Source organism: Manacus vitellinus, unplaced genomic scaffold (genome assembly GCF_001715985.3).
Source record: "Manacus vitellinus isolate BGI_N305 unplaced genomic scaffold, ASM171598v3 scaffold_27_pilon, whole genome shotgun sequence".
Lineage (NCBI taxonomy): Eukaryota > Metazoa > Chordata > Aves > Passeriformes > Pipridae > Manacus > Manacus vitellinus.
The window spans coordinates 11,594,083-11,727,551 of NW_021940039.1; the positions used below are offsets into that span (position 1 = coordinate 11,594,083).

Consider the following 133,469-nt stretch of genomic DNA (forward strand, 5'->3'; position numbering starts at 1 on the left):
AGGACAGGTTGGACGGGCCTTGGAGCAACCTGGGCTAGTGGAAGGTGTCCCTGCCCACAGGAGGGGGTTTGAATGATATGAGCTTTAAAGTCCATTCCAACCCAAACCATTGTGATTCTATAAGCCCCTGGGGAGGGTGGGAGTAGGGAGGGGTTTCATTGCTGCTGAGCTGGGTTGCTGCCTTGGGGTGAGCTCCTAGCACACTGGCAGGTGCAGAGACCAGTCTTAGGTTGGTGCTGATCCTGATCCACACAGAGCCATGTGTGGCAGGAGGGTGATGGAATCTGGAAGCAGAGTGGATGGATAGTGTGAAAGAAGCCCAGGAAAGCCCATTAACCATGGTTTTTGGAGCCTGGTAGATGCAGGTGGCTTTCCCTAGTCACCGTCTGGGTGTGTGAAAACTGGGGGTGATGGGGGAGACCATGGCTGGATGTGGGAGAACGTGCTTCCCCCACAGCACTCAGGTCTTACATGGATATCCTCTGCTTTTTTCTAAGTGCACGCTTTATTTTAGTTATTTACAAAGAGTCATATGTGTCTTGCATCTTTCTTTATAAAATATAACACCACTGTTAAAAAAAAAATCATAATAAAAATATATCCAGGAAAAAAACAGCTGTGGTTGCAGAGATACTTGTCAAAATTTTGGCAGGTGGCTGCACAGCCTTGACCCAACCTTGCCAGCAAAAAGATGGGGACGTGTGGGCAGGGGAGTCAAAATTTCCAATCAGAAACAGAAATAGAAGCATCGTGGTCACAGGGTAGAGGAGGTTTTCTGTCATGTCGAACTCCACGTTCAGGGCCGAGTGGTGATGGAGGGAAGATCAGCTGATACAGTGAATCACAGAATGGTTTGAGTTGGGATGGACTTTAAAGCTCATATCATTCAAACCCCCTCCTGTGGGCAGGGACACCTTCCACTAGCCCAGGTTGCTCCAAGGCCCGTCCAACCTGTCCTTGAACACTTCCAGGCAGCCACAGCTTCTCTGGGCAACCTGTGCCAGGGCCTCACCACCCTCACAGGAAAGAATTTCTTTGTAATATCTAATCTAACCCTGCCCTCTGGCAGTGTGAAGCCATTCCCCCTTGTCCTGTCCCTCCAGTCCCTTGTCCCAAGTCCCTCTCCAGCTCTCTTGGAGCCCCTTTAGGCACCAAAAGGGGCTCTCGGGTCTTCCTGGTGCCTTCTCTTTTCCAGGCTGAACACCCCCAGCTCTCCCAGCCTGGCTCCAGAGCAGAGGGGCTCCGGCCCTCCGAACATCTCTGTGGCTTCCTCTGGACTTGTTCCATCAGCTCCACATCTTCCTTGTCTTGGTGCCCCCAGAGTTGAAGGCAGCACTGCAGGTGGGGTCTCACCTGAGCAGGACAGAGGGGCAGAATCACCTCCTTACTTGCTCCCCGCACTGTTGGATGAGCCCAAGACACGGGGGGTTTCTGAGATGCCAGTGCATGGGGCTGGGATATGTTAAGCTTCTCATCCATCCACACTCTCAAGTCCATCTCAGCAGGGCTGTTTGAGGGTGTCATGGTGAGGAGGAAGGAACCCCCTGAGCCCTAGAGGCAGATGGGGCTGAGTCGGGGCTGTGCAGTTAAATTAACGGTTTTACCAAACTGGGTCATTTGACTTCCACCCTGCCAGACAAGTGAGGATCTAGTATGTGTGCCTTGTGCCACTGGCCACAGCACAGAAAGGAAGGGAAGGCCAGGCCACCTCTGTGGGCTGGCCTCACTGATTGCCAGCACTGCTTGCAGGAGCCCAGGTCTGGTGTGTTTGGGACCCTGCCACTGTGCCCAAGTCACCTGCCCATGAAGTCTGATGGCCCCAGGCCACCTCAGCCCTGCAGGCAGCCTGAATTTCCACCAGAAGGGGTACACGCAGAGCTTCTGTTTTCCCTTTGGTTTGTTTTTATGATCCAGTTTAGTTTGGAGAGGCTACCAGCTCTCTGTTTAATTTCCTGGAGGATGGCAATTAGGAGCAAGACTTTATGGTGCTGAGTCTAGGTGTTGCTGCATGTCCCCACAGATGTAGCCTTGTCCCCAGCAGCATCCCTGTGCCCCTGCATGGCATTTCCCACTGGAGCTGGTGTCATGGGCACAGGCTTTGTGGGATCATGGGTCACTGAGAGGATGCAGCTCTGAAAGGCCCTCATTTGCAGTGAGCTGCTCGTGGTGTTGAGCAGAATGGGAGCAGATGAGACATCCTGACCTGCTGCACAGCATGGCTGGTACAGCCCGTGGCTGTGGGGTCGTGGCCACCCCTGAGCTGAGTACTCTGTGCTCTGGCCATGTGTGTCTGAGCTCCCAGCAGCTCCCACCTGCATTGTGTCCCCCAAAGATGAACAGCTGAAGTGATGTCTCCTCCTTCCCCCTCCCCCCTTTTCTGTGATAAAAAGTGATGGTTAAAAGAACCAGACAACTCAAAACTTGTCTAGGGAACACCTGAGATATTTTTTAATAGTTAAAAAAATAATGCCACTGTTATTGTCTCTGAGATGATAAAACAGCCTGGTCAGATTTGCTTTCAGATCTTAAACACCAATATTTAGCAACCACGTTTTCCAGGCAGCCCTAGAGATGATGGTATAAATCAAGCACAGACACTTTTACATTCTGTAGTGTTTTATTAATGAAATCTAAGCCTTGGCCATGGGCTATGGTGTAGCCCCATTTCATCAGAGGGTTTGATGAACCATTCTGGTTATCTGACTGCTTTGCAGAATTGAAAAGTTTGAGTTTTCTTCTCTTGCTGAGTGCTCTTGTAATGGGGCTGATGTGCCTGTTCAGCAAGAGAATTCTGTCTGCTCTTGCAAGACAAGTCTGTTCCTCCTGCAAAATCTATTTTTGTTCTTTACTTTCTGTGCAGAATAGGACTGACTGCAGCATTGGTGAGTATCTCAGCAGCCAACACATCTTCCCTTTTCTGCTTGGTTAACTGTATTTCAAATGCTGCAGAAAATAAGGTGGGGTTTTTTTGAGTGGATATATCTTTCCATTTACTCCAGGACTATGCAGTAAGATAAGTCAGTTCTTACGAACTTTTGTTGTGAATATTGGTGGTTTTACATTTGGGAAGTCACAGCAGACCTGCTTACTCAAATTTTTGGGGATATTTGTTTTCATGGTGACCTGAGAGGACAACTTGGAAAAACTCTCTGGGTTGTAGGGTTGCACCATAAATACTGGGAAGGAGTCCCCTTGCTGGGTTGTGTGCCACAGTCAGGTCTTTCCTGGAGTATGGCCCAGTCAGCCTGATGGATTGTGGCAAGAGAAACAGAGCGACACTGTTGATGTTATCAGTAATATTGCTTTGGGCTTGGGTTCATCCTGCTGAGGTTGAGGTTTTAGTCCCCACAGTGAGAGGCCCCTCTGGGAGATGGATGTGAGATGTCAAATCCCCCTTGGGCAGATCCCATCCTCTTGTCACTGTATGGAAAACTGAGAACTGCCATCTCCCCTGGGACATCCACATTTCAGCGAGATGACGCCAGCTGTGGCACCCGCCAGCCATGGCTGAGCATCGCAGCCACTTGATGCTGCAGGACTAAGTGGGGACCTCACCAACTTTCCCAATACAGTGTTCACTCTAGAGTGTCACATGAGTCATGCCTTTGGTCATGGTCTTTGCTCTGCAGAAACCTCTAATTTGAGATCCATGGGATGTGGTCCATTGTATCAGAACCCAAGTGTGCTTGTTGGTGTGAGCCTGGCAGTGCTGGGAAGAGATGGAGAGCCTGACTTGCTCTAGTGTTGGGTGAATCTCAATTGCACCCCAAAGTAGCTCCCTGTGCTGCAGCAACGGAGACCAGAAAATGCTGAGTTCAGACCCCAATCAGCTTTGGTTTAAATCAATGTGAAATATTTAAGCTCAAGCAATTTCAGTTCTAGATTATTTTTAATAATTAAATAAATTAAAAATGTTTTAATTGCCCATCTCATAGAATCACAGAATGGTTTGGGTTGGAAGGCACCTTAAAGATCATCTTGTTCTAATTGTCCTGCCATGGGCATGGATGCCACCCCCTAGATCAGGTTTCTCAGGGCCCTGTTCAACCTGGCTTCAAACACTTCCAGGGATGGGGCAGAACCGTTTGGAAGTGTCCCACAGGGCAACTTTTTTAGATTTTTTTTTAGTTATTTTTTCCCTCCATAAATTCTCTCTGCACTGGGTCCCTCTGGGATACAGCCACCGCCCAAGCGAGGGCATGGGGAAGCTTGGAGCCATGCTCCCATGTCCCTCCACTTGGCTCCTTCCCTTCCCCCATGATGGTGCCCTGCACTGGCAAACAACCTGCTGAGCATGCAGGAAAACCGTGTGCTGGGACTGGAGCAAGTACTTGTGGTGTCACTAATACCCAAGACCCTCTGCTCTGTGCTTTGGGTCTCTTGCATGGGCAGTTCAGTGGAGGCACAAAGGAGCCATTAATTGCTTGTGGTTTGTTGCATGAAATGCTGGTTGGTTTATTTGCATTGCCATGCAGCTTACCCAGATCCTCTGTGTCTCTTACATTATAAGTTTAAACATGTTCAAGCTTGCCCTGCTATCCAAGGACCTCCTGAAACTGAAATCCCAAGACTTCCACCATCAGCACAGGTTTCCCCCTAGAGAGCTGTCCTAATACCACTTGGAGGGGGAGGGTGGAATGCAGATCTCCAGAGGTGCCTTCCAGCCCTCAGTCCTGTGGCCCTGTGATGCCAGAGGCTGCTCTGCAGCAGAGCCATGGCCGGGCTGTGGAACCAGGTCCCTTCAGTGTGGTTGGGCATCACCAGCCTTTTGGGAGAGGGTGTGTTTAGGCAGAAACATTGTGTTACTGCTGTGGTGGGACTGAAACTTGTAAGCATGAGTGGGAGGCGAGAATAGTGTTACTGCAATGTCATGGACAACTCAAGTTTGGTTTTATTGCCGAAAGCTGCATTTCTGAACAGAATTAAAACCAAGCCATGCTGTTACAGCAGCAATTGGTATTTTTCTTCTATTGCTCATTTAAACAGCCAGTTACTTAAAGATTAGCATAAAACCAGTCCTGTTTTTCTTCAATCTCTTTGGTCCCTGTGTCTTTTCAGTCTAAATCAAGAATGTTTTGGCCCCAGCTGTGGTTAATGTGGGGTGTTTGCTGGATGCAGGGGTGAAGCATGGGCTGTCCTGGGCTGCAGGAGCAGTGGCAGCTCAGCGGTGTGCAGTTGCAGAAGGCCCTGATAGCTACTGCAGCAGAGCTGTGGCTTCTGACCTGGGCAGGCCTAGCGCTCCTTGCATTCCCAGAGGAACGCAAAGTGTTCCCTAAGGAAAAACGTTTCTCACGGATGCCAGTCATTACTGTGATACCGGCTTGGGAGAAGGCAGGGAACAAAGTCTAAGAGTGAGAACAAAGTCTAAGAGTGAGCTGAATGTTACTTATGTGCTCTGCTTCTTCCCCAGGTTCTGGACCGACTTGGTTTGTCACGAGCAAAGATACTGGTTTTAATTAGATTATGGGAGTTGCGGCTCCTGCAGGCTTGGCTGTGTTATTAGTCCTGACTGCAGCCACGTTAGCTTCTATTTTAGCTGGAGCACAGGTACAGATAGTTGATTAAGGCAGATTCCAGAAATGCCCATGCTTTACTGAAGATGATGAGACTTGGCTTCTTTGGGATGTAGAAATGTTGGTGATAAGGGACCTCTGGAGGTCTCTAGCCCAACCCCCATCTGGAACAGGACCGTATGCCAGGCCAGCTACAGCTTTGCCAAAGTAAGCCTTGAAAACTTTAAGGAACAGCCCCCACCTCTCTGGATATCTTTTCCAGTGCTGCACCACCTCCCTAGTAAAGACTTTGTATCCTAATGTACAGTTTGAATCTCCTAAGCTGCAGCTCATGGCTGTTGCCTGTTGTTGCAACATCTGCTGCTTCAGGTGAGGAAACTGCTGCATCCAGGAGATGAAATGTATTTTCTCCTGTGTGTGTAGTGTCATATTTCTCTCTGAGCTGACAACATTGAACTGGCAGCTTCTAGCTGTTGCCTGAGCTCTGCAGAAAGGCTCAGGAGAAGAGCATGGGGTGTTGGTTGCTTTGGAGGTTCTTACATTCCCTTGGGCTTCTTTCTTCTGCTCAGGCTTGTATCAGATCTCGCAGAACAAGGTGGCAGTGCTGCTCCTGGCTGGAGGGCAAGGAACCCGCCTGGGAGTGAGCTATCCCAAGGGCATGTACAACGTGGGGTTGCCCAGTGGCAAGAACTTGTATCAGATCCAGGCAGAAAGAATCCGCAAAGTGGAGCAGCTTGCTGGCCAGAGACATCACTGCAAGTGTGCCGTTCCCTGGTAGGTGACCCAGAGCCAGACCTCCTGTGCAGTGCTCTCTGCGTTCCAGTCTTGCTTTGTTGTCTTCTAGAAGCACTGAGCTGGGTGCTGCACAGAGACAGGCCAGGGGAGGGGATTTTGTCGACAGGATTTGCAATGCCAGTGGCTGGAGGAAGGCGCACAGGGATGGGAGGTGGCAGGTCTGTGTCTGCAGACCTGAGGGATCAAGTGCTGCCCTTGCATCACTGACCATGACTCTGACTGCTGTACCTTGCTGGCTTTCCAAGCACAGGCCCCGGCAACACTATAAACAGCACTTTTCAGTGATTGTTTTGAATGCTTCACAAGAAATTTCATCCATTTCTGCTTTCTCAGATTCCTTCATGGAGGACCTAGACCTCACTTTCCAAGCCTCTCTGCCCATAATCTCTGCCACAGCAAAAAACCTCTTGCTTTGTGTTCAGGCCGCCTCCTGCTGTCACTGTTCACAGTTGCTAATTCTGCTGGCTGCTCCTGGCTTTCAAAAGAGACTAGCTCTGGGCAGAGTGCAAAATGTGAATTCCCTGTGGGATGTGGTGGGTGAGAAGAAGGCACTAGGATGTTTCTGGGAATGTTTTCTGCTAAGTGTTCTTTGTTAGACTATTAAGACTGTGAAGAGAGAGCCTTATGGAATCGGTGTCTGGTCTGAGGCAGGGTTTGGGCAGAGCAGGAGGGCTTCAGGGTACCACACTGTTTTACCAATTGGAGATCGAAGTTGATTCATATATTGTTTCTTCATGGAAGGTGAGTCCATACTGTGCTTCTTCCCGAAGCCTTGCATGCAGGACCTGAATTGCAAATGCACCATCCCCGGTGCTGCTGGAAGCCAGGATGGATTATTTGCAAGATGCTACATCTACTGATAATGTTTCCAGTTCCTATCCCAGGGCTGAGGAGGCAGTTGAGGCAGTTCACTGCTGCAGTACCCCTGAGCCCAGGCTGTGCTGTGCTGCAGAGATGTAAACTGGGGGGCCATGAGGTCCAGGCTCTCCTGTACGAGGGATTGATTCCCCTGTCATGCTGGCAGAAGACCCTGTATTCCTGTGCCAGTGGTTGTTGAAGAGTTTGACAGGTAGATGATGAAGATGGCTTTTAGCCACTGGTGAAGGAGGATAGTGGAGGGAGAGACAGGAGCTGAAAGGAGAGGAGGAAATAGAAAAACTTAAGAGAAAAACAGACCATGTAGCTACATATGGAAGTGCTGCTGTTTGCTTTGGCACTGAAGAGGTGCTGGCAGACTCAGCTGGTCAGTGTTTCTTTAGGCACCTAACATCAGTTTGAATCTAGGGTGAACGAGGCTGTTGTCTGCCCTTTGCTTTGTTTTCCAGCGCATCCAGATATCCAGATGTTGCTCACATTTAGGGTGAGGCTCTTCTGTCCTGGCTGGAGCTAAGCCTGTGGGTAGGATCATGCACAGGACCCAGTGCAGCCTTCCTTCGGGATGAGTTCTGAAGGAGAGCTCTTGTGCACAGATGCTCACCACAGGATACTGCAGTGTCTCATTTCACACTCATGGGGTTCCTCCTTTTTGTGTGCCATTTGTTGTTTTGTCTTTTGCTTGTGCTGTTCTTGCTCATTTCCCAGCTCCCATTCCTGCCTAGGTACATCATGACAAGTGAGTTCACATTGGGGCCAACAGAAGAGTTTTTTGTACAACACAACTACTTCAACTTGGATAGATCCAACGTGATCATGTTTGAACAGAGAATGCTGCCTGCTGTCACCTTTGATGGGAAGGCCATCTTGGAGGAGAAGGGGAAAATTGCTATGGCTCCAGGTACCCGTTGTTTGCTCTTGAATGCTGCAGTACTGTCATGTGTATTGATAGTTGCTACTGGCCATCAGCCAACCGGGGCACAAGGAGCAGGCTTTGGGGCTTAGGGTTAATGCTTCCAGTTAGTGTGGGAAGATTCTGTTAAATGTTTCAGGCTGGTAATCAGGAGGGTAGCTATCATTGTTTAGTTCTTGCTGGAGATTTTGCCTACAGCACGTTTTTTATCAGTCTAGGAGTATTGGCAGGATTAGAGTGGTGGGGCTGCAGGTTAGGAAAAAGGGGCATCAGCAGAGGTGTGTGAGGTCCCTGGGGTGCTGCCTCCTGGGGTGAAGATGTCAGGAGCTGGGCTCCTGCTCAAGGCTGATAGCTGGAAATGGGTAAAAAAGCAGCAAGAAGATTAACTCTTTCCAAAATGAGAGCAAGGTCTCATGTTGTAAAGTTCTCCTCTTAACCTGGAGATGGTAAGAGACTCGGTAAAGGCAGCCTGGTTGGGATGGTGTTGCAGGGAGGGGGTGTTGCAGCTGCAGAGTGGTTTTCCTGAGCTGACAGCAGTATCCAAGGAGGAACTGTGAATGGGTGATCTGTGATGAACAAACGTGCAGGTGTCTTTTGTGCAGCTGCAGTTCAAGCCTTTAAAAAAGCATTGGGAAGTCGTGGGGAGAAGATAAACAGAGAATAAGATCTATTTTAGCCTTTCTCCAAGATGAGTTTTAAATGCACTTTTGCCCTGCACTGCGGGAGAAATTTAGCAGACTTTTCCCACCCTCTGCATAACGTTTTGCCCTTTAGTGCTCTCCCTCTGAGGATCTTACTAGCCTTCATAGAGTCTCATAATGGTGCTCAGTGAGGCTGGCCCCCATGGTCCCACTCTGCAGGTGAGATGAGCTGGGGTGAGGAGAGGAAGATGCTCACCTGAGCTGCATTGCAGAGCTGGAAATAAAATCTGGTAGCACTGACTCTTGGCTAGAAAGCATTCCCTGCTCTGCTGTTCAAGAAAGTCTGTTCAGGACTTTCTGCTTTTGCTCTGTTAGCTGCAAAAAAACCCCAGTCCAAAGTCACTAATGAGCCATGGCATTCTCTTTTCTCTTGCATTATAGATGGCAATGGTGGCTTATACCGTGCTTTGGTGGATAATAAGATCTTGGATGACATGAAGCAGCGTGGAATCCAGTATGTCCACGTATATTGTGTGGACAATATCCTCGTGAAAATGGCAGATCCAGTCTTCATAGGTTTCTGTGTTTCCAAAGGGGCAGACTGCGGTGCAAAGGTGAAGCAGTGCTAACACTGGGCTGGTTTCCCACAGGGAGTTAGGGTCTCATTATGCTTGGAAGCTGCTGGCTGGGGGGAGCTTATGTGACCTAGGATGTTCAGCCCTATGCCCATCAGGGGCTTATTCTGAGCAGATTTAAAGCTGTTTGCTGCCAGCATTGCATTCCAAATCCCTACCTGTGGGTGTCCTCTTCTTCCCACAGTACTACTGTGGAAAATAAACTTCAATTAGAGCAGGGACTGTAGCTGTACAGGAAACTGGAATCGCTTCCCCTCCATGCTCAGCCCTTTCTACAAAGGCACTTGGACAGTCTAGAAGCCGTGTTGGACCGGGTTGTGTTTTATAAGCACACCTTTAAGCCTAATGGAGACATTTCTAATGCTCTGCTGTGGAAGATGGGGAAAGCCAAACCAGCCTGGATTTTTTCATTCTAAAGCAGCAGGTGCCTGAGGAGAAGTTTATGTTACTTGAGTCATTAGCACTGTTCATGCAAACAGGGAGAGGACCCCTGGTAGTCTAGTGGTTAGGATGCAGCACTCTCACCGCTGCGGCCCAGGTTCGATTCCCGGTCAGGGAACCCCTCCGGGCAGATGGAGCTCGTCAGCCCTGTAAGGCCATCCATCTCAGAGAAGGTCACTCTAAACAAACCTATGTCCTGAGGACCTCAATGCCACCGTCTGAGCTCGCTCGGCCCTGGCTGATGAACCTCAGGATTAAAGGGTGGGCTCAGTTCAGCGCACACTGTCTCACCTAAAAAACCCACTGCGCAGGCTCGAAGGGTAATGACCTTTCCCAAATCTTCGTTCGCGAAGGCTGGCCATGATGCAAACAGGGAGCTGAAGGCTAATAGCTGCAAACAGCTTTCATTTGATGCCAGGTCCCAGTCCTTGATAAGAAAAGTGCCCCCCAGTAGGCCGATTGCTTTTAACGGGTTTGTCTTCTGAGAAACAGTGCAATTAAGTGGGTGAGTACTGGGGTTTATGCTCAGTTGTTGGGCAAAGTGTGCCTCCAGACTGCTGTGTGCCCCATGAACTGCCCTGCCCTTGCTCCTGAGGTGCTGGAGGGTCAGCAGGCAACAGTCCTGCAGGATCGTTTGTAGGAGTTGGAACAGTGCTGGGATTTTCTTCCTCCTTGTCATAGTCCTTGTCCTGTGGCTGCAGGTGGTGGAGAAGGCCTACCCCACGGAGCCCGTTGGGGTGGTGTGCTGTGTGGATGGGGTGTACCAGGTGGTGGAGTACAGTGAGATTAGCCCGGAGACTGTGCAGCAGCAGCGCCCTGAGGGGGGACTGATGTTCAGCGCTGGCAACATCTGCAACCACTTCTTCACTGTTGATTTCCTGGAAATAGTGGCCCAGTAAGTCCCAGCAGACTTGCTAGACAGCTGTGCTGCCCAGAAATGACTCCAAGATTGAAATTACAGAGTGGGAAACAGGAACACCCAGTTATGAGTACCTCCTGTTCCTTTCAACTTTTCTCTATTCCAAACGTTTCCAAAGAGCTATGTCCTCTCTCTGACAGCCCCAGTATGTTCTTCAGGCCCTACCCAAGGGGTACCCTTCCTGGGCCTGCAGGGGTGAGCAGCTGTACGGGCTGCAGTGTGGTCAGTGATGCAGCCCCACACCAAGGATTTCCAATGGGAAATGTCACCCATGCCCATCCCTTGGGACAACAGAGTTGGCGAGAGAGGGTGAAGTTGCGGGTGGACTCTGCAACACCTTGGTGTTGCAGAATGGAGATGTGATGCTGGGCATTTAGTGAGCAGCAGTATGACCCTTCTGATCCATCCCTGGGTGAGGGATCTGCTCTGCTCCGTTGTCATCCCAATCAGATAATTTGGGTTGCCTTTTTTTTTTTAACCTCTGCCTGCAATTTCAGCTTGAAGCCAAGTACTCCCTCTTCTCTGACTGTCATGTCCCACTGGTACAGGGAGAGCCACTGGCCAGGCTGCTCTGCTCAGTGAAGTGTTTCCTGGATGTGACTTGCATCGCTGGGGAGAGAGCAACACCCACAACAGCTGAGAGATGACTCAGAGCAGTAATAAGACATCTGCTTCCCACAAGTGTATTGCTTTTTTTTTCTAAGTGGGCATGAAGTAAATGAACTTGTTTCTTCTGCTTTTGCAGGAAATGTGAGCCGCAGCTGAAGCATCACGTAGCCATAAAGAAGGTGCCCTACATTGACAAGGAGGGAAATCTGGTAAAACCACTAAAACCGAACGGGATAAAGCTGGAGAAGTTTGTGTTTGATGTGTTCCAGTTCTCTAAGTTAGTGGCAGACATTGTTTTACTTTTCCCCTTCTCAATGTTTGTTTGAATGACTGTAGGTTGTAACAGGCTGTCTGAGGGGGCATGTGGTTTTTGTGGGTGGCTTGTTAGGAAGGCTGTTGAATCTACGCCCAGTTCCAACCCAACAGTAACGGCACAGTTCCAAGGGGAGCTCATGGGGTGCTCAGAACATACACTGACCCTGCTCCCAGATTGATCATCTTGCCAAGGATGTGTTGGCTGGTCTGGCCTCTGCCAGCCTGGGAAAAATAAAAGGAAATCAAGTGCAAAGCACATGAAGCCCACGTTGCAGTGTTCAGACTTGCAAAAATTGGGTCTTTCAGGATTGTGGCTTCCATGGCAACTGCAGCTCTGGTTACGTTTTTGGGTGCTGTCATGCCAGGGCTCAGTGTGCACCCTTTGTGCTTGGAAAACAGTTTGCTTAAGCACGGTGGGGCCAAGTTACAGTTGCTGTGGGAACTGTCAATGTTGACTTGCCAAGCTCTACAACATAGCTGAGAGTGCTCTGCCATATGCAGTTAGGGGTACTTGTGCCTAGGGAATTGGGATTTTAATAATGTAGAAATTTAGCATGTGTTCTTATAAAACCTATTTTCCAAGGTCTTAAATTCAGCAGTGAAGATTCTGTTTTAGGCTTAAATAAATGGCAAAGAGAGACCTCAGACAAACTGAATTATCTTTGTTTGGGGATAGTATTTCCTTTTTCAGAGGATTTCCTTTAGGATTGAGGGCTCAAAGTTTGAACCAGTCTCTATTTCCTGACATGCGTTCTGTAAAGTATTATCAAACCAAAGGCAAAAAGCAGAGTGATATAAACAGCGCTGAATTCTGAGCTGTGTCAGGACTTATTTGCATGCAGCGATTCCTTATGCTTTTTTAACACCTCAAAACCAGCTTGGCAGCTGTGCTTCACACATGAAGTGGAGAAATGCACAGATACTGCTGTGGGGCTTTTTAAATTTGCATTCCCATTTCTGGTAAACAGCTGTACTTAACATTCACCTGTGAGGCCTCCCATACTGCTTTTTCCCTGGGAACTGGTGTCCTTAGTTGGTCCTGACCTACAGACACCCAAGCGGAGTGGGCATTTTTTGGGCAAGGTGGGATGCTCTGCAGTGAGTGCACAGCTCGCACTGTGTCCAAGCTCTGGGCAGCTTTGTGCTCTCCATCCTTCTGTGCTCTGAGTTATTTTGTCTGGGAGCCTCCCAATGTCTGGAGGAGTTTCTGTGGAATCTCTGCAGAACTGTTGCTTTTCTTCTCACCTGAGTGCAGCCTCCAGAGAGTCAGGAGGTTACTGTTATGTTCCCAAAGAGACAAGGCTTTGTGTGTTTTTCCATCCTACAGGCCTGGTACTCCTTGGCTCTTCAGGTGGGGGGTGGGCTTCCCTTGGCTTGACTGCCCCAGGCTGCATACATCACTGCTCCTTAAAATATGTATGAGCCTTTCCCCATGAACGTTGTTGTTGCATTAGCAGCGCTGATGACTAGCTCTGGTTTTCATGATCATTGTTTTCTCCCCTTTGCTTGTAGGAATTTTGTGGCATTTGAAGTTTTGAGAGAAGAAGAGTTCTCGCCACTAAAAAATGCAGACACGGCTGACAAAGACACTCCTACCACTGCTCGGCAAGCCCTTCTGGCCCAGCATTACCGCTGGGCTCTCAAGGCTGGGGCCAGATTTGTGGATGAAAATGGTTGCAGGATACCAGAGAAACTCAGGTACGAACCTCAGTGACCTCCTATGCAGCTTCTCTGATGGGACTGCCCAGCCAGGCTAGGCTCTCCAAAACCAGGTTTTCGTGTAGTCACAGGGTGGCTCAGAATGATTTTCATTCAGCTAGTGCTCTCTTGATGTGCAGGTTGGTGTCTATTACAGCTCCTGCTCCTCTAGTGACTGTGGGTGCTCCAGGCAGTCAGCACAAGGGGGCTCTGGGGGTTATCTCTGCAGATCTCTGCCCTTGGGGTCATGAGCTGACCCCTCCTATAGCACCACTAAACAGGGGCAGTCTTTTCTGTCACTCTGGGTTTAGCCAGCCCGAGGAATTTTAATTTGTAGGCCCTGTGAGTTTTTCTGAATGTGGACCCAACGGGATTCTCAGGTGGGCTTATGGATTGACTATTACAGTGATTACCAATTCAGATACCAATTCCTGTGTCATGTGGATTGGGAAGCTGCTTTTACTTCATGGGGCCATTACTTCATCAACTCATGCTGTTAATTTTACTTGAAAAGCACCTCTATAAAAGTGATGCCCTGGTTTTGATGAGTAACATTTGGGACCTGCTAATTCCCTTTTATTTTCACACTTTGTGTTCAAATAGTATCTGGTGCATGTGACTATAACAAATGTCTTATCCTGCTGGATATCCTATTCTAGACAATCTTTTGAAGAAGATGGACTGTTTTTTAAGCACAGCAGGAAGTTAATCCTGTGTTCTCTTCTCTAGTCTCTCAGGAAGTGAAGATCCTCCAGCTGTGTGTGAGATTTCTCCATTAGTGTCTTACTTTGGAGAGGTGAGAATAACTATCTGTGGAGCTATTTTTAAGAGTGTGCAGGTATACATCTGATTTCCTTCTGAACACAGGTGACTTCTTTAGCCTGGGCTTGTTGAGAAATGGTCAGATCAAGGGAACTGGGAATTTGGCTCTGTGTCACATTTCTGGTTCCACTATGGTTTACTCTTCAGCAGTTTGTTCACTCTCAGTTTTAGCCATCTGTAAAATGAGATTTGCAACGAGGCTGCAGTTTCATTAAGACTCACAAGCACTTTGAAATCTTCTGAATGAAAAGTGCAGAATATTAAAATTACAAAATCTATGGGTTCTGTGCTCATTTGTGCCCATCTCCCACAGGGAGTGAGTACTGACTGTGAAGTGAGATATGTGCATTGGCTTTAGGGAAAAATTTCTCAAGTTTGTCCCTCTGAAAATAATTGATCCTGAGAAACCTGTAGTAGTGAGAAGAGGATCTTCCCTGTGTTGGACAGACGGAGTGAAACAGTGGACTGCAGGAGGATTATGTCATCACTGTGGGGAAGGGTGTTCGTGAAACTTTACACTTTTGCTAGGTTTCCAAATGTATTAACTTGCAACAGCGACCTGCACCAAGTGTATTCCTCAACATGTGCACGTAGCAACCTTGTTGCAATTGATACCTTCTGAGAACAAAATGAATACAAGGCAATTTAAGATGACTTCCCTTTGCTAGGATTATTCTAATTTTAGCTAAGAACACCTTTCCATGCCTGCCCCTCCCAAGGAAGCTAGTTTCTGAGATCGTGTTTTACGGTTTGTTGGTGCCATTCCTTCATGAACCCCAGGCTTGGGGCTGAAACCCTTTCCATCACTGGAGAAACTGTCGCTGTTGTTTGTCCTTCCCATGACCTTTCTCAGTCATTCTTTGAAGACTTAAAAATAGGTGACCAGTCTGATGCATTTACAGCCTAACAATACTGTTCTCACACGTTCTCAGGGTCTGGAGGTGTACATGAAGAACAAAGACTTCCCTTCTCCCTTTGTACTCGATGAAACCAAGGTGGAAATGCTTGAAAATTCTTGAAGAGGGAAGCCTTTCCCCCTCATCAGATATCCGTTTTTCAGAGCCATTATGAGAACTGACATTACTAAAATGTCAGCTATGAAGTGCATTATAAAAAAAAAAATCGCTTTGCAGTGTCTGATTGATGCCAAATCCTTGCAGCAGTTGTGTTTACACACATATTCATGCTTCCCAGTTCTGTTTGGTAACTTTGAAAGCTGGGCCTCTTACCTCAGTTTTGTAAACTTGGATGTGAGTGACGATTAACACCTTTCAGGTGTTAAACATATCTTATATTTCTTATTTGCTGGGCACATGAATATGGAAAAGAGCCAGCCAGGGCCTAATAAATCAGCTTTGCTTCCAAGAAGATTAAATCTCTTCAGTGCATTGTTAGGTTTTTTGTTTGTGCTGGTGTGGTTGGTTTTTTGTTTTGGTTTTGTTTCTAAATTATGTGCACAGCTGCAATCAGTTTGAGGCCCCATCCTGAAAAGTTAGGAAGGACTGTGGGTAGAGGCCTTTCTCTGCAGTGATACATCTTTTCCCTAATCCTGTGATGATCAGAAGATCCAATTCAGCAGCTGCATTCTCTAAGCAGATCATACAGAGTCTGCTGTATGTAGGGATGTTGCTGTGCCTAAGCATTGCTTGAGGTTTGGATTCCAAAACAGTCAGACTAGTTTTGTACCTGGGCTTGCTGATGTCTTGCTTGGACTGATTGCTTCCGACAGCTTGTAGTGACCTGGGTTTTTTTTAATTAAAAAAAAAAAAAAGTTGATGAGAATTTTTTTTCACAACCCTCTGCTCTTCCTAGCTATAACAAACATTTGTTTTCCTTTGCATTTCCTGTTTAATGTATACCATATCCTGAGACGGGGCTCTCTCAGTAGTAAAAGGAACAAATCCCGATGGTAGAATTTAATGCTTACCCACAAAAAAAAAAAGGCTTACTCTCAGCATCACCAGGGCACACAGTAAAACACCAGCCTTGCTTCTGCATTTTCTGCCCAGGGGGTTTTCCAGCACTCTTTCACTTAGGAAATAATTCCTTAGATGCCTTCCTTTTAAGTACATTACTAAACATCATGTAAAGATGAGTGTTAGCTAATGAAGGATGTTAATTGTCAGAACATATGTAGCATGTGAACTCAGTCCTGGCCAAGGGATCCCAGGATGGCCGTGATCCACCAGTGATTGTTCCTGTTCAGCCTTTGGACGCTGTCCCGGGAAGCTCATGCTCACCTGCTGCAGAACCTGCGCTGAGCAAACCTGAGTCATTTCAGCCTTGGTGAGGGTGGTGGCTGGTCTTTGCTTCAGGAGCACTCTATACGTTTCCACTAAACCTGGTGCTAGGAAAGGTAGTGAGGAAGATGTTTCATCTGCAATGTTATTTAGTGCATCAGCTTCTACTAAGGAATTGCTGATGATATTTCATTAAGCATAAATAACTTCCATGGCTTTCTGCAATTCCTGATGTGAAGCTCTATTCAGAATGTTGGGTAAGTATAAAAATGGCTTTGAGAATAAATACAGTTTGTAAGTAGGCTCAAGTTTTCCAAAGAAAGCATCTAAATGTTAATATCAGAGTTTTTGGTTATAAAGTGTTTCTGCGTGAACTTGAGTAACGAGCCTTTCACACATGCAGACCAGCTAATGACAGTTCTAATTACCTCAGCTGGCATGTGCAGCCAGTAATTCTCATTTAGTATAAATGAAGCATTTGTCATGACACTCAGTTCTGTAGTCTTTTTGCACAGTGTTTCTGTGGTACATTCCTTTCCTGTCAGTCAAGTTTTATGTCCGAGAAGAAGTTGTGTTGTATCTTTGTGAGTATTGCTCAGCAATTCTGGCACACGCTTGTTTTACGCTGCACTGTGCTATAAAGATTTCTTTTGCTCTTCATAAAGTACTTTCTCTTTTGAAGCTTCACTTCCTGTGTACACAGAGCTGCTGATACGGTTTTCAAGGTTGTTTTCAAGGAAAAGCTGTATTAGAATGTTGAAGGCTTTGTCTGTTGGGCTTTTTTTTTTTCTCTGTGACTCTTCACATTTTAAACTGGAACATAGAAAGAATTTTGAGAGAACTTTTAAAAAAAGAAATCTGTCCAGTATGTAACAAAGTCTTTGTATGCATTATAAAATGAAAAAAGTACCCAAAACAAAGGGAAGTCCTGTAGTACTTCAGAAACTTCTGGACATCTAAGCATTTTTACAATAAAGATGTTACTGTGATTTCTATGTGTCTGTCTGTGTTTCTTGTCTGTGAGGAAAATACCCTTGTTGTCTTTGTCCCTACATGTTGTGGGTGTTGTCACCACAGCTGCAGGACAGACAGTGTCACCAGTGGTACGGCTGGAGGCAGCAGTGTCCATGCTTCAGATTATGGGGGATGTGGGACTGAGCAGAGGGTGATTCCTGAAGGAGTTTGACACTGTGGCATCTATTTTTCATCAGAAAACATAAGATTGTGTTCTTGTCTTCAATCCTGTTTATTTTTTCCAAGCTTTTCAGCTCAGTTTACTCACGGAAGGGAGTTTAATTGTGGGTGGTGGTTGTCTGTCTTATTTCAAGTCAATTTGAGTGATCTGGCTCTGAGTCAGGCTCTCCCAGCTGAGCACTTGCTGGAATGCAAATTTTGCTTTGCTGCACAGTGACAGACATCTTAAACAGGGCTCTATTTATAGCACAATCAGTAGGGGAAGTTCGTAATGTGTCACAAATGGCATATTGTCCTGTTTTGGGGGTTTAGTGCTGAACCCAGCAAATGTCAGATCTTCCTTTCTTACCTATTCCCCCCATGTTTCTCTCTTGACACCCCTGTGAAGGCTGCTGGTGGGTTTAATGTGTTTTTAAGCTACATGAATCAGTAGTTTCCTGTGGTAGGAAAATGAATACTAAAAATGAATGCGTGCTTCAGGCATCTTAAATTGTTCCCGTGCTTGTTTATGCGGTGTTCATATTTACCAGAATTTTTGCTTGGTTAGTTTTCTTAATCGTGAAATGCTCAGAAAACACAAAAGTCTCAGTTTTATCTGGATATCTAGTGTGAGGTGGATTCCAAATGTAAAGGGGCAAATGATGCACGCTAACCTGCCAGTTAGGCACAGCTGGAGGTGAATTCAGCACCAGCAGTTAGAGCAGCTGCTTCAGTGCCACTCTCTTCCTGTTGGGACTAGGAACCTGAGACAGAAGTAATGGTTATTACAAACCTGGTCACGCTTTGGCTGTGAACGTGTACATCACTAAATAATGCTCTTCCATACTCTCACTGATAACACCCCTCCTCCTCAGGGAAGATGCAGGGAACTATTTGCACAGGCTGGAGGTCTGTGGAGGAGCAGCTGTGGGATGAGTACATCCTGCTGAGTACAAAAATTCAGTGCCAGGTCTCATGGAAGGGTTTATTTATACAACTGCTTAAGTTGCTTTTCACCCACTCACATACATCCTCTCATAGATTCCAGTCGTCTCCTCTCAGGCCCGTGTTCTTGCATGGCCTGCTGTAAAACTGTCTCGGGTTCTCAGTGGCAGCCGATGATGACATGAGACAGCTCTTCCCTGTCCTCTCGGAGTTAGCAGCAGTTTGGGTTTCCCCTTGGCTGTGCTCCCTAGCAGGAGGAGCAGCGGTGTCCGTGTCCCCTCGTGTGGGGCCACAGTGCCCTGTGCTGCTGGGTTGGGCCTCCCCATGGGAGCTGCACCTTCCCGGGCTCGGCTGATGGGAGCTTGCGGGCCAAGTGTTGAGTTGATTTTCCTCAGAACCTCCCACATGCACGTTTTCATTTCTCGTGCTCCTATGCCAGTGTTTCTGTGAACGGTCTCAACGGCGTAATCTCACCACATCGAGGAACAGCGAGGGTTCCCACACTCTCCTTTCCTCACTGCCTGCCCCGGCATCTGCCGTCCTCCTAGCCAGGGTCCAGCTCGGCGGGGAGCGCACAGGGACAGCGAGAGACAAGGGCCAAATCCGCGCGGCTCCGGCCTGAAGGGGGAACCCGTGAGGGGGGCGGGAGGTGCCATCCGGTCGCGCCCCGCCCCGGTGCCATCGAGCGCGGACGCGCCGCCGCCAGAGCGGCACCGGAAGCGGCTCCCGGAAGCGGCCGCTCCGTCCCGCGGTGCGATGGCGGCCGGCGGCCCCTGAGGCGCCGCTATGTATGCGGGAGCCGCCGCCGCCGCCGCCGCGCCGCGGGGCCACCGCGCCGGGACTTCATCTCCGTCAGTCTTCGGCCCAGAGGAGACGGTCGGGCTGGCGGCTACAACAACAGCAAGGCCTGGGCGGCGGCGCTCCTGCTGGCGGTGGTGAGAGCCGCGCGGGGGAGCTGTGCGTCCGCGGGCACCCCGGGCTGGGTGCGGGGGGCACTTGGCGATGAGGGAGCGCTGTTGGGCCGGGCGATCGGGATGTCCCTGCGCTTGGGTGCAGCTGCACTGCCATGAGGGACCTGCCTTGGCCCACCCCGTTCCGAGCTGGGCCGGGGCCGTGGCTGTGCGCCCCGGGGCGGCCCTGGGCTCGGCTCTGCTGTCAGGGGCTGCTCCGCGCCGGGTAGGGGGTTGTGGGGCGCGGGCTGGCGGAGGGAGCTCCACGTCATGTCTTAATTTTCACGAACAAAGCTGGGGGGGGGCGGGGGGGGAATACTGTAAAATCCTGTGCTCTGCTAGTGGGCATTTGGAGGGCAGTGCTGCGCTCTGTGGGGTGAGATTTGGTCTCCGTGCCTCTGTTCCCTGTTTTAAGGCTTGAAGGAGGCGCCCTGTCTTCTGCCCTGGGAGAGTAAAGGGGACAGTTCTGCTTTCTGTGGGAAGGCTGAGTGTGACGAGAGGGGTCCCCTGGCAGAGCTCTGGGGAAATGACCATCTTGTCTGCTTGTGGGTAGGGAACTTTACTGGGAGTGGGAGTCTTGGGCCCGGAGAGTCTTATATGAGAAAGAGTGAGTCAAAAGGACACGATAGCCTTTGTTACAGATTGGAGATGATGAATAGTCACCTACAGAGGATTTACAGGTTGTCAGATGAAGCATTTGAAGATCTTGTTTAGGGACACATTCTCACAGTTCTCTTTTATTACCAGCTTGAGAAATGTGGGTCCTTCATTTCACCCTTTACTTTATCCTTATTCTTTGGGAACATGCGTTCTTGTGCCTCATTCCTACCTGTCCCAAGATACCACAGTCAATCCCTCTTTTCTTGTCCTACCTTGAGGAATCACAAGGCTGCCGGTTTTCAAGCATCCTTCTGCAGCAGGGAGATGGTGATATGGTTTGCCGTGCAGGTAGAGCAAAAGATGACAGAGTGGGACTGGCATCTTGCAGTGTGCACAGGGAAGGGTGTGCAGGATTCCTGTACTGCCAAGAGGGCAGGAGGAAAACAGGAAACTTTATGTGCTATGGGGCTCGCAGTGTGAGCACATCGACAGTTCTGACTGGCTGTTGCTAAGAGGATGAGGACTGTGGGAAGTGCTATGGGGTGTCATGTGGTTGGTAGGAAGGATTATTCCTGAGAGTATCATTGGAAACTTAAGTTTGCTCTCTGTATGCCAAAACCAATATTAGTGAATGTCAATGGGACTTTTGGAAAAGTAACAATGGTACTTTAGCAGGTAATGTTTAACTCCAACTTGTTCTCTCTGTAAATACAGGTTAACGTACATAAGCCTCTCTCAAGCTAATATACCATATGCTCTCTGATTTTTAGTGATTATTGCCTATACTTCAGTTTCAACAATGCTTTTTTGCCCAGGATTAAACTTGGAAACATTGTGGATTTGTCTTGTTTGTCGTTGTGGTATTTTACTTCATTTTCATGCTGCTGCAGGTTGGTGACTTTCTTTGTGGTGCGGGACCTGTTCTGTGTGACAGTTCCCATGTTTATCAGAGGCAAGATGCCTGGCTTCTCTTTCACAGATTGGCAGAATATTCTGAGTTGGAAGGGACCCACAAGGATCATTGAGTCCAACTCTTGAAGTGAATGGCCCGTATGGGGATTGAACCCGTGACCTATCCAGTGACTGGTGCTCAGCTTATTTTGAGCCTTTCTTCTTTGCTGCAGTAACATTTTTAGTTTTCCTACCAGTTGCTTCTGTTCTTATTTTGCATATGCACTGCACGGTACCTCCCCAGCCAGGAGGAAAGAGGCTTTTGGCTGATTTCTCAGTTGACATCTGGACATCTGCAGATGGAGATCTCAGGTTAGGCAGTGCAGGTTGTGATGAAAGTCAGCTGTAGTTGAAGCTCTGTGGGATCCTTGGCATTCGGCAGGTTCTGAGGTTCTTGCAGCAAGTGCCTCTGATATTTCTGTGAGCTTGCTGTGCCACATGCTAGCTGGTTAGATTCCTGTTTTCTCTGTCATCAAAGAAAATAAGCAATGGATATCTGCATTTGGAAACAGGGTAAAATTAAACCTACTGGGTTTTGTGTTTCTTAATCTGAGTGAACCGGTAAGAGTTAATTTTTAACTGTTAATTTTTAACTGAGTAGGCTCTTAATGTCATGCTAAATGTTCTTCCTCTCACTTCTTTTCTCTCCTAAAGAAATGGAAGCAGCTGTCCCGACTCCAGCGGAGTGTCATTCTCTTCCTGTTTGCCTTCTTGGCAGTCTGTGGAGTCATTTCGTACACAAGCATGGGAGAAGCATGGAAAAGTATGTGTTCTGTACAGCTTGGAATTGCCTGTGAGGTGTTAGTTAGGAAATTGTATTTCTTATAACCAGTTTTAATTTCTATTGACAGTGCCTGGGTGTATTCATTAAAGCACAGGTGTGAGATGATTTTATGTGAAGTTTCAATGACTTAATTCTTAATCAGAAATATTTTTCATATCTCTTTTCTTTGTTTAGCTTGGCTAGAGCAACGTTTTATTTTAGTTGATGTCCTGGTTTTGAGCAGGACAGGGTTAAATTTTTGCAGTAGCTGGGAGGGGGCGTGGCTAAGGCCCAGATGTTATTCTGTACAACCTCACTTCATTGCTGGAGGCAGAAGGGTGGGGGAACAGGGGCAGTGGGGGAATGGTGGTGGTGGTGGTGGTGGTGAAGGGACTCTGAGAGTGGCAGTGCGGTTTTGAAGAGCCTTGTTGGGGGCACTGAGTTGGGGAATACCATTGCTAAACCATAACAGCTCTAGTTGGTGCCCAGTGTGAGGCACAAAGTGCTGAGGTAACAACAGATCTGCCCAGAGCAGGTTGAAAACAAGTTTGATCTAAGCATTTGTTATATTAGGTACAGAACCACTGGTCATGGTGTTGCTTGGTCTGTTCACATGGTTGTGGTACCTAACCCTGTATATATTCCTCTATGTGCTCCTTGTGGGGATCTTTTTCAGAGCAGGGAGAGGGATCAGGATTGCTTTGTTGCTGTAGTGTGGGTTTTCAGTTTATGACATGATAATATCAAGGGCAACGAGGGTCATTTGGGATGTGTGTTCAGTGTTGCTCTCCTACCATACCTTGAGCACTATCTTTGGGAGTCCAGTAATAATCGTACCCATTCTGTGTGGGGAACAGGGGAGGATGATTTTCCCCAGCCTTTCACCCCCCTTTCCTCCTTCGGACCTATTACAACAGCTTTTGAGATTTTTGAATTCCTTTGGATGTGAAGGAAAGCATGTTCTTGTTGCTAAGTCTGCCAGGTGTCCTCAGTGCAGTCCACACCATGTTTAGAGTCAAAGAGATTTCTAGGAAGGTCATTCTGAGATCTGCCCTGAGGGTGGCTAGTCATGAGTGGCATGGAATGTGGGAGAAAATGGGCCAGCTTTTGGGGAAATTCTCTGCTGCAATGGTTTGGAAGTTCACCCCTGAACAGCTACCGCACCCTGATAAAGTGGCAGAATATTTGAAAGGAGAATGCTGTAGCAACTCCAGAAAGGAGCAACTTATTGCAGTGTGTTAGGCCCTGGCTACTATTTGAGACGCTCTCATCACCAGACAGCACCCTCAGGGGGAGGAGGAGGAAAGCAGAGCAACAGCCACAGTGACTGCTCAGACTGCAGCTGAGCCAAAGGAACAACCCATGCCAGTAGCAGTCGCCCCTATACATGAGAAGAAATCCAAAACCAAATCAGTTTGCTTAGTGAGGCATGAAGAGGAAGTAGGGCCCTCAGAACAGGAGGAGGAGGCAGGGCCAGAGATAATCACCCGATCCCCATCCTTGGGTGACCTGTGAGATGTGTGAAAAGATTTCGGCTGCTAGTCAGGTGAGCCCCTGGTGACCTGGTTACTCTGGTGCTGTGCTTTTGCGGCCCACAATATGAAACTAGATGGCAGTGAAGCCAAACAACTGGGATCCCTGTCCCAGGATGGGGGCACTGACCAGGGAATTTGGAAGAGGACAGAAACACTCAGCCTCTGCCCCAGGGATGGAAACACAACCTCACTATTTGCATGGACTGATCCAGACTGCACTGGAAAAGGGTGAGGCTCCAGAACATTTGCAATACATTGATGACATCATCACGGCAGAGGAAGTTCTTGAGAAAGGGGAGAAGATAATCCATCCTCCTGAAGGCCGGTTTTGCCATAAAACAAAGTAAGGTCAAGGGACCTGCCCAGGAAATTAAGTTTGTAAGGGTAAAATGGCAAGATGGGCATTGTGAGATTTCAGTGTATGTGGTCAACGAGATACCAGCTGTGTCCTCAGCCACCAGCAAGAAGGAAACGCAGGCTTTCCTGGGCACTGCAGGTTTTTGGAAGATGCATATTCCAGATTACAGTCAGATTGTCAGCCCTCTCTATCTTTTGACCTGGAAGAAAAACCATTTCAAGTGGGACCCTGAACAACAACCTTTTGAACAAATTAAACAGGAGGTTGCTCATGTAGTAGGCCTGAGGTCAGTCAGGACAGGACAAGATGTGAAAAATGTGTTCTACACCGCAGCTGGGGAGAATGGCCCTTCCTGGAGTCTCTGGAAAAAAGTACCTGGGGAGACTCCAGGACAACCCCCAGGGTTCTGGAGTTGGGGATACAAAGGATCTGGGTCTGCTACACCCCAACTGAAAGAGAGATCCTAGCAGCTTCTGAAGGAGTTTGATCCACTTCAGAAGTGATTGGCACTGAAGCACAGCTCCTCCTGGCACCCCAACTGCCAGTTCTGGGCTGTGTTCAACGGGAAAGTCCCTTACACACATCATGCCACTGATGCCACATGAAGTGAATTGCTCTGATCACACAGCAAGCTCAAATAGGAAACCCCAATTACCCAGAGATCTTGGAGGTCATCAGTAATTGGCCTGAAGGTGAAAATTTCAGACTGTCATCATCAGAGGATGAAAAGGTGACATGTGCTGAGGAGGCCCCACCATATAATCAGCTACCAGAAAATGAAAGGAGACACGCTTTCTTCACTGACGGTTCCTGCTGTATTGAAGGGACATACTGAAAATGGAAAGCTGCCATGTGGAGTCCTGTGCGGCAGGTCACAGAAGCTTTTGAGGGACAAGGTGGATCAAGTCAGGTTGCAGAGTTGAAGGCCATCCAGCTGACTTGAGATATCACTGGACAAGAGAGATGGCCAGTGCTCGACCTCTACACTGACTCGTGGGTTGTGGCAAATTCTCTGAGGGGTGCCTGGACCTGTGGAAAAAGACCAGTTGGCAGCACAGAGGGAAACCCATCTGGGCTGCTGAATTGGGGCAACTGTGCCCAGGTAGAGTAGTTGGCTGTTAAAATACATCATGTAAGATACACAAGTACCCAAGAGTCGGGCTACTGAAGAACATCACAACAGACAGGTGGATCAGGCTGCCAAGATTTAAGTGTCTTAGGTGAATCTGGACTGGTAACACAAGGGGAAATTACTTCAGGTCATCAGGGGAGAGATGCAACATCCAGATGGGCTTGTGATCGAAGGGTGGACTTAGCCATGGACATCATCTCCCAGGTTATCAGTAACTGTGAAACATGCGCTGCAATCAAGCAGGACCAAGTGAGTAAAGTCTCTGATATGGGAGGCAATGGTCAAAATATAAATATGGAGAGGCCTGGCAAATTGATCACGTCACACTCCTACAAACCCACCAAGGCAAGTGCCACATGCTGACAGTGGTGGAAACAACCACTGGATGGCTGGAGACGCACCCTGTGCCTCACACCACTGCCTGGAACACCATCCTGGGCCTGGAAAAGCAAGTCATGTGGTGACATGGCCCCCAGAGAGAATTGAGTCGGACAATGGAACTCATTTCAAAAACAGCCTCATAGACCCCTGGGCCAGAGAGCATGGAATGGAGTGGATGTATCATATTTCCTATCATGCACCAACCTCTGGTGCATGAATTGTACAATGGACTGTTAAAAACCACATTGAAAGTAATGGATGGTGGGACCTTCAAACATTGGGATTTGCATTTAATGAAGGCCACCTGATTAGTTAACACCTCTATCTCTACCAGTCTAGCTGGGCCTATCCAATCAAAACCTCCACATACTGTAAAAGGTGATAAAGTCCCTGTGGCACATATGCAGAATGCGTTAGGGAAGATAATTTGGATTAGTCCTGCTTCAAGCAAACGCAAACCCATCTGTCGGATTGTTTTTGATCGAGGACCTGGGTGCACTTGGTGGGTAATGCATGGGGATGGGGAAACACAATGTGTCCCTCGAGGGGATTTGATTTTTGGGTGAGCACAGTCTGTAATGTTGAATTGTATGATATTGGTTGCTGAATGACGTTGCCACTGTGTGCCATAACCACCGTGGACAGTGAGGGCAGATTGCTCTAAATACACCAGTCGTGAGCTCCTGATACAGCCTGAACCAACTGACAGCAGGTCTTCCTGCCCTGGAAGACATAAGGACGGATAGAACCCAGAGTCCTGGACTAAATGAACTCAACAGACATCTTAGAAGGATGATCTTTGACTATGGAATTTATACCTGTACTTCTGTACATTTATATATGTATATAGTTGGATGGTATAGAGGTAGGCATGGATAATGTACAGGGTGAAGAAATCTTGGCCATGAATAGGGTCAAGAAAAGTTGTGTAGGTACATAGGTACCTGTGTGTGTGTCCTGATTCCGGCCAGGACAGCAATAATTTTTTGCAGTAGCCACAAGGGGTTGTGGCTGAGGCTTTGATGTTATTCTACACCATGTTGTGTCATTGGGGGGTGGGGAAGGGACTATTTTGTTATTAATATTATTGCTGTTACTGTTAATTTTCTTATCTCATTGTTGTTTCCAGTTAATTGTTCTTATCTCAACCTTTCCCTTACCTCCAATTCTCAACTCCATCCCCGATGCAGTGGGAAGTGGGAGGAGAAAACAGGGGAGCAGAGAGTGGCAGTGTGGTTTTGGAGGGTCTCGGTGGGGGTACTGAATTTGGGAGTACCATTCCTAAACCATGACAGTTGATTAAGATTTGGTGGCTGTTTATTCTGTTTGTATGTAGATATTGGTAGCCCAAACCTAATCAGTAGAATAAGATAATCCTCTCTTGGTTTTGACTGCCCATCAGATTAGAAAATCCAAGCATTTGTACAATACTTAAGCACATTTAGCTTTGATATTATCTTACTGCCTGTATTGAGAAACTGAAATAGTAGCAATTAAAAAAAAAGTGCCTTTTAGCAGCCCTTTTGTATATTAGGGAGAGGATTAATACCAAAATACATTTGTATTTAACTATTAGTGTGTGTTTATCAATGTTTTGTGAATGCATTTTTTGGAGGTGCATCCACTATGTGAATGCAGCAAATTATAAATTTCTAGCTGCAGCCTGAAGTGTTGATTCTTTGTGCTGAGCAGTTTTGTGTGTCTAGGTCTAACAAACAAGCCATTAGATGATCAGAGAACAGAACAAGAAATTCCTGGAGTAAAGCTGGCAAATCCAGCTGTTCTACCAGCACCCCAGAAAGCAGATGCCAACCGTGGAGACTACCCTGAGCTTTCGCCGCAGGTACTGAGAGAAGAAATGAGTTTTATAAAGCTACCAAAGAACTTGTGAAGGCTGCAAATAGAGCTTGGTTCCAACAGTTGTGGAGAAAGGAGTTAGAACTTGCAAAAAAAAGTCTACTCTGGGTGGAATGCTGGCCTTTCAGGAAGGGCTTTGGTGTAGCATTTCTTGCTTTATCTTTTTCATTTAAGTGTTCTGTATGCTATTTATTATTCATTGCTCTGCCCGGGAGTGCCAGGATTTTAGGTCACAGTGACCTCTTACTTGAGGCTTCACTCGTGCTGTGATTAATTTGTTTTGACTTGGGAGTGCTCTGGGCATCAGTCTCACTGTTGTGAGGAGCCTGGAGTCGTGGCTGAGTAGGAGACATGAATGCAGTTGATGTCACAGTGAATTGGAGCAGCTTTTCTGAGAGCTTGAGAAATAGCAGCAGGGAGAGCAGATGTTAGGAGTGTTTGAAGGGTTATGTTTGTGGGAGATGCAACGGGAAAGGAACATCAACTGACTGTGGATTAGCGCATTAGGTCTTTAGCATACTTTCCATTCAAGGCAGAACTTGCCTGCTGATATGATAGCAAAATAAGATTTATCTGAAGCATTATTTAATGTTGTTGAGTGAATATCGTTGACTTATGGTTTGAAATTTTACCATCTTTATGACATACCAAGCACATATTTTTTTTTCTTCTCCCAGAAGCAGCCAAACCCACCTCATGTTCGTCGTGGTCCTTCCAATCTTCAGATCAAGGCACCACAGAGGGACACAAGGCTGAAGACCCGACACAGTACCATCAGGGCTGTAGAAGGGCCAGTCCAGACTGATAAAGGAGAGAAAACAGAGAAATCCATTATCAGGTAGAAATGTTTCAAGCAAGCTACAGTGTTTCCCCTCTCCACCAACATCCATTGAGTATTGGAGTGATAATTGTAAGGGCTTTTTGTTTTTGTGTCTGAGGTGGTTTTCTTTCTTGTATTTGTTCTCGAGCCTGGCCTGATACCTGTTGATATTGCTAGGCTGACAGATTTCATTTCAGTGAATGTGCAGCTTCTCTGATTTTACTCTTTGCATCAAACAGCTGCAGAGGATTTGGAGCCCTGCGAGGCTGGCTGTATTTCTAATGCACTTAGATGCTCTTAATGTTCAGGAGGATTCTTGGTGTCCAGAGGTTTCTTCTGTTTGTTGTAATAAATATTAATGTACCGGTATCGGTACAATAGTGCTGCTACAAGTGTCTTTGTCCTAGCCCAGGCTTGGAAAATGATAGCAGTGTCAGTACTGATTAGGGATTGGTGCCACTAAACACAGTGAGCCCAGGCTAAACTGACAGAAACCACAGATGTGTATGTAACTGTGTGTATGTGACTGTACACAATGTGCTTACTCCTTTCTTATAAACAATTTCTCCTACAGTTCAGAGACCCCTTATACATATCTAGTAGTATCTTTTGTAAAGGATCTGTGCTGCTATGGTTGTAGTTATACCAAGTTGTTTCCCAAGATGATATTGATTTAAGTGGTTTGATTTGGGAATAACTGAAGGAATGTAACATGGGTATAGAAAAGACTACTAAAAGTTCAGCAGATATTCTTCAGATTTGGAACACTAGGCTTGGGATTTTTATGTGTTTGTGTCCTGTTCAGCGCTGGCTCAGCTGAGCTGATCGTAACATCAGAACTGTGCCTGCCTCAACATTTTGGCTGTTGGCGTTGTCTGAAAATGTTATATTGCTGTGCTTCTGCCTGTGCTGTAACTCATAGAATTAAGCAGCTGGTAACAGGAGAATTTAGGATAGCAAGGAAAGCTTACTGAAGACTAGTTACAAATTTAAGGAATGAAAGTAAGACATGAAATATGGGATTATCTAAGTCAGAAGATATGCTGACTGTAAACAATATAAACTTTAAAGGTCCTGTAAGCCTAGTTCCTTTAGGAAGCATATCAGTGAGCTCAAAGGCAACATATCTGTATATTAAGTGGTATGATCGAGATTGTTTGATCTTGATATGAACTTCGCTTGAATTGAAGTCCATCCTGAAAGACTTTTCCTTCATGAGGTTTTTCACAAAAACCTGTAAAACTGATTTATGCATCTGTGGTGGCAGGAAAGGCTTGTGACCCCATGATAGCAAAGCCCATACTTTGAGCAGCTCGTCCTTTGTGCTTCTTCGTGGTTTTTTGGTGATCATCATTTGTGTGGTACTATTTAGTGTTAGTGGCTGGTGTGGCCATTTCAGAGCCGGTAGATAACAAATTACTTGTAATGCAGCATTCTCAGGTGTTTTTTATTAAATTCCATTGCCAAGATGTTTAATGAAATTCCAAGAGCTTGTAAGACACATTTCTTAATACAGTAAAATTTCTCTGGTGCAAATTTCTTTCTTTGAACAGAAAACTTATCTAGTGGACAACACAGTTATTTTGATCCTTGACACAAAATCCAACTTTTTTTTTAATCAAAGTATCATGAGAAAAAGGAAATGCAAAGATAAATCCCATTCATTCACATGACTTTCTGTGACCAAAATAAGTCTTAATTACAGTCCCTTGTATTTGCAGCTGGAGAGGAGCAGTGATAGAACCTGACCAAAACACTGAACCTCCATCCAGTAAAATAAAGGAACCAGAAAAACCTTCATCTGTGGAGGCTGAAGACCAGAAGGAACCAGGTAAATAGTACAGTTAATTATACCTTTATTTTTGTTCGCTTCTGTGGTTGAAATTGTGCGAATTTTCCCCATGGACATGTATTTTATTTATTGTAATTAAAGGAAACAAAAAGTTTAGGAAAGATTACTTACCTAGAACATGCAAGCCTTTCAGTGTCCTTATTCCACCATGGCAGTCTTCATGCTCATTAGCCTTCAGAATCTGAAAGTCTTTGAATTATAGTCTCTGGGACGAGGCACATATTTCAGGATAGGATAATCTAAGGAGAGAGGTTGTGAAAGAGACAGTTTCCTTTTTCAGCAGTGGTTTTCCTTTTGTTCTCCAAATACAGGGAAAGTGACTTCCTCCCTGAACTAAACTCAACTGTTTTTAAGGCTCACCAGAAAGCTGCAGAAGTTGTTTTTCAAGTTGCTGCCCTTGTGGAGCGAAGAACCTGTTGTTCCTTCTGGGTTCAACAAGGAAGTTCTGGTGTGATAAACATGGTGTATTTCAACGTGATGTATTTGCACTTTCGCTAGCTAAATATTTATGGGGTTAGCTTTGCTGCTTGGTGTTTCCCACTCTAGAAGTCTTTGTTTACAATTTTGAAAAATTTCGGCTAATGGGCTTGAAATTTTCCATGGTGGATGTGTAACATAAAATTCATGTGATGGCAAATTGCAAGCAAATATCAGTAGAATTATGGAGAAAGACATGGCTTTGCCAAGACCAAAAATGTAAATTTTCTTCCTCTTTTGGTATTAAATGAAAAGTTCAAAAGACATTCATTTTATTGAAGTGGTTTTAAATTTAACAGAAAGCAATGAATAAAAGAGGGAAGATGAAGAAAAAATGGTGTGTGTTGGATCAGTTGAGGATTGTATTGTTAAGCATGTGTATTCGGCAGCTGAATTACTGTGGATCTTAATTTGGTATTTCCTGACTTCAGCTCTTTGAGCTTTAGTGATAATCATCTACAACTGTACATGTGATTATTTTAATGTTTTATTTGAAGAAGTGACAATTTTGTTGCCAGGGAGAGATATCTCTTTTTCCACCTGGCTGAATTGCTGACCAGAAACAACTGACTGGTTATTCTGTCCTGAAAAGAATAATATGAGGATGGTTTTTCCGTTGCACGGATCAGTTAGTTTGGAAGAAAGTTAACTTTGGGTAGAATGCAGCAAAATGGTGCTTGGTATAGCTGCATAATGCCCTGCAGAAGTCCTGAGCAAGGTGCTGTTTTCCTTTGCAGTGCCCATAAATGAGCGGCAGCTGGCTGTGATCGAAGCCTTCCGCCATGCCTGGAGAGGGTACAAGGATTTTGCCTGGGGCCACGATGAGCTGAAGCCTTTGTCCAAGTCCTACAGTGAGTGGTTTGGACTTGGGCTTACCTTAATTGATGCCTTGGATACCATGTGGATTTTAGGCTTAAAAGAAGGTAACTTTTTTTCCTCCTCCATTTGTTTCCCTCTAAAATAATTCCTTATATTATATCCAGGCAGTGCATGTTCAGAGGTCTTTGAGGGGAACATTTTTTACATGTGACCAGTAAGTTTAGCTTTCCTGTGTGGGTAAATATATATATATATATATGTACACACATACATATACATACACACACATAAATATGTATAAAATATTTTTTAAAAACTCCAACTAGATTAAAGGACAGTGTTTTTCTTGCAGTAGAATTTTGAGCCAGAAAAAGAATATTCCATGGTTATATGTAACGGCGAGGCCCTTGTATAACAAGGAATGAATCTGCTCCTCGTGGTGGTGTAATCAAAGAGGCTTTATTTCAAAATTCCCGCTCCTTATATCCCTGTATACCATGTGACTTCTTCAGCCAATAGAGTTATATGTGACCGGCATGTTCTCTTGGGCCTACCCTCGTGCCTTCAGACACGCCTCCCACAGTTATATACAACGAGAGACGCAGTGGATATATCTGTAAGGAATCCGTGGGTGGAGAAAGGGAGCGCTCAATACCTTCTTCCTGAATTGCTCTTCTGTCTGTATTTTTGAGAGATACTCTGGAAGTGACCATGTTAGAAAACTTTAAAACAGATTTTAAAAACCAACCCAAAATTTTTGCAATTCTGTTGCAAAAAACTTAAATGCTTAATCAGTATTTAAGAGGAATTTTTGTTGTGTGTTTGGCTTTTTTTTTTTTCTTTTTGGTGGTGCAGGGCTTTTAGTGTTATTTAAAAATTTCTGGAACTGTATTTATATAACCTTGGTAGATAGCCTCCTTTGTAAACTTTTATTAATCATGCAGCTTTTTCTGTTGAGATAGAAAGAACAGACCTGCTAGTAAGGGAACAATAAATACTCAGTCCTTCATGGTTCTCTCTCTTCTACCTTTGAAGTTTGCATAAAGTAGAATTTTTGTTTGGTTTAATATGTCATGTGTGTGCAGCTCTAGGCCTCAGCAGGCTTTCTTGAAGTGTCATCAAGTTATCAGTGTATTGCTCTTTTTTTTCCCTAAAAAATTAATTGCGAATTGAATAAAACTTTTAAAATAAATTATTAGTAATTTAGATGTGCTGAAAAGGTGTTCTTGGTGAGGAGTTCTTCATATTTTATAGCAGTTCTGCTGGTTGCCTTAGAAAGCTCCTGAGGTATCTTCTGAATAACAAATGCTATGTAAATCAAAGTTTTCTTTGAGGCTGCCAATCTTTTTTATTAGCTGATGAATGCAAAAGCTTCTGTGGCAGAGGACTCTGCCTTTGCTGTTCTGCTGCTAATAGCCCTAACATCTGTCTGGGAGATTTTCTGTGGTTCTTAATCTGCTCAGCATCCAAGACCAGAGGGCACAGAGGCATCCTTTTGCTTTAGAGTTTATCTTCTGTGAAATGCCTTCAATTTCTGAGAAACTGGTTGTGCTGCTGCTTCTCACAAGAAGGAAGTTCTGGAGGCTGTGAGATTGTTCGAGATAGCCCAGCCCTCACAATTGGAGGCTGAGCTGACTCACGTGCACCATGGAGATAGATGCTCTGCCGACGCAGTCACTGAGCGATTGATGATGCTGCTGCTAAGCTGGCTGATGAATCTAAAATGGCTTTCTTTTTACGTTCTTTTTTTTAAATTAGTAGTGTCATAAACAACCATTTTTGTTCCTAGAGAAAAAAATTGCAACGTGTTGGGATTTTGTGTATTAAGTGCTGAGGCAGGAAGCAGGCCCCCCAGGACATTGCTAGGCTAAAGGTGTTAATGGCTGTTAACTGAATATGTTGTCTGTTGTCTTGGTAGATAACAGCTTTAGCTGAAGATTTAATTGAAAACAGAAGGCTCTGTGAAAGTGTAACTAACTGTCTGACAAGTCAAATAGATGGATTTGAAAGACTTAAATTTCTGGATTTTTTAAATAAAGGCTTCCTCTATACCTTCTTTTCTTAGACTATTAAGAACTTTCTATTTTGGTGGATATTTCTTCTGTATGCATCTGTGGTGTGTGCTGAATAAGAATTAAGCCAGGATGTGCTCTTCACTTTAGTTTTCCACCTAAAATGATCACCTCTGTAGACAGATATAAATAAGTGTCTGGGATATATGGAATACTCATATGTCTAGTTGTTTGAACATTCCAGAAGTTCATAAATGAACTACCTTTTATACTTTGCAGAATTTGAAGAAGCAAGAAAATGGGTAGCAAATGATTTAGTATTTGATAAAAATGTGGATGTGAACCTGTTTGAGAGCACTATCCGTATCCTAGGCGGCTTGCTGAGCACCTACCACCTCTCTGGAGATGGCCTTTTCCTGGAAAAAGCTGTGAGTGACAGGCCTTACAAATGAAACTGGGTTATGTATTCCATACTGGACAAAGTTGAGGGAAAATTTCTCAGAAAGTTAAATGTTTTTTAAGAATTTCATATTTAAAGTGGTGGGAAAGGGATTTACCATTAAGCTTTTAAGCCTGCACCTCTCTTTGCTCTTTGGATGACCTCAGAGCCTGGCTGTGTTTAGCACTTATCCTTGTATGCCTGCTCTTCTGCTGATGAAGGGCTGACCGTAATAAAGTTCATGAAACAAAGGAAGAAATAAATGTTTGGAAAAGGGTAATAATTGTCTTTTGATTCCCTCTCTGTGTGTCTTAACAGCGTCAGCCACCTCTTCAGATTAGCCAGATGCAGTTAGTGACTGCAGACTTGCGTCATGTGGCATAGGGATTGCAGCCTCAGATGAGGCCTGCAGTGCTAGGGACAAGGTGGAAACTCTGCTCATTACTATGAATAAGTTGATGACCTTTTTAATTCTTTAATTGCTTGCACCATCTAAAACTAAGCTGCTGTTCTGTCTTTTTCTGTCTGCTTGGTGAAGAAAATCTAATGGGGTGAGAGTGTATATTTATTTTTTGTTTTGTTTGTTGCTTTGTCCTGTGCTTATGGGGTTTCTCTAGAAAGACATTGGGAACAGGCTTATGCCAGCATTCAAGACCCCCTCCAAGATACCGTATTCTGATGTCAACATTGGCCGGGGCACTGCACATCCTCCTCGTTGGACATCCGATAGCACTGTGGCAGAGGTGACCAGCATTCAGCTGGAGTTTAGGGAGCTCTCTCGTCTCACTGGAGATGAGAAGTTTCGGGTATGTAAGAATAAGTTGATGTCTCTTTCTTTTTCCACCTCCCTGCAGCTCCACCACTGACTCTTATCAGTATTCATGGTCTCTGGAGTCTCTAAGTTACAATAAATAAATTGTGAAACTCTAAATGAGGAAAGAAAAATAAACAAAATGTCCTGATTATTTTATTGAATACCTAAAAGTAGTAGTGGAGATGAATAATTATTTTTCTTTCTCAGAAACGGCTTTTAGTTAAAAAAATAAAAAATTCTGAGTGTGGTTTCTTGATGCCATTATCTGTACGCAAAGAAAAAAACTGTATTGTTGCCATCCAAGGAACTAAAATATGACTCACTAGATAAGAGTCTGAGTGCAGGTCACAGTATAGGGAAGAGTAATTTCAGAGAAAATAATATTTTCCAGTTTTCTTTTTGTTTGCTGATGTGTTTTATTGTTTTGAACTGTATCCACAGCTCAATTTTGAAGAATGCAGTTATTTAAGGAAGCTGTAGCTATTGCATGATTCATGTAGTTGTTATTTTAGCTGGACTTCTACTTTGTAAAGCTGAGTAAATCAGATCATAGTCCTGTCCCATAGTACTGGCTTTCGAGTGGGCTTACCTTGAAGGAAAGGAAACAGTTATAATTATTTCAGAGTACTTAAATGTACCCAGAACATTATGTTTTGAGAGTCCAAAAGTTTGAAATCCTGTATTGAAATATTGCTTGAGCTGAACTTTATGTCCCTGATGCTAATTTAGGTAAGAAAAGTTAGAGATTTGTTACAGTTTTGTGCATCATTTATACCTGTAATTTATGTTTGCCATTTTCTTTCTTGTAGAAAGCTGTAGATGAGGTGATGAAGCATGTTCACACACTCTCAGGGAAAAATGATGGCCTCGTGCCTATGTTCATCAACACCAACAGCGGGCAGTTCACGCACCTGGGGGTCTACACTCTGGGAGCCAGAGCTGACAGCTACTATGAGTATCTGCTCAAGCAGTGGATTCAGGGTGGGAAAAAAGAAAACGAGTAAGTTCTTTCCACTTCTCATATCGGTGTGAGAATTAGGTGAGCTGTTTTGTTGTAGTGAGTTTGCTGCTTAAAGAAAAATAACGTATGTGCCCAAGAGTCAAGTAAACATATCACTGTTTTTAAAAGCAAGCTAAGCAGCAAGAGGGACCTGTGGTAACTTCATGTAAAACCAGTAGGAGAGTTAGGCTTAGTCTCAAAACTCCTTCTCCATAGAAAGCTTTTCTTCCTCAGCTCATCAGAGGTAAGGAATGTGACAGCAGGCGATGAAAATTAAGTCTTTGCTGTAGATATGGAGCATAATTAGACACTTCTGAAATACTGCTGATACTTCCTTTCACCAGCAATGTCTGTGTTTGCTCTGGGTTTGTTAGTGCAGGGCAAAAGGAGACAGAAGTTTGATGTCTGTGTAAATCTTTGCTTTAATTACAGAATCACAGACTGGTTTGGGTTTGAAGGGACCTTAAAGCTCATCTCATTCTATGGGCAGGAATACCTTCCACTATCCCAGGTTGCTCCAAACCCCATCCAACCTGGCCTTGAATGCTTCCAGGGATAAGGCAGTCACAGCTTCTCTGGGCAACCTGTGCCAGGGCCTCACCACCCCGACAGGGAAGAATTTCTTCCTAATATCCAATATAAACCTACTTACTTTCAATGTAAAGCCCCTTTCTCTATCACTACATGCTCTTGTAAAAAGTCCCTCTTTAAGTCTCATACGTTTCTTTTGTCTGCACTGCAAAAGTGGAAGAGAAACTTTACAAGGAGCAGAGGAATTAAAGATGTTGAAAAAGAAGGTTTCCTCCAAAACAAGACAAAAAATCCAGCAGTTTTTGTCTGCATTATGAGCTAATTATGTTGGACTTGTTAATTTTGAGGGGTTTAATGCAGAGAGAGTGACAACATGCCTCTTAGAGGCTTTTCTGTGTATCAGAGCAAATGCCTTTCTACAAACAAAGTTTTCTCACTGCTTTGTCCAAGCTTTTTACCTCACTGTAAATGGAGAATCAGTGTTTTTGGGACCACAATGACATTTTGTGAGCCTTGCAATGGAAAACAACAGGTTGTTTTCCACATGAAAGTTCTTGGAAACAAAGGAAAATCAAATTAAATACTGTGAAACAATGTTTCACAATGAGAGAGGTCAATTGGAAAAGATTCCTCCAACTCTTTGAATCTCCATCTTGGATGGAGATACTACTGCATCTTTGGATGAAGGTACCAAAAAATTGCTTGGATAAAACCTCAGGCAACCTGATGTAACTGAATTTGCCTCAGAGCAGAGGGATGAAGTAGAGACCTCCATGAGGTCCTTCCCAGCTAGATTTTCTGTGATTTCAATTAGTTTACTTCCAAGGATTTTTGAAATAATTTTTGGCTATTGCCTAGAAACAGTTGGGGATGTTTTCTTTAATACATAAATAAGGATTTACTTTTTAGAGTATTGCTACATGGTAACAACAACCAATTAACATCCAGTTAATGGGGACTTTGAGGGTTTTTTTGTCAGTTTTCACATTTAGTTAAATATTATTCTTTAGACCAAAATAACAGTCTCCTAAAGGATTGTGGTGATCAACTATAATGAAATATGTTTTGATTGTGTGTACGTGAACCAACTGGGAATGATTTTAATTCACAGGCTGTTGGAAGACTATATGAGAGCCATAGAAGGGGTGAAAAAGCATCTTCTTCAGAGATCAGCCCCCAAAAAGCTTACTTTTGTAGGAGAGCTTGCTCATGGCCATTTCAGTGCCAAGATGGTAAGAAATACAATTGCATTTAAAAAAAACAACAAAAGAAAACAGAAAATCATGACAAAATTTAAATAAAACCCAACACACGGCCAGGCAAATGCAAAGCTTTCCCCTCTTTAAAGGAAAAAACCACCACCCTAAACCAACAAAAAACCAAAACCCCAGACTATATATACATACACATCTGTCTCTCCAGTGTGATGGCAGTGCTGAGTAACTGCTTTGTACATACTAACCGCATGTGCAAACCAGGGGCCTTCTCTTTGAGTTATTCTAGTAAACCTATTTATTTTCCTCTAAGATTGAACATTTTGGTACTGGAGTTAAATTTTCTAATTTTCTTTCTCTTTTTTTCTTCTGTTTTTTTTGGTCATGAAATTCCAGTGTCTGAAGCTGCCTATTTCATGTATTATTCATTTTCCATAATTCAAAAATATATGTGGACACTCGCACACCCGGCTTTTCAGATTTGCCTTCAAAAGAAGGTGGTGATCTAATATTGTGTTATGGGATTAAAAAAAAATCTGGTAATTTTGGAGGCTTCTGTCCATTCATGACTTTTTTTTCTTTTCCTACTGTAGGGTTCTTGAGTAAAACAGTATGCTGTTTGCTGTGGGGAAAATTGATTAATCCTAACTCCCTGCTCTTAATATATGCATCCACACTCTTTAAAATGCATTTTAAGATCTTGCAGTTAAAGATCTCATGCAAGTGTTAAAAATCTCATGCAAGTGCAGGTATGGTACGTGCGTGTGGCTTGTCTTAGAGGCAAGTGATGTATTACTAATGTAAGTGATGTATTACTAATGTATGTGTAGCCTTATCTTTTTCAATACCTGAAGTGAGCTTTAATGAATTCTATTACTTGTTTGGTTTCCTGATGTATATTTTTTAGATCCTCAGGTCTAGTTTTCAGCATGTTCTTCTTGGATCTGAATTTCCCAAAAGCTCTCCAAACCTGCTGTGAGTGACACCAGAGTCTGGGTAGAGGGGGCTGCTCCATCCCAAGATGGGACAGAATTTAATTGAGACAGATAGATTTGGCTTAGGCATCTCCATGTGTCAGTACACTTTCTTCTGTTCCAGGGAGTTAGAATTTTGGTATTTAATATATTATTACTTGTTGAAAGGCTGGACAGGTCTCTTACCCTGGCCAGCTGGAAAAGTGGGGAATGTTTGGCTCTTATGTTTATGTTTACCTTTGCAAACCTCAACTTTCCTTTAGGACTGGACAAAGCTTTTGAAGGTTCATACAGGGGCATCAGAATGGTTTTACTATCTTTTTTGATGATGAGACCTGAACTTTCATTCTGAATGAATGATTTTAAAGAATTATGATTAAGAATCATTTTAAATTCCATATGTGACATCAATCTGCAGTTCTTACAGTCTTATATCAGTGGTGGACTAGCCCCAGAATGAGGACAACCAAACCTTTAGGTGGTTCTGCTGACTCCCTGGATGAGCTGATATGGAACGTATTGTATGCTTCTGGTAAACTAAAAGACAGTCTCCTCCCCCTCACCCTGACCTGAGACCTTTTTTCCAGAAACTTGTCATAGAAACACTGTCTGGGATGTTTTCCAATTTAATGATTTCTCTAGTAATGCTGCTTGCCTCATGCTGCATTACATTAGATTGTTAAAAACTTATCCTCAAGTTGTAGGTACCAGAAATGTGTTTTGAAGAAGAGAAAGAATAAACCCAGACAGAGATGCATGCACACACACACACACAAATACCTGTTTGATGCATAACTTCTCCGCAGTAAGAGTTGTCTTGTCGTGCAGGATCACTTGGTTTGCTTCTTGCCGGGTACTTTGGCACTAGGAGCCCACAATGGACTGGATGCTGATCATATGAAGTTGGCTGAAGCCCTTATAGAAACCTGCTACCAGATGTACGCTCAAGTAGAGACAGGCCTGAGCCCGGAGATCGTACATTTCAACCTCCATGCGCAGAAGGGCCACAAAGATGTGGAAATCAAGGTGAGCAGATAGCTGGCCTGAACTCCAATTCCATGATTCCTCTGTAGCTCTATTCTGCTGTTGAACTCCTGGTCAGATATTGGTGATGGGGTCTGTTGTGGAGCAGTTAGTTCCTTTGCTGCCTTGCCTTCTAGCTGTACCCTAGGCTTTGGTTTTAATTACCCTGATAGTGTATTTAGAAGCTGAGTTATGCATAGCAAACTCTTAGAAGTAGATGGAGATGGGAATCATTATGTTTCTCCCTGCATGTGTCCTTGAGGAAATTCCCTGTCTGAAGTACTCTTGCCTTTTTTTTCTCTTGCAGCCCGCAGACAGGCACAACTTACTGCGACCAGAAACTGTGGAAAGCCTTTTTTATATGTACAGATTCACTGGTGATAAGAAATATCAAGACTGGGGCTGGGAAATCTTGCAGAACTTCAATAAATACACACGGGTAAGGCCAAGTGACCTTGTTCTGTCAGGACTTTATCTGCTCACTTGCTTTCTAACACCAACTTTGGAATCTTACTGTGTTTCAAGATTCATCAGAGACATTTGGGGAAATTTGTAAGAATATACAGAAAAATTTGGTTTCTTACAGTTTGAGATACACTACTTAGTCCATATAGGGAAAGAACTTGCATTGCATTGATTAAAAAGTGGAATGTAGAAGCTGTAGGCAAGACTGCCAGAGTGTCTCTACATCTTGGAAGCTGTTTGAATCTCTGCTGTGGTTGCTTTTAGAATTCAGAAGTTGAGAAGGACCTGGCTGGATTGAATGAATGCTCTGATTAAAGTTGCCAAAGAAAAAAATGGGCACAAAATGGCACTAATGGTTTGGTAGAGGGGTTTTGTATTCATTCTGACTACAGTGCTGGTTGAGATATCACTGATATGCTGTGAAAGTGTGGCCTAGATGCCAGTGGTCATCAAATGTCCATGGTCTGTTCTTAGAAGAAATGGGTATGGGGCTTGGGCCAGCTTTAACCTAGAAATCGCTAGTTCCTTTCTGTATGTTTGTCCAGAAACTTGAAGGGGATGTTCCTTGTGATACCTCTTTAACTTAAGTATAGATGCTTCATTTTATCTTTGTGGTTTCTTTTAAAATGCAATGAGTTGGTGTTTTTCATAACTGAAGCTTTGTAAGTAAAGGAAAACCAAGTACAAAATTAAAAACATGTTGATCTGTTTCCTAGCACTTATCTTCTCCAAGTGCATCTGGATGTTAGGAAGTAAAAAATAATTTATTTTAGATTATGTAAAGATACAAATTTCTGTTTTGTTTTGTTTTGTTTTGTTTTTTTGGCACAGGTTCCTACAGGTGGTTATACTTCCATTAACAATGTCCAGAATCCCAGTAATCCAGAGCCACGGGATAAGATGGAGAGCTTCTTCCTTGGAGAAACACTCAAATACATGTTTCTGCTGTTTTCAGATGACATAGACTTAATCAACCTTGACAAATACATCTTTAACACGGAGGCTCATCCACTCCCTATCTGGGTGCCAGCATAGACTCTGCAACACTGGACCTTTCAGTGGTAGCATTTTTATCTCCAAGTCACTTTACTTTTCAGGGTTTGAGGAGAGATGCTATATTGCACCTTTTTTGGCTTCAAACAACAAACAGAACCTTGGGGAAAGCATCTCTGGTTTGAAGAAATCATGTCAGTCTTAAATCTAATCCCTGGTTCTGGGATGAACAAACCGTGCCATATGAAGCTGGTTTCCCTAGTACTGATGACGAGGTTCAGAGAGTAATTGCAGTGGGGACCACAACATTCATGGGGCTCTGGTGACCCGGAACTCACTTATGGCAGTCTTACTAAATGCTCATTATATATTGGGAATGCAGCAAGTCAGCTTAGGGCACAGGGTTGTTCCTGGAGAGCAAGAATAAGCCTACAGTTTTTTGGTTTATTCTGGATTCACTGAAACACTGGATTACAGAGCCATTCCTTTGTCAGAATGTGACAGTGGTTCAGGTGGAAAGTGGAATAAACAAAAGAGCTGTAGTGCTGTCCCAGCCAGGTAGAAGCAAATCTGTCAGTATTGCTGCTGATACTCTGATCTCATTCCAAACTCACAAGCTGTGCTGCATCACCTTAGGAGAAGGAAGAAGCAGCAGAGCATTCATTGTATAGGGTCTTAGTTTTTGTAGAGCACTTTGAACAGTCTGTCCAAGCTGAGGCTGAAATGAATGGTGAAAGGGAATTTGCTGCTGGTTTGGCTCAAAGTGGTATATAATTTTTTAGAGGTATTGCAGTTTTTTAACTTATCTGCAGGAATGCAGGAGATAATGTGAAATACAAGTGAAACTACATGTGCATTTTATATATTATTTGCATCAGTTAGACTCAGGTATTCTGACTGAAAGCTGCTTTCTGAGGTTGGGTACTGGGAAAGCTTGTGAGCACATTAGTTATCAGCCTCCTTCCGTCCCTTCCTGTCCAGATATCACATCATGAGGTCTTTGTTGACTCAAGCTTACAACTGTACAGCACAGTTTATGTTATTCATAATTTCTTGGACAGGAGAAGTTTTCAATTTTTTTTTTCCTTAGTAATACATTGGTTAGAAGTATTTTCGATAGTAGTGTTAAAAGCAGACAGTCTGAAAGTATTACAGTAATTTCAGGTCCCAGTAGAATTAGAGAAATCCATTTCAGTTGCTTGAAGACAAAGCAGACCCAGGTTTTTTAAGAATCTTATTGGAGCCCTGGAATCTTTCATTTTTATATGTGCAATAGATTTTAAACCATGAATTTGGAAATGAGCTTTCTTTAGTGCTTGTCCTTTTGGATTTGTAGCTACTTGGACAGTCCTGTATTCACAGATAAGATCTCAGAAATGTGCTTGTTCATATTTCTGGAAGAGGTTTTTCTTGCTGAAATGCCCTTTCCCCTGTGGTAGTGGGTGTGATGGGCACAACCAGGTTTGTGGTGGCAGCAGGGAGGTCCAGTCCCCACTAACACCAGCACCACTGACAGAACTGATTGAGTCTGACTGGAATGGCTGAGGGGGGTATGTGTATTTTATAGTAATTAAAACCTTTGATTTGTAAAGTAAGATACGTCTTTGTTTTATGCTGATCCATTTTGTTTGCTGGAGTTACAGTTACCCTTGGGACCACTATTTAAGTCTTTTAGAGAATATTTATCATTCTATGTACTAATGATGGGTTATGGAAATGAAGAACTCTTACAGATTATTTAATGCACCTTTTGTGTCATCAAAAGTATCTTGGGAGTGGCAGGACAGAACAGGTCAGTGCAGAGTGCTAATGTTCCTCCCGCTCATTTGCCAGCAGTAACCCCTGCAATGAGCTTCTCACATACATGTGCAGTGGAATCCAGTCACTGTGGCCTTTGGCTGCACAACTGATTGGTTGCCAATACTTTTGTTTTCTTTGACACAACAGCAAATGAGGAAGGTGCTGTTGAAATGTGGGAGGTAACACTTTCAGTGTTTTTGTTTGTGGAGCAGGTTTGTGCTGCTAAGCAGCTGAGCTTTGGCTAAAAGCTAATCTTAAAATTGGAGATTAAAGAAAAAAAAGATAAATTCAGTGCAACTATCCAGGTCCTGGTGACTCGTGTTGCTTTGGCCTTGTGCCTTTGACTGAAGCTAGTACTGAACCCTTAATTATGACTGTGCTATGGATTGTGAAACTTCCGGGGTTTGGTGTTTCACCCATACAGCTGCCTGACTGAGGCAACAGAGACATTTCTTAGGAAATGGAATACATAGAAATGCTTACCAAAAATGTTCTGTTCTTGAAGTCTTACATTAGTGTTAATGTAATCGATTCTACAAATGGGACTGCGGGAGTCTGCATTATATTATTTTTGCCTTATGATTGGCTTGAGAGTAATAATTCATTTCCTAATGAGTTAAAGGAAGGGAGAGAAGAATAAATCATCAGTTTCCCAAACATATCTTATCTTTTAGCTGAGCCTGTTGGTCCAACTGATTTCTACCTAGTTCTTGTTGGGACATGGAATCTCTGCAAAATGTGGCTTTACTGTCCTCAGCCTTTAAACCTGAAGTTCATATTGTTCAGTTCTTGCTTCCCTTGAGAACAAATGCTTGTTTCACACCCCTGTATCACATGCGAAATGGCACAAACTAAAGAATCTGAACAAAGCTCACCTGTTCTTCCTGTTCTCTTGCAAAGGTAATTTTAATTGCTTATTTATTTTTACTTTCTTAACAAACTGTTGTGTCAGGTCAGTCTCTGAGCTCCACAGCCCATCTCTATTCCACGATGTGCTCCCCCAGCACAACAGAAAATCAAAAGTTTTCCCTTTGAGCACTCTGTGGTTCCTTGTTCCAAAGCCTGAACTTGCTGGTCCGTAACCCGCTCTGATGTTTCAGTGTACTGGGATGCTCCTGGCTTAAGTGGAATGTTGTAGAAAGGCCACCACTGAGCTGGGATTCTGTCCTTCTGCACAAAGAGCTGCAGTGGTTTCTCTCCAAGAGCTTGAGTGCCTGCCTAATTAAACTAAAACAACCCTTGGCCCCACTGCCTCTACTGTTCCCTTGGGCTTTCACTGAGGAACAGAGCCGGGCACTGGCAGAGCCACAGAGAGCTGCATGGCTGTAGGACTTGGGAGTCTCATACTTGGGGCTTTGAGCCACAGCTTAGGAAAAAAATACAGACCTGTTTGCTCGAAGAAAATTCAGCAGGTGGATGGGGCACAGTTAGCATCTAATCCCTGAACTTCTGAAAGCTGAATTCTCATTACAGGTCATAGAAACTGGCAGTTTTGCCAGGTCCCTGGTGTTGGCTGAGAGGCCCCCCTCGTGTTTCACAGGACTTTCCAGTAACAGGATTTTCGCATTCCAAGGTTTCGCATTTTGCCAAGTTAAGGTACACCTGTATTTACTCCTCCAAATACTAGACAAAGAGTACACCTTGTTTCCAGTTCCATACCAGTGTGAGGTTGGCAGTGATGAGGGATGAGAACAGGAAAGGTTTTTGCAGTAACACATTTACAGTTTTGTGAATTTCTCCTGCACTTTAGGACTTCCCTTCAGCTGTGCGCTCCTAGAAATAGCCCTGCAGGGAAGTCAGCTCCTAAATTCCAGTGCCACACTCAGTATATTTAACAAGACCAGTAAAACGGACAGGACAGGGTAGCTTCATGAAGCTTGTTGCTTCGACAGAAAGTTTAAGATTTTTCTGACTTTGGATTTGGTAAGAAGGGCTTAGGGTTTTTTCGTCTCTGTAATATTGCTGGAGATTGCTGTCCAAGTCTGGAGGCTTCCACTGAAATCTGAGTTCCTGTTCTGTGTAATGTTCCCACGTTGCTCCCGCTCGCCACATTGGTATGTGACGATGGAACAAACGAGCCTTTGTTCAACAACCCCACTGGGTTGTTGAGCATAGGGGAGGGGCTGCAGCCATGATCTGGTCTGGGTCACTCCTGCTGGCACCCCATTTTCCTTTTGTGGCCCGGAAGTTGAGCCAGGAGCAGTGTTCCCATGATGCTCATGAGCAGTGACTGCTGCTATGTGGCTGTGGTTCTTCCCTTCAGCTCAGACAGCACCACACAACCAGGGTTTTCCACTTACATCCCACGCTTGCTTGCCCAGGGCTTCAACGCATTATGGATGTTGGTGGCACTGGCTTCAGACTTCTGCCATGGTTTCTTTTTTAGCACTGCTCATCTGTACTGAAAGTCCATATGTATCATGTTTATCTCTTTGCCATGGTGTCTGAAAGCCTTTTATTCATCCATCCATATCAATCAGTGGGTGTTCCTCACGCTAAGTGGATTCCTTTGGGGCAAGAACTATCTGTAAGAGGAAAATAGGAGCTCAGTGTAGTCCACTATAAGGGGATTAAAGAACTCCTGCCCTTCTGGAAGGTCAGCAGACACCTGGGCCTCCTTTCCCTCCAAAGCCCAAACCCAACCCTGACTGCAGGGGTGACTTGCAGCGATTTCCCAAAAAGACTCTCCCTGAGCCTGGCTGTGTTCATGCACTGCTGGGCTGGTGTCACTGGGTGCCTGCTTGTGGGACTTAAGGGTACTGTTAGAAAGGGAATACAAGCAAGATGCAATCCTTGCTCTCTGCTTTTTTTTTTTTATTGTGGTGCTAATCCTGAATAATGCCTGGATACAGCAAATCTGAATTCCATAACATTGAGGGCTCTGAGCATGGAGGATGAACATGAGTCCAGCACCTCAGTAAGGCTGGGTGTGGCAGCCTTGTATAAGCCACAGCTGGAGCAACAAACACAAAGCCCAACTTGAGCAGGAGCAGAAGGGATGGTGGCAGCTCTGAGCAGGGCCAGTGGAGGCTTTCATCTGCATGAACAGAGGATTTGGGTCTTTCTGAAGATGTAGTGCCACTGGCAGGCTTACAGCAGCTTTCTTGGGGACTGGAGTTGACTAATCGGGTCTTCCGTGTTTTCCTTCATTTACACATATCTGAAGCAGTTGACAAAGGAATGGATCCATCTGTTCCTGCTCTCTCCTGCATTTCTGGGGTGGGGCACAAGCTTCGGCCTTTTGTTCTTAAGAACAGGGCAGAGGTATGTGAGTCCTGTGTCAGCACCTGAACATTGTGAAATACCAGCAGTGGCTCTGGGAAACAGCTCTCCTGTGACCAGGGAGGGCCCATCAGTGCAAACACTGACACAAAGCCTGTGGCACTGCTGTGACTGTACTGCACAAGCAATGGAAACCTGTGGGGACACAGGAGGCCTCTCCACTAAAGTAATAAAATCACTGCAAAAATATTAAACCCTAGTAATCAACTGGCTGCCTCAGTTGATCCGTTTACAATTATGCTAGTAATTATTGGTGCATAGTCATTCCAGTAGGCAAGAATCCATGTTTCTGTGGATGAGTTACTGCATTATTCCACCTGGGAAGGTGAGAAGGAACCCTTTTTTTCTTCGGTTATACATTCGTTTATATATTCCAAGCCATGGAATTATATCACACACTTTAATAAACTTTGATATCACACACTTTAATAAACTTGTAATTTGTTTTAAAAAGCTCTGAAAATGTCTCAGTGGAATTCTGCTTTACTGGTCACCAATACACAGCCCTTGAGTGGCAGCATTGCACACCAGGATTAGTTTGTGTAAGTCTTCATCTCAGCAACTGGAATCTCCTGGGCAAGTTAAAACCAAAATACCCCAAACCCATAGCCCTGGCTGAGGCTGACAGTCTGTTTTAGATAACTGGTCACCAGTGGAGCCCCCTGTGCCAGTCATGACCATACCTCTGCTTTTCCACTAGCCTTCTAATACTTTTTCTCTAAAAATAATTTAGCTTCAAGCTTGAGGTGCCTCATGCAACCATCTTGTTTAGAGCTGCGATAGTGCTTGGGCCTTCCAGGCAAGCTTTTCTTATTCCTACCTGTTGAAACAGCTCATTTCAAGCAGGCAAGCATGGACTCCAAACAGTGTGGTTTTGGCTGCAAGTCAGTGATTTGGCCTTTTGCTTTTCTTTTGATGCTCAATGAGGTGCAGGTGGGACACTTTGGAAAGGGGAATTTCCACCATCATGGCAGAGGAGAGAACAGTGTCCCACCCAGCCTGGACCCAGCTCAGCAGGCTGCTGTGTCCTGGGGCAGCTGCACCACCCGAGGGACTGTGGGGATGGAGGGGCTCAGAACCTGCACTGCCTGGGAGCTGTGGGGATGGAGGGCTCACAGCTGGCTGCCCGCTGCAGCTCTCACGTGCTGCTTCCATGCCCACTCCTTGCCCGCGGATTTCACCCAGCCATCGATGATCTTGGCTTCCAGCCTGCGCACTTCCGTGACTGACGGCGGGTCAGCTGGGTTGCGTCCCCTAGGGAGAGCAAAGCAGCATCAGTCACTGGGCAGTAGCTCTTTGCCTCCTGTGCAGACAGAGCCTGGAAACTGAAGGACAGTTACTGACTGGTTTGTGTTTCACATTTAGGCAGCAGCCTGAATGTGGGCAGGAGCCCTGAGCTTGCCCTCGCATCACTGGCTGCTTCCCCCTCTGCTCCAGGCCCGAAGGCTGATGGCTAATGCCAGGAGGCACCAGATGACTTCACATGACTGATTGCTGCAGGGTGTCACACACTTGTGCCAATCCCTGTGCAAGAACCTGATCTAGTGACAGTAGGTGAGCTGAGTACCAAGTTCTGCACAGCCCAGCATCCCTGGAGGGTTGGAAGAGCTCTGTGCTGGGGAAGACTGCTCTTCCACATTGGGCTGCCAACAGCCTGATATCCAGTCCTCTGTAAGTACTTCCCCAGTGCTGGGCACTGGTGAGGCTACACTTCGAATCCTGAGGTCCCTGAGTTTTGGGCCCCTCATAACAAGAAAGACATTGAGGAGCTGGAGTGTTTCCAGAGAAGGCCAATGGAGCTGGGGAAGCGTCTGAAGCACAAGTCTGATGAGACGCAGCTGAGGGAGCTGGGGGGCTCAGCCTGGAAAAAGGAGGCTCAAGGGGGACCTTCTCACTCTCTGCAACTCCCTGACAGGAGGGCGGAGCCGGGGAGGGGGGTGGTCAGGCTCTTCTCCCAGGGATCAAGTGACAGGGCAAGAGGAAACGGCCTCAAGTTGAAACAAGAGATCTTTAGATTGGATATTAGTGAAATTTTTTTCATAGAAAAGGTTGTAAGGCATTGGAACAGGCTGCCCAGGGATGTGTTAAGTCACCATCCCTGGAAGTGTTCAAAAAAACTTGGATGTGGCAGTTGACGACATGGTTTAGTAGAGAATGTGGTGGTGGTGTTGGGTTGATAGTTGGACTTGATGATCTTAGAGGTCTTTTCCAACCTCAACAACTCTTATGATTTTGTGGTTCCAAAGTATCTCCTCGTTCTTTGGGCTGTGGCTTGCTGAGATCAAACAGCCAAGGCATCAGAATTCTGTCAGCCAAAGGAGAATTTGGTACTTACCGGAGATCAAGGTGATGGGCACCTCCTTTAACGGTCAGTGCAATCAGTGAAGGGCTGAGGCTACTGTTTATCTGGAAGGAGAAAGAGCAGAGGCCAGCTCTCACCAAGTTACTGGGAAGAACTGGACATCAGTTCTGAAAAATGGAACATGATCTGGGCAAGACTAAGGAAAAGCATGGCTGGTATCGTGCACACAGCTAACAGTCCTAATGAGCCAGATCACCTGTCCCAAATGAAGGGAAGGCTTCCCCCAAAGTGGGAACTGTCAGCTGATTCCAGCCCTGGCAGTTGGAAATAAGTCTCCTTTGGGCCCACACACCCTAAGCAGCCTGTTGTTCTTGCAGCTGGGATTCCAAGCCAGCCTAGAACAAGGAACTTCTGCATTAAATCAGGAGCTCAACTAGCTCTAAATCCAGTTCTGGGTCATTTTTGGTTTTAAATTTTAAACTTGAGCCCTGCCAGCACTCTGAAGTTTTGCTGAATCTAAGCCAAAACATGCCTGGTTTGAGTCACTGCTCACAGCACCTGGCTTGGTCTCACCAAGTGTGCTGGGACTGCAGAGAGCCAGGAGCACCTGGCCGGCAGCACTGAGACCACGTGTGGACACAGAAACACACCGGGTTGTGGTTCAGACCCTGGGTGTGGGGTTAAGAAGGTCCTGCTATGTCTGCACTACTGAACCCACGTTTGTTCCATCAGTGTTCCTGGCTGATGGACACTACTCTGTGCCCATTGTTAGAGTCCTGAGGCTCCTCAGTGGCTCAGCATAATGCAGCTGCTCACAGAAACTCAAATGGGCTAAAACTGGATCGCCAGCGTTGCTCTGAAAGGAAGAGGGGGTAGTGTGTTACCTGCAAAGGCTGCTCTGTGCTCAGGGTGCAGGAGTGCACATGCTTACCCCACCTCCAGCCCACGGGTCCAAGTCTCCATTTGAAAAAATGATGTTGCTTGCACTTCTCAGGTCTGAAATCCAGAGAGAGAATAATTGAGAGGTCTTCCTGTGCAGTTATCCAAATGTATTTGGCTACTGCAGCAAACATGGCCAAGAACAGAAAACACTGGAGAACAGAACAAATTCTTGGCAGTTTTTACGTTTTCCACTTCTGTCCTAAGGGAATACAGAAACCTCTGTTTGGCTCAAGTCAGCACAAGGCTGTGACCTTCTGCCAGGACCCATTAGTGCGCTGCGCCTGTCCTCATGGGGCTTAGCTGGGCAGAGGGCGACAGGCAGACAGCTACAGGGAAACACAAAGGAATGAGCAGTCAGCACAATTCACCTCCTCCCCAAAAGTTAGTCTGCAACCAGTGTGTTCGTGGCCTCACGTGCCACTTGTTCCAACAGTACTGCTCCCGCATGGCCTCTGTGAAGGGCATCTCGGGGAACATGTCTGTCACATTGTTGCTGTTGAAAGTTAAGTTGATCTCGGTGCAAACCTAAGAGAAGCACAAAAGCTGTCATGGGGTGGGGGGAAAACCAGGACAGCAGCTGAAAGTTGTTGGTGTCTCTAACCCCTTACCTGGTAGTCCCAAGCCTCCGCATCCAAGCCGATGCCACAGCCCGTGGGGTCAGCACAGGACCGGTACAGCTGGTATATGTCATAACACGGTGCCAAGCCGGAAGAGTTGTAAAACACCCCTGCCAGGTGGGAACATAGCACAAAACCTGTTGTAAAACACCCCTGCCAGGTAGGGACATAGCACAAAAGCCCAACTGCCCAACACACGAACCTCACGGCCAAGACCAAGTGAAGGCCTGGCTGCAGGATGCGCTTTGTTTCTGTCATATTCACAGAGAGGAAGGGACTCCCGGGTGCTCTCTTCTGTCTCTCCTTTTGCCAAAAGCCAGCGAGTGGCTCACTAGTCCTTGGAACAGCCCAAACCCCAGGAGCAGGCTGTGCAGAGGATGCTGGTTGAATGCTTCAAATTGAACAGGACGCAACCACTGAGACCTTCCCAACCTTGCCCTGAAAGGAGCTGTGCCTGAACTGCTCAAATTTAGTCAGAGGGCCAAGGGTGGCACATCACAGAGGGGATTTTGCTTGACTGTTGTTCACAAAGAGAAACATGGTATGTGCAGGCTTGCCCAGATGAAAGAATAGCTGAGCAGGTGGCCAGGGAAGCGTAGCCAGGAGCTGCTTTCTGTGTGGATGGGCAGTTACCAGATAGGAGGAGGAGGACTGCAGCTAAGCTGGTGGCCATCTGCTGCTGCCAGTGTAACAGCAAACCTCACAAACACTGTGGATTTGTGCGCTAATCAGCACCACCAGCTCCACTTGCAAACAGCCCCAGGCAGCTCTGCATGGCATCCAGTGGTTTGTGCTGCAAGGCCCCAGGCATGGGCTGCTGAGGAGGAAACTGCTGCAGCTGCTGCTTTCTAGGTGGATATGCAGGCCGGGCAGCACAGCCTCAGCCCCCTCGCAGCATGGAACCGCTGATTCAAGCGCAGAAGGCTGCCTAGGAGATGCTCTGAGGGGCTGCTCCAGGGCTATGTGCCACCCAGAGTGATGCTGCTTGGTTCACAGGCCAGCACGGCAAGGCTCATGTCCGACACCTACGTGCCAAAACTCCTGGAAGGGCTCAGCAGCCTTCGCTCACAGAGCGCGCTGTGTGATGTGACTCTGGAGGCAGAAGGGGTTTGCTTTCCAGCCCACAAGATAATTTTTGCTTCAGCAAGCAATTACTGCAAGATCCTGTCTGTTGGAAAGTCAGTGGGAGCAGGGAGCTCAGACAGTAACATCCAGCTGAAGGCTGTCAGTGTTGCTGGGCTGAGGAATGTTCTCAACTTCATCTATTCCAACAAGCTCAACCTCTCACTACAGAATATTGAGGAGACCTTCAAAGCTGCAGAAACCCTTCTGGTGTGGGAGGTGATCAAGCTATGCTTTCGCTTTCTGGGGGGTGCTTGAACTGCAAGAACTGCCTGGATGTTCTAAATATCCCCAAGAAACTTGGACCAGATGAGCTGAGACAGAAAGCCATGTGCTACCTGGGGCAGCATTACAGATACTGGCTGATCCTCAGTGCTGGAAAGACCTGGACCAAGGAAACCTTTGTGAAATTTTGGACAGGACCAACACCAAGGGATGCACTGAGCTGGAACTGTTCAGAGCTGCAGTGAGCTGGCTGCAGCATGACCATGCACAGCTGAAAGATGCAGCAGAGATTTTCAAGTGCATAAGATTCCCTCTCATTCCTTTATGGGACTCGCAGAGATATGTTGAGGGAATGCCTCTTATGAGGCTGGACTCAGGTAGCTGTCACAGGTACCTGCAAGAGGCTCTGGATTACCACTCACAGCTATATGCTCAGCCCATCCTGCAGATGCAGAGTACGAGTCTCCGCTCCAGTTCCACTGTGCTGCTGATCACTGGTGGCAGAGCCACCAACAACCATGTGTGCAGGGAGATGTGGGCTGTGGACCTGAGCTGCAGCACCTGGCACAATGTCGGGGACCTCTGTGTGCCAGTGTACAACCACTGTGTTGCCATCATCAACGACTTCCTCTTTGTCATCAGGGGACAGTTCAAATTTGATCCCACAGGAAAGCAGCCATCAAATGAGGTGAGACACAAGAAACCTTTAGCCCCTTGGAAAAATGGCTGGGTGAGGAGGGGGGGGCATCATTCCTCTTGCCCACCATAGATCTCCCACCTCTACATATTTCCCTGTGCACTGTGCAGTACTGAAAGCCCTTGAGAATACAGATTCCAAACTGTCTGGGAAGCAGTCAGGCCCTGCCCTGGTCTCACCTTGCTCCTGCTGTAAACTGTCGTCCTAACCTGTACACAACTTTACAGTGCAGGTTTGGCCAGATCCACATCAGTTAGTTGAGCAGCCCCAAGAATGCTGCCCTTGTCCCCACTGGTGCTGCCATGGGATTTGTGCGTCCCACTTCACTGGAGAACTCCTCCTCCCTTGGTTTTGCCCTTGAAAGACAAATATGCTTTAGCTCCCAGGACCTTCCCCTTCTGTCTGGAGAGTCAAAAGACTTGTGCAGGATTTTGTTTTCCTAGATGGTTTCGGGAAGCTTGCTAGAAAAACCAGCATTTTTTTTCTTCCTCATGCTCCAGGGGGCTTATTTCACCACTGTACTGAGTTCCAAGAGTTCCGCTGCCACAGCAGCTCCCTTCCAGGGCCCCGAGGCCAGAGGCAGCTCAGCAGTAGTGGAACGGAGGATGCTGGAGGACACAGGCTGCGGCACTGACTGCCAGCTACAGCCCAGGCCAGCGTTCACTGTGGCTCTGCAGATACTGCCCTGGCTCAGCAACCAGGGCTTCCTAACCAGAACAAGCTCGGGGAGGTATTTACTGCTGAACAAGCCTTAGCAGAGGTGCTGTGCCATGGGGTAATGCCAGCAGGGATGAGGGGATAGGAAGCACTCCTGCCTTCTCCTGGATGAGAGCAGCAGGCAGAGCTCACCTGCTCTTTACTACACGCTCATACAACAGTGATGCAAAAAGGTGCTTGTTGAAATCTCACTCAAACGGTTCTTAGCTGTCACATGCCAGCTGCTGCTTGCTGTTCTCCAGCACTGAGGATGAGCCAGTATCTGTAATGCTGTCCCATGTAGCACATGGCTTTCTGCCTCAGCTCATCTAGTCCAAGTTTCTTGGGGATATTTAGAACATCCAGGCAGTTCTTGCAGTTCAAGCACCCCCCCAGAAAGCGAAAGCATAGCTTGATCACCTCCCACACCAGAAGGGTTTCTGCAGCTTTGAAGGTCTCAATATTCTGTAGTGAGAGGTTGAGCTTGTTGGAATAGATGAAGTTGAGAACAGCAAACAGGTATTTCAGTAAGCCTATGTGTTTCACCTCCTGCTTGCTGCAAGCTGAGACCACAACCTACTCCCAGACCCCTGCAGACCTGTAGGAAGGCCATAACTGAGCCTTCAGCTTCACTGAGAAGGAGCTGCTCCACCAGCTGGCTGGCACTGGATGTGCCTGGAGCCTGTCCAGGTCTGAATACAAAACCCGCCTCAGTCCAGGGAAAATTCAGCAGTTCTTGAAGCCACACAAGACGTAAGCCAGCCACCTGCCTTCTGCTAACCATCGTCTGCTGTGATCCTAGGTTTTCTGATTTGATCCCCGCAACATGTCTTGGCTCCAGGTTGCCAGCACGCTGGAGCGACAGACACGCTTCCACGTGGATGTGCTGTCTGACTGCATCTTCGCTGTGGGTGGAGTGACACTGCTGGGGACTCTCTCCCATACTGTGGAATTGTACCAGCCCTCTGACAACAAGTGGGAGTTCACAGTTCCTCTCCCCACGCCTATTGCTGATCACGCTGGCACAACTGACAAGGGAATCCTCTATATCGCAGTGATAGAGCCAGTAGAAAGCAGCATATTTTCATACAGTTGCATTGATTTTTGCTACCATCTTAATGTCACAGTCTAAGCCTGCGCCCACACCAGTAATACAGCTCCAGTGTCCCTTTCCTGCTGTGTCAGCACAGCCTCACTGCCTTCCTGCGGCAGGAATTCTTTTCTTTCCAAGACATTAAAAGTGACCCCATCTGTCTTGCAATCCTGAATCACAAAGCTTTGCTGTCTGAGAAGGTAAACCAGGAGCAGACTGCCAGTGTTGGGGATGGGACTAAACCCTGCTATGAATCTGAACGGAAGATTTGGGACCAACCCTACTGTGCTGCTTTGTTCACTTGTACTAAAAGAGGCAAAATGCAGGCTCTTACCCTCTTACAGAGCCTGTACAGCTCTTGCCCTACACAGGATCCTCAGTTCTTACAGGGCTTTTTGGGAGATGGTCAAGTACAACAGCTTGGGGTAAACACTTCATAAAATTACTGTAGAATCTTTAGCTTTTGTGGCTTCTAATTTGGACTTGAAAAATAGCGTCTGGTTACTCCTAGGAAGAGCACTGTGTTGCACCTCTGCAGTTAAAAGTCCTGGGCCAGCCTGCAATTGCTGTAGGCCCCTGCTTGCTAAACCACTTATGGCCAGCTGAGAATCCCTGTAGTGATTTTAGTCAAATTAACTTCAAATGCAAAGTTTCAACAAAGGGGACATCTCTCTGATGGCCTATATGCTGCAGCCCCAGGGGCAGGGACATCACATGCAAACTTGTACCCCAGCAGTGCAGAAGGATAATGGAAGAGCTAAGGGAATGGCTGGGACTCAGGTTCAAGTCCCTACTTTGACCCAGCTGGCCCATAGTGCCACAGGCAGCTCATTTCACTTCTGATGGTCACAATTCATACCAGAGAGCAAAGACAAAACTTCCTCACAGAGCCTCAAACGTCCCATATGATCTAGGCTGGGTAACACTATACCCCTGGGCTGTAAGATCTTACCTACCCACCAGCATTCCTTTCCTTTGGAACTTGTGGACTAACTAGTGGGCAAATTTGAACTGGCCACAGCCCTGCCCAAGCATGGGAAAATTAAGAGCATTACTGCAGGATTTAAAGACAAGCTCCATGTAGACAAAGTGTCTGTGCCCAGGTGAGCTGGGGTTTATGGCCGACCTGGAATAGCATCTTCCTGTTAGCAAAGACTCAGCAGGGTGGAATTCAACAGGCTGTCAGCTTGAATTCCACAGACAGGCAGCTGGAGGCATTGACCCTTCCCATATCAGCACCCTCCTTCTGCAAGGAGCTTTCTGTAATGCACCCCTGAACTATACTAGTCAGTCAGTGCCTGTTAGGGAGAAGCTGCCAGCAGCACTGGGAGACTGGCTCCGACCTTCTCTCGGACATCCAAAGTTCAAAATGCTCTGAATACTTTTCTTTCAAAAGAAGAAAAAACCCCATTTGGATTGCTCATGCTGGAAACAAATTCCCTAATTAAAGCTGTTCCTGGCTACCCTTGAAATACCCCACAAGTTTTATTCAAAAATATTTTGTGGAAAACTATTTACAAAAGAGTTGGAACTGGTTTGTATTAGGTTTCTTTTCTCTTTAGAATACCTAAGAAGCTCTGGTTTTATATTTCACACTGCATCAGCTCTGCAGAATGGTATGAAATTTTAAACCTGAGCTCCTTAGGTATTTCAAAGAAAAAAAAATCAGCTCTGCTAACGTTTGCTGAAGATTTGCTGGGGAGGATGATGGATAGATTTTCAAGACATGCTTTCCTTCTAGGAGGGTTCTCTGGGGGCAAAACCTTAAGAGACACTTACAGCTACCTGCCTTGCCTCCGCTGCTGGATCAGCAACAGCACCATGACTTTCACCTGCTGCAGTCACAGCACGGCCACGCTCAGGGACAAGATCTTTTGCATCGGAGGAAAGACACTAAGAGGAGTAAGTTAATTTGCTCTTATAATCCCCAATATGATCCAAAATAGGCTCTCCATATTGCTAGGCCCTGCTTTGTTCCAACAGGTTGACCAGTAACTGCTATTGTTGGTCCTTAGTGGACTGGCTCAGTTGCAAGCCAGGACAATAAGCTTATGGAAACATTTCTGCCATTACAGTCACATGCAGCAGAGCCTATCCTGGTGTCACTCTCTATTTGCCAGAGTAGATTTCTTTTAAATAGAGAACACATACAGTGGAGGCACAGCCATTAACACAGCAAAATCCAAGTGTAAAACAGGTCAAATTTCTGCCCCAAATACACTAACCCCCTGATTGTCCTTGTATGAGCTGAGAGCGGGGAGAAACACTGGCAAATGCAAAGAGGAATGAAGGCATTAGCTTAATTTTAGGAAAGATGAGCTCAAGTCCTGGAATGCAAAGGAAGTCTCTTCGAACCTGGATTTCCCATCTCTGAAAGGAGGGAAAGCAATGTCCAGCCCTCTGGGAAGAGGGCTAACAGGGACTGGAAGGCTTACTCTAGAAGAACCTGATTCCCCAAAGCCAAGAAACTGAGTTTTCAGAGATCACTTGGCAATTCCCATATCAGAGGGTAAAAGCTCAGGGGCAGGGTCTGCCTCCATTTTGCCATGATGGGCATGGTTTTCTTGGAAGGAATGAGTCTATAACAAGAAACTGCACAACAAGGCTGACAAATTCCTCCAGATGACACAAACTTGGTTGTTGCCCCCAATTCAATGCCCTATTGCCCTGTTTAGATGAATTCTTTTGTAACGGGCTAAAAACTCGGATAGCAGGTAGGGCTTGGGCTATGCCAGGTTTAGTAGGTCCCTGCGGTACCTTGCTCAGCTTAATCCTCTTATTTCCCAAGAAGAAAGCTCCTTCCAAGATGTGCCATTCTGGTATTTTATTTAGTTTCTTTTGAGGCTCTGATTCCTAAACATGAATCAAAAATCTGGCATCTTGAGCCCCACAGTGTTCAAACAGATGTTGAGACACTAGTTTCCTTCATCAATGAACCAAGCAAGCCTGATGTGACAGTGATGCCACTTGAGGCGTGATATGATGGGTGAGTGTTGGTCTGGTTCTCTGAAGGTGGAGGAACTGATTCATGTCAAGGAGATGGAGTATTATTGTCCTGTAAGCAATCACTGGACAGTACTAACACTGTCCCCATTCACCTGCTGCCAGTTCAACATCACAGCCCATGGCACTACACTCTACCTGGCAGGAGGTGGGTTGCTGCAGCACATGCAGAAAAAGGACAGTGTTTTCCTGTATGATGTAGAGGGGCAGGTATGGAAGAAAGCCAGTCCCCTACCTAAAGCTCTGACCAATCATGCCTCTTGCATGATTAAACTTCCCCGAGTGAATGAAGCTGGGGAGATGGTGAGAGGCATGAAATGCTCCCCCCACAGCCAGGAGGAAGAAATTCACCCTCAGCTTGTTCATCTCAAAGAAACAAGAGTCCCACTCTGCCTCACAGGAGGAGTAGGATGCAAATATGTCCAGTAGATCTGACAGTCTTTGTTAAGGCATTAGTGTTTTAACAATTCTTCTAGGTATCAGCCAAACATCTTTAGCAGTGATTTGGGATGGGTACATTTAGCTTCCAATGCTACTAAAGTACATTAAACCTGTAAGAATTCCTTAAATCATTTTTTTTTGTTGCTGTTCAGAACCCATTTTTCTGAACAATGACCAAGGTAGAACTCATTTTCAACAACCAACTTCAGAGATTTTATGAGGAAGTCTTCGAAAGTTCTTTGAATTCTATCTCTATTAATAATTTCCCTACAAACACTACTGGCTGATAAAATGAGTACTCACAGAGATAAATATAAATGATATGTTTTCTTGCCACAGGACACTGTGATGACAACTTTGTCCTCCACAAGCTGACCTCAGAAAGTGCACTGAGCCTGTAACTGCCAGAGTAGGGGTAAACTTTTAGAAAAGAACCAATTATCTCAGAAGTCCACATCTCATGGACAGACTGTGGGGCTGCAGTGCCTGAAAATCTGACAAGGATAAGTTTGGAAAGGTAGAGAATGAACCTATGGGCCACCGTGGGAATCACCAAGTGGCAAAACATCACAATAGGAGATCAGAGCCATACCAGCTCCCCTGACACATAGCAACACAATAACTCCACCGACAGGTGCTTCTAGAAAACACAGTGTTGCATAAAAGAGCAAACTGATAATATTAACTCACCAACAAGAGCAGCCAAGCCTTGAATTGGGTCTCTGTGGGCAAGAATTTGTTCACAGCCGACCTGGGTGAGACACATTACAGGCAAATGACAGACAGAACAGTTACCAGTCTCTGCTCTGAGGAAGGGCTAAGCTGGAAGATTCATTAAAATTACCATTTACACATTCTATGGTTCAGCAGCTTTCCAAGGGCCTAATGCAACAGGTTTGGAGGTTTTTATCTTCCTCCTTTTTAACAACAAAATACATAGAAACAAGTAGACGGGGCAAGGCCAAACAGTTCCTTTACAAACTTAAGCAGCTATGGAGGCCACAGTGATACACAGCAGTTCCTCCTACAATCAGAATATTTTAATTCCCTTTTCAGGGGGTGAAGGGAATGTGTAGAATAATTATTTCCACTTTAGAGGTCATTAAAGAGAGCATAGAAGGGAACTGGAGCCAGAGGCAGCATCTCCCAAGTCCCAGTGCAGCAGAGCCAGTGTGATCTCTTGCACAGCATGCGTGTTGCTCCAGGTAAGAGCCACAGAGGCAAATGAAGTCCCATGGGCATGGTATGCTGGAAGCCAGCAGGGAACAGCAGGCTGTCAACACACCTGAAGACACCAAGAATTGTAACAGCAAGTGGTGACCTGAGATCAAAGCTGGAACCTTGCAAAAGCAGCTGGTGTATGAGAGGTCTTTGTAACCCCCTGAGAACCTGGCCCTTTTCCCACACTTTGCCATCTCTGATTCTCTTGAAAGTTCACAGGTTTTGCAGTCCCCAGAACAGCAGATTTTCCTCTGCATTATACCTACGTCACCTTCCTAGGTGACACTTAAAAAGGAGCTGATTTGTAGATCTCCATCCCTACCTACCAAGAAAAATACATCTATGAAAGCATGTTGAGATGGGCTACAACAAAACTACTTTTTTTTTTCTAAGCTGCAGGGTTTTGGTGTTTAAAAGCTGAAGTTAACAAGCTTACATGGGGTTTTGTGTCTAAGGTAAAGGCAGAGCAGGGTAGGAGCAATTCCAGCAAACCTGCCTTCACGAGCATTTCAAATGCAGCAGTCACTATCACAGAGAAGTTTAAAATGTGTAGATTAACTGCCAGAGCGGAAGGGCTGAAACATCCACCACTACCTTCCCGTTGCCATCACTGATGGGGTGTGCCTGACAGTGTCCTAAGCTCCAGTCACCCCCTTGCACCAATGTCCTCACCTTCACTGGACTGGCAGGGAGGTGACCCATGAAGTCAGTCTTGTAAGGGTAGTTCATCATGGCCATCATGGTGAAGGCATTTCTAGCAAACCCAAACAGCTGGTAAACATCCTCTTTGTTAGAGATCTTACTGCATGTGGCCATTTTGCTGCTGATCTCATCATAGGCTGCAGAAGCAAGGAAAATCAAAGACACAAACTTTAACAGAGGGAAAGCAATACTAAGCTTCAACATCTTATTTCACTCAGGAGTATGGAGATGCTGTAACATCTTTCTACTGGAAAGAACACATTACATCTAAATTTACACAGGTGGATGTTTAGGCACAGCCTCCCTGTGCAGTCTCACAACCTCATGCGGTCCATGGCCCACACTCTGCCCCTTCTGGAGCCACTGACACCTCTCTGGGGAGCCCACAGGAATCAGCACCTGCTAGGACAGAAGTGGTCCTAGCTGGCGCTGCGAGCAGAACAGCTTGGTACGGCCTGTCCTTGCTGGTGCCCTGATGGCTGCTCCTGCTCACACCCACAGGCCCCCTTTCCCTGGCAGGGGGGAAAAAAATCAACTTAAAAAAACCAAACAACAACAATGACAAAACCCCCACAAACTACAATGAAAAAAAACCCCAACCAAAACAAACAAAAAATCACCAAAACCATGCTCCTAGGGAGCAGTGTGCATTCTGCACTACGAACTGCCAAGCAAGAACAGCCCTCACACAGGGCTCCTGAGACATGCCTTCAAACCTCAGTGGGCTGCACAGGTCACCTGGAGTCAGGAAATTCATCTTTGAAGACGTTCCTTCAAGATGCACTCATGTACTCAGATACACCTTTGCACTTCTGCTGGGGAAAGCTGCTCCCTTCATTTTCATTTTCAGCCTCCACATTTTGGAGTCGCAGTTCCTGTCCCTGTCCTGCTCTACAGCTGACCACCAAAGCAGGTCTGGGACCTCCTCTGGATACTCACTTGAGAGTCTAAGCCTTAAATATGACCACCTCATCCCCCTGCTGCAGTAAGCATAGCCCCAGGCAGACCTGGAAGAGCTTGGCTAGTTAACACGAATGTTCTTACTGCTGTGACCTAAAGCTAAACAGTGTTTTGGACCCTAGGCTCCTCTGGCAGTTCCAGGACCAGCAGCAGCCAGGAGGCACATGGCTCCTGCCATGCAGCACCACAGACCAAGCCTCAGGACAGACCCAGAAGTCACCAGAGCTATCCCAATACCACGCAGGGCTCCCAGGAGATGCTGCATGAGCTCACGACATCTAGTCCAGCCTACTTAGGAGCCATTGCAGAGGTCTTCACCGTTCTCTGTCCTAACTGTCTGAGGCTGGAGATGGAAGGGACCTGGATGATTGCTTCAGGACCTAGACTGCTCTCCATATATTTCTCACATCTATCCAGTGAGTTGCCCACAGAGCTGTCATACCCACCTGAACAGCTCTTAACAGTGTGGGTGTTGAGGACAAGCATCTGGCGAAACATGTGGCTTTACTAGCATAAAATACTGGTGGTTTTTCCCCACAAGTGTTTTTGCACTTTGGTGCAGAAAAAACTGTTTCATTAACACTGTCCAAATCCCCACAGAGCTGCTTAATGTTTTAGTGTCGGTTTGCTAATTTTAATGCTAACTGAAATTGTTAATGAATTAAAAAAAAAAAAAAAAAATCACGCAAGCAGAAAGAGGCAGCCATGTGGGTATTTGCTTTAATTTAGCTGAGCAAACTGAAGAGCTAGCTGAGGTAAAGCTGTATCAGCTTTTCTCCCCGTGGCTGGGACTGCCTAGGACTGCTGCCTGCACTTAAGAGCTGTCTGCAGGGCTCTCTCCTTACCTCCACTCAGGCACAGGTCCTTGATCTGCTGGAAGGCCTTGCGGACAGCTGTGACGCAGCCTAGGTTGGACTTCTGAAAATCCTGAAGGGACAGAAAAGACACAGGTTGACTGTAGGGAACCGAGATTATATGACCCTGGGAGAAACTTAAGGGGAACTTGGCAAGATAAAAGCGGATGTGGTGAGATGTATCTTTGTGTGTCAGAAATTGCTTAGGGGTATTTTTCTCATGCTCAGTGAATGCTTAACTAAAAAGTAGATATAGAGGAAAGTTACTAACAGGAATTTACTGCTGATGTAACGGGGTATATAAACCATGAAAGAACTGTAATAAACGATTCCATTATACCACATGGGGTCTGTGCCCAAGATGTCACCGTTGACAGTTTCACAGAGGAGATACTTGTAGAGGCTGCAAGAGGAAGAACTGCCAGAAGGACCAGGAGATGAAAGGGGTACTGGCCCCCTGGTCAGCACCTCATCTGCATCTTCAAGAGCAGTGACACCAGTGCCTTGTCCTCCAGACAGTCATCACATCCCAGTAGAAACCAACACTCTGCACACCTCAGACCAAGCAGCAGCTGTGCCACCAGGTCTGGCTAGGCTGTCAGATGGAACACTCTGCACTTCATGGAGCATCAGACTGAACATGAAGCAGCAAGAGGAGACATGCCTTGGCCAGGACATGGGGAGAGTGGGCCAGGCTGTGAGGTCTAGAAGGTTTTTGTTGTTGTTTTTAAACACACAACAGAGTCTTTCCAACTGCACTTTGTCTATGAGAAGGAGCCATGGAGAAGTCAGTTATGCATCCAGGGTACAGAACCAAACCCTGCTTTTCTTAAACCTGCCAATGACTTGCCAGATGACCATGTCCTTTTTCTTGGGAAAACCATTACTGATCCTGAAAAAGCACTCTAAGTTATGCTTGAAGAGCTGTGGCTGGCTAATGTGGAACAAGTAGTTTCTGTTACTGAAGGCTCTAGTGACTCCAGGTGTTTCTATTCTCTTAATTTGTAAGGCAGATTCAGATCTGCTGGCAACCAGTGCTTCATAATAAGAAGAATTATTAGGGCTCTTCCAAGGTCCCTTTACCATGCTAGAGCAATGGTTAAGTAATGACAAGTCACTAGCTAGGCATTTTTCTTATAAAGACCCAGCCTCAAATAAACAATAGATTTGTGACCTTTCTGTTCTTCCTAACTCTGCCTTTGTCTGATAACTATGCTTAAAGAAATCATTATGGGGTTTTCCACAGTTACCTGGGCATCTCTTTAGGAGTTCCAAATCTCCTTCTGGATGTGCTTAGTGATCTTCATTTACACTAATGGCTCCAGAGTGTGGGGATGACTTGGCCTGGGACAGAGGAGCAGGTCTGCTCTGGCTGCTGTGATGGCTGAGCACCTCTAGGCACTGCTGGACTGCTGCCATGCACTGCCCGGCACGAAGGACTCAGCACCCATTTCAGCTCACCCCCAGGCCCTTATGGGCCAGAAATAGTTCAGTTGAGCTGAGCAGAGGCAGGAGGCATTGCAGCCATTCCAAGGAAAGTTGTTCCTGTTCAGGCTGCCAGTTTTGACTCACACCCAATTCAGATGTGTGATGTGAGCTGATGGCCTGCGCAGCTGCTGCAGCAGTAACCTCAAGGGAAGCAGGCAGGGGCTGTATGTGCAGCCCTCACACCAGGGGTTCTGCCAGCTGCAGGCAGTTCGCATATATAACCCAGTACTATGAATGTAAAATCAACTTTCTGCCCTTTGCTCACTTTCCCTGTGAGCTAGAGACTTACTAAGTGAGCTGAAAAGGCTCAGTAAGGGTCACAGAGAAAGCTGCTTTGAGACAATGCACTCTGACTCAGTTGGAGGGACAGAGGGAAGAGAGGCGCTTTCCACAGTGACTCAGGAAAGGTTTGTGCCTTCATTACCATTAACAGCTCTCAGGGGTGTTCTCACCGAGAAGAACAATTCAGTTCAGATTTCAGATGCACAGATTGCAAATAAGAGCATTGAAGGTGATAGTACCTTGAAAACACCACATACTGCTTGCTTAGGAGCTCAGCCCAGAGCTTCATTTATAGCTGGAGAGAAAATAGATTTTTAAATTAATTGGAAAGTTTTTTCAAATGAAAAGGTCAAAGCCCTAATTTCAGGGGTGTTTAATGACTCACAGCATATTCACAGCTGAAGCAAGACAGAGCTCCTGGCTGAACAGGGCTGCTGAGAGGAAGTTAGCTTCAACCAGGGAAGAATTCCTACAGCAAGGCCTGTTAGATAACTAAGTGGCATTACATTTTTTTGTTTTAAAATGTAGAACTTTAAGACAAGATGTCTATTATTCTTTTATACACGTAAGAGTTTCAAATGTGTTTATTTTCATTATAGTCTTTTCTCTATACTTAGTAGTAAAGCCATCTACCCTGTAAGTCTCTGCAGTGAAACGAGGTGTTCATGTATATAAATAAAAGCAAAAAAACCACGAGTTGCACACACAGGTGTGCTCCTCAGCCCTCAAAGTGGAGAATCACAGCAAAGTAACACAAGAACGGCAAGGATATGTTAATGTCAACAAAGATGAATCACCTCTGGACAAGGGGGATGGGGAAGAAGAGGATTAAGGTGGCCCAAAGCCAATCTAAGGCTAATTATCGAGGTAAAAACGACCCTTGAGGGACCTCACATGCTATTATCTGACCACCTTGGTATAGTGAACTGATAAGAGCGTGTGCAGAAAAGCACTGCTTAAGTTGACCGATTAACAAGTTTTGTGCAACTTCTTTGTTGTAACTTGTATAAAAGCCTGCGAACTCCCCAAAGAGAGGTGCCAGTTTAGTGAACTATCACCCAGCACCCCTTTCTGGGTGGAAGGGGACTAAACGTGAGCAGGTGGATCTCAGCTCTGGGTGCTCGTTGGCTCCTGCACCAGGTACAGACCCAAACCCTGACTGAGGAACAACACAGGTAGTTCATGCAAAGCCATCTGTGTCACCCAGATCTAGAAATTCATGTCAAAAGACAGGCAGAACAGACACCATCAGACAAGATTTCAGTACAACCAGGTAGTACATTTCTTTCCTTATAAACTGAATGTCAGTTCTAAGCAACACCATCTTCCTATGAGTCCTATGGCCTCAAGCTGCAAAAGCCATGCTTAAATTTTAGTTTAAGAGAACCTAGCACACCTTGCACATTTTTAGGTAGTGATATGAAGATTTCCAAGCTCTTCGTTGAAATGCAACCCCCTTGGGACTAAGGAGCTGCTGTGAATCATTGGTACCAACGCAAAATACAGCATTTTGGGAGAGGGCTTGAGAATAAGTTACCCAAAAGGGGTTCAGCCACGCACAAAGGAAAAATTTCAGGCTGTAATATGGTCAAGCCACTAAATGGGAAAGTGAATTCTTAGTGGCACTAAAGGTACTAGCACTGAGTTGTGCTGCTCAAAGTGGCACCTTTGGACGCTGAGCTGCTCCAGCTAAGGCAGTGCTCTGCCATCACACCTGCAGCTGCTGCTTTTCCTTGTGGGTTCTCATTTAATCGTACTCTCTGCTCAGCACTGATGCTGTGAAGACAAATGTCTGTTTAAACACATGGCAAAGGAAAAAGAAGCAGCATTCCTAAGGCAAGAATATAATGCTCCTGAAAAGAGATGCTACTTACCATGGTGACATCTCTAAAGAACTGGGTGGAGTCTCCAAGCCCAGCTACAGACAGCAGAGGAGCACTGGCAGCTAGTGCTCCAGCCACAATGTTTGGGTATTTCATCCTCAGGTAAGCACTCAGCATTCCTCCATAGCTGCCAAGAAAGGACAAGTTATTTCCTTTAACAGACAACTTATGCTGTAAGACCTCAGAAATTCAGGCCAGCATTCACAGGCTCACCCAACCCAAGGTAACAAGAAGCTCATGAACATCTGTAGATGCCTCATGTGCTCTTGCATGCTCATGATATGCATGATGCTCGTGGATATCTGTGATGCCTCATCCTCACATGAAAAGATCCAGTTATGGTCAAAGAGCAGCACACAGTGTTTTCTTACTGGTCTTTCTCCAGATGTTCACACCAGCTCTGGTGGGAACACAGTAGCTCAGTTTACTTCTGCAGACAAATGTAAATCCTGCCTCAGTATTTAACTCTGCACCACCCTGAACATGTCCCGACAACTTCACAGCAGAGCCAAATGTGGCTCAAGTGAAGCTGTCACTGTTCAGTGGGGGAAGAAGACACACTGTACATTTTGCATACACAATAATAAGGACCCTGCAGGCTCTTGGCAAAGGGTGTCCCTGAACACGGCAGAAGAGGTAGCCCTCTCATGTCCTGGCAAGTGGAGAGTATTCTTCCTGGGCACACCAAATAGCTGCTGCATAGTTGACCAGATACAGGGAAGGGGAGACATGAACAAATGCCACAAGAAAACTCAAAGCCATCTTAGTAGCTTCAGTGCCAGGGCCACAATCTACACATGGATCAAGGGCTGCTACATAGACCCAAGGTGACAGAACTTACTCATTTGCTGATGGTTGTGGAGTTATTCTGAGGCCACTCCTGGGGATGACAAATGGCATTCCCAAAACACAGGTTAAACCTGGTCTAACTCCAAGCTTAGAGGTACTCAGGCTCCCTCCCCACCACTTCAAGTGGTTGCAGTACATACCATTCCCACAGCACCCATATGTAAAACAGTTTGCATTTCTCTAGCCTTGGTCTTGGAAACAGGCATTAGCTGAAACCTGCCACAAGTAGTTTCAGGTTAGTTTGGCAAAGTTATAAGCACCAGAAGAGGTTTGGGTTTTCTCTCCCATGGGAAACACTGTGCTGCTCCAGCACTGCCATATTTCAGTGTCCATTCTCGTGGGTTTAGTGTCTTAAGGGCTGCTGCAGACTGAACCCTCATTTATACACACAGAGCTCAGTCTACATGCAGCCAGCTCACAGGTTTTGCTGAATCCCTCTCCCACCTCCCCCTCCCAGGACAGCTATACTGTCCTGATAGTCACAGTACAAACTCGCCCGAGATCAACAGTTCAATCACCACACCACAGTGAGCTGGAGGCTTAATGATAATTGTTAGGTCAAGTGCTTTTTAGCTCACTGTGACTGAATTCGAAGCATTGTACTTCTGGAAGCCTTTTGAAGGGAAGCATCCCTCTACTACAAGAGTGGGGATCCATCAAGAAACAAGGACATCACATCCACCCAGATGCAGCATTCTGGGGAAGGACTGCTGCAAGGAATCAAGGGGTAGCCATGTAGCAGGTTGCAAAGCAGAATTATGAAGGGGCCTACAATGAAAATGGATGGATGCTGTTAAAGAGGCTGTGTTTCATAAAAACCTGGGTGGCCCCTGGGAAGAATATTTCACCAATTATTAGTTTCCTGTATTTCCAACGTAAAATGTTCTGATCCTGCAGGAGGAATTTCTCATTTTCACTGAATCACAGAATATGTCAAGTTGGAAGAAACCCATCAGGATCGAGTCCAGCTCCTGGCCCTGTGCAGAATACCCCAACAATCCTACCATGTGCTTGAGAGCGTTGTCCAAACACTTCTTGAACTCAGACAGGCTTGGTGCTGTGACCACTGCCCTAGGGAGCCTATTTCAGTGTTCAACCACCCTTTGGGTGAAAAACTTTTTCCTGATATCCAACCTCAACTTGTCCTGACTCAGCTCCAGCTGTTTCCTCAAGTCCTGTCACGGGTCATGAGAGTACCTGCCCCTCCACTGCCCCCCCCGTGAGGAACTTGAAGACTACAATGAGTCTCTGTCTCCTCCGAGCTGAACAAACCAAGTGACCTCAGTCTTTATTCATAAGGCTTCTCCTCCAGTCCTTTCACCTTATGGCTCTCCTTTGGACTTTCTCTAACAGCTTAAAGCCTTTTTTATATTGTGGGGCCCAAAACTGCAAACGGGACTCAAGGTGAGGCCACATCAGTGCACAATACAGCAGGACAATAACCTCCTTTGACCAGCTGATGATGCTTTGCCTGATGCCCCCCCAGGACATGGTTGGCCCTCCTGGCTGCCAGGGCATTGCTGACTCACATCCAACTTGCCGTCGACTAGGACCCCCATGTCCCTTTCTGCAGCTGCTCTCTAGCCTCTCGTTCCCCAGTCTATACACAGTCAGGGTTGCCCTGTCTCAAGCGCAGAATTCAGCACTTGCCCTTGGTAAACTTCACAGGGTTTGAAATTGCCCATCTCTCTAATTTGTTGAAGTCTCTCTGCAGGGCCTCTCTGCCCTTGAGGGACTTGACAGTTCCTCCCAATTTAGTGTCGTTGGCAAACTTTCTTAGTATCACTTCCAGTCCTGCATTCAAGTTGTTAATGAAGTGTTGGAGAGCACCGGGCTGAGGAGGGAACCCTGTGGAACCCCACTAGTGACTGGATGTCAACCTGATGTCACGCCAATCACTACAGCTGTTTGTGCCAACCTGTGAGCCCGTTGCTCGCCCATCACATAACATGGTTATCCAGCCGTGGGTCGGACATTTTGTCCAGAAGGATACTGTGAGAGACTGTACGAAAAGCTTTGCAGAGGTCCAAAATAATTACATCTATTGGCTTCCCTTGATCAACTAGGTTGGTTACCCTCTCCTAGAAAAAAATTAGGTTCAACAAGCAAGGCTTTCCCCTCCTGAAGCCATGCTGGCTATGACCGATGACTGCATCATCCTCCACGTGTTTTTCAGTATCTCCCAGAAGAATTATTTCCATGATTTTACTGGGCAGTGAAGTGAGACTGACAGGCCTGTAGTTTCTGGGGTCCTCCTTCTTGCCCTTCTTGAAAACTGGGACAATGTTCTGGATGACTCGCACATTGAAGAAGCTTAGAAACATCCAGTCGGGGTGCTTCTCCAAAGCAATCACAACTGGAGACTAATGCTTGATGGGAAAGCTGAGTGGGACCTGGTGATGAGCTCCTGGGAGCTGAGGCACAGGCACATCTGCTCTCTATCAAATAGCTTAAAACTCTGCCTTGAGAACTTCCTTGAGAGCCAAAGAGAGCTACAAGAACAGCATGACTGTGGCTGGGAAAGGATGCAGAGAAGGGCAGGAGCCCCCACAAACCTTACCTGCCTCCAAAAGCAATGACAGGGCAATTTGCAGCACCAAACTGCTGCTTAAGCTCAGTAATGAGCACTGCATAGTCAGCAAGGGCTTGTTCCACGGTGAGCAGAGCAGTCTTCTTCAGCTGTGTTGACTCAAGTCCAAACGGAAGAGACTTCCCATAGTACCTCTGAAAGGAAAGACATACACTGTGGCAATGCTGGTCTGGGTCTGTGCTGCTGTCACCATATAGCTGGGGTAAGTGTGCACTGATAGGAAGAGATAACAGAGCATGAGGTGTCCTCTAACTTGTTCATAACTGAGGAATGTCTCCTGCACCGGATACATAGAGACCTTCAGGACAGATCCTGAAGAGGATGTACAGTACATCCTACTACTACACAAGCTACTTCAGTGTGTGTGCCAGATGAGCTCTCAGCGCGTGTCTCTCTTCTGAAATCCCCAACTAGAATAGGGAACAGGATAATCTCTTCATGCCTAAGCTGATATATAGTAGATTTAATAGAGTAGTGTGAGAAAAGTTGGTTTGGGACTTTGCAGGCTAAAAAGACTAAACATTATCCAAACAAAGTAACTCTCTACTCCAGCATGGAGTTCAAAGCTTGTAGAAACTACTTACAAAAGCAAATACACCGTGGCATAGGTTTTACTGAAACAGCAGTCTGTATCCTGGAGTGCTGGTAGGCATAGCAGAAAATTATTCAAGACCTGCTACTATGAGGAAAAAGGTTACAGCAGGTCTGACTCAGCTTCATGGCAAGAGTATTCCAGACCTGCAGAAAGCTGAATTTGGTAACAGTAAACAGAACAAGACTCTACAGTAAGCATAATGACTAAAATACTCACATGTTCAGCAAAAATGACAAGCGCTTGCTGTTCCTCTGCTAATTCAAATATAAAGTCAGAGTTCTGAGCAAAAGTCCAGACGTCACCTTCATTGCCAGCATAAAAAAAGATGGGTCCAAATCCTTTCTTCCAGAACTTTGCTGAGACAATTGAGAGAAGCAAATTAAAAATAAAAATAAAAAATAATAAAAACAAACAGACAAACCAAACAGCACAAAAAATCCCCCCAAAACCCTACAAAAAACATGTGCATGAAGTGACTCCATTTTTGGTAAGTTTGGGCAGGAGCTTAACAAGGCAGAACTCTGTGAACAGGCTGATTCCTGAGACCTGAGTTGGGACAGAAATGTGTTAAAAAGGCCAGACTCCAGAAATCTTTCATTTAGGTGGGTGTAAATAAGAGCTTCCACGAGATCAGCACATGGTCTGAAACTTCCACTTCTGCCTGAAAATAACTAAAATCTCAAGTTCTGCAAGTCATTTGCAAACAATTGCTCCCCAAAAGAGCAATTTCCCTTTTCAGCCCAACTTATCCTAAACACTTGCACCGATCAATTTTCCCACAAAATTGACATTAGGGAATTGCTTGCATCTTTCTGCTGCTCCTGCTGTCACACAAAGTTGTAAATTACATATCACAGGATGGTTTGAGTTGGGAGGAAGACCCAACTTGAACTAGAAGACCATCCAGTTTAAGCCCCTCTGCCATGGGCAAGAACACCTTCCACTAAGCCCAGGTTGCTCCAAGGCCCATCCAAGCTGGCCTTGAACGCTTCCAGGGATGGGGCAGCCACAGCTTCTCTGGGCAACCTGTGCCAGGGCCCACCCTCACAGCAAAGCATTTCTTATGTCCAATCCAAATTTACCCTCTGTCAGCTTAAAACCTTTGCCTCTTGTCCTATCACTACTGGCTCTGGTAAAAAGTCATCTTCCTCTTTTTTACAAGCCTTCTTTAAGTACTGAAAGGCCACAATAAGGTCTCCCTAGAGCTTTCTCTTCTCCAGGTGAACACCCCCAGCTCTGCCAGTCTGTTTCCAGAGCAGAGGGGCTCCAGCCCTTGGAGCATTTCCGTGGCCTCCTCTGGACTTGTTCCAGCAGTTCCACATCCTTCTTGTGTTAGGGTTCCCAGAGCTGGATGCAGCACTGCTGGTGGGGTCTCACTGGAGCAGAATTCTATCCCCCCCCCCATGGGAATGAGCTCAGGACATGCTGACGATATGCTGATATATGTTTTATATGTAACACACACACACATTTTTTATTTATATATATATATATATGATGATATATGAAGATGAAGTGCTTCATCCTCAGATCTGTTTAAAACGGAAGGCAAATTGAGCTTAGCAGGACAAGTTGAGCCACGATGTCAATAATGGCTTATCTAAGAAACAGCTGTTTTAATGCTTGCTGACTTAAACAAACATTTGATTTTAGTTTAGTCATAAATTGCACAGGAATTAGGAGGGATAATAAATAGTATTCTTCAGTGACAGACCTCAGACCATCAGTTAAGTGTTGATTTCAATACACTACCATATCATCCAAAGAGACCCTCTGCAGCAGTTGTCCTACAGATGTTGCTGCAGTATGTCACGTGGGGCTGTTTCCATTAACAGAGAGGTCTGAATTTAATTCTTGGCATTCTCAACACAGACTTGCCAAAGCCAGATTTGGCTTGGAATGGGATTTGAAACCTCTCATTAGTGAAACTGCTGCTCTTTGTTAACAAGGAGGCTGATTCGCTGTCTGTGCTGCATTTGCTTTGGGTATTCGGTAGATAACTGGCTTTTCTCCTGATATGCTTCATGGTTCCTTGAGTAAATAACCATTCACAGGAGCCAAAGCCAAAACAGACTGGCTCCCTAAAAAGGTATCTATTTTTAGATTGAAATCTTGGGGAACTGCCAGTTAAACTCAGTTTAATTCAGTTGAAGAGTATCAGATGCCCTGTTGTGAAATAAGTCTCCTTTAGCTTCTTGCTTATAATCTGAAAACTCTCATATTGCACAAAAAACAGTAGAGGGAAATGGAACTGCTCATAGGAATTTTGAATAAAAAACTCTTCTTAAACCAGCAGAACTGTAATGTTAATGTTTTGCTCCTCACAAATATTATTCAGCTCTGCCCAGGACACACAGATAAAATGTAACACTTTGAAAAGAAGACAAGTAAAAGTTACACAATGCTTTAAACCAGGTGATCCCAAGGTTCTGTTCAAAAAGGGCCACTTAATTAGTGAAGTCTCCCTTGTTGTGTTGCTGCTGTGTCCATATCCTTGGGCTGAACTGATCCGCGAATTCATGACGTACATGACTGGGCACAGTTGCTGCAGAGCAACAGCTGATGTGAAGGTGAGCTGCAGCATCCGAAGCCCCACATGCAGCTGGGAGGCAGAAGCAGGTGGGCACCAGGCTGGGCAGTGCTCAGGGCTGCTGCTATTCCCAGCTCCACTTTTGTTCTCTCCCTGCAAATTGCTCCCTGGATTGCTCTGAGTAGTCAGAGTTGAAAAACATGTCACACTGGTTATAGAAATTGCTGTCTTTTTAGTCACATGCTGTTTAGAAAGGCCTTGTCTCTCTTAGTGGCACAGAAAATAACTTGTTATTTGGCTAGAAAGGAAGACACTGCTGGCTCCTTGCTGGCACTACTCATTGTTTGGCATGGATTAAGCTATCCATAGCTGCAGGGTTTTAACACAAACCACCGACCCAAGAGGAGTTATCTTCACTCCCAAGAATGGTGGGTACAAAGCACAACATTTCAGTCGCTATTTGTTTTTCTTGCTGCATTCAGAGCACCGAGTTGCTGTGTAAGAGATGCTGTGGTCAACTGAACACACATACACAACAGAGCCAGCTCTGGTGCAAGCCTAACGCAGCTGCTGCTTCTAGCCTGCTCTTGTTTCAGAGACACCAGTCCCCAAACCTGTCCCTGCACCCCACGGCCAGAACAGATAGAAGGCAAGGAGCGAACCCCAGACTAGTACGGTTTAGAAGGGACCTCAAAGGCCATTCAGTTCCACCCCCCTTCCCTGTGGAAGGGACACCTTCTGCTAGATCAGGCTGCTCTAAGCCCCATTCAACCTGGCCTTGAACACTCCCAAGGATGGGGCAGCCACAGCTTTTCTCTGGGCAACCCGTGCAAGGGCCTAACCACCTTCACCGAGAAGGATTTCTTCCTAATATGTAATCTAAACCTACTGTCTTTCAGTTTAATGCCAGTTCACTTTATCCTATCACTACATGCCTTTGTAAAGAGTAGATGATAAGGAAAAGGAGAGAATAAAGACAATAAAGGGGAATGCTTCGCCGCAACGAAGGGCTGGCCCCCCTTAGCTCACACTGACTCCTGGATGTCCAGGGCAGCTCTCTGGCTCTTGCTCTGCCGCCGGGCAGGGGTGGTTAAAGCTTAAGCAGAATAAAATCCAGTCCGAGGCCACAGCACCCCCGGGGACCTACCCGACACCAGGTACCGCTGCGGGAAGGTCTCGTTGCCTCGGGTCTCGAAGCTGAAGTGGTCCCGTACCTGCGGATAAAGCCGCTCCTCCAGGCCGGGCCACACCGCCCGGGCAGCTGGAGGGGACACAGTCAGCACAAGGGAAACCGACAACAGGCATCGTCAGCCAGTACAGCACGGCCCAGCCCGGGAACCGGGGCCCACGAGAGCTCGGAGCTCCCGCACGGGGCTCCCGAAGCCGGCTGAGGGCTCCCGCCCAGGGAGGCCGGTTCGGGGTCCTGCCCGGGGCCCGGGAAAGTCGGTTGAGGGCTCCGACCACGGCAGGGCCGGGGCTTTCCGGCCCAGGGGCCGAGGGTACAGGCAGAAGGGTCTGGGCCGGGGCACCCACCAGGAGCGGCGCTGGCGGGTGGGAGCAGGAGCAGAAGCGGGAGCGGGAGCAGCAGCGACCGAAACATCCTCACGACACCCGCACCGCGAGCGCTCCCGCGCGGCCACCGAGCACGTGACCAGGCCTTGGCGTCACGTGCTGACCCACAGCCCTTCACGGTGACCGCGCGAGCACCACCCCGCCGCGGGCCCTCCGCTATTGGCGGCTCTCTGCGCGCAGCCCGGGGCGAAGCTCGCGGGCCGGGCCAGACCGTTCGCCTCCCAGCCCCCTGGGGGTGCGTGCGGTTGCTGCGGGCCACTCTGCGGGGCGCGGGCGGGGCGGGTGCCGCGGATGGCCGGCGTGTGTCTGTGTGCCCCGCGGAGGGCTCAGCCGTGGCCCGCGGTTCCCGTCCCGCCGGCAGCGCCCCCCGGCAAGCGGTGTGCCCTCCGTGCTGCCCTCCGTCATGGCCCTGGGCTCGGCGCCGGGAACTCGGCGTGTGGCTCGGAGGTGAAGCTAGCGAGGGTCCGTGTTGGCTCTACGACACCGCAGCGTCCCGCTGGTCCGGGGGGAGAAGCTGGGCACGGGACGGGGTGTCCCCACCCTGGCCTTGCTGTTGGTTGCTGCTTTTCAAACCACTGCAGCGTTTGCCTCCAGGTGCTGAATCGGTGCTGCCCTTCGCGGGGACAAGTGGTGGCAGCTCCGGTCCCTTCCGTGGCGTGTTTGGGTGAGAAGGAAGAGCTGGGGAGGAGGGAAAGCCCAGCCAGCCCCCAGGGGCCATGCGACCTGGGCTCAGTGCCCAGGGGAGGCAAGGGAAGTGAGAACGTAGCACAGGAGGAAAGCAGGGTGAGGATCCACACTGGGGTTTGTCGCTGAAGTGCCAGGGCCTGAGACAGGGTTAGAGATGAATCCTATACTGTCCTGACTTGATATAGGAAAATGTGCAAACCTTATACATAGATTAGTTAGATTGCTTGTGCTAAGTATGAACCTTATACATAGATGAGCTCAACTGCTAATGCTAAGCATTATTATGTCAAACCATATATTTGAGACATCTTTTGCTAAATCTTGTCTGTTAAACCGGATGCTTAAAAAATTGTGATACAGTCTTGTGACTGTCTGCAGTCACAAAGATATTTTAGGGACCTTTAGGAACCTCACCCAGGAACCTAGACCTGGGCTCTGGCCAAGCCCTGGTCTTGGGTGGTCAAGAAGACTGTCACCAGGTGTTTTTGCATGACAAAATATGCAAATGATTCTGACTGCATCTTCGTTGTGGACCCACTCACAGTGAAGATGGAGACCTCACCTGCAAGTGGACACACTGTGTAGATTTCCCAGTTATCAGGAGTGGTTCTCCAACCCTTCTCTGTGACTCGGGGCTCCCTAGCGAATTAAGCGGTCTGGATGTTGGTAATGTATTGGCGGGGTAACTGGTGACGTATCTTTCTTAATCAGTGTTCTTTGCTTGTATAGTAACGAAGCATTACCTTGCTTAGTTTGTTGTCAAAATGGTGCACGTGCTAAGCTTATTGCCATATGAAATGCATTATCTTGTTTCTGTGTTGCCTTAAATTTGCTAGTAAAGTAAGACCATTCCCTCTGTTGGTGTCTTGTGTCCTCTCTATCGCCCGTCAATTGGCAAAACAGTTGGCTCATGTCCACCTCTCCAGAGAGGAGCGGTGGAGTGATGGAGAGGCAGAGGAGAGGTCTGGATGATGCCCATCACTCTTGGCAGGAGGATGCAGGTGTGTGACAAGCGCAGAGCATATTCCCATAGTGGCTCTAGAGGCTCTGCAGATGGACATACTGGGATGAGAGGGAGTTTAGGCTGCTCTGAGAGCAAGTACAGAGCAGCATGAAATCATGTTGTGGATGATTTCTCTAAGTTTTGGTTCCAGAGGGGAACCCCAGGAGATACCCCAAAGAAAATGCAGTGCTGAACAAAAGGGGAGATGGAGAAAGTTGCGTTGGAAACTGGGCAGGGCTGGACCTACCGGTGTGGCTGTAAGTAAACTTACCGGTAACTATGATTAAGTTTGATCTTGTTATGCCAAGTGCTGTATCAACGTGCAAAAAAAGTCTGGGTTTACCCCAAAGGGTCAGTACATTGTCAGGTTATTCAAAATATTGCAGAGACTTTATAAGGTGTGTGTGAATGTCATAGAAGTTTATGTTTTAGAGAGGAAGAGGTTTAGATTACTGAACACCAAAGGAACTGTTAAAGGAAGATTTAAAGGATATGGTAATGCAGAAACAGCACTTTCACATTTCCTATTACCATCTGTAGTCACACAGTGGCAACGGCAGCATGGGAGATGGGCTTGGGTCAGGTGGCCTCAAGATAGCCCAGTGTCAGGTACGTCTGACCTGTCTTGGCGTGATGAAAGGACAGCACCAGGCTCTAACGGTGAGCAAGTGGCTCTGGCCAGGGCTCCTGTAGAGCTGATTTTGTCCTTAGGTTCCCACTCGAAGATGTACAGAGATCCTGCCTACTTCTTGTCTGAAACTTGATAAAATTTATTCCTGACAGACTGGTCACTTGATTGAAAAAAATGTTTTTAGTGTATTAGGATTAAAACAGTATTATGCTTTCTTTATGAATTTAGTATAATAAAAATATAGAGGAGTTCTGAGCAGTATTTCAAGTACGTTATTTTTAATTTAATTTCCTGCCCTCCCAGATTTGGGCTTTCAGTAAAGCTTTATTATAATTAAGATTTTGAAATCCCTGATTTTTTAGTGTCTCTTGTTTTTAAAACTGTTTTGGCTTGGTGCTCCTGAGCAGGTTTATTTCTCGAAAGGATGAGGCTCAAGCAACTTCCTTCCCACCTTCCCAGAGAGAAGGCTGTGACATAGAAGGCTCTTTTTCATAAACCACTGAATAGTCTTCAGAAGTCTTAGTTTAAAATCTGAAATGATACAAAGAAAACTAAACACATTAGCAGAAAACTGTTGCTTTTGCAGTGGAGAGGAAAGGCTGGAACTCATCCTTGGAGTGGGTCCACTTTGGGCTCAGGGTGAAGGCTGTGCTGCATGAAGCAGGATTAAGACCTTGTTTTTAGACCACTGCTTGTCTAAATTCTGTCCTTAAGAGCTTTGCAGAGTTAGGCTACAAGTAATGGCAGTGAGGTTGTGTAATCAAGGGCTTTAAGGGAAGCAGAAAGGATTCGTGCTCATTGCCAAGCTTTATGAAGAGGTTAGGGAAATCCAGGAGGTGACACGGGCAAAGACTTTCAGCCTGTGGTGAGAAAAAGCTTTTTTTACTGAAGCCTTTTGTGTAAACCAATCCTAATAAAATGCATTTAAAAAGACTCTTAGTATCTTCAGAAATGAAAGTACTTGCTGGTGGGTGGGACAAAGAGAAAAGGCTTTCCAAGATCTGTAAAGAGAAAGAAACGGTCTTGTTTTGTCCCTCCCCTGTCAATAATAAACTCATCCAAAGATGCTAAACTGAGAAGACAAGTCCTCCTTAGGTGTTACTTTATGACTGTCAGCCATGGGCAGCTCCAGCTGGACAAGCTCCTTCCTTGGCCAGATCCTTGGCTATGGTGGGACAAAAGAGCAGCTTGCAGTGACCTCTAGATCCAGACAGTGCAGTCCTGTGTTTCTAGATGGCTGCATTTGTATTTTGTTCATTTAAAATTATGTAAATCCTTCTTCTGCTTGCCCCAGGTTAACTGTTCCCAAGTTCCTGTTCACTGACAGTGGAGAGATCAGACACTTGTCCTCTATGAACTGAGCAGCATAGGGCGCAGCGCTGCCTTTACCTGAATCGGTGTCTGTTGTCTGTGTCAGATAAAGAACAGCTGGTGTAAGGAGCCCTGGGTCCTAGCTGGCAGGATGACAATGGGATGTTCTAACATTCAAAATAGGAAGAGGAGTTAAGCATATAGTCAGTTATAAACTTAGTAATTGTGTAACATCAGTTTCCCTCTTTGGAGGAAGTAGGATCAGTGTATCTTCATTTACAAAAATTCCCAGAGCGCTTCTGAGATCCAGCAATAATTCCGTGCTCAGAGGCATGCCAGCAGTCCTGCCTTGCTGCTCAGCTTGGGTGCTCTCTAGGGCAGCAGTGGAGGTGTCGAGGCAGCTGTGTGGCTTGGCTCCCTGGTGAGCCATGGCTGAGACCAAAGTCTGTCAGTGCTCACCCGTGTAACTCCTGAGAGTGCATCCCCCTGGCCGCTCTGCTTGCTCTTGTGGGTCCTGGCAGCACTACCTGGCTCCACTTCCTTGTGTTTCTCTGGCTGCTTGCAGTGGCAGCACGGAACAGCATTGAGACTTGGAGCAGTGTTGCTGAGAGTGAGGAGTGTATTTGGACACTGCATTCTCTCCCTTCCCTTGCTTTCAACTGGCAGCCCAGGAGCATTACTGGGACAAAAAAAATGCAAATTTATGTTGGAAGAGGACCCTCCAACACGTGGAGCAAGTGGAGAAAAATATGGGAGAAGGTGTTCAAGGATTCAAAAAGAACATTGGACATTGGCCTGTTTGTACTGCAGAGGCCAAAAAGGCCTCTGGGAAGCAGGCCCTGTAATTTTAGTGAGGTTACCTGGCCACTTCATCTTGTGTATGCCCAGGTCAGAGGTAGGAGAAGGGGGCACTCCCTCCCTGATCAGGTGCTCCCTTTCCGGGCACGGCTTTGTGCCATTGCATAAAGACCAAGCCCAGGGAGCTGAGCCAGCTAAAAAAAGAGTTCTGCTTTCTTCCTCGTGAAGTAATTTTATGAGGGATTGGTCTTCAGATCTGGCTCACAGGAGAGTCCGTGCAGAGGCTGCTGCCAGCACAGGAGGAAAGGCAGGACAGCTGAAGCAGGGGAAGGTGAGGCTGTACCTTCGAGCAACAGCTGGATTTCTTCAGGGTTGCAGAATTGGTTTAGCCCAGGAAAACACTGTGGGGCAGGTCTCTTGGCTCACAAAGGATGTAATGTAGAAGGCTGCAGTGTCTGACTGGAAGAACTTAACCCTAATCTTTTTTTTGGCATGGCGGATGTCAGAGGAAAGGTTTGGCCTTGTCTTTTGGTGCTCCTATCCCTATAAAGCACTGGGTGGATGTTCCTGGGGCCATGCTAGATGCTGTCTTGAGCCAGAGCTCAGTATGGTGGCACAGGAGAGACAAAGAAGCCATGTCTCTGCAGAGGGCAGGGAGCAGCACAGTGCTGAGCCTGAGGTGCAGAAGGCATGGTACGATTTGTGCCAGCCAGGTGACCAAGTGGTAGCGTCAGTCCATGTGCAGGCTTGCCAGAGCTGCACAAAGTGGTGTTACAGCACTTAGCCTCCTGATAAGATTTTTCAGGTTTGGTGGCACGGTGACCGTGATGTGGCAGTTTGCTGAGGAGGGATGTGGCTGCGCAGCTCAGCAGGGCGAACTGCTGCAGGAAGCCGGGGCTGGGCCCCACAGAGCCTGGCCAGCATGAGGCTGCCTCCATTGGCCACCCCTGCTCTCTGGACCGACACCATGCCAGAGTGGCAGACTGTAGCTCTGGACCCTGCACCCTCAAGAGATGCCATGGTCGGTGCACCGGGATGCACCAAATCTGCCAGTGGCACTTGCTGGCAGGCTGCTGTCAGAACCCCCAGCACCATGCTGCAGGGAGGAGTAGGCACAGACTAGAGGGACCACCCAGCTGCTGTGCAGCCTGCAGAGGGTGTCAATGAGTTCTGGTGAGGGGCTCTGCCCCTCAGAAATTTCACTTTCACTGTTGGCTTTTCTTATCTTGAGCAGTCCATGCATTTCTGGTAGGTGTTCATTGCTCTGAATTTACTCTGCAAGCAATGCCTCCAATGCAGTTGGGAGTGGGGCATGGTCTAACAATGCATGACAGATTAGGTGCCACTTAGCTGTGTTTTGCAGGAGGGTGGCTGATCCATCTGTGAGTAAGGTTCAGGGTTGCCAAAAGCTAGGGGTGATTTTTGTAAGCCAGAAAATGGTAACTTGCCTGTAGGCAGGAGTGGGTGTGCAGGAGTGGGTGGACTGTCCCTGCCAGGAGTGGCTCTTCGTGCAGAGCAACCTGTAAGCATCACGTTTTGCAGGCAGGAGAGGTGAGGCTAGGGTCTCCCTTGCACATACCACCCCTGCCAGAGTCCAGGCCTCTCCCATTTCTGCACAGGGTGCAGCAGATCCCACATCTTGGGAGTGTGTCAAGGGACAACACATCTGCCTCTGCCCAGGCCAGCAGGCAGGAATGTTACCAACCCTCGAGGATGTTCAAGGAAAACGTCCTGGAGGCAGTTGCTAATGGGTGAACATGGCTAGTGGGAGGAGTAGGCATCAGTGTGGGACAGAGCTCAGCAGCAACCTCAGACTCGTGTAAAGGACCATACTAAGCCACAGTGCCTGCTGGGTTACACAGCAACCAGATTTTTCCTTCTTTGGGGTATGAGAATGGTTCATGCACACAATTTCTCAAGCTATAAACGTACCCCTTCTTGTCAGAACCCAATTTGGTGGTGCTCTATTCAGTGTCAGCAATCTCCTGGTTGTTCCACGTCTCATATTGACAACAGGAGCCACAGCAGATATTTTGGCACACGTGGGCAGTTCCTGCACTGACTAGGGACTCCTTTTGAAGGTTTCTTACAGCTGGGTATGGTGTATTCTTGGTGTCTAAGAATGTGCAGTCTCCTACCGGAGCCTCTCCCACTGCTGGACCTTGAGGCTGTTGCTCTGGGGTCTAGACTCTCAAATGTCTGCTGAAGGCGGCAGCACCTTCTGCACTGGGAGCACAGAGTCACTTCCCCACATGCTGTTTGTTTTCACAAAACCATGCACCCCTGAGGTCTTGACTCTTCTGACAAATGCGAAGCCAGAAGTGAGCCCCAAAATTGTCAAAGGCAGAACAAACACGTGGAGGTGGTGTGATCGCACAGTGTGATCGCACAAGATACCTTCTGAGGAGCACAAAGGGAATAAATATCTTGCACTGCACTGAATGACCTTCAGCATGACATTAGACTCTGCTTTGGAGGACACTGTGTCTCCCTGAGTTTAGGTCTGAAAAATACAGGTGCTTCTCAGCCATCAACACTGTCTGCTTGTTCCTGCTGCCTTGCTGTCTGGTGTTCATTCCCTTTAATGATGTGGACAGCAGGGCCACTGAGCCATCTGGCTATTGGCGATGGAGTTGCTTTTGTGTTCAGCTGGGCTGGGCCTGAGCCCACCTCCCTGCTTTGACACCTGCTGCTGCTAGCTCGATGGCTCACTGCTCCTCTGCAAGCTGTGGGAATAGACAGCTGCTGCCAGAGCGTGCTGCTTGTTGCAGGAAAAATGATCCATGCTCATAGATGAGACAGGACAATGTAGCAGGGTGTTCTGTGGAGCACAGCTGGTCACGCGGGTATGCAGCTTGTGAAGGAATGTCTGCTGAGAAAAACAAAAGGAGAGGAAGGAACTGGGGTTCTCACTTTAGCACTAAATATGTGACTCTCGATGCATATTGTGGAAGAAGGAGGCAGGAGGGTGGGCAGGGAAATCAGGATGGGTCACTGGGCAGCAAGCTGGGCCATCCCTGCCTGAAGCGGAGACTGAACTGTAGCAAGGAGACATGCCTGGGAATGAATACTGAAGCATCCACATCCTAGTGTGAGCTTTTGGTCATGAGAGCTTCACCCCATAAATGGACTTGCCTGGCCAGCCTGTTGGATGTGCTGACACATCTGCCTTGTGAATGGAGTTGATTTCAGTCCCTGTTAATTCCTTTTCCAATTTCCCCTGAAGGAAATGGAGCCATGGAGCCATGGGTACCCAGAGCACAGCTTTGGGGTGCCAGTCTGCTGATGAGCTCCTGGTGCCACATGTGCAAATCTGCTTGTTCCCACTGTCTTTGTGGTGTTGGTCGTGAAGAAAACGTGTCTGAAATAGTCACCAATTTGGGGGAGGTGTTCATAGCCCAAAGTTGTGGCCTGAGTTGTGATGACATTGGGGTCAGCAGCACTGCAGGTTGCTGGTGCCCTGCATCTCGGTGCAGTGAGTGCCAATGGAGCCATGCTCAGCCCCCACATTTCAGTGGGAGGACACTGCTGGAAATGATCTCTCATTGTTCAGCTGCATCTTAGCAGCTGTGTTTACAAGGTCACAGTAAATAGGCAGTACATACTCTAAAAGCGAGGTGTCTACATTAAAAGCGTTAACAGCTGGCGACATCTAAATGCTGTCTTTCTGTACTAGAAAGCGTCTTTGAAACTACATCTTCTGTTGCAGAACTGACCTTTCATATGGTGAACATGACCCCTGGACATCCCAGAGAAGGGATTGCTGTTGCTTCCCTGGTTGCTGGTTGTCATGTAAAAGTACAAGGGGCTTCTAGGCCTTGGGCAATGTGGCAAAATGTGTGATCTGCAGCAGCTGGATGTTGCTTTCCATACATCAGTGCCCTGTCCCAGCTCTGATGGAGGGGTCTGTGGTGCTTCAGGGAAAGAGGGTCTGTGACATCCCTAAAATGAAGTTTCTTGCCATATACATTCTGCCATCCTCGCTCCACCTGATTTCATTCTTATTAGAGGAAACTACCCTGGCTAGTTCATCCTTCTGCAGAGGGGATTTAAGGATCCTTGTCTGGGAGAGGCAGTGTGGCTGCTCCAGGTATCTCCCCTGCAGACTGGATCAGAACCTGGATAAACACTGCTCCTGACTCTGTGTGGGCATCATGGGGAGTCCCTGGGAACCAGCAGGGCCAGAGAGAGGGCAGGGGGCTCACTGAGGGCCGAGCACGTGCCTTGGTCACATATTTCCTGTCTCGGGAGCCCTGCCCTGCTCTGGAGGTATTGGGAGACACTAGTGTCACCAGAGTCAGTAGTGCAGCACAGATGTTTCTGGCTGTAGCTGCGCAGCCTTCCCTGTCCCCAGCTGTGTTCAAGTCCCCGCTGTCCCCAGCTGTGTTCAAGTCCCCGCTGCCACCAGCTCCTGTTTGAGACCACCCAGGATTTATTTAGGTTATCTGACGAGGGCATAGTGGGGTTGCTATAAACCCACAGGGCACCCTCACCCGTGTCACAGAATCGTTTGTATTGACGGGGAAACGTTGCTGTGCCGGATGCACAGCTGAGGGGGTCGCCGTGCTCCTGTCCCCCGGGTTCGTGGAGATCTGGAGCAGGGTGTGGGTGTGGGTACCTGTGGGTGTGGCCGAAGCTGTTGACGTTGAACAGTCGGGGATCTGCCCGCGGTTTCCTCGGGAGACGCGTGTGCATGGCAGGGCTGGAGCTGCCTCTGCTCCCAACAGCATTCGGCGTGCTCCTGGGGCCGGGGCTGCCCTCCTTTGCCCGGGAGGGGCAGAGGTGGGGGGAAACGCGGAGGGGTGGGGCTGCTGGGGCGGGGCACAGGAGGTGGTGCTCATCGACCGCCGGGGCGGGCCGGGTGGATTCACCCGGGAGGTGCGGGTGTGGCCGAGCCGGGGGTAAAAGGCTTCCGGCAGGAGCCGGCAGCCGTGAGTCGCCGCTCGGGCTGCCCGCGGGGCGTTCGGGCTTTCCCGTGCCGTACTCGTCCTGTCCCCGCCGGGAAGCTCCGGAGCGGGCGGGCCGTACCACACGGGGCACCGCCGTCCCACTCCCCGGGCTCCTTTTAGTCTCCTCTTTCCCTTCTCCAGCGACACCGCCCACGGTCCCCGGTGTGGGTACTCGCGGAACCGAGCCCTCGCCTCGCGTAGAGCTTCGAGTTTGCTGCAAGGCGACTCCGCTTCGTTAATGCAGCCCCGCCGGCTGCCTTGCGCCTCCTCTGGGGATGGGGACCGAGCTGGTTGCAGTCCCTAGAGGCTTTGTTCTAACAGGAGCGGGCTGGGGCTGGGGGAGCGGCTCCCGAGGGCGATGGCGAGGAGCAAGGCAGCCGGGATGGAGCGGTTCGGCTGCTCTGCCGGCCTGGGATGGTGCTGAGCAGAGCCGCAGGTGCTTTCCCAGCTGCAGCCTCGGACCGGTGGAGGGTCCGTGGAGATCGATGCCTCCAGCACGGTCCCTGGTCTTGATTCACTGTTCGCCCGTGTGGTGAGAGCTTGTGTGTGAAGCTCAGCGGGAGAGCTTTGCATTGCTCAGAAATAGATGGCAGAGACCAGGTCCCACTCCAGTAGCTTATAAAGGTATAAAGCACTGTTAGTGCCAGGTGTTACTGCAATGGAGAGCTGCTGGTACGTCTGTGGCACAGCACGTGGCCATCTCCAGCCTGGGGGATTCTTACGGAAAGGAATTAGACGGAGACCAAGCAAGACACACAGGAGAGGATCTGCAGGACAGGAAACCACGTTCTCCCTGAAAAGGATCAGTACTGGTTGGTGAGGGGTTTTTTGTGCTGAGATAATAGAGTGTCTTGCAAACCCAGCTAAGTGCTGTTTCTGCCTTCTGGCATTTGAGGATAGATGTGTGCTGAGGCTCAGTCCCCGTGGGGTGATTGCCAGCAGTCCATGGCAACCAGCCTGAGTTTGCGTTTATTCTAGCTTAGGGCTCTGGCCATCTGCACTGAGAACAATCCTTGAGTTAAAAATAATCTCTTGGCTTCTGGGAACAGCACAGAGTAGTTGAGATTTGAAATTTGGCTTTGGGGTTTTTGTTGGAAACACCAAAGATTAAAGGCATGGCTTTCACCTGCTGTGGAGCATGCTTGAGTTTGCAAGGAGTCCAGCCCTTCATGTGCTGTGTGACAGTACGGTGTCCCCCTCCCTCCCTGGTCCCTCCACAGCCTCCAGCCCTCATTTCTGGGCTGTAAAAAGCAGCAAGTTATGGTAATTGCCATTAGATGATGCCTCAAACATTTCAGCAATACGGTCACAGTGTCTTTTCTCATCCTAATGTGTTTTTCTTGCTGGAGAAGGTGGGCTGGTGATGTTCTAGCCAGTTCGAATGCTTGACTGTTCCCATGCGCTTCCTTTCAAACACCCACATGCTCTGTTCTTCTGTTTCATTTGTATAGCATCAAATAAATGCCAGGAAAATGAAGTTTATACATGCTGGTGAAATAAGTGCCATATGACATCACTTAGGGGTCTTGTACCACAAGTCTTCAGAATTAAAATACAAATCACAGAAAATGCATGAAGAGTGTAGCAAAGGGGACAGAGATAGACAGTAAATGTGTGGGATTGAACTTGTGATTTCTGAGTTGTTACAACTATTTTTTTTTCTACTCTTTTCTGAAACTTCCCATGTCAAAAGAATCTGTGTGCCTTGCTGATCACCTATTAAGCAAGGTGAGCCAGCTGGAAACGTTCTCTGCTGACTCCCTGACAAATGTGTTTTCATTTGTCTTGTTTCTCTTCCTCCAAAAACCCCAGAGTTGTTCCTTGAGGCTGGCAATGCTGTAGCACTTTCTGTGCTTCACGAGTGTTACTGGGAGGGCCCCACACAGGGACCTTCACGGGTGGTTGGGTTAAAATTGTCCAAAACTTGGTGCAGAACAGCCAGGTTCTTGGAAGACTTAAGTGCTTGACTGCTCTTCACTGTACTAGACACCAGACTGTATATTAGCTGCATCAATGTTGTTATGCATCCTGGCCTGGAAAGTTGTAATTTAACGCCAGCCTGCAGCTCCTTGTTCACTCCCCCTTCCCTGTGGTGGGGACAAGAACCAGGAAACAAAAGTAAAATTCATGGGTTCAGATATGAACAGTTTAATAACTGAAACAGAGTAAAATATAACAACAACGATATTCTATAGAAATAGAATATCCCTCTGGCCAGTTCAGGTCAGGTGTTGTTTGTACTCCTCCATGGCTTCTTGTGTACCTGCTCACTGGCAGAGCATGGGAAATGGAAAAGTCTTGATTTAGAGTAAATGTGACTTAGCAGCAACTAAAACATGAGTGTGTTATCAACATTGTTCTCATACTAAATCCAAAACACAGCACTGTGTATCAGAGACATTGTGGTGTTTCAGTACTTAAAGGGGGCTTATAAAAAAAAAAAAGAGAGAGTGACTTTTTGCATGGCCAGACAGTGACAGGAAAAGGGGGAATGGTTTTAAACTAAAAGAGAAGAAATTTAGATTAGATGTCAGGAAGAAGTTCTTCCCTGTGAGAGTAGAGAGGCTCTGGCACAGATTGCCCAAAAACTGGGGCTGCCCCATCCCTGGAAGTGTTCACGGCCAGGTTGGACGGGGTTTGGAGCAACCTGGTCTAGTGGAAGGTGTTCTGGCCCATGGCAAGGGCCTGGAACCAGATAAACTTCAAAGATCCCTTCAAACCCAAACCAATTTGTTATTATATGATCAAGGAGTGCTGATACAGCTCCTTGTACGGTGCAAGACCTAGGACAGAAAATTCGGGAGGGAAGAGCTTACCTTTGCTCCAGCTGGGAGTGATGAAGAATCACCCTTTTTTGACCACTGTCTCTGTCCCAGCTACTAAGAAGAAAATGAACTCTATCCTCGCCCAAATGAGGACAGCAGTCTTTAGGAACTTTGCGAAAGCCGTTTCAAGTGGGACTCTCCACTTAGCTTCAAAAATGTTCATTGCTAAAGTTACAATTAATCTCTTCCTTGAAAGCTTTGGGGAAATACTGTTTTATAGGGCCAGAAGATCTTAGGAGCTGGCCTCCCCTCTGTAGAGAGCATTAGCCATAGATCTTCACCCCAAAACTTTCTGCTTTTTAGTTAGGTTGCTTTCTGAAGAACATGCATCTTGTTTATAAGTTCAGTGGGATCAAAAATGTACCCTAATGGGGTTTTCCGTTGCTTAGGTCCTCCTTCAGCATAATGTGGGTGAAGTCTTTTAACTATTTCAGATTTCAAATGGTTTCAGATTTCAAATGTCACACAGGGGCCAGTTATAACAAAGACCTATACCTACCTGTGCCAAAACCTGCTGTCCTCTTGGATCATCCGAGTTCCCATTTGCTCGACCTTTTAAGGCCCTTGTTCCTATTATTTGGTATTTCCACTCAGCAAAAGGATACTTTAGCTGTCAGTTCTCTCATGACTTTCCTTTTTGTTTAAATTTCCTGGAGAAGTAGATTTTATATCTTTTCTAAGATTCTCTCTTATGACAAGACATAGGTTTGAAATCAGAGCAGCTAAATCACATCTGGGATTGCAATCCAGGGTGTGATCCTAGCCCCGAAGCACTTGAATTTGCAAAGTGAAAATGATTTATCCTACCAGTAAGTTATCCTGAGCCTACTTCTGGGCTGTATTAATTTATTTCATTTTATAAAGAATGCATTCACGCTCAAATGAAATGCAAGTATCCCTTTAACCCTGCCTCCTCCTGTGCCCAAGCCTGGTCTCACTACTGTAGGTTGAATTGGAACTGGGAGCAGTGCAGTTATGGGCTCAGATTAAAGTAGGGGTTTGGGTGTTTTGAACCGTGCTAGTGATGCCAGGATATGCCCTACCTGTGTGCTGTCCTTTCTGCTCCCCATCGTTCTCATACCCTCTCTCCTCCCTGGCTCCTAGGAAGCCTTCAAATAAATCTTGGCATTTTGAAAGGCCATTTTCTCCCCCGGCCTGTGTGTCAACACTAATCCGGGGATAAACAGCTGTATTTATAAGAAGAAAATAAAGACTTGACTCCCACTCAGCTGTCTAATGTGAGGGACTGTTCCAGCATGCTGGGGATATTGCAGAGATTCTTTACTGGACAAAGAGGCAATTGATGAACTAGGTCATGGAAGGAGGAGATGGTACACTGTTGCGGGTCCGAAGGGAAGAGGGGACAGCACACGAGGAAGGGTGCAAGCAGACTTGTTTATTCAGGCGTGTGCCCCATTCTTAACCGTCCTGCCAGGGAAAGGGGGCAGAACATCGGGTGGGCTATCAGACAGACAAATGGGGGAGCAAATCAGAACAGGGCACAGACAAAAGGGGGAGGAGGAAGCCTGGGCATGTGCAGTTGTGCACTGTGTAGCATGAATACGGTGAAACCACATAATAACAGTAAAGTCCATATGAAAGTCCTGCCAATTGCTGTATGCTTTTCTCCATGCCTGGAACTGTTCCCATCTTGAATCTTGCTTCTCTACAGTACACAGGAAAAGCACTGAACAGAGAGGCCTCTGAAAAGGAGGCCCTCTGAAAGATGGGGTTGATGCTCAGGATGACCCTTTGCCACTCCTTCTCTTGTGTTTTGTTTGCAGCTTAGGGTCAGCAGGATTCCTAAGACCCTGTAGGCATCCTCTCATGTCCTGGCCAGTTATGCAGAATATGGAGGAGCTCCTCTGTGTCTGGCTGAGTGTGAAGCACCACTTGTCCCAGAGCTGCAGCAACTCTTGCCTCTGGCCTCCTGCTCCCTGCCCTGCTCACTGAGCATGGCCTTGGGCACTAGAAGCCTTTTACTGCACTCTGGCACAGCCTGTGCCGGTGCCTTGCCTTGCTGCCCCATGCCCCAGTCCCTGCCAAAGCTTGTGTGATTCACATCAGATAGACCTCCATGCAGGATCTGGGTGGACTGTCCCTGTGGGAAGGTCATGTCATCAGTGACACAGCTGAAGCAGGGCAGCTTTACCAGCATTGGGTGAGGTAGCTGAGTCCTGTCCCCTGTGCTGCATGAGCCCTTTCCCATGTGCCAGCGCAGTGCCATAGTGCAGGCTGGGTGGAGAGCACTGGGTACAGCAGCAGTTCAGGTGATGTTGGCTCTCAGGAGCAGTGACCATCCCTGCAGAAACCTCCAGGCAGGTCTTTGCAGCTGCATCTTGTCATGGGATGTCCCTTGGTTGCCTGTCCCTGGGTCAGAGCAGGTGTAAAATAGTGGCCCTGGGATCTCTTTCATGTGCTCTGCACCGATCATGGTCATAGACTCCTCTGCTCATGAGGAGTGCTAGGGCTGTGGCCCTGCAGATGTTTGCCCTGTGCTCAGGTAGGAACCCGTGTATCATATTGATTTTGCTGGGGCTGGAGTCCTGCTGTCTGCGGGAGACCGTCCTGTAGTGGCAGCTTTGGGCTGGCTGCTTTCAGAGGTTTGCTTTCAGAGGTTCCCAGTGTTGCACCTCCCAGAGTCTCAACCTGGAGCTTGCCTGCTCTTCGCATGTCCCGCCCCCCTGTCCTGCTCAGTATTGGCTGCCTGTCTGACCTCATGTCCCAGTGTGGGAGGCAATTGAGCTGTGGACAGCTTGGGCCCTGAATTTGAGCCATTGCAGTTGCGAAGCTGTGAAGGAATGCAAACAATGAAGATGAGAAAGTGGACAGGGAGGACGGAGCTGCGGGACAGCTGTAATAGCCAGAGAGCCTGGACTGTTTGCTGAGTCACCCTGAGTTTGCAGAAGCTATAGAGCAGCCAATCTTAACGTGTATATAATAAGGAGACCAATGATGGTGAAACACGCTGGCTAGGGGAAACTATAAATTAACAATGTTTGTATGAAATAAAGGCTTTTCTGTGTGAAATCCCAGTGTGGTGCCTGTCTTGACAACAACATCCCAGTCCTGAGCTTTTCCTGAATTCCTGCTCTGCTTGGCCCTGCCACCACATCTTTCTGTGCCCATTTGGCAGGTCTCTGCTTGGATCTTGGAGGGACCATGGGTGGATGAGGTGACTAGTGCAAATATTTTATGCATGTCTCAGTGCAGATTTTGTCTCACTCCATAGTAGCCATGAAGTAGTCCACAGGATCTGGCATCCAGCTCTGGGGTCCTCAGCACAAGAAAGACTGTTAGAGTGGATTGGAGGAGGCCATGAAGATGCTCTGAGGGCTGGAGCCCCTGTGCTGTGGAGACAGGCTAAGAGAGTTGGGTGTGTTCAGCCTGCAGAGGAGAAGGGAGACCTTATTGTGGCTTTTCAGTACTTAAGGGAGGCTTACAGAAAAGACGGAGAGCAACTTTTTACATGGGCAGATAATGATAGGACAAGGGAAAATATTTTTAAACTAATAATTAGCTCAGTTGGTTAGAGCATAGTGCTAATAACATCAAGGTTGTGTGTGGGTTGGATCCCTGTATGGGCCATTCACTTAGGAGATGGAATCAGTGATCCTTGTGGGTCCCTTCCAACTCAGAATATTCTGTAAAAGTGGAGGGATTTAGATTAGATATCGGGAAGAAATTCTTCCCTGTGAGGGTAGCGAGGCACTGGCACAGATTGCCCAGAGAAGCTGTGGCTGCCCCATCCCTGGAAGTGTCCAAGGCCAGCTTTGGCGGAGCTTGGAGCAATCTGGTCTAGTGGAAGGTGTCCCTGCCTATGGCAGGTGGTTGAAGCAAGATGAGCATTAAGGTCCCTTCCAACCCAAACTGGTCTGCGATTATATGATCAAGGAGTGCTGATACAGCTCCTTGTACGGTGCAGGACCTAGGACAGAAAATTCGGGAGGGAAGAGCTTACCTTTTGCTCCAGCTGGGAGTGTTGACCATTGTCTCTGGCAAAGCAGTTTGCCAGATCCCCAGGTGGGAGGTGGAATGTGCTCAGACAGTTTTGTAATGTACCAAGAGTTGTTTAGAATGATCCAGAAGGAAGTGCATTATTTGCCTCACTCAGGGCATCAGATGCACACTTTCCACTGGATTTGCCTCCCCTGTGTTTTTGGAAGTAACTAGAGGAAAGCAATGCAGGAAAAGGGGAAGGATGGCACATGGCTTTGGGTGGGGCAGTGTGAGCCTGCTGCTATAAAAGGCAGAAAGGAGAATGGAGGGAGAGGACTGCAGAGGGATGTGTGAGAGTCAGAGCACTGTAAAAGGAAGACAATTCAGCAGAGCCACTAGGGCTTTGGAGTCAAATTTGAGATACTCAGACAGCAGGAGAGCTGCTGGGGCATTTCCTTGTTCTGTGATTCTTTAGGGCTTATAGTGAACTGTAGTCACCTGCCAGGTGAGAACCCTTTTAAAAGGGAGTGTTTCCTGCTGGCACACTCAGTCCATGGCCTGATGTATGCAGTAGTAGCTAAGCACTGTCTAAAGCTCTGAAGTAACATATGTGGCATTAGGATGTGGTATGTGACCTATGCTGAAGGCCCAAATTAGGCAAAATAGCTTTAACTCAACATCATCAAGATAAGTCCTCTGGACTTTTCCTGGACTGCACTATTGTGTGTTGAAGGTGCTGAATCTTATCTATGGTAAACCTTTAGAAGATGTAAGCGAATATATGCTAATTTGACATATTTAAAGTCTTAGTCTAAAAAAGTCTAAATACAACCTGCATAAGGCAAAACTAAGCCTAATGACTTTTGAAGGGTGACTTAACCATGAGACAGTTCCCAAGTGTGCTTCCCAGTGCATCATCTTGCTGTCTCATCTCCTCTTTCTCTGTTCCTGAGGCTTCATCCGGTCCTAGTCTCTTGTGCAGTTATGTGATGTCCAAGTGCCACTGTTACCTCACTGTGGAATCCCCCGTGTTCCAACTGCTGTTCCCATGATGTGCGAGGCATGGCTGATCTCCTTGGAGCTCTCTGACCCCAGGCAGTACTATGGGGAGTCGTCTGACACCTACTACCACCTGGACCACTGGCAGAGGCTGCGCACAGCTGTCAGGACGCTGGAGTTCTGGGAGAATTTCAATGCTGAGCTGATAGGCAGTGGCTTCTTCTCCAGGGTCTGCAAGGTAAAACCGAACTGCAGGTGGCCCTGACCTGTGTGAGAGGAGCTGAGCAGATGCTGAGGCTGGGTAGGTGGTGCCTCACCTGAGAAACCTGTCCCCAAGCTTATTTCCTCATCTTTGTCCTTCCCAACTCACTCTGGCATGTGGGATGGGGTGGGGGAGGAGAGGACACCCCCACTTGCATACCTAGCCCATTGCCTTTCATGCACATCTTCCCTTTCATAGTCAAATAGCAGATGGGGAGACACGATCAGTCAATGTTCCTTGATAGGGTCACCTAGCTGTACACAGGCTTGTCAGGGAGCTAAACTGAATGCTGGATAAGATTAGGGGATATTTATGCTCTGTGCAGATTTTGTTGTCAAAAGTAGCAAAATACATAGAAAAAAAGAATATAAAATTAAGCTCTGTGTGTCACCTGCTCTATCACCTCCACTGGCTGCTGCCCTGTGTTAAGGTGATGCTGGGAAAGAGCAGGGGACCTGGGGCAAGGTCAGGATGGGACAGTCTGCTGGTCCGACCACTTCCACCTCTACTGCTTTCATGGTGAGAGGCCTGTGGCTCCCTGCAGGCCAGTGCAGGATGCAGGTGCTTTTCTCACTGGGGCTGTTGATTCACTCTCTGAACCAAGTTTCACTTGTGTGAGAGCTCTCTCAGCACAGCTAGCAGAACAAACCTTTAGTTAGGAGTAACTTACAGAAGATTATTTACCTATGAGATTGGTATTTTGAGTTCACTGCCTCTGTGTGCCCGTGGTTTGTGACAAGGTCAGCTGGTGTGTTAAGTCACCCCTTCACTTGGTTTGGGTGGGCACAAGGTAACAGCAGCACAACGAATGTAGTGCATAGGGTGTTGAATTCATCTTTTCCACCCCAAGGACAAAACCACAGTGAAATGATTTCCCTTTCCCAGCTGCAGCTTGTTTTATGCTGACTCATACATATCTCTTCAGATGCAGCCCTCTCACAGAGACACTTCTGAAAATTGGAGAAAGGTGTTCACCCCTGGGTCTGCTGCATCCAAACACAAATCGTGACAGGATAATCGTCGGTGTTAGGTAGGAAGACCTTTCATTCGAAAGTCCAGTTTCTTGATATCAGTCAGCTTTCAGATTTGTGAAATCTCTGGGCACTTACATGTGGCTGTATTCCTCCCTGGAAAGAGCCTTCATGCAGCCCTTGTCCTGCAGTAATCTCATGGGTAGTGTGGACTGCTGAGTCTTCCCACATCCCTGGCGATGCATGAGGCTACTGCTTGAGGCAGTCTCAATCTTGCCAGGAGGCTGGACTGGGTGGGCCCTGAGAGGACCAGTTTGGCCCTGCTTTTGCTTTCAGATGGTTGTGCATCAACAAGCCATCAGAGATGCTTCCAGCCTCTCAGTGTGTGTCTGGCTCCATGATGTGGTAGAAACTAAGTCCTCTTCCCAGACCCCGTAGCCTGTCTCAGGCTGCTCCTGATGACTCTCACAGAGTCGGTTGTCATTTGCAGCAAGGGAAATGTCTGGAGAAAGCTCCAGGGACATTGTCATTTCTGGGCTTCAGGGTTGGCCCATTCTGGATCTACTAACAAGAAGAAAAGAGGTTTCAAACACAAAATGCAAACAGTATCCATGAGCTTTCCAAGACAGAGAAAAAGCTCTGAAATGATCAGTGGCCAGAATCAGTCACAGAGTGACTGGGGCTATTCTGCTTTTCTTCTGGGGACCCTTGGCAAGAGGAAAGGAAGCAAGAAGGACTAGATGGTGTCCTGCCAGTTGAGGAAACATCTCTTCAGGATATCTCAAGTCTGTTTCCTGCCTCTCCCCTCACTGGTCAGGTGTGAGAGGTCATGGAGGAATCAGAACCCTTCTGTTGAGGAGAGGTGGGAGCTCTGTATGCACAGGTATCTGGGGAACTGGATCCTGAATTTAGTTCTTCCTGGCTGGAGTTAGTGCAAGCCGACTCAGTGACTGCTGCAGGTGTGGTGCCTCATCCCTGGAATTGTTCAAGGCCAGGTTGCATGGAGACCTGAACAATCTGATCTGGTGGGTGACATCCCTACCCATGGCAGGGCAGGTGAAACTAGATGCTCTTTAAGGTCCCTTCCAACCCAGACCATTTTGTGATTCTATAACCTTCTCCCCCACATGCCTACATCATCACAGGGAGCATTCCTGTTCATCGGAGTGGTTGGGACTCATGCTGGAGGGGCTGCCTTACTATGCCAGCTTAGGGGACTGTTGTGCTTTAACCCCAGCCAGCAACTAAGCCCCACTCAGCAGCTCGCTCACTCCCCCACAAGTGGGATCAGGGAGAGAATCAGAAGAGAAGAAGCTGGAAAACATGGGTAGAGATAAAGACAGTTTAATAGGGAAAGCAAAAGCTGCATACACAAACAAAGCAGAGCAAAACAAGGAATTAATTATGCTTCCACGAGCAGACAGGTGTTCAGCCACCTCCAGGAGAACAGGGCCCCATCACGTGTAATGGTTACTCGGGAAGACAAACACCATCAGTCCATATGAACCCCCCGTTCTCCTTCTTCTCCCCCACTTTATATGCCGAGCATGATGTCATATGGTATGGAATATCCCTTTGATCAGCTGTCCCAGCTATGTCTCCTCCCAGATTCCTTGCCATGAGAAGAAGAAAAGGCCTTGGCTTTGTGTAAGCCCTGCTTAGCAATAATATCAACATCTTTATATTATCATCATTGTCTTCAGCACAAATCCAAAACACAGCCCCATACTTGCCACTGTGAAGAATATGAATTCTACCCCAGCCAAACTAGCATAAGGACTCAGGATAATTTCACTCTGCAGCAAGATCCTCACCTAGCACTGCTGATGGCTTGTCATACCTGAATATTTCCTCTATGGAGTCATATCGTGGTATGGGTTTGGGTAAACTGCTCTTGGTGTTCTCTTAATCCCTCAGACACCAGTGTCCTTCACAAACAAAATTTAAATGTTGACAGTTTCTGTGTAGTAAAAAGAGAAGCTAGAGGATAGCAAAGAGAGGGGATTTAGCACTTTTAGCTAGGTTAAAGCCCAGGCTGTAAGCACCTGCTTGTACCTCTCTGCAGAGGAGTCTGTGGATCTCTAGAGCTGTCGTGGCAGCACCGTGGGCCTCTCTGAGAAGCTACTCCTGGACGACAGTATCAGAAGCTGATGAATGAGATACAGCTGGATGATGTGGGACCTTGCTCCTGCTGAGGGTATGCCAATCAGATTGGTAGCGGGAGAAAACTAAAATGGAGCTCTTGTGGGGGAGAGAAGTGGCGAAATGGAAAACACTGGTACCTGCTGTAGTGTCTTGGTACCACACAGACTTTTGCATAGAGTTATTGGTCCGTAGGGGCAAATGAGATCAAGAAACCTGCCCTGGCAGAGTGGCTGAAACTGGCCTTTGGGCCAACTGCAGCTGTGTTGTGGTGGGAAGTGCTGAGCAACTCTGCTGTGGTTCCAGCAACTGGGGTCCCACATGAGGCTTTGGAGCACTTGAGGAGGGAAGGAGGGAAGGGGTGATGCTGACAGCCCTGTGCTGGACCCTCAGTCCTTTCCATGCTGTTCTACATCATGGCTCCATCACAGCCTGCAGGAAGAGGGGGCAGGTCAGGAATTCAGTCCCTTTCAGATGAGTCTTGGGTCCAACAGAAAGAAGCTGCAAGAATATTGGAGGCTTCATATACATGAATTAGACTGAAAATTACCAGTAATTACATTTAGGGTAATAATATCAGAGAGCTTTACTCAGATGCATTGACCTCACCCATCACTTGGTCTTTAAATCAAAGTAAAGCACTTTTCAGAAAAAGACACTTGAGCTCAACATCAGTGCAGCTGCTGGAGGTAGTCAGGGTGAGAGTGGTGCTTATGGGAGCTCAAAAAAGTACTGATCTTTTCTGGCCTCAAAAAGTCTGTTCTACGTAGAAGGCGCAATCTATAATATCCTTTCTGGTCTATTTTTGTCCTCCAACTTTATGTTTTCTGTCTTCTCTTGGCTGGTGAGTGGCACCTCTTGGTGCTAGTCAGGTACCCTCTCACCATATTAGACTGGCCTGAATTTCATTTCTGTTCGCTTGTAGGAGTAGTGGTATTCTTTGCCCGTCTTCCAGTTGATACCATCAGCGTAGCTCCCATGCACACCCATCCAGTACATCCCATTCAGGTTTGAGTAATGACAGTCATTGTACCACCACGCTCCTTTGTATTCTGTGGCACAGTTAAAGGAGCTCATGTCATTGTCCTGATCTGTTGTTGAAAATGGCATGTCCCTGTGGTAAGATAAAGAGTCTCCTGCAGAGAGCACACATTCACAGTTACTGCAGTAAGGATCACAAACAGGACCTTGATGTGCCTGTGCAACCTTGCTGGGCACCAGTGGCCCTTGCTGGGTGCAAGGCAAATTTTTTAAATCCCACTGTAATCTTGCCCCAGTTGCCCAGGTTTCTTCCTTGGTTCTGGACAAAAGAAGTATCCTGAGCTCTGCCAAAACACACGGACAATTTGTCTATGCCTGTGAATCAAATGGATCAGATTCTCCTCGCATGTACAGAGGTGTCGCTTCTCTTGCACTGTTCGGGTTCTCTGCAGACACACTGGTGTCTCAAATACTAGACAGAACTGCAGTGTAAAAAGCCACATACATGCACTGGTCTCTCGGGTGTTGATTTCACTCATTCTTTTGTGAGGGATATTGAATTTTGAAGAGAATTTGGTTGCTTTTTAAAGAAAAGCAAAACATCAGGTATTAAGAGGATGCAGTGCTGTTGCTGCAACAGCTGAACGGCACCCCAGCCCTGGAAATGCCAAACTTTGTCGTCAAATATTTCCTGCCAAAGTAATCAAAAGCAGAACTTGGCCTGGCTGCTACAGAGCTGTTGGGAAGGTCAATTGGATTGGGTGCTGCTCAGAACCAGGCTCCACACTTTCTGTTAAACCATGTGGCTGGGCTTGTAGGTAATGCTCTGGGTCACATTTCTGTGATGGGTGTCTCTTTCCTTCCCTGCACCTAGAGGTCATGCACTAGAGGTACCATGGCCAGTTTTAAAAAACTGTTTTAAAATGTAGCTGATAGAAGGAGTTTGCATGATACAGCTCTGCATTATAGATGCCGAGCACTTCTGAAATGCTCTAGTAAAACAGACTTTCCCAGAGAGCTGCTTCAAACTTACCGGCATTTCCACCAAGGAAGTCCCCTAGAACTAGTCTGTATTTCTCAGACTCTCCCAAAACTCTGAACGAAGCGTACTTGGCAAAATAGTAGTTGTTCTCAAAGTCTCTCAGGTCAACGCGGAGTTCACAGGGTCCTAGAAGAGAAGGTTGACAGCAGTGGTGCAGAGCTTATGGTGGATACATCCCTGGATGTCAGGGTGGGGGTTTTAATGAGCCATGAGCTATCTTGAGAGGAGCTTCCACTACTTGAGAAATTATGTTTTATTTAATATTCCCACAGAACCTCCTCTACATATGATGGTTTTCTTGGGAAGCACCTTTTCAGATATGATGGTGGGTGGTCATGAACACTGAAAGCTACATGCCCAGGACTCCTGCATACAGACTTCAAAGCCTTGTGTGGACAACATGATGCCAATATAACCAGTTTCAGTAGGAAAGTGTTTTGGCCTGTCTCCAGGATAGATCATGCAGCTAGCTCATTCTCTTTCTTGAATACTTGTTTGTTTGTTTAAGAATACAATTTCCTGTATGTAATGGTCTGCAAGAACCTACATCCCCTTTGGGATTAACAGTGGGGGGCATCAAATGGATGCAAGAAGCTCAGAGGTCTTTAATGATCCAGTGTGGTACAGGCGTTGGACTCTCATGGTCCCAGCCCGGGACAGAGGCAGACCTTACCCAGCGAGGTGAGGAAGTGGATGTTGTCATTCCCCATCCAGAACTCTGTCAGCTGATTGCCAAAGCCTCGTTTGTACGAATCCCAGTCTCGTAAGAATTTCACTGACCCGTCCCAGCGCCTTTGGAAAACCTACAGGAAAGGAGACCCTCAGCCACACCAGCCCATCCCTCACCCAAAGCATCCACAGCACTTGAGGTACACAGCCCCCTGCATCAGGACACTCCTGTGGGTCTCTGGGGAGCAAATCTCATAGGAGTCCCTCAATAAAGGATGTCCTCCATCTGCCCTTGGAAATGAGGAGGAAATGATTTGCTGATTTAAGCAGGGAGTGGCCCTTGGTCTGCTCCCAGAGACAACTCCTGGGAGATTCTCCTGCATCCACACAGGGACACACTGGCTTGCTGATGTGAACCTCAGCTGTCTGCTCAGTCTGTGTTTTCCTCCCATTTGTTTCTATTTTGAAGCCACCCTTTGCAGCCTTAACAAAAATCACTATATCAACATAAAAACTTCCCTCTCTCGTCCTACTCACAATCCATCCCCCACCATCTGTGTCCATGTCGCAGAAGACAACTGTGGCATTGCAGCCTTGGGGGTAGATGGTGTACCAGCCACTCAAGATCTTCCCTTTGCCCAACAGTTCTTTGCAATTCCTGGGTTCTGTGCAAATCAGAGAAAGAGATCAAGTGGAAGGAGTTATAATGTGCTCACTGCATCCAGGGAGCACACCAGCCTCGAGGCTTGGAGCCCTTCAGCACTCAGCTAGCTCTTAACACTGCAGGACCCTGGCATGCGGCTGCTGGGAACTAAACCCTGCCATGATTTCTGAGTCCATATATTGCAAGGGAGATGGGCACCTTCCAAGAGATTGTCTAAGGTGTTCAGAGTTCTCTCATTCACAATGACTCTCTTAGGGGTCTGGGTGATGGAGCTGCTGTGAGAAGGAATTTGTCCAGACTCCAAAATGTTTGGAGGACACAGAGAATGTGTGTGGAGTTGTCAGGAAAGGAGTAGTGATATAGAGAAAGAGCTCCCTGGGATGCAGCGGTGAACAGCGTTCAGATCACCCTCTATGGATTGAATCATAGAATCACAGACTGTTTTGGATTGGAAGGAACCTAAAGGTCATTTTGTTCCACCCCCATGCCATGGGCAGGGATACCTTCCACTAAACCAGGTTGTTCCAAACTCAATCCAGCCTGGCCTTGAACACTTCCAGGGAGGGGGCAGCCACTGCTTCTTTGGGCAACCTGTGCTAGTGCCTCACCACCCTACTCAAATAGTTTTGAGTAAAGAATTTCCTCCTAATATCTAATCTCAATCTCTCCTCTTTTAATTTTAAATCATTTCCCCCTGTCCTGTCAATGCCCATGTAAAAAGTCACTCTCCAGCATTTTTATAAGCACCTTTTAAGTACTGAAGGGCCACACTGAGGTTTCCCCAAGACAGAAAACACTTCTGAATATATATATATAAAATATATATGTATACATATATGTACATATTATGCATAATTTTTTTCCTTCCCCAAACCATACCTGCTAACAGAATCTCAGGTTCACAAGTGACTGGAATGGTCCCTATCAGAGAACCCAACCTACAGCTGCATCTGTATCTGTCATAGGGAAAGTTTTGGGAGATGATCTCGGATGGTGGTGCTGGTGGTGCAGGCGACCCAGTGTGCTGTCTGATGCATGGATGCACAGCTGTACCAGGCTGTCTTGTGGGCATGTGTGTCCATCCTAATGGAGGTCTGGTCCTGGACATGGCCTTTTCCTTATTAGTCAAATGTTTTACATGCCCAGTAAACATAAAAGGGCATAGGAGTGCCTGTAGGAAATGTGTTTCAGGGATGCTGGGTGATGCATCCTGGGATTGGTAGTTTCCAAAGTATACTCTGGCACACATGGGCAGTGTGAGGCCCATGGTGGTTGGCTAGGCAAATCACGTGTCATCCAAAGGTATAAAAGGTGCTGTTTTCTTCTAATAAACGGGTTTGGTTGTTGGAAATCCATGCAGCTGGGTCACGTGCTTGTTTATTACATTAACAAGCCATACATGGCACCCTAAATGTGAGGGCTTCTCCCTGTAACAGGGAAACATAGACTGCCTTGCAGCAAGGAAAATTGTGAGTGTGTTTACCACTAGCTCATTTTAGGGCTCAGGGACACATAGCGAGAAAAAAAACAGACGTCTTTAAAAGCGTCAAGACTTCAGTGCAGAACGTGGCTGAAGGACGCAAAACTGAACCGAGCTCGAAAAAATTGAAAGTGCACGTGCCAGGAGAAGAGTGGCGGAGAACAAAAAGCCGAGAGGATGCGGAGAAGAAAAGCCGAGAAAGCAGCAGTGAGCGCGAGCCGAGAGAAGCGGCGAGAAACGAAACCGCCAAAAGCCGAGGCAGTGAAAAGCCGAGAAGCAGCGAGACCGAAAGCCGAACCGAACTGGTGAAAAAAGCAAGCGTCGAGAAAATGCACGTGAGACGAAAGCAGTAAGAGAAAAGGTAAAAAAAGCATGAGGAATTCGGTTTCCCAGGACATAGAAAGGGATACAGAAGCCTTGTGTCTCTTGCTAAGACAATGTCCTATTGGATCACACGCGCAGAAATAACAGGTCTCTTGCAATGGATAAAATTCATTGCACCAGGACTGCTGCTTGTAGAAGCTTTAAATATAACCACCTGGCAAAGGATCAGCAGATCCATGAGGGACAGAGTGATATAGAGGGGCAGGTGATATAGAAGCCTCTAAGTGCCTTCCTACCTGGACACAAGTTACGGACACTTTGCAGATCGCTCAAAGAAGACAGAGGCCCCCCAGAGACACTAACACACATTTTCCATCACCCCCCAGCCAGGCTGCTAGCCACAACCATTCCCCACAACTCAGGAACAGACACGACGGTGGGGGGGCACCACGTGTGACCCGAGAGGATCTAACAATGGACTCGGGTTGGGATTTGCGTGGGCAGGAATGGGGGGAACGCGATGTAAGTTATGGTGAAGGTCCCGGTTTTGGTGCATGTGTGAGCTGCGGAGATAGGATGGGAATTTTAGTTTGTGAATCCAGTATACAGGGGTGAAGTGTAGGTTCCTGCCATGGCGTGGGGGAGGGGCACCCAGGAAGCTTACCCCCCCCATGTCGCTGATGACTCACGTCCGCGTGCTCCAAGAAACGTGACATGGGCGCAGCCATCCTGCGTGCGAAATGGACCGGAACTTGAGCCGGCCCCGCAGCCATCTTGTCCCGACCATGTGCACAACAGGGGAGGTGCTTCCCCGCCATCTTCTGCCATGCCACCACAGGGAGCCAAGTATATCGGAGTCACGGATAGTGAGGCATCAGAAGATGGAGAGGAGGAACCGGAGGTGGTTCCTCCGGGCGAGGGCGAGAGGGCAGGCGCGGGGGTGTCGGTTAACCAGTGGGAAAGATGCCACAAGGAGGCAATGCGGATGGGAGACTGGCAGGTTATTAAAGCATGCCCAGTTATATACCGGCCATGCCAAAACCCTCAGTTCCAAAGCTTGCCCTATGAGGTGACAAAGGAACTGAGACAGTTAGTTAAAGAGACTGGTGTTTCCTTGTCTCACACATTTTCATATCTGGAGACACTGAGTACCACTTACGTATTTACCCCACGTGATTGGAAGACACTGTTGAAAATGGTTTTAACTACCACTCAGTACAGTGTCTGGTTAACTGACTATCGGGAGAATTGCTCAGCATATGCAAATGACCCAGGAGGTTCACGAGCAGACATGTCTTGTAGTCATTTGGCAGGAGAGGGGGAGAACGCGGCAGCAAATTCACAAGTAGGCTACCCCCAGCAGGGGTGATCGCAAAACTGGCTTTGAGGGCGATGAGAAAGCTCCCTAGCATGGACAGAGACAACCACCTGTCCTTCAGAAAGGTCCTGCAGGGATCAACTGAATCTTTTTCTCAGTTCCCTGCTCAGCTGCAGGCAGCTTTAAACAGGCAAATAAAACATGAAGAAGCTAGAGAGATGCTTTTTAGGCAGCTGGCATATGAGAACTCGAACCCGGACTGCAAGTGAGCTCTGCAGACTATCTCTAAAAGGGAAAGCTGCACCATCGCCGAGATGGTTCAAGCATACCAGGGTGTTGGATCTGTTGAACATCATACTGCCTCTCTAGCAACAGCCTTAAGTGCCCTGCTAAGATTGCAGGGAGAGGAGCAAGAGGGAGAGACAGCTGCTACAGATGTGGCGCTGCTGATTATTTTCAAAAGGACTGCCCCAAGAAACCTCCCTCAACAGTATGCCAAAAATGTCAGCATGGGAAATGGGGGACAAAAAACCCTTCCCAGCAGGGAAACTGGAGACGGGGCGTGAGACCGCATGCCCCATTTCAACAAATAAATATGGCTCAAGAAAACAGGCTACTGATCTGCTCACCACCACCTCAGGTAGTGCTGGGTTGGACCTGGCCTCCAGAGAGCCAGTAACTATAACATCTACTGCCGTAGTGTTAATCCCTGCAGGAGTTTGGGGCCCTTTAAGACCAGGAGTCCATGCCCTTCTAATAGGATGGTCATCAACCACCAGGATGGGCTTGTTTTTCTTACCCGGAGTGATTGGCTCAGACTCTCACAGCGAGATACAAATAATGGCATGGACTCCAGTGCCTCCCTTTTACATACCTGAGGGACAAAGGCTTGCCCAGTTACGGCATGTTCCCCTTTTACAGCGTGTCACCGGCTGAGGAGGGGGAAGGGTGCTCAGGGGCTTTCAGGAGCACAGGCAAGCCTCAAATATTCTGGGCAAGGACCATTTCTGCAGCACAGCCAATGATGACGTGTCAGATAGACGGACACAGATTCAAAGGCCTGGTGGACACAGGAGCAGACATTACAATCATTAAGGACACTGATTGGCCAGCTGAATGGCCTACTGTTTATCTTGCTTCGACTATCCAGGGGTTGGAGGCACGCAAAGGCCTAGGCAGAGTGCTCAATTACACACAGTGCTGGGGCCAGAGGGACAAGTTGCCAAAGTAGCTCCTTTTGTTGCTCCTATTCCATGCACATTATGGGGACGAGATGTACTGGGACAGTTTGGCGCTGTCATGCATCTCATGGAGATGCTCAGATTTTTCAATGAGGGCCATTGACCAGCCGTTCCAAGGACAGATTAAGCTGACATGGAAAACTAATGACTCTATTGGTCAATCACTTAAGAAAACTAGTTCAAGAGCAACTCGTTGCAGGACATATAGTGCCAACCTCCAATCCATAGAACACTCCGGTGTTCTGCATACCCAAGAAAGGTGGCAAGTGGAGGATGCTGCATGGCCTAAGAGCAGTCAACTCAGTGATAGAACCTATGGGGGCATTGCAGCCAGGGCTTCCTTCACCTGCTATGCTTCCAGCAGGATGGTCGGTAGTGGTAATCGATTTAAAAGACTGTTTCTTCACTGTTTTTCTACACCATAACGATGTGCCACAATTTGCTTTCTCCATCCCTGCTCTAAACCACACACAGCCAATGCAGAGATACCACTGGGTTGTTTTGCATTAGGGGATGAGAAACAGCCCGACAATATATCAGACTGTTGTGGCAAAGGCTATCTACCCTATCAGAAGGCTTTACCCCTCAGCAATCATTTACCACTACGTGGACGATATCTTGGTCACCATGGCCAAAGAAACTGAGTTACAGACTGTTATTACTGCTCTGACTAATGCTATCCAAGAAGCAGGGTTGCAGGTCACTCCAGAGAAGATCCAACGATCTCAGCCCTGGACCTACTTTGGATGGAGGATCACACAGCAGGAGATCTAGCCCCAGCCAATTCAGATTAAGGTAAAGGACACTTTAACCTGAAACGAATTGCAGAAACTTTCAGGAGCCATCAACTGGCTAAGGCCTATTTTAGGCTTGACCACAGAGGAGCTGCACCCCCTGTTTTAACTGCTGAAAGGCAATCCAGACTTGACATCTAGTCAATCTCTGACTATGGAGGCAAAGCAGGCGTTAAAGACGTTCTAAGGCAATCGAGAGCAGACAAGGCAGAAGGAGAAATCCTGAACTTCAAATCTGCCTTGCCCTTGTTCCTAACAGGTTCCAGCCATTTGCAGTTTTGTTTCAGTGGGACCAAACTGAACCGGATCCACTGAGGATCCTGGAGTGGCTGTTTCTGCCCTATTCACCGCCTAAAACTGTGTGGACAACTAACAAAATGTTTGTCAGGCTTGTCATTAAAGGCAGAGGATGGCTACAGGAGCTGGACGGACAGGATCCATCGATCATCTACATCCTGGTGATGAAGGACAGCCTCGACTGGCTGCTGGCTGAAGACACTGGATTCCAGGCTGCCTTGGCAGGCTATGATGGTGACATTTTCATTCACTACCCTAAACACAGGTTTTGGGCAGAAATAGGCAACTTACCCTTAAAAGCCACAACCAGATGCCAACACCAGCCAGTAAAAGGCCTTATGGTCTTGACTGACGCATCAGGACAGTCCAAAAAAGCTGCAGTAACATGGGTACACCCTGCTACAGGACAGTGGGAACAGGAGGTACAGACCATAAACCATGGTTCTGTACAGGTCCTAGAACTTGCAGCTATTTGCATTGTCTTTGAACTCTTTTCAGATCAACCTATTAATATTGTTAATGACTTATGCAGCAGGTTTGGTTTCACATCTCAAGGCTTCCTTCCTTTGGGATCTTGCAAACCCACATTTACTTGTTGAAATACATGCTGTATGGGTTCTTGTCAATCACAGAAGGTTTGATTTTTACATAATGCATGTTAGATCACACACGGAAATGCCGGAGCCCGTAGAAGAAGGGAACCAAAGGGCAGATGCAGCAGCTATGTTCATAACAGTGCCTAGAACGCTTGAGGAGGCTAAATTGTCTCATTCCTTTTTCCACCAGAATGCACGTTCTCTGAAGAGACAATTTCAAATTACCATCAATCAGGCTTGAGACATAGTTATGTCATGTCCAGACTGCCAGCAAATAACTCCAATGCCATCCCAGGAAGGAGTTAACCCCAGGGGACTAATAGCTAATGAGGTATGGCAGAGAGATGTTACACGCATACCAGAGTTTGGTCGGCTGAAATACGTTCATGTTACAGTTGACACGCACTCCAAATACATAACTGCCGCCGCACACACTAGGGAAAAGGTAAGGGACATAATAAGGCACTGACTTAGCTGCTTTGCAACGCTAGGGACCCCAGAAAGGCATACACTTCAGCAAAAGTCAAAACTTTCCTGACAGACTGGGAGATCTCTCACCCCACAGGCATACTGCATTCACCCGCGGGACAGGCCATGGTAGAGAGAGCACACCGTACTCTAAAGGACATGCTAAAAAGACAAAAGAAAAGGGGAGTCTATCTGTAGCCCACAGGAGTGTCTGTGGAAAGCAGCATATGTCATAAATTTTTAAAATTGTGACAGCGCTGAGAAAAGCAGGTATGAGAGACAACACAGACCTCAGGCATTCTCCTCTCCCAAACCACTGGTCATGATAAAAGATTTAATCTCAGGGCAATGGATGGGACTGGTGGACCTCGTGACGTGGGGAAGGGGATATGTGTGTATATCTATAGGTAAAGAACTAAAATGGATTCCTTCCAGGTGTGTCAGACCCTACATTAGGTACACCCTCACAGCAGCAGCAAGAACCAGAGTAATACAGAGCGAAGAAACTGCAGATAGAGATGCACAGCTGATGTTTACCATTTGATAGTTGATGTTTACCATTTGATGTTTACTACCGGTAACTGTGAAAATGACTAATGTGGCAAAATACAGTTTTGCTAAAAGCCATGGATGTGCATGTGAGGAATGGGTGCAGTGATCACCGGTGTGGGTGTGTGTGAGTGAATGAAAGAGAGTTGTGTGAATGTATAAGCACTTTAAACACTAAGCCTTAAAAAGGTAATGTTACCTCAGCCACGCAGTCACACTAGAAGAATTCAATTCATGACGTTTACGCTGTTGTTGAAATAGAGTTGAGTTTTCCCTTTTCTACATAAACCTTGAGATAAATAAAGGTTACATAAGTACTACCCGGTAATGCCAAAACCCTCAGATCAATAAAGTTATTGTTTATCCCAGTTGTATTATACCTCTTAGGAAAATAACAGTTCATATTCATATTAAACAGGTTCAAAAGGTTAAAGAGAAAAATTCTGATAAATAAGTTTGTTGAAGAACCAAAGTAAGCAGCGAGCTGGGTCACTGTGATACTGTGGTAATTGTTAAAGGTTTTACATTTTACATTTTTTTATAAATGTACTTTTCTATTATTTGCACTGTTCTATGATTCACCTTAAATATTAAAGTCAGGGGAGATGTAGGAAACATGTTTCAGGGATGCTAGGTGATGCATCCTGGGATTGGTAGTTTCCAAAGTATACTCTGACACACATGGGCAGTGTGAGTCCCATGGTGGTTGGCTAGGTGAATCACGTGTGTCCTAGTTAGGACAGCTGAGATCAGTTCATCATGGTGGGTGTAACCCAAAACTGTATTCTATAGCCTTCTATGTCATTTCCCAGAAACTAGACTATTGTTGTCAATAGACTATTCGCACCCTCTGCCCATAGAGCATGGTGGGTGTAACCCAAAACTGTATTCTATAGCCTTCCATGTCATTTCCCAGAAACTAGACTATTGTTGTCAATAGACTATTCGCACCTTCTGCCCATAGAGCCTGACTCCTCAGGCTATAAACTAGGTGTTAAGAGGCCTGTGAGATAGGAGGATGTTTCTGTCCTCACACCCTTTGTGAAACTCCCCGCCCTGAGGGGAGCACTGAACATTCCTGCCTGAACTGGAGGATATATAATCTTGGAGTTTTGGAACATTTTTCAACCCACTCGTGGGATCCAGAGGACGGCTGCATCTCATCGCTCTCAACCAGACTTAGACCACCACTGGACTGCGATCACCAGTTCTGGCCAGACTGCAGCAGCTCTCCCACCAGCAGGTTCTTCCCCTCTCCCTTTACTTTGGACTCAAACAGGGCCCAAGGAACACCACTTTGTTCAGGCCCCAGGGTACTGGGTTACACATTTGGGTTTTTGTGGGTTGAGACCAATTGTTTGTTTGTATTATTGTACTTACTGTATTATTTTAATAAATTGTTATTCTGACTTATAATCTCTCCTTTGAGTTGGGTTCATTCCCCCTGCTGGTTAACTTTTAAACCAGCACATTTTGGCGCCCAAACGTCGGGCAGAGAGAGAGAAGTCAGAATCACAATTTCATTTGAAGCATTTGTCTATTTGAATATAGAAACTCCCTGATCACCATGTTGTTTGATGCACTCACATGGATGTTGTATTTGAGCCTGTTCATATTTCCACAGATGGCGTATTATTTGCCTGTTTTGATGCTCTCTTTAAGACCAGGGAGAGGGATCCAAATTGCTTTATTAGTATATTATGTTTATGTCATTCTAACATCAGAAGCAATGAGTTTCATTGTAAATGTGTATTCAGTCCTGTTTGCCTGTCCTGGTTTGGGTTGCTACCTCTGGGGCCTCATTAAAAATCGTACCCAGCTTTTTGGGGGAACAGGGGTGGATGGTTTCCAGCCTCCCACCTCCTTCTTCCCCTTCAGACCTGCTAAAACAGTTTTTGAAAATATTGAGTTCCCTTTTGATGTTAAGGACAGCATAATGTTATTGTTAGTGTTGCTCTGTCTGCTCTGTACTGTGTACACCATGTTTAGGGTCAGAAAAGTGCCTTTTAGGGAGGTTGGTTGGACACCTGCCCTGGGAGCAGATAATGCTGAGTGGCACGGGAAGTGGGAGGACATCAGCCAGTATTTGGAAAAGTTTTCTCCTCCAATGATCTGGAAATTCACCCCTGAACAACTGCAGGATCCTGTTAGCATGATAAGACTGGTGAAGGAAAAATGCTCTGGCAGCTCCAGAGATGGCCAGCTCACAGCAACCTGCTGGGCCCTGGCCACTGCCTACCGGGCACTGCTTGACATGATACAGCACTGTCAGGGCGAGGAGAGAAGGACCAAATCCGCAGACACCACGTCCACCCAAACCACAGCTGAGTCAGAGGGAGAAAGAAATGAACCAACCAGCACCGTGTCCACACAAACCATCGAGGAGCCAGAAGAACAAGCAAAACCAATAGCAGTCGCCCCTGTCCAGAAAAGGAAATCAAAGACTAAATCAGTTCGCATAGCAAATGATGACGAAGAGGCGGGACCTTCACATCCACCGGAGGAGACAGAGCCAGAAATAATCACTCGGTCCCTATCCCTGGGTGAGCTACGTGAGCTCCGGAGAGAGTTCACACGACAGGCGAACGAGTCCATTCTGACCTGGCTGCTCCGAATCTGGGATGCCGCAGCTAACGATACGATCCTAGATGGGAGTGAAGCCAGACAGCTGGGATCCCTGTCTCGAGATGTAGTCATTGATCAGGGGATTGGAAGGAGGCAGGAAACTCTCAGCCTCTGGCGGCGACTGTTGTCCAGTGTGAGGGAGAGATACCTTTGCAAGGAGGACCTCCACGTACAGCAAGGACAGTGGAACACGATGGAACAAGGTATCCGGTGCTTAAGGGAGTTAGCTGTACTGGAGATAATCTTTTCAGAGGATGAAAGATTCCCTAAGAGTCCAGATGCCGTACAGTGCACCTCCCAAATGTGGTTAAAGTTTGCACGACTCGGGCCAGAAATGTATTCCCGCTACTTAGCAACGCTGCAATGGAGGGAGGGAGAGGACAAGGTGGGAGCATTGGTTAGCAAACTCAGGATTTATGAAGACACTGTCACCGCCCCATTACGAGCCCACGTCTCATCTGTGGAAACCAAACTGGCTGAACACGTCCGAAGCCTAGAAGAGAAAATTGAAGAGGGACACCAGAAGCTAAGAGAAGAAATTAAGGAAGGGATTTTCCATATCTCGCCAGGACGAACAAGAGTCTCTGCTATCAGGAGCCAGCGTCCCCCAGCTAAGGAGAGAAGGTACACTCCACGTAGCGATCTATGGTTTTACCTCCGTGAGCATGGAGAAGATATGAGGAAGTGGGATGGGAAACCCACCTCTTCCTTAGCAGCCCGGGTACGTGAACTGAAAAGAGGAACAAATACCATAAAGAACTCTTCAAGGGTAAACGTTGCTCCAGTCTCTCGTGGGCAAGACTCCAGACGGTACAGGAATGATGATACGTCTGATCCTCTTGAAGGGACCTCCAGGTCATACCCACAAGAAGAGCACAATGAGTACCATGACCAGGACTAGGGGTGCCCTGCCTCTAGCCAGGTAGAGGAGAGGGACAATCGAGTCTATTGGACTGTGTGGATTCGGTGGCCTGGCACATCAGAGCCACAAAGATATAAGGCTTTAGTGGACACTGGCGCACAATGTACATTAATGCCATCAAGATACGTAGGGGCAGAATCCATCTCTATTTCTGGGGTGACAGGGGATCCCAACAGCTGACTGTACTGGAAGCTGAAGTGAGCCTGACTGGGAAGGAATGGCACAGACACCCCATCGTGACTGGTCCAGAGGCCCCGTGTATCCTTGGCATAGATTACCTGAGGAGTGGGTATTTCAAAGACCCAAAAGGACTTCGTTGGGCTTTTGGCATAGCTGCTGTGGAGACGGAGGAAATTAGACAGTTGAACACCTTGCCTGGTCTCTCAGAGGACCCCTCTGCTGTGGGACTGCTGAAGGTTGAAGAACAATTGGTACCGATAGCCACAGCAACAGTGCACCGTCGGCAATACCGCACCGACCGAGACTCTGTGACCCCTATACATAGAATGATCCGTGAACTGGAGACCCAGGGGGTGGTCAGCAAGACTCGCTCACCCTTTAATAGCCCTATATGGCCAGTGCGTAAGTCCAGCGGAGAGTGGAGGCTGACGGTGGATTACCGTGGACTCAATGAAGTCACACCACCCCTGAGTGCTGCTGTGCCGGACATGTTGGAGCTCCAGTACGAGCTGGAGTCCAAGGAAGCCAAGTGGTATGCCACCATTGACATAGCCAATGCTTTTTTCTCCATTCCTTTGGCAGCGGAGTGCAGGCCACAATTTGCTTTCACTTGGAGAGGTGTACAGTACACCTGGAATCGACTGCCTCAGGGGTGGAAACACAGTCCCAGCATTTGCCATGGACTGATCCAGACTGCACTGGAAAAGGGTGAGGCTCCAGAGCACCTACAGTACATTGATGACATCATTGTATGGGGGAACACAGCGGGCGAAGTCTTCGAGAAAGGAGAGAAGATAATCCAGATTCTCCTAAGAGCCGGTTTTGCCATTAAACGGAGTAAGGTCAAGGGACCTGCTCAGGAAATTCAGTTCCTAGGAGTGAAGTGGCAAGATGGACGCCGCCTAATTCCAATGGAGGTGATTAACAAAATAGCAGCCATGTCCCCACCAACCAGCAAGAAGGAAACACAGGCTTTCCTAGGCGCTGTGGGCTTTTGGAGGATGCATATCCCCGAGTATAGTCAGATTGTAAGCCCTCTCTACCTTGTGACACGGAAGAAAAATGATTTCCAGTGGGGCCCCGAACAACAACAAGCCTTTGAACAAATTAAACAGGAGATTGCCCATGCGGTAGCCCTTGGGCCAGTAAGGACAGGACAGGACGTGAAGAACGTGCTCTACACCGCAGCCGGGGAGAATGGCCCTTCTTGGAGCCTCTGGCAGAAAGTGCCTGGGGAGACCCGAGGACGACCGCTGGGATTCTGGAGTCGGGGATACAAAGGATCTGAAGCCAGCTATACACCAACTGAGAAAGAGATCCTGGCTGCCTATGAAGGAGTTCGAGCTGCCTCAGAAGTAATCGGCACCGAAGCGCAGCTCCTCCTGGCACCCCGACTACCAGTGCTGGGCTGGATGTTCAAGGGAAGAGTTCCTTCCACACATCATGCCACCGATGCCACGTGGAGTAAGTGGATCGCTCTGATCACGCAGCGAACCCGGATAGGGAATCCTAATCGCCCTGGGATTCTGGAAATTATCACCAATTGGCCCGAAGGTGAGAGTTTTGGACTATCCTCTGAAGAAGAGGAGGAGAAGGTGACACGAGCTGAGGAGGCCCCACCATATGACAAGCTACCCGCAGATGAAAGGCGATATGTGCTCTTCACGGATGGCTCCTGCCGCATTGTAGGGACAAACCGAAAATGGAAGGCAGCTGTATGGAGTCCCACACGGCGAGTTGCAGAAGCGACTGAAGGACAAGGTGGGTCAAGTCAGTTTGCAGAGCTTAAAGCCGTTCAGTTGGCTTTGGATATAGCTGAACGAGAGAAGTGGCCAAGACTCTATCTCTACACTGACTCATGGATGGTGGCCAATGCTCTGTGGGGATGGCTGGAAAGATGGAAAAAGGCCAACTGGCAGCGCCAAGGGAAACCCATCTGGGCGGCGGAGATGTGGCAGGACATCGCTGGCCGGGTAGAGAAGCTGAGTGTGAAGGTCCGTCACGTAGACGCTCATGTAGGCAAGAAACGGGCTAATGAGGAGCATCGTAACAACGAGCAGGCGGACCAAGCTGCCAGGATTAAAGTCTCTCAGGTAGATCTGGATTGGCAGCACAAAGGAGAATTATTTCTGGCTCGATGGGCCCATGACGCCTCCGGTCACCAGGGGAGAGATGCAACATACAGATGGGCTCGTGACCGAGGGGTGGACTTAACCAAGGACATTGTCTCACAGGTCATCCATGACTGTGAGACATGTGCTGCCATCAAGCAGGCCAAGCGGGTGAAGCCTCTATGGTATGGTGGACGGTGGTCAAAGTACAGGTATGGGGAAGCCTGGCAAGTTGACTACATCACGCTCCCCAAAACCCGCCAGGGTAAGCACTACGTACTGACCATGGTAGAAGGAAGCACTGGATGGTTGGAGACATACCCCGTGCCTCATGCCACTGCCCGGAATACCATCCTGGGCCTTGAAAAACAAGTCCTGTGGCGACACGGCACCCCGGAGAGAATTGAGTCTGATAATGGGACCCATTTCAAGAATGGCCTCGTAGACACCTGGGCCAAAGAGCACGGCATTGAGTGGGTGTATCATATCCCCTACCATGCACCAGCTGCTGGAAAAGTTGAGCGGTGCAACGGACTGCTGAAAACCACTCTGAAGGCACTGTGTGGGGAGACTCTCAAACACTGGGAGCTGCATTTAGCAAAGGCCACCTGGTTGGTCAACACCCGAGGTTCCATCAATCGAGCTGGCCCTGCCCAATCAGAACTTTTGCATACTGTAGATGGAGATAAAGTCCCCGTGGTACATATGAGAGGAATGTTAGGGAAGACTGTTTGGATTAGTCCCACCTCAAGCAAAGGCAAACCCATCCGAGGGATTGTTTTTGCTCAGGGACCTGGTTCCACGTGGTGGGTAATGCAAAAAGATGGGGAGACACGTTGTGTACCACAAGGGGACCTAATTTTGAGTGAGAATGGTCTGTAATGTTTCATTGTATATATATATAGATAGATAGATAGATGTATATAGTTTTTAAAGGGGGTTAATTTGGGCATGACATGGATGGCATAGAATAAGGGGTGGATAATGTCCTAGTTAGGACAGCTGAGATCAGTTCATCATGGTGGGTGTAACCCAAAACTGTATTCTATAGCCTTCCATGTCATTTCCCAGAAACTAGACTATTGTTGTCAATAGACTATTCGCACCTTCTGCCCATAGAGCCTGACTCCTCAGGCTATAAACTAGGTGTTAAGAGGCCTGTGAGATAGGAGGATGTTTCTGTCCTCACACCCTTTGTGAAACTCCCCGCCCTGAGGGGAGCACTGAACATTCCTGCCTGAACTGGAGGATATATAATCTTGGAGTTTTGGAACATTTTTCAACCCACTCGTGGGATCCAGAGGACGGCTGCATCTCATCGCTCTCAACCAGACTTAGACCACCACTGGACTGCGATCACCAGTTCTGCCCAGACTGCAGCAGCTCTCCCACCAGCAGGTTCTTCCCCTCTCCCTTTACTTTGGACTCAAACAGGGCCCAAGGAACACCACTTTGTTCAGGCCCCAGGGTACTGGGTTACACATTTGGGTTTTTGTGGGTTGAGACCAATTGTTTGTTTGTATTATTGTACTTACTGTATTATTTTAATAAATTGTTATTCTGACTTATAATCTCTCCTTTGAGTTGGGTTCATTCCCCCTGCTGGTTAACTTTTAAACCAGCACAACGTGTCGTCCAAAGGTACAAAAGGTGCTGTTTTCTTCTAATAAACGGATTTGGTTGCTGGAAATCCATGCAGCCAGGTCGCATGCTTATTTTTTACATTACTAAGCCATAAGTGCCTGGGGCAGCAAGGGGCTGTTCAGTGGCATCCCATCCCTCAGGTGTTACAGCAGCTCTGATCTGCCTGAGCCCCTGCATGTGTCTGTGGCCACGCAACACCCAATTTTAGCCAGAGCAGGTTGTAGCTCTGCTTTTAGCTCATGGAGTCAGATGGGCCAAATGAAGCTTCTTTGTTTTCTTTTTCCCTTTTTTTTCCCAATGATTAGGTTAATCTGATCACTACCACACATGTGAACTCCCATCTACGGAAACTTCCCACTCCAGCAAGTGGAGGGGTATAACTGCCTTTTAAGTAGCTGCATGTCCATACAGCTCTTTCTAATGATTTCATCTTGGAAACCAGGACACTGAAGCTCCAAGAAACTCAGATAGACCTCCTCCAGGTCTATCTCTCCCACACAGAGGACAGGAGACCCAAGTAGTGCTCAGAGGACATACTTTCCTGGCCAGGCTGGAGTACAAAATAGACCCACAGAAGCAAATGGGTTAACTGTGATATTTTCTTACTCTGTCCTTTAATGTCACTCTGAATCTTTTCTTATTCCTGTCCTGTCCTGATTTCTGGTGTAAGTAGTCCACCAACGTCCACTCTGCAAAGCTGATAGTGGCATGAAGACCTAGGAAGAAACTCACCCCATATTTCTGGAAATCCAGGCTCTCCTTTTGTTCCTGTTGGACAAACAACACCACCAATTTTTCTTCAACTTCCACACTCAGCACTCCCCTCCCCCAGCAGTTGGCATCATTTGCTTAGACAAATCTAGCTGCACTGGAGAGCTGTGATATTAGGGAAAGTGCTTGGCTCATCTGTGCTAAGCATGGAGAAAGGCATGGAGAAACCAGGCAGGAGGATTAAATAAATATAAGCTCTGACCTGGCTGCTCCCAGGCCCACCAGAGGAGACCCACCTGCCCATCTGCACAGACTCAGGAGAGCACAGGGGGGCATGTGGGAACTCAAGTCATAGACCACTGAAACTACCCCAATACATCCAGCACCCTCAGACACTGGAAGCAGCTCTGCAGGTTGCCCAAGAGTACATGGGGTGGCTGCTGGGTGGTACGCAAGCTGATGGTGCCAGGTAGCAGCACCAGGTGCTGGAGCTGAGGGCAACACTTGTTGCTGAACAGCTGCTTTGGGAGGAGTGTTGCCCACAGCACCTGGGCCAGGGCTGAGCCTATGATGGGGCACAACTGTCACCGAAGAGCCCTAGTGGGGTACTTCCATTTCTCTATAATTGCTCCCTTCTGGTGTGTTGTTCCAGAACAGTACAAGGTGAAAGTTTAACAAAGTAGCTCACATGCTAAATTCGGCACAGCATGATTTACCTTTCAGTCCTGGGAAGCCAGGCTCTCCAGCTGTTCCTGCAAAACAGAAGAGGGAAATGCTCATCACATATGAGCAATGTAAATGAATTACTGTGGCTCCCCAGGTGGCTGCTCCAACCCCTTCATATGTACCAAATGTACAAGAGAGCCTGTCAAGAGGTGCAAAGATATGGTACTCAACTGAGTGTCCTAGGTATTGCTGCCATGCCAGCCTGGTTGTTCTCTTGATCAGCAGTATCTCTCAGATACAATAGGAAGATCAGGATAGAGGGAAAAGAGAACTGCTGTGCCACCTCCTGAAGTGTATGGTTCCACTTCAGTGACTTTTTGTGCGGGGTTTCTGTTTATAGTCAGCCACTTCTGAGATTTTGTGCAATAGCTGCTTTTTCAGTGGGTTTGTCCATCTCCTACTAGAGTTTCAGTTCAAGTCTTTGGTGCATTTGGCCAAGCTGTTTTCCCTGCTAGTCAGTGCACTGGTGCTACCTTGTACTTGTTTCTTTAGAAGAAGTACTTTTTCAATATTTGCAGCACACAGGCCCTGCTGAAGATCCTAAGCCTAACCTGGGTGGTGAAAGCCAGTTTCTCAACAGACGTGTTCCTCTTTTCAGGGGCTCATCCTATTACAAGAAAACCTCACCCTGTAATGGATGTTTCCTGGTGGTTTGATCACATCCTTCTGATCAAGTGGGCATCGCGCACTGACTCCAAGCCTGGAGGATGCTGGAAGCACTGAGCACCATGCCTCTGCTTCAGGCCTCTGAGATGAAGCTCTGCAGTGAGTTTCAAAGTTCTCAGAGCTGTGGGGTATTTGAGCAGGTTTGTTTTGTGGTGGAGGAAGGTTAATGTAGGAGTGGGGAATGGGGAGAGGCCTGATTTTAGGAGTCTGTTAAGGATCAGTGTGAACTTTGAGAAGAGTAGTATCTTCCTCTGTGCTGTGGTCCCACTCAAGGACACTGTTTTTAGTGCTCACTCCATGCAACAGCCATACCCCAAAATCAGGCTTTGTGTATGCTACTTCGGGGCTGTTTCTTGGACTATGGCCAACCAAGTCTCACAATGCATGTCCTGAGCTTGGGGAGATTTATGGATTAGAACTGAATATGTTACCTTTTGCACCAGGTGGTCCTGCTTTCCCGGGGAATCCCTGATCTCCCATTTCTCCTGCAAAGAAAGACTCATTTTTTTATGTGCACGTTGCAAACTGACCAGAAGGGAGAGGTCACAAAATCTGGGAGAACTGGGCCTTTGCTTCCACAGAAGAAAGGGCGATGGGTTTTGTTAATTACATTCAGACTTGCAACATAGTTTACTCTTTTACCTTACTCCTTTTCTTCTGCTGAAACCTCACTACACTGGTACTTCAGTTTAAGTCTTAATCTGCAGTTCACATAAAAATTTCTATGAGTTTTTTATATGGTGGAGCCTGTCCATGGATTTGGCTGTGGTGGATATGCTCCCTCTGCTGATGTGATTCACCTTCTCCATGAGTTGGCTATGAAAATCCTGAGGGAACTCCATCTCCCTTGCTTCCTGGGGTAGAGGATACCAGTACTGTTCTCAAACTATTCCCCAGAAAACATGCAGGAGCATCACAGCCTCCCTCCCATCCAAAGTGTTCATTACAGACCCAGACAATAAATGGATTATTTTGCTGCAAAGAAACAAATGAATTATGACACTTCGCACCCCAGGATCACTTTATGACTTTCAGACTTGTGACAGGGCTCAGGGAAGAAAAAGGTGACTCCATGTGTACCAGCACATGTCTACTTGGTGATGTTTTCCACTCCTATTTGACTCTCCAGTTGCTAACAGCAGCCAGTGCGAAGGCTACCACTGCTGCAGCCTCATCTGACTTCCCCTACTTAAAGCAAAAATGCTGTCCCATATCACAGTTCTCATCATTGGCTTTAGGGGTGTCATAGGTTTACTTGTTCTAAAAATCCAAGCAGAAATTTTCCTTTCACCTGTCCCACTGTAAAAGAAGGTGTTGAACGAGGGAGGTGGAAGGGTTAATTGACTATACAAAAGAACTAGCTGGCAGACCTGCATTCGAGTCTGACAGCTTTCTCTAAGGCTGGGGTGTGTGTGTGGGGAGGGGGGGGTGGAGTTTGGGGGGAAGGAGTTTCTTCTCCTCTCCTCTCTTTGGAAAGAGGCACTTCACTCTTCTGCCTTAACGGCAAGGGCATGTGTGTGTGTGTGTGTGTGTGAAAAACTCCGAGGCCGTCTTGCTCTCGACCTGGTCATCTGGCTGCTCTCCGGCCTCGGCTTGCCTGCACCCTGCCCTGTCTCCAGCCTGAATCTGCTCAGAATTCATTGGAGAGTTTGTGCTCATCGATGAAAAAGGGGGAGTCCTGACCACAGCCAGCTACAGACAGCGTGAGTTTAGTGGGAGGGAAACTGCCCTTCTTTCCCCTTTTCCCCTTCCCATCCTTGGTGAGGGAGAAAAATCTCCATTTTTTGGCTTCTCCCGTGATCCGGGGCCCCCACACAGCGACCACCAGAGCCAAACAGCGCCCCACGTTGGCCAACACTGAGCACTGCAGGCTCTGCTCCTCCAGGATCCAACGGCGCTTCTGCCAACCGTGATTAGAATCGCGCTGAGGACAGAGGAGTATCAAACTGGTTCCTTTTTTGAAGGGGACTTTTGGGTACAGGATTATTGTTTAGTTGTTTTTGTGTTCTTTTGCTGCTTTTGCCAATACACATATATCCTTTAATAAAGGGTTGTTACTTTTCTTTTTATTCCATACTTCCTCGATTGGAGCCTCTTAATTTTGGATTTACAATTGCTGAGAGAGAGGAGTTTAGTCTACCTCATAACTCGCCCTTCTTAGCAAAATACTTTCAGTCTCATTAAACCAAGACAGGGATCTCACCTTTTTTTCCTGGGAGACCTGGTTCTCCTTTTGGGCCAGACACACCTGGGATACCTGGGCATCCTTGGAGAATGGCGAGTCGGTCAGCATCACCCAGTCCCACTATTCTCACCTCTGAGGAAATGAAGACAGTATTTGTGGAGATTATTAGGGTTCTGAAATATTTTGGAGAGGAAGCCAAACACTCTGGAATTGAGGAACAACTCAATCAAAAGCAATGACTGTGGAAAATTGGAGGTGTTGCGTGAATTAATAGCTGTTGTATGAATGGCATTGAGGATCTCACATATTAGAGGAGCCAGACTGTGAATCTCTCTTGCCTCAGGAGAGTTTAGTAGAAGAGGCTGATATCTATGAAATGTATATGACATTGCCTGACAAATATACTGCAGCTTAATAAAACAAAACCTGAGAGGTGCATCAATGAGGTATTAACAACGGAGTGTGACACTGATGGATCTGTGGACAGTAAGCGTTCTTCTAAATTTCCTGATGGCAGGTCAGTTTGAAATTGCCACTATGGCCTTCATGAGGAATACAGACAGAACACTGCATTGAGCAGCATCCCCAGGCTTCCAGCGTGCCTAGCACCCAGCAGGCATCCATCGATCCTCTGTATTGTTCTGCATCCTTTGGTAACTGTGCCAAGGCACTACTGAAAAAAACCTTAACCAGGATGGAAAATCTCAACAGGGACAGCCTGTTCCTAGAGATCCCGCTGGTGACTGGGGAAGGATGTTACATCTTTAATTGGAGGTTGCTTTGTTAAGTGGCTGTTGAGATTTCAGCCTCTCCCTCCCCCTCCTCCCACTTGCGGTTGAATTTAAAAAAGCATAGAAGGAAAAAATCACATGCCTCTTCCCCCCCTCAAGGTCCTTCTCTTATGGGGAGAAGTGGGGTGGCGGTAATATTTGTGCTCCACTCACCTGAGCAGGTGTCCTCAGCATCACAAATAGTCGTTGTCAGACTGAGCAGTACCAGGAGGGCTGGAGCTGCCCTCCCCATGGCCAACACTGCTCTCTGCTCTCTGCACGGCTTCTCTCAGCCACCTCCCAGGGACTGTTGTCAGCACTGACCCATCTAAGCCTTTTATATCTAACAAAGAGCTCCAGTGTAAGCTCCACCTCTGCACTTGCCCACTGGGGCCTGGCTAGGTCTCAAGCTGTTTCCCTAATAAGCCACTTTCCACAAATCTGTTTGGAAAATTCTTGCCCAGCTGCCCCCACTGCCTCGCCTCTGCCCTGCTAAAATTCTGGATGGCTTTCCCTTTTCATACTGTGTTTCTAGAGAAAATGAAACAGCAAAAACTGGTTTATCTAAGTGTAGACATCCTTCCTCATCCTGCCTGCTACCCTTTGTGAAGAGCAGAACTTACTGTGTAGATGGGGAAAATGAGTCACTGGGAGTAAAAAGCCCAAGGTCAACTCAGGCCAGTGGCAGAAAGAAGTACAGAGCCTGGCTCACACTGCAGCACTGCCTGCCCACCAGTGCAGCATCACTTCCCAACCCTTCAAATGGAGGTTTCTGTTTATACATGAACCATGAGTGTCATGGAGTTCACACTCTGTGCATCCAGGCAAGGGTAGGTAGGCAGAGTGTATTTGATTTTCCCCCCCACCTTTCCATTCTATTATCAAGCACAATTTCTTGTTTGCTTTCTTGTTGCTGTGCTCTGCTCATTTGTGGCAGCGTTACTAGATGTCCAATATGCTACATATGCAGTTCCTGGGATGAAATTAGATCATCATCTTTCTTCCTTCAGAAGAAAGCCTTCCAGAAGGAAAGAGAAAATGGATTAGCAGGTGCTAGGGAGGGAGAGATCTGTGCAGAGCAACTCTAGGGTGACTGGGAACTTGTACACCTCTCTTTTCTCATCTGTACAGCCTGTGCTGCCCATCTGGGATGGACCAAGGGGCAGGTGGAGGAGAAGTAGAACCAGCCCCTAGCACTGCCCAGTGCCTCTGCTCTGTCTATGGAAAAAGCTACAATACCTTGTTCCAACTATCTAGAGGCAAAAACATTTGGCTTCAGCTGTTCCCTTTGATAAATCATTCCATTAAAGCAAAGGCCTTACAGATTACCCTATTGTTACAGTCTCTCAAGGGCTTGAGGTTAAATCTGTCCTGATTAAAAAATAAAATAAAATAAAATAAACCCTTAAGAATGGGTTTGCCTAACTTTACCCAGTTTTTCCATCAGGAGGATCCAGTTCTGGGTTGGGCTGAGATGTACGTTATGGGGACAGCTGTGATGTGTCTGCTCACCACTGATGCATTCAGTGGTAACAGCTGGGTGCATCCAGCCTGTGGAACACCATTTTCTCCCCACTTTCATCTCAGAGAGCAGCACTGTCCTTGTCGATGAAACTACTTTTACTTGGAAGCAGAGAGGAAACTGCCAATGAAAAAGCTTAGTCCAAAGTAGGTCAGGCTCCCGAGGGTAGATTTTGAAATTAGCCCAGTGATCAATATGTCCTTAATTGCTTTTTCTCATCCCAGCACCCAGTGAAGATTGCAGAGGGCTGATCATTTATACCATCAGAAATTCTTTTTTATATTTTCATTCTTTCTTGAGCCCTGGGAAATGCCCCTTATGAACCTTGAAATTCGAGGGTCACTTGAGGATGAGAAAAGAATTCTAAGCACACCGAGTGAATGGGAAGCACCTATGAAAGCTGTAACTACAGAAAAAACAAGCAGCAAACCCCAGTTATTGTATTCCTCTGCTCTATGGTAACCTCAGGACATTGTCATGCAAATCCTAAAGCTGCAAGAAGGATAGATGATGGGCACTGGAAGGTGGGAGGTAAACTCTGACAAACCTCACTTTAAGGAACGTAAAATAAGAGTTTGCATGAGATTTGGCACCATTACAGGTACTCAAGGGGAGCTTTCTTGTGCTTTGAAGACTTGTCATGCTGGGAAAGGAGTAGTGTCAGCCTGCAAGGATAGGTTAACATCCAAAGCAAAAAAGAAAGATGTTCTTCTGGCTTGGCCTATTTATATCTCTTATAAATGTTATGTGTGAATAACAAAGTTTTACAGGTTTTCTTCTTTGATGAATACTTACATTTCCAAGGTAGAATTTCTTCATCCCATAACCAATCTCAGTATCTGTGGTGGAGACATTTGCCCAAGCTAAGATAGCAGAATTTTTTTTCAAAAGATGTCCCTTGTTTATTCCTTTCTGCTTCTTCGTTTTGTGAACATATATCACCTTTGTGTGCTAGAGCCCCTTGGCGATAAGAACCCTACCACTCATTTCCCTTGTGCTTACCACGAAATCTGTTGCAAGTCCCAGAAGCTCCAAAAGAGCATAGGTTGAATGTCTAGGCAGTTATTCTTGCCATGGAGCGGAAATGCAGCGTTGCCCAGCTCACACTTTGGGTTTCATATGTTGATTGCTTCACTCTCTGCATTCCAGGGCAACTTCAAGGGAAGCTCCTGGCTGTGAGGAGCTCAGGTTGCTGGTTTCACTGCTCTTGACCTACAGACTCTTCCTGCTGGGCAGAACAAAGCCAACTTTTCCCATAGCTGGTGCAGGCTGTAGCATTTCTTAGTACTGGTAGCCATGCAGTGCAGTGATTCATGAACATAGACCACCCACTTTCAGCCTGTGTCTAGAGGCTCCTTCCCCACATTTCCATACATTGATTTTGGGGTACAGTGATTTCCTAATTTCATCTTGATTTACTATATCCTTAAAGCTTGCGAGTTCCAGGATGTCCTTGACTAAGGGATGCTGCCTGTTCCACTGATTAGGTCTCCTTTCTTCTTGATTAGGCTTGAAAGTATAGAAAGATCCTACATCAAAAACATCCTGACCTAAATAATCTTGACATATTCCACATTTTGCAACACCAGCAGAGAACAAATGTGATTCTGAAAACATGATGTTATGTTTCTAAAACTTTTTTTTTTCCTCAGTATCACAGTTTTGTAGGGAACTTCAGAACAAATAAATTTCAAAAAATTCTGTGGTTATGTAAATTCAGCTTTCCAGGAATGCTTCAATGTAGAGAAGATAGTTCAAAATAAGGTAACTCTCACCTTCTTTTTCAAACTTACCCACCCATATCAAGAGCAACACCCAGATGCATTGTGGTATGTAATACGTGGTCTGAAGCATCCTGGGAGCACGAGTTCCCGCGCACTGGCATGCCATGAACCGAGACACACATCTTTCCACAACCACAGACTCACTCACCTATGATCCCCATTTGCTGGGTTTCTCCCTCTCACATGTAAGGTTCTTGAGCTCAAATACAAATTTTTACCAGCAAGCTAACTGCACATAGTCCTGTTTTTCTAATAGAGCATTTCCCTCTCCTTCAGCATAGCTCCAACTCATCCAAAGTCCCCGCATGTAGCAAACCGGGTCCATCCAGTCTCTGCTTTGAGCTTCAGATGCGAGTTTTTAATCTACTCACAAGTCCCTTGATTGATGATCTCTGTCTGATCCCCTGCTATCTTACTGCCATCATACCTCAATCTGGGCTTTGTTTAGGCTGAGACAGCAGCACAGAGACAATGATGCCTCCTTTGCCAACTGAGACCTGGAGTTCAGCTCTCCACAACTACTTTCTGACTTTCTTCTAGAAGGCAGAGAGCACCTTCTCATTTCTTTTCTGTGCAGAGGGAGCCCCTAAAAAAAACAACTGCAAAAGTACATAATCTGCTACCTTCCTTGTTTTAACAGTCTGTATTCTGATTTATTGACAGAAAGAGCAAAGACAGACCATTCAATTGATTGCAATGAATATTTCTGAAATAGCAATCAAACTTCCAGTTACATAAAAGCATAATGAATGTTTCTGTTTCAGTTTTAATGCCTTTCCCAGCCCCCAGTTCTATCCATGACCTTTACATATTCACTAACCACCTGGATGCTGTTAGATTTGTGGCTATTTGAGAAGGAGGATTATTTTTACATAAAGAAATACTATGTACCAAAGTATAAACACGATCACACATTGCATACATGAAAAAGCAATGAAAAAAAACCACATTACTGATAAACAAAATCCCGCCTTCTTTCCATGAAATGGATGTTAATGTTTTGGGGTTTACAGGGTCTTGAAATCCATGAAAGAGTGAAAGTATCATGTTAAATCACCCACTGAAGTGGTAATTTCTGAAATCAAGGGACTTCAACATGCCAAGAGAAATCAGGATGGTGAGCCTTGAACTAAGAGTTTACTTCTTTTGAAAACTATGGAGGCTGTCCTGCTGAACACAGCATTTCCAGTCTCATAAATTTCATGCCTGAGTGAGAGCCATGAACTGTCACTCTGGAAAAAATTGCTACTGTCTGAATGTTCCCAGAAGGGTGCCATCTACACCCCTTGGTTATTTACAATGATCAAAGAAAGGACAACAGTCATCTTTGTTAGTGTATGGGCTGTTGCCATATTAATGGAGAAAATAGCCAACACAAAGATGGTTTCATTCAGTAGGGAAGAGTTCATCTTGAGGTATTAATTAGCAATACCCTTGAACATTTCTTAAGAAAAACAATGTTAAATAATATCTTTAATATATGACATACTTTCTTGGTTGGCCTCTAAAAGGACTTTCTTCTCTTCCCATGCAGGCCTCATCCACTACAAGAATGTTCTGAGCTCATTGTTGAATCTTTATATCCATTTCAGTTATTATAATTCCAAAGGAAATACAAAAGAGTGTAGAATATGTCCCATAGTATTCAAATGTCTCCTTCAACATAGTCTCCTTCATCCATTACAGCATGGCTCACTGCTGCTCTGGGGAGAGGCATAGTGACCCTTGCAGGAATAAGAGTGACTTGCCAGGAAATAGAAAATCAAACTATTTCTAGAACTGCTTAACGTAGTTCACTTCATTGGTTTATATTGGTGTAAATTCTAAAATTATTCACTTCCAGGATAACTGCAAGACATATGTCCTCTCTAGATTTCAGAGAGAAGTACACTGAAGACAAGGTTTCTTGCATGCAGTAATGTTATAGGATAAGGTTTTGGTGTTCCTCTACTTGTTATGGAAGCTGTTGTTGTTTAGCAACCACGCTGCTGAATTCCTCACCTTGGGGACAGGTGGTGGAAACAAAATCCTAACTAGACATCCTCCAGCTCTCTGGCTCTACTACAGAGCTCAGGAATGGCCAACAGATGTGGTCTATGGCAGCAAAAATAACTTAAATTGTCTAAATAAGTATATGGCAGCATCCCTTGACAACAGGATACAAGACCAGCGGATAAGATATGTGCTCTCTAGGAGCTGCAGCTAAGCAGAGGAACACCAGTAAAGCATCTTTTGTCAGATATTGGGGGCTTAAATAAGATGTAGCTTTCATTTGCTTCCAGGCTCAAAAGTCCAGTGTGTGAGCTTGTACAACAATCTACAGGCTGCTTCCTAGCTAGAGGATGTGCTTTCCATTTAGAAAACCTGGAATTCTCCTTTAAAATTAGGATTAAAAAATCCTATTTCTTTTACTGGAGAAAGCTGTATCTTTTCTTTCTGAAAGAAAGCTTTTTTTCCTGAAAGATTGCAAAGAGCCTGAAACTAAAATAGCAATTTTCCTCTACAAGATTTAACCCCTCAAACCTTGTGCACTCTAATAAGTCCAAAGGAAGGCTATCTGCTTTACTCCAGCTCAAGTTCAGCCTAAAGTAGTAACACAGTATTCAATAAAAAATGGTAATTGCAGCTATCTGAGCAAACCTGGCTTTTGGAGATACCAGCCCCCTCTATTTTATAGGATTTAAGCTCCTTGCTCGGCTTGTCTCATAGGGAGCATCCTTAAGTTCAGTGGTACAAGATTTGAGCAAGGATTCAGGATGAATGAATTCATTGTCTGCATTTGTCTGAAGGACAGTGCAGTTACACAGGAACTATGCTCTGGCTTGTCTTGGCTTTGTGCTGTTTCCTAGTGTTATGAAATATGGTGGGAATGTCTAGTACCTCCTTGCAGTACCTGAATAGAAACTTCCAAGCAGCAGCTTGCAATTTTTAATGGCATCACTCCAATTCTTCCTCAAAATACTCTCCTCAGCTACAAAATCTTCTCCTTATAGCTCCCAAAATTTCCTACCAGCACTCTCGTCTTCAGTTGCTCCTTGCAATATTGCTAATTCTCTTCATACGCAAACCCTTCTATAGTTCCTCTATCAACCTTCCCAAACACTCTGTTTCCCTGGTTACTACTTATTTGGCTTAGAGCCCTTTGTAAGCTAATTTGTTATTTGTATCATGTGCTAATGGAACCTCGGCCTTTGGAACACTCAAGGACACAGGGTTTCCCTGCAGGCTGTTCCGGTTTTTCTTCTCTTTTCACAAGCTATCTTTAATTCGTGTGGGATGGGGAAACTGACAAGGCTTCAACAACCACACAGAAGGCAAATTAGTGTCTGACTGTTTCCTTTAAGAGACTAACAGAGCAAATTTTGGACAGAACAGAGGTGTGATCAAAACATCCACTTTGCATGGAAAATGCTGTAAGAGAGAAGGGAGAAAAGATTAAATTCTCTGTTGTTATTACAGGCATCTGCAGGACTAAGGTTGTACCAGTGCCATTTCAAATAATTATTTAAACTGACATTTCTTGCAGGCTATCTGCCCTAGTTTTGTGACTTGAAGGTTAAAATACTGTGAAAGTAAAAGAGAAAAGGATATTAGAGTCATGTCATGTAAGATAGTCTGATAGCAGTTCATATCGCACCTGAGTAGCTGCACCAGGAGTGCCTTACGTTGTTCCTCAGGTGGTTATACAATATGTTACTTGTAATTCCATTTAACATTTTTTCCTGCCTCTCTTAGGGCACAAAACAAACAGTGTTCAGACTTCAGGAGTTTGTATGTATACTCCTGTGTATATTGTGGGATACTAGGCCATTCCTGCTGCAAATTACTCCCTGAATCCAGCATTATTGATTTCTTCCCTGTCTTTTCAATGAACAACTTAATTACAAACTGTGAGCTTCAGAAAGATCAAATAATTAACCCTGATAAGACCAGCAGACTTTGCTCTCCAAGGCTCAGGGAGACTACACCTGTCAAAGGTACTCAGTGGTTCTGAATGCCTCTTTTGGATTTACTTGATGTGGCTTCAGCAAATGAGAATATTTTATGTGCAACCTTTGCCAGCATGCAGTTCTGAGCACTCATGATTTCCACATATCCCTTCCCAGGCTGTCAAGAAGGTCATCTACAAAATGAGGTACATCCTCTAATAAGCCAGTGTAGAAAATACGGTTAGATATTGTTTTGCCTGGTGGAATAAAAAGAAAATTTTCATTGATAGACTTGAAACAAGTCTCTATTAATCTTCATCCTGCCTCTTTTCCTGCTGCCTTACTTGAACAGCTTTCACTTTTCTGATAGGCGTGTTCTTTTCAAGGTTAATTCTGAGCAATTGCTTAAATCCAAGTATCATTTAAAAACTCACAAGGAATAAAATCTATTACCATTGGCAATTCCTAGCCCTGAACAGATGGGTTTTTAAAAACCTTTCCCTTTGGAGGGTGGGAGTGGGTTCGGGAACAAAAGTATTCATCAGCTTTGCTGCAAAGGCAAGAGTCAGTGCCTTTTTATAATTAGCTACTTTTGGTAAGAAAAAGACCTCTGTATATGATCCCTTTCAATTTCATAGAATCATAGAATCAACCAGGTTGGAAGGGACCTCTGAGATCATCAAGTCCAACCCTTGATCCACTACCGCCATGGTTACTAGACCATGGCACTGATACCACATCCAGTCGCATCTTAAAAACCTCCAGGGACGAAGAATCCACCACTTCCCTGGGCAGCCCAGTCCAGTGCCTGATTACCCTCTCTGTAAAGAATTTCTTCTTAATATCCAACCTAAACCTCCCCTGGCAGAGCTTAAGACCATGCCCTCTTGTCTTACCAAGAGCTGCCTGGGAGAAGAGCCCAACCCCCACCTGGCTACAACCTCCTTCCAGGTACTTGTAGAGAGTGAGCCCCTTCTTCTCCAGGCTAAACAACCCCAGCTCCCTCAGCCTCTCCTCACACCACTTGTGCTCCTTCACCAGCCTCGTTGCTCTTCTCTGGACCTGCTCCAGCACCTCAATATCCTTCCTGAGTTGAGGGGCCCAGAACTGGACACAGCACTCCAGGGGTGGCCTCATTAGCACTGAGTACAGGGGAAGAATCACTTCCTTGGACCTGTTGGCCACACTGTTCCTGATTCAGGCCAGGATGCCACCTGGGCACACTGCTGGCTCATGTTCAGCTTCCTGTCAATCTCAGGTCCCTCTTTGCCTGGCTGCTCTCCAGCCACTCTGTCCCCAGCCTGTAGCGCTGCCAGGGGTTGTTGTGGCCAAAGGGCAGGACCTTGGCCTTGTTGAACAACATCTCGCTGGAATCAGCCCATCTCTCCAGCTTGTCCAGGTCCCTCTGAAGAGCCCTCCTGCCTTCCAGCTGATTGACACTCCCCCCAGCTTGGTGTCATCTGCAAACTTGCTGATGGTGGACTCAATCCCCTCATCTAAATCATCAATAAAGATATTTATACAGAGTTGGGCCCATGCCATGGGAGACGGTGTCCAAGGCTTTGCTGAAGTCCAGCCTGGACTACCAACAGTGGATAATAATCTGAGGGTCGAATTAGCTCAGGGAGTCTCCTACTAATATCCCTCACCTGGGCCCCAGGAAGGCAGTAGACCTCCCTGTGGAACGGGTCTGGTGGACATATAGGGCCCTCAGCTCCCCTCAAAAGGGAGTCACCAACTACAACTACCCTTCTTTTTTCTTTCTAGCTGTGGTTGTAATCCATCTGGTAGACGGGGTGCAACTGGGAGACCCTTCAGGAGGATCTTCCTCCTGACTGTTCTCTACCTGATTCTCTGGGTCCAGGGCCTCATATCTGTTCTTCAAGGGCATCCAGGGAGGTGATGGGGGTCGGGAGGGGATTCTTTTACCTCTCCGGTCAGGGACCTGTTTCCACTCCCCCCATCTACTTGGTTTGCTCCATCTGCCTGACGGAAGGAGGGGCAGGCCTTCACCTCTCCTGCTGGACTCCTTTTGGTGGTGAAAGGGTGCGACTCCACCAGTCATTTTCCCTTTCACTTTCCCTAATGCTTCTTAGCCTCTCTACCTCTTCCTTGAGCTCTGCCACCAGGCACAGCAAATCATTCACCTGCTTGCATTGTACACAGACATCACTCACACTGTCCTCTGGTACTAAAGCCAGGCTCAAACACTCTGCGCAGCCAGAGACCTGAACAGCTGCGTCCTTCTTGATGTCCTTCTTGGGAGGTTCTGTCTGTGTGAACATACCCCTTGTGATAACAGCAGCAGCAATGGCTTTCACTTTTTTGGAAACCATTCCTGGCTTTAGTTCGGGGGGGGGGGGGAAAGCTCACCCAAGAGAGCTGGGAGGTGGCTGTGCCCCTCCTGCTTGCCCTGCCTGCATGAACTGCCTCTCTAACTGCTGTGCCACATCCCTGTTTGCCTGCTCCTGTTTGCCGCACTCCAGGTCACTGGCGCTCCCAGCAGCCGTTTAAATCCCTCATGGATGGGCTGGGCTCCGCCCCCTAGTCAGCTGGTTTTTTTTCCGGTCGTACACAACCTTACAAGCATCAGCGGAATGGGAAGAAGGTCCTTGCAGTAAGAGGTCAGTGTGAAGGAACCTGAGAACGGAACTTTGGTCAGTATGTTGCACTCTGAGGCGATCCATCAGTATGTGCTTTTGCCTCGGTGATTTCTTTGCGGTGGCTGTCCGTATTCCAGAAGGAGCAGAGCCACAGTCCGAGGAGTCGAGTGACAAGGTCAAGTGATCTTCTGCTGGCCTGGTGGGCGATGGCAGGGTAGTGCAGTGCTCAGCAATTAAGCATTCCCCTCTTCTTTGGAGGTGCCATCCTGGTAGCCTTTGGAAAGAGATGAGTGTCCCAGGTGAGTCGGGGAGGTAGCGAGGAGGAGTAGGGGTCCAGAAAAATATCAGAAATGCCACAGAAGGTTTTCTTTCCCTATCCCGGGTGAGCCATGCAGTGACAGCCGCAGGCTGCGACTCTGGCCGGAGCCAGGGACTCAAGGACCTCAGTGCACTTAGGAGATGGTGAGTGGTGGAATGGTTGGGGTTTAGCTGATGCTAAAGTCATGCACTGATTTTGGTTTCCTTTCTTGGAGTTTACAAAGGGAATAACCCAGCATTAGATAGTTCATGACATCAGAAAGGTGCCCACGGCAGACAGGCTGGGTTGCACTGTGAGGACATGGGGTGTTTGCTGTTTGGTTTCCTGGGTCCATTCTGGAATGGAGGGAATAGGCTGTGATATCAAAAAAGGGCCCATTGCACACGGGTGGGCCTGCACTCTGTGGGTGTGCAGCATTGGTTCTGTGGTTGCAAGGGGCCATTGCGGAGTGGAGAGGATAGGCTGTGACATCACAAAGGGGCCGATGGCTCACGTGTGGGACTGCACTCTGACATTGTGGTGCGTTTGCTCTTTGGTTTCTAGGTTCCATTCAGGAAGGGAATTGATAGGCCGTGATATCACAAAGGGGCCCATGGCACATGGGTGGGCATGCACCTTAGGGTGTACGCTGTTGTTTCTTTGCTTTCCAGGGACTATTCTGGAATGGAGAGGATAGACCATGACATCACAAAGGGAGCAAGTTACATGGTTTGGGCTGCTCTGTGGGGTGTGAGGCAATGGTTCTTTGGTTGCTATGGGCCATTCTGGAATGGAGAGGAAAGGCTGTGACCTTACAGTGGGTCCCATAGCACATGGGTTGGGCTTCATTGTGGGGTGTGATTCATTGTTTCTTTGGTTGCCAGGGGCCATTAGGGAATGGAGAGGATCAGCCGTGACATCCCAAAGGGGCCCATGGCACATGGGTTGGTTTGCATTTTAGAGTGTGAGGCGATGGTTCTTTGTTTTCCAGGGGTCATTCTGTAATGGAGAAGATAGTCTGTGACATCAAAAAGGGGCCCATGGCAGACAGGTTGGGTTGCACTGTGAGATGTTGTGTGTTTGTTCTTTGGTTTTCTGGGGCTACTCCAGAATGGAGAGGATGGACCATGTCATCACAAAGGGGCACAAGTTACATGGGATGGGCTTCTCTGTGGGGTTTGAGGCATTGCTTCTTTGGTTGCCATGGGCCATTCTGGAATGGATAGTCCGTGACTTTACAATGGGGTCCATGGCATATGGGTTAGGCTTTATTGTATGGTGTGAGTCATTGGTTCTTTGACTGCAAGGGGCCATTCTGGAATGGAGAGGATAGGCTGTGACATCACAATGAGGCTAATGGCACAGAGGTGGGGCTGCACTGTGACTGTGTAGTGTTGGTTCTTTGTTTTCCAGGGGTCATTCTGGAATAAGGAGGATAGGCAGTGACATAAGAAAGGGGCCCATGGCACATGGGTTGGGCTTCATTGTGGGGTGTGAGTCATTGGTTCTTTGGTTGCCAGGGGCCTGTCAGAGACTGAAACAGCTAATGATTTCTGCATTCTAGGATTGCCAGGAGAATTTGCAGGCTTTTGCAGGACTTTTGCATTATACTTCTGATGGGCAGCTGGGCCCATCTCCTCCTCTAGTGCTGCTGAAAGTGTCAAGCCCTGAAAAGGCGAGAAGAACCATGTTTACCATGCCCTCCACATGGACTCTGTGCTGGGTTGTCTGAGATGTCTGGAGGTTCATGGCATGGCCCATCAAAGCCCATCTCCCCCTCTGCCAATCTTGAAAGGCAGGAAAAACCCTTTTACCAGGCCCCTCACGGGAACTCTGCGCAGGCCCAGGAGATGTTAGGAGGCTCATGGCACGGCCCGGGACACCACCCATGGATATAATAACTCATAACTTCTTGGAGCGTGGGGGCTTCCCTCCCCCACCCCCAACGGATCAAGGCCACCACTTCAACTGACAGACATGGAAGCTGCAATTACCAAGTTCCATCGCTGGACCCCGTGGGCACTGACTATATACATCTTTCCACTCTCATCTTTTCTTTCCCTTACTCTCCCTTACCCTTATCCTGTCTTTCTTTTCACTCTCTTATGCATGTTCCCTAAAGGTTTTCTTTATGTCATATTGCTATAGATGAGAGATAGAGATAATAACACCCAAAATGGCAACATACCTGTTTACCTTTGAAACAAAATTGTTCTAAAATAAACCCTACATATATATATTTTCAAACACCGATTATTGAGTGTTGTTTCACTCTAATCCACCCCAAGGGATTTATTAATTAGAACCTGGGTTGCCTCCCCCTTTCTGGGGCGGGTCGTAACAGACCCCTTGTAGCAGGATGTTCTACCTGGAAAAGAATCTGATGGGAGAATGCAAGCAATGCAAGCTCTCTCTGGTGAGTTACTGCTGGTGCCAAGGGGTTGGTTTAGTGTTGAATTGTGCCAAAACCACCCCGGTTCCCCAACCTTCCAACACACATCCTGCTTTTGGAAGCAGAGTTTGATAGATCAGCTGCTCACTGGCCTGGGAATATGTGATTGGTGATCCATCACTGAATAAGCATAAAAGCCCAGGGCCAATTTTCATAGAGCAGATTCTTCCACAGACTTTCTTGAACTGTATGTGGAACTTCTGCTGTGAAGCAAGGATGCCTCTTGATGGTCACCGCCCAGGGGGTAAAAGAAAGAGAGAGATCTGCCTTGATTTATTTCTATTAGACACCGCCAGGCCCTCCCCGCTTCCTGCCCAGTCCTGGTTATTGGGGGGCAGTGGGGGAGGGGCTTGGGGGAATCCCAAGGGGTGGAGTCAGGTTGGGGGGGGGCAGAACCAGCCCGGGATGGATCAGGAATAGGGAACCCCCTGTGTTCCCCCCATGTCAACCCGCTCTGGGCGGGATTTGGGAGGGCAGCTGCCCCTCAATAAAGCACCCAGCTCACCGCAAAAGGTGCTGGGGACCCCCCAAAACCTCCCCACGGGCCCTCAAGGACCCCCAAACACACTTAAAGCCCACGCAGGACCCCACCTAACTCCTTTTTTTGGGGTGCTGGGGGCTGCTGGATACAATCTCAGCCTTGGATTATGCCAACAGTTGCAGTTAAGAGGAATTACAGAGCTGTGACTGAACCACTTTTGTCCCCCAGGTTTTAATGATGGCAAATCACATCTATTGATACAAATGAATTATTTAGGGATACAAATGATCAGACAAAAGATCTTCAACAGAATTATTTACTGCACAATAGAAACACTAAAACTACCAGGAATACAGGATAAGATAGGACAGTGCTCTACACTAAAGCAATTGTTGAAGCAATTCCACTGAAGCTGGCACAAAAGCAATCATTCTTAATTAGAGATGGATGTAACTCCCCCAGACCAACGCTCGTCGGGAGATCTCTGCTCTCAGCCTCCAGGAGTGACCTTGGGGGGTCCCCAGCCAAGGCAGGAATCTCCACACAGCTCCCAGGAAGGGTTCTGTTGGAAGAAGCTGCCCCTGTGAAAGGGGACTGGCCCTTTCTGGTTGAAAGGGATGGACTGACAGTCACTGGACTCCAGGGGTTGCCCCACCATCAGGGGGTTCATTTGGAGTGGAAGCAGTGGTTGAAGCTCTTCCCGCAGTTGGGGCACTCGTAGGGCTTCCCTTACCAGTGGGTCCATTGGTGTTTGGTCAAGGGACCGCTCTGGGTGAAGCTCTTCCCACATTCCCTACATGTGTAGGGCCATTCCCCAGTGTGGAGGCGCTGGTGCCTGACGAGGGTGGAGTTCCGGTTGAAGCTCTTCCCACAGTCAGTGCAGTGGAAGGCCCTCTCCCCTGTGTGTGTCTGCTCATGCCTGAGGAGATTGGAGCTCGTCTGAAACCTCTTCCCACATTCCAAGCACTTGTAGGACCATTCCCCGGTGTGGATGAGCTGGTGGGTGCGGAGGTTGGAGCTGTCACTGAAGCTCTTCCCACATTCCCTACATGTGTAGGGCCGTGCCTCAGTGTGGGTGTGCTGGTGTCGGATCACATCAGAGATCTGGCTGAAGCTCTTCCCACATTCCCTCCACGTGTAGGGCCGTTCCCCAGTGTGGATGTGCTGGTGTCGGATCAGGGTGGAGCTGTGCCTGAAGATCTTCCCACATTCCCCACACGCGTAGGGCCCGGTGTGGATGTACTGGTGCTTAAGGAGGTTGGAGCTCAGGCTGAAGCTCTTCTCACGTTCCAAGCACTTGAAGGGCTTCTCCCTGCTGGGAGGCTGCTCAGGGACCACCAGGTCAGAGCTCTGGCTCAAGCTCCGGCTCCTTTCCCGGCACAGGCTGGCTCTTTCCTCCTCAGAGCACCCCGGGTTGGCTTTGGAGCCCCTCCTCCTGGGGGTTCTCCAGGCCTTTTCCTCCCCGCTGCCTTGCTGCACCATGGAGCCCTTCAAAACGGCCTCTCCCACCAGGTTCTGCCGGGGGGGATTTGTCCTCCGGGCTTTCTGTCCTCAGCTCAGGGCCTGGGGCAGGAAGGAAGAAGGACAGGGAGGGGATTTGCCTCCGGCCTAGAGGGAAGGCCAAGGACATCCCCCCAAATCCAGCCTCGGCAGGACGGTGGTGGCAGCGGGGTTGTCCTGCAGCCGGGGCCATGCTGGGCTGACAGAGCCAGCACAAGACTGGGCCAAAGGGCCACTGACTTCCTCCTCACTTGCCTGGGGGGCCCGCGGCATCTTCCTCTTCCTCTCAGCCTTCTCCTCCATCTGCCCAAGCTTTGAGAAGGAGAAATCCTGCTCGGGGGGGGGGAAAAACAAGGGCTAAGCACATTGGCTTGGGGGTTCCTCCTGCCCAAGTCCAGCTCTAGAACTCACTGGGCATCCTGTGTCCATAAAAACCTCCCAAACACCAAGATTCAGCCCAGAAAAACCCAAACCACCAAGGTTCAGGCAAAAACCCCCTCAGAAATAGCAAGAAGACCCCCACCCTCCCAAACTGCAAGAGAGATTCCGCTAAAAAATATACTCCAAAATATGAAGAGCAGCCAAAAAAAATCTCTCTCAGAAGTTCCCCCTCTCTAGTCTCTCCCCTCTGGGATTCGGTGGGTCTTCCCCGTCTGGGATGCTGAGGGTCCCACTTCGGGATGCTGGGAGTGTTGGGGGTCCCAAGGGTCCTTTCTCTGACTCTCGCCATCGGAGTTCTGGGTTCCAAGAAATTCCTCCTCTCCAGGTTCTCCACTTTGTTGTCCTGGGGATCCCAGGGGTCCCCACTGTCCAGGCTTCCCTTTCTCTGCACCCCAATTTCAGGCTCTGAGGCCTCTCTCAGCTCCCCCTTCTCTCCAGCCTCTCCTGCTCTCCAGACATCAAGGCATGGGCACAGGGAGGGATTGCCATGGTAACTCCGCTCCCACTCTCCCCCCTCCCCTTAGCCCCCCTCTCCCACTGCTTTCCCATTGGTCCCCCAAACCCCGGCTTCCCCCAGCTCTCTTTGGGGGTGACCCACCGCCCCTCACGCTCCCTTTGAGGGTCCCACTCGCTCTTTTCCCTTCTCTTGCCCCTTTCCCATCGTGGCCGCTCCACTCACCCACAGCGGCAGGAAGGGCAGGGACGGGGCGGAGCAGCAACAGCAACAGCAGAACAAGCGGCCCCCCATCCCACGGGTGCCCACAAAGGGGGAACTCGTCCCAAATATCCTGGGGGGAGCGCAGGGGGTCGTGACATACTCAGGCTGCCAGCACAGATTTCCCTGCAAAGTCTGCAGTGAGTCAAACTCTGGAGAGGAGATTGTGCCCCATGCATGGGACTGCAGAGGCTCCCTCAGGTCCCCAGTGGGAATCAGCAACCAGGAATAGACACAAAAGGCCCCCTCGAAAATTTTGGGGGAGTGTCCTGTAGGGAGGGGACAGTGTCACCCCACCAGGGCGGGGCTGGCAAGTGGGAGGCTGCTCCACGGGTCTGCAAGAGGCCTCGTGCTCTGCTCGGCCTCAGCACTGGCTGGTACCAACACCCCCGGCTGCCCCCAGCCCTGGGCAGCTCTGCTGCCACAGGCTGTGCCCTCACCGTGGCCCTGCAATGTCCCTGCCTGTCCCTCACCTGTGGCCCTGCCCGAGGTCCTGTTCCTTGGCTCTCTCTCTGCCAGCTGAGTGTGGGGCACATGGGTTGGGGGTCCCTCCCGCGCCCCCTCGGCAGCCAGCATTGGGTGGGGGGATATGAGGGCTGGGCCTGCTCAGGACAGCCCTGTCCTTGTGCTCAGCAGCTCTTTCCTCTTCTCCCCAGACAAGAGCTTCCCGTCCCCCCAGGGCTCCCCTGCTGCTGCCTCTGCTCCTGGCCCTGCCTTTGCTGCTCCCTTGGCTGTGGGAGTGGTTGCAGGGGGGGCATGGCAGCAGCTTCAGCTCCACGACAGTTCCTGGGGGGAGCTCAGCCTGAGGAGGACAGGCCTGATGGGGGGGACAGGCAGGGACCTGCTGGGGATAGACAGGGGCCCAGCAGGGACAGCCAGGGCCTGCAGGGGAAGGCACAGGGACAACCTGGCCCCCCACACTGCCAGGGCTGTCTCTGCTCCTCCTTGCAGGTTCCGTGGCCAGGCACAGTTTGTGTTCCTGGGTGCCCACCATCTCAGCACTTGGAGCCGCTCAAATCAGCGCCTGCATCTCTGCAGCAAAGCCCCAGCTCACCTGGTACACAGGGGATGGACACAGCACCTTCTTGGGGCTGGGCACTCACAGCTTTGCCTCTTCCCCACCATGGGGCTGCCCGTCCTCAGCAGCATCTCTGCCTTGCACTTATTCTCAGGCTCACCTCAGGGACAGCTCTGGGCTCACCTCCGGGCCAGTTCTGAGGCTCACCTCAGGGCCTGGGCTCAAGGACAGGAACCTGCAGAGAGGGGAGATGATGTAGAAGCTGAGGGCTGCCTGTTTGCACTGGGCTCTGGGCTTCTTTTTCCTTCTACAACCATTCCAGAACTTTTCTAACACCATCTATTTACAGACTAACCTTGTAGATATATATGTAGAGACATCTCTATCACCCTGTGGATAGAGCCTCAAGCATGTGCTGCCACAGGAATGGGAATCAGAGAATCACAGAATCAGTCGGGTTGGAAAAGACCTCCGAGATCATCAAGTCCAACCCTGGATCCAACCCCGCCATACTTCCTAGACCATGGCATTGATGTCAAATCCAGTCTCACCTTTAACACCTCCAGGGACAGTGACTCCACCCCCTCCCTGGCCAGCCCATTCCAGTGGCTGATCACTCTCTCTGGAAAAAATTGCTTCCTAATATCCAACCTAAACCTCCCCTGGCACAGCTGAAGACTCAGCCCTCTTGTCCTACTGCTGCTTCCTGGGAGAAGAGCCTGACCCCCACCTGTGGGGTGAAGTCGCAGCCCCACAATTGAAGCTTGATTGGTTTGGAATATTACAAAGTTTTGGGCCGTTTTCCATGAGAGCAGTGGAGCTAATTAGATAGTTCCCATGGACACAGCCTTGAGTTATAAAGAGTACAAGGTTAAAGCTGTTTGACTGAGTGCAGGTGCTGCATTCCTGGGTGTTTTTGTAAGAATATGTTTATATTATATGTGTGAGAAAATAGAAGTTAGGGAACTGTCATAGTTTGAAATTCGCCCCCCTGAGAGGCTGGGGGGG

At 47.3% G+C, this 133,469-nt stretch overlaps 4 protein-coding genes and 1 long non-coding RNA gene across 6 annotated transcripts; 2 read left to right on the forward strand and 3 right to left on the reverse strand.

Annotated features, from left to right (window-relative positions):
• Positions 1-6,063: 6,063 nt before the first annotated feature.
• Positions 6,064-17,403, forward strand: UAP1L1 (UDP-N-acetylglucosamine pyrophosphorylase 1 like 1). The gene is made up of 8 exons (XM_018074317.2): positions 6,064-6,287; positions 7,907-8,082; positions 9,177-9,349; positions 10,513-10,706; positions 11,476-11,616; positions 13,167-13,352; positions 14,082-14,148; positions 15,107-17,403. The coding sequence occupies exons 1-8, from the start codon at positions 6,172-6,174 to the stop codon at positions 15,191-15,193; spliced, it is 1,140 nt and encodes a 379-aa protein (XP_017929806.1). The 5' UTR covers positions 6,064-6,171; the 3' UTR covers positions 15,194-17,403.
• Positions 17,404-19,318: 1,915 nt separating this feature from the next.
• Positions 19,319-46,027, forward strand: MAN1B1 (mannosidase alpha class 1B member 1). Its single transcript, XM_029960530.1, is given in 16 exon segments — positions 19,319-19,336; positions 19,339-19,443; positions 19,445-19,464; position 19,933; positions 21,688-21,796; positions 26,909-27,045; positions 27,737-27,897; positions 29,601-29,710; positions 30,946-31,131; positions 33,319-33,467; positions 34,096-34,284; positions 35,102-35,292; positions 36,935-37,055; positions 38,840-39,037; positions 39,342-39,473; positions 40,331-46,027. Coding segments are annotated over 16 exon segments (2,031 nt in total). The 3' UTR covers positions 40,535-46,027.
• On the reverse strand, positions 27,739-40,552 carry LOC108640000. 2 transcript variants are annotated; one of them, XR_001920875.2, is made up of 3 exons: positions 38,792-40,552; positions 29,843-29,970; positions 27,739-27,860 (listed from the first exon to the last, which is right to left on the reverse strand). It is a non-coding gene; the product is annotated as an uncharacterized LOC108640000 (long non-coding RNA). The 2 variants fall into 2 exon arrangements; XR_001920876.2 differs by lacking the exon at positions 38,792-40,552 and adding an exon at positions 30,092-30,192.
• Positions 45,979-72,266, reverse strand: DPP7 (dipeptidyl peptidase 7). The gene is made up of 13 exons (XM_018074243.2): positions 72,200-72,266; positions 71,814-71,927; positions 68,353-68,492; positions 67,512-67,675; positions 64,094-64,229; positions 60,441-60,522; positions 58,606-58,772; positions 57,403-57,463; positions 49,427-49,545; positions 49,187-49,343; positions 48,808-48,872; positions 47,910-47,980; positions 45,979-46,828 (listed from the first exon to the last, which is right to left on the reverse strand). Exons 1-13 carry the CDS (start codon positions 72,264-72,266, stop codon positions 46,687-46,689), a joined length of 1,485 nt encoding a protein of 494 aa, XP_017929732.2. The 3' UTR covers positions 45,979-46,686.
• Positions 72,267-93,643: 21,377 nt separating this feature from the next.
• Positions 93,644-115,971, reverse strand: LOC103759665 (ficolin-1-like). Its single transcript, XM_018074174.1, has 9 exons — positions 115,893-115,971; positions 114,967-115,080; positions 113,195-113,248; positions 112,088-112,123; positions 111,393-111,428; positions 95,985-96,112; positions 95,452-95,581; positions 94,770-94,904; positions 93,644-93,891 (listed from the first exon to the last, which is right to left on the reverse strand). Exons 1-9 carry the CDS (start codon positions 115,969-115,971, stop codon positions 93,644-93,646), a joined length of 960 nt encoding a protein of 319 aa, XP_017929663.1.
• Positions 115,972-133,469: the final 17,498 nt, after the last annotated feature.

Coding starts and splice junctions, on each gene's coding strand:
- UAP1L1 (XM_018074317.2), top strand. CDS start 6,172: ATGTACAACGTGGGGTTGCCCAGTGGCAAGAACTTGTATCAGATCCAG. Junction 11,617..13,166: donor GATGTGTTCCAGTTCTCTAA/GTTAGTGGCAGA, acceptor CTTTGCTTGTAG/GAATTTTGTGGCATTTGAAG. Junction 14,149..15,106: donor TAGTGTCTTACTTTGGAGAG/GTGAGAATAACT, acceptor ACACGTTCTCAG/GGTCTGGAGGTGTACATGAA.
- DPP7 (XM_018074243.2), bottom strand. CDS start 72,266: ATGTTTCGGTCGCTGCTGCTCCCGCTCCCGCTTCTGCTCCTGCTCCCA. Junction 49,344..49,426: donor CGGAGGCTTGGGACTACCAG/GTAAGGGGTTAG, acceptor TGCTTCTCTTAG/GTTTGCACCGAGATCAACTT. Junction 46,829..47,909: donor GCCCATCACCTTGATCTCCG/GTAAGTACCAAA, acceptor TGCTCTCCCTAG/GGGACGCAACCCAGCTGACC.
- LOC103759665 (XM_018074174.1), bottom strand. CDS start 115,971: ATGGGGAGGGCAGCTCCAGCCCTCCTGGTACTGCTCAGTCTGACAACG. Junction 115,081..115,892: donor TGCTGAGGACACCTGCTCAG/GTGAGTGGAGCA, acceptor TCATTTCCTCAG/AGGTGAGAATAGTGGGACTG. Junction 96,113..111,392: donor TGGATTTCCAGAAATATGGG/GTGAGTTTCTTC, acceptor TGATTTGCACAG/AACCCAGGAATTGCAAAGAA.